Raw genomic sequence first — 142,989 nt, forward strand, 5'->3', positions numbered from 1 at the left:
CAGGGACTATTTTAGCCCCATTTTCCAGAAGGAAAACCAAACCCAGGTAGGAGAAATAAGTGGTCTAAGATGACGCCTTAATTCTTGAACGTCAGATCAGGAAGGAACTTTGGTACCAGCTAGATCATCCCTCTCCCCTGCTCCCATTTTACAGCTGGAGAAACTGAGGCTCAAGTGGCTCCTCTCTCTCCACCTACCTCTAATGCTTCCTCACTGTTCACCCTTGACCCTCTGAGCACTCCCCTCTCTCTAGCTCTTGCGACTTGAGCGATTCTGCAGACCAGGGTGACAGCAGAGCTCTTGTCAGCCCCTCCTCTTTCCCGAGCTCCAGTCCAGAATTTCCGTGTCTTGCGCACATGGCCCGCAGGGCTTTCAAACTCAACATGCCTGGAGCCAAACTGACTTTCTGTGATCCTTGATCCAGGGCGTCTCCTGGGTTCCCTGGCTCATTACCAGCTTCTCTGTCCTTGCCGCTCAAGCCTGAAGCCTTTGACCTGCTCTCCCCGCCATGCCCACATCCAGTCAACTGCTGACTCCCACTGGGTCTTCCTCTTAAATATTTCTCAAATCCACTGTTGCTGACCCAGTTTAAGCTTCAGCTTCTCTCTCTCTGAGATTCCTGTATTAACTTTTATTTAAAAAATGCATTTATTTATTTGGCTGTGTTGAGTCTTAGTTGCGGCATGAGGGATCTTTGGACTCTAGCTTTGGTGCACGGATCTCGTAGTTGCAGTGTGTGGGCTTAATTGCTCCTTGGCATATGGCACGTGGGCTTTTGGTTCCCTGACCAGGGATTGAACCCACATCCTCTGCATTGCAAGGTGGATTCTCAACCACTGGACCACCAGAGAAGTCCCTGTATTAATTTCTTGTATTGGCTTAGAATTAAGCTTGGATGCTTGGAACACAAAACCAAAATAATAGTAACTTCAGCAAGTTGGAAGTTCATTTCTCTCTCATGTAATCAAAATGTGAATTGGGCAGTTCAGGGCTGGTATGATGGCTCCACGAAGCTGAAAGTAACCAACTTTCTGTCCAATCCACTGTCTGGCATCCATAGGGTCAGCATTTGTCTTCATGGTCCAAGATGACTGCTTAAGTGCCAGCCATCTCAGCTGTGTTCATCCAGCAGAAAGGAGAAAGGAGCAGGAAAAAGAGGCTAAAGGTATGGGTCAACAGTCTTTTAAGGAAGTGTTCCCAGAAGCTTCTACTTAACAATTCTGCTTAGATTGCTGACGAGGACTCAGTCTGTGTAATACATAGTTATAATGGAGATTGGGAAATGTGGTCCCTGTATTAGGGGGTCAAGTGCCTAGCCAAAAACTGGGGTTTTCTGACTAAAGAAGAAGGTGAAAATGGGAGTTCCTCACCTCTTCACTGGTTTCCCTCTCTCTTTTCTCACCCTCTAATCTACCCTGGACACAGCAAGGTAGGGTAATCCTTCTAAAATACAAATCCAGACATAGAGTTGCCAGATTTGACAAAGAAAAATATAGGATTCCCAGTTAAAGATGTGAGTTTCAGATAAATAATGATACCTGTTTTAATATAAGTGTGGCCCGTGTAATATTTAGGAGATACTAATGCTAAAACAACAATTTATTCTTTATCTGAAATTCAAATACAACTGGACACCCTGTAGTTTATCTGTCAACTCTTTCCGTACACCTTTCATGACTCTCCATTGTTTTTGAGAAAAGGCTCAAGCTCTTTGGAGGGATTTACTGGTACCTTTATAATCTGTCCTCCAACTGACCTGTCCAAGCCCAGTGTTTCCTGGACAAGCCAGGCACTGCCACTGTGTCTCCCAGGCTTCAAGCCTCTGTTTGAGTTGTTTTGTCAGCCTGGAATGCCCTTGTCTATCTGAGAAGCCCCATGCATCCAGGAGGGACCATGGCCTCTGTCCATCTCTATATTCCTGGGACCTGGCTGGGGTGTGAGATTATTTGATGAATGAAATGACAAGTTCAAGGCTACCCAGCAAGTGAAGGGCAAGGTTACAGCGGCCGCCTTGACTCATGACTCTCTCCCTCAGATGTACCCGGGCATATGAACTCATAGGTCCTCAGAGAGCACTGGCTCTCTGCACCCAGCTGGCTCATGTGGAGCCAGCACTGGGTTCTCTGTCTCCTGGGCCTTCATTCTTTAGGAGCCCACATCAGAGTGCAATGCCCCCAGCACACAGGGGGTTAAGCGAGCCTTGGAGACGGGAGCTGGAGCCCACGGAGTCCTTTCTGACAATAAAGCTAATGAATCCCTCCTTGCCGTTTTCTCTTGCACAATAACATTTAATCATCATTTGCACAGCAGATGAGAAGTTTGAGGCAGATGCGATTCTGCGTGAGTGGCGATTTCTGTGTGTGGGCACCGTTCCTGCTGTCCCCAGCACACCTGACAATCTGGGGCCGGGACGGGCTGCTTCCCAGAGGGGCTGCGTGTGCACCCGCGTGCCAGAGCTCTGACCCCGCACCCATGTGGGAAGTGGGCTTTGGAGGCACGTGTCTATCTGGGTGCATGCTTGGGTGTGGAGTCAGACGCATGTGGCGTGGCTGTGGGTCAGCCTGACGGTGCACGTGGACAGAGGTGGTTAGGTGCCTGAGGACACGTGGTGCGGAAGTGGAGGCGCACGCGTGTAGGCAGGCATGTGGGGGTAAATGTCATTGCGTGTGAATGTGTCCCTGGTGTTGATCGGAGCGCTTACTAGAGGATGCCTCTAAGTGTTTAGATGCTCCTAAGTGATCGTGTATATTATGTACACGCAGGCCTATGTGCTCATATGTGCATACACATCTCTGGGCATCACGGAGTTGAATTTAGCTCCATACGTGCACCATGTGCCAGGGCCGACAGTTCCTGAGGCTTTCCTGTGCATGCACACGTATTATATGGACCTATGAGTTCACATGCCCGGGTGCATCTGAGGGGACACACATTCGTGTACCACATACCTGCCTGGGAGTGTCTGGGGACACACAGATGTTCATGAACATGTATGCATGCACGCCTGAATGGGGAAATGTGTTGGTGCCTGAAAGGGTATCAGTGAACACACACATACATGCAAGCAAGAGAACACAGCTATGGAAGGCACACATGTCTTGTGTGCAAATGTGAGTGCACATGTGAGTGTGCCCCTAGTACATGCATGGTGTGTGGGCACATGGCCACATGTGCTCATGGGGTTATGTGCAGGAGTTATGCTCTGTGTGCATGGCTGGGAGCATCCATGTGTCTGCACCGTGCACCCAGCCAGGAACATGTCTGAGGGTACACACGTGCCTGCACTGTGCGCTGGCATGGGTGTGTGGGCATTCTCATAGCCCCCCTGTGCACGCACTGAAGCGTGAACCCTCTCTTACTTCCAAGTGAAGGCTGACAGGGTTACATTTTTCAAAGGCTCAGCGGCCAGTGACAGAACTGGTCTGAGCGCACTGGCTGGCAGGAGGTAAGTGGAGCTGCTGATTCGTGACCCAGGGGTGGGCGGTCATGACGGCCGGCTGACGGATGCAGCTCTCAGCTGCCCTCTATGACAGCAGCCGGCTCTCTGAGCTGCCTGAAGCAGGAGGTGGGAGGTTAGTTCCTGACCTGTGCGCTCGGTGTTGGCTGCCCACTTCTCTGGTGAGTGCCCACATCCACGTGCAGACGCACACGCGTTGGGACATCCAGAGACGCAGACCCGGGCTTGGACCGTGGCCGCAGCCCCACCTCCGCCTTGCTGCTCAGCTACGCCATCTGTCTGAAATGCCTCCCCTTCCCACCAACTGCTTTCCTCTCCTCCCCACATCCCCAGAAACTCCACTCAGAATCTGAGCTGTCCTTGTTCTGCCCAGAATCAATGGTGGGGTGCGTGTGAAATGGTCCAGGCCCTTGTAAGCTCTGCATCCCTGATCTAGCACCTCCCCCGCAACTGTGAGCACTGGGTTCCTCATCCGTAAAATGGAGCTAATGAGGTACCTGCTTAAAATAAACAAGGCACTTAAATAAAGCACTAAACACAGTAAGCATTGAGTCCACCCTCCAGGGCTTCTACCTGTACTAGTAATTACGTACAGAGCTTAGAACGGTGTCTGGCATGCGGCAAGAGCCATGTAGGGCACTGTCATCGTCTTTTACCATCATTGTCATTGTCATTAATATCCCTGGTTCTAAAATTCTTAGCCAATTATGCATCAATTCTTGCTCATGACCCAGAATGCTCTTTTATCCCATGCTGCAGATGGTGACAGAGATGATGACAATAAAAGGGATTTTTTTTCCTGTTCATTTTTCCCTGTGCCTTGAAAGGGCGGCAGACATGGGAGAGGGAAGGCTCTTTGTTTTCGGAGCTCCTTGATAGAGTTGGGTGTGCCCAGTTAGAGCCTGGAGCTGGGGTGGCTGTGCTGTCTGCGTAATATAGGGAGGGGAAACGGAGCTTGTGCGGTAAGTTGGTGAGAATCAATGAGGCCGATGGGCAAACACTGTGTCAGCCACAAGACCCTTGTCTGTGACCCCAGACCATCACAGGAGGGTACAAAGCTCACAAAATACACGACGTGATGGGCACCTTGTGGAACCCAGAGGAGGGTCTGGGCTTACGTATTTCACTCCTGAGTTGGCTCAGAGCTCAGTGGAGTAGGCTGGTGAGGGTGCAGGAGCTGGAAGCAGAGGGGATCTAGGGGGGCATTCCCTAGCCCTCCAGCCCCATTCCTAGGATTAGCAGAAATCACAGGGAGGCTTGAGGACTCCCACAGGCTGTAGAATGTGGCGGTGAGCCAAGGAAAAGCTCTCCCAGGGCAAGCCGGTGACATCAGATACATCCAGACCACGTGTCCAGGGCTTCCTATGGGTCAGGCACTGTACGTGCTGCAGATGGTGTAGTGACCCCTGTTAAATCTTGGCATCTCCACTTCTTAGGTGTTTGATCTTGGGCAAGTTACTTAGCCTCTCTGTGCTCCATTCTCTGACCAATAAAATGAGGGCTACTTCACTGGGCTGATGAAGGAGTAAAAGAGGTCATTCACATGAAGGGCTTTGAGTAGTGCCTGGGGTGGGAAATACTCAGTGCCAAGGGTTATTTCTGTATTTTATCCTCACCTGCAACCCTATGGAGTAGGTGTTCTAGTGTGTGCAATTTATGGAGAAGAAAATAGGGGCACAGAGAAGGTAAAACACTTGTCCAAAGTCACACAGCTGGAAAACAGAAGAGCCAGAGGCTCAGAAGGTGAATCTGGATGAATAGCGTTTATTTCTGGCAAGCTCTTTAACTTTCCTCCAGAAATCATTCTCCACATATGGGGTTTGGACAAAATGTTCAAGGGTCTTTGTGACTCTGTCCCTCTGGACGTGCAACCTGTCTATAATTTTCTTGGCAGGGACAGAGTCTGACAATGCAAGGTGCACATGTGGAAGGAAAAGAGTCTTGGAATCAGAGGTCTTGAGTTGTTTCAGCTCTGTCCCCACCAGCTGGGTGAACTTGAGCTGGTCACTTTACTTCTCTGGATTTGGATCTCAGTTACCCTCTCTACAATGGTGATGGCAATACCAACCTGAGAACTGTTGGGATTCTGTATGTGAGAATTGGGCACACAATTGGGTGAGGGAGAGGATCACGTCTTCTCAGGGGTCCGCAAGTTACCAGGGCTTCTACATGGATGAGAGTCCCAATGCCCCACATCCCTCAGTGGACTTCAGGAGACATGGTCAAGTTGACCAAAGCATCGTTTCTTGGCTTGGCCTTCAAGGTATTTTCCCAGCTGGCCTCTAACCAGCCTTCCCCGCTCACATCTCACTATTCCTGCACCTGGTGGTCCAGCCCTGGGGACCACACATCACTCCTGAAGCTGCCTCATGCTTCCTGCCACTTCCCCACCCCCAGTCTTTGAGGATGCTCTTCTCCTCTCTGCCTGGAATGCTCTTGCTTGCTCGGCTATCTCATATATCTTAGACTCATTCTTCAAGATCCAGTTGGAGTCACCTCCTCTGGGAACTATTCAATCTTTCTTCAGTGTTTCCAGCAACTTTTTTTTCTGTTAATTCTGCTACAACGCTTATCCAATGCATTGTTACTGGCTGCTTCTGGCCCCCTGCACCCTGACCCACCCCCCAAGTTGGAAGTTACTGGAAGGAAGGAACTACTTATGCTCTGTGTATTAATGTCATGGGTTACTACTCTCTGAGCCTCAGTTTTATCATCTGTGAACTAGGCTGACAGGATCTAACTTAGATGAGATAATACAGGTAGGGCACTCAGGACAGAATGACTATCTCTGGATCTGTCACAGTGGACGTTGGCAAATGTGGAGGGAATTAATGAACGCTCCCTGGGAGGGTAAAAGAAAAAGGCAAGTGAGCATTTATTGAGCGCTTTCAGTGTGGCAGCAAGGCACGGAGATCAGAACTTAACATTCATCGTTTCCTTTAAGTCTCTTAACAATCCCTTAAGGAAGGGACTATCATTAGCCTCATTTTACAGATGAGGAAACTGAGGCTTCAGCAGTTGAGGACCTTGATGAAGGATGCCTACCTAGCAGGAGATGGAATTCACAGCCAATCAATGCAGAACGAATGAATCACTTGGGGACAAGGGTCTGAGGGCAAATTACCTGTATCTTATAATCAAATGGTTTTAGAACTGGAGGCTCTTAGGGATGACTTAGCTCTGGGGTCCTTAACTTGGGGTCCATGGCTGGGGAAACTGCAGGGTCCCAGACCAAATAAATAAGGTCCTCAGGGACTTCCCTGGCAGTTTAGTGGGTTAAGACTCCATGCTGCTGATTGAAAGGGAGTGTGTTTGATCCCTTGTCAGGGAACTAAGATCCCACATGCTGTGCAGTGCAGTCAAAAGGTAAAACTAAAATAAAATAAGGTCCTCATCACACCCAGTGGCTTTCAACTCCTCCATCTCCCAGCAACCCTTCCACTTGATCTAAGTCCTGGAGCTGCCCGCCTTGCCCTCTCTTGGCACCCCTGGCCAGTGTCCTATTCCAGGGTTGCCTGAAACGCCAGTCGCTGGGAATGTCCCTATGTCCCCCATCCTCCATTCAGAGCAGGAGCACCTTTTCTCTTTCCTTAGAAACGTAGAGAAAGTGGGGAGAGAGCTCAGCCTGGGAGACAGACACGTCTGGCTTCTAATAAAGACAAAAAGAATAATAGTATCAAAGGCTAACATTTATTGAACACCTACTATGTGCTAGGCACTGTCCTAACCACTTGACACATATGAAACCTTTTTATCCTCAGGACTCTCGAGGTAGGTTCTGCTAATTTGTCTCGTTTGACACAGGAGGAAACTGAGGCCCAGAGAAGGGAGGTGACCTGCCCAAGGCCAGGTAGCCAGTAAGGGCCGTGGCTCCACCGCACACTGGCCAGGTGTCCTTGGACAGGTCCCAGCCACTGCTCTGGGGGGTCTTTTCCCATCTGTTACCTTCAGGGCTCCACCTCGCGGTTTCCATGACGACTAAGACGGTCTCTGCACAGTCCCAGTACACAGTAGGCGCTTAGTAAATGAACAGCCCTTCTTTCCTCTTAACTCTGATGGGGGGATACCTGGGGAAGGGAGGGCACTTAGGCAGCATTCTCCCTCCGGCTTCTCCCCCAAGCCAGGAGGGAGCCACGCCCCACCCAACCCCTCTCTCTGTGTAACCCCCAGAGCCAAGCGGCGCCCTTCTCAGGGCAGTTTTCGTAATGTTGATCCTAATTCCCGCACCTCTGGGCGAAAGCTGCCCACTCTCTCGGGGAGGGATGCCGTCGGAGTGTCCGCTCGCGTGGCCCCACTCCTGGCCGCCCTGGGAGGGTGGGAGGTTTGGGAAAGGGGGTGAAGCAGGGGACGGACGTGCTTTGTCCTGGGGGTGCAGTCGGGTCCCGGGCGGCAGGGAGGGCGGGCTAGGAGGCCGGGGCCTCGTCGTCCGGGCGGTGGCCGGCGTAGAGGGCGGCCAGGGGCCGGAAGCGGGGGCCCCAGCCGCTGAGGTAGGCGAAGTCCTGCTCGGAGCCCGACGAGCCGCCGCTGTGCAACGAGCTGAGCGAGGCGGCCGGCGAGTCCGCGCCCTCGAAGGCGTAGGTCTGGAAGGCGTCGTAGGGTGGCACCGACGGGTCCCCGTCCGCCAGCGCCACTTTGCGGCTGATGAAGTCCCTGAACACCGAGAAGTCCGGCTCGGGGCTCGGCGGCCCCTGCGGCAGCGAGTGGCGCTCCGAGGGCAGGCGCGCCTGCGGGGGGCTCCCCGCGCTCCCTGCGGAACCCTCGCCCCCGCCGCCGCCGCCGCCGCCGCTGCCGCCGCCGCCCTTGAGCTCCCCGAAGTCGTAGAGGCTCCGCAGCGCCGACATGTCGTAGGCCTCGGTGTCCTGCTCGCCGCCGCCCTCGTCGTTGTACTTGATGACGTTGTCCCGCATGTCCTCGTCCTCGTCCGAGCTCAGGTGGCTCTTGTGGTGGCGCCTGAGGGTGAGGATCAGCAGCACCAGCACTGCCCGGGAGAGAGAAGCGGGTGCCCGTGAGGGTCCAGCCCCACCCAGGGCGGTCCAGGGAACCACCCTTCTCCTGATGCCCAGCAGAGCTGGTTCAGCCTAAAAGCTCATGCAGGTTTCCTAGATTTCTGTGCAAAAATACCTTTCTCACAGTCTGGATAGAGCTGGCTATCTGGATAGGTAGTGAGCTGCCCATCTTGGGAGGTGTGCAAATCAAGGCTACACCACCACTGGGGGTGGGGACAGAGAGCTGGAGTTAAGAGACTTCATGTGTGTTTTAGGGCTGGACCCAACCTCTGAGGTCTTCATCCTCAACTCTATGAAGATACATCCCCGTGAGGTCTCTGGGGGCTGGTGGGTGGAAAGAGGGTAGCTAAGGTTTGGGGGAATGAAATGTCCTTGACCCTGACCTCTCTCTCACCCTATCCTTCTCTGTCCACTCCAGAGGCCCCGATCAGCCTGTTAGCCCTTTGGGTCTCAGATCCAGGTATGTCCTGCAGGAGCCCTTGTCTGAGAGCTCCAGGCCGGGCTCAGCACCATTACCTCCAAGCTTCCCCGGTGAGGGTTCCTGTCTATCGCCCTGCTTGGGTCCTTGGATCAGCAGCATCGGCACCTCCTGGGAGCTTGTTAGAAATGCACGTTCTTAGGTTGTGCCCTAGATCTACTGAGTCTGTTTCAAAAAGGTTTCGAAGTCATGCCCAGGCAGCTCAGGTCTGAAAGCCACGGCTCCTTCATAGCACAGACCCTGCCATATGTTGGTCTCATCTCACCTCAAATCCACACTCTGAACTGCCCTGGAGGACCTGGGGCATGTTCCCCTGGCGGGGTGCCTGGCGTGCACGCAGTAAGCATGAGAAGTATGCTTGTTGAATGAATGACTGAATGAAGAACTAGATGGAGACCTGGGTGTTGCAAGGTTGAGAGAATGAACGAATCGTCCCTTCTTGGCTTTCTTCAACTGTCAGAAAGGACTCTGCATGCCCTTCCTTCTCCCACCTCACTGATAACTTGTCTTCAGCCTTTTTTTTTTTTTTTTGTCTTCAGCCTTCTAAGCAAGCTTCTCTTCTCCTCTACTCTCTGACTTCTTTTATTTAAAAAAAAATTTTTTTTTTTTTTTGGCTATGCTTTATGTGGGATCCTAGTTCCCTGACCAGTGATTGAACTCGCACCCCCTGCCTTGGAAGCAGAGTCCCAACCACTGGACCACCAGGGGCAGGAAGTCCTCTCTCTGATTTCTTAACATCAGATGTCCCAGGACTCAGTCCTTGGTCCTTTATCTACATCCTCTTTCTTGACGCTTTCCTTGTCTCGTGGCTTTAAATTCCAATTAGAGGTTGACAGCTCCCATACTGCAGCCTCCAGCCTGGACTTCTCCCTTGAAACCTAGATTGTCCATCCAGTTTCTGCCCCAACAAGTCCCAGGGGGTGACCAGAAGAATCACTAACTTAACCTGTTGAAATTTAAAATAATAATATTTCCTCCTTCCCACCCTCTGTCTCCCCACCTCAGCAACGGCAACCCCAACTTCCCAGTGACTCGAGGCTTTTCACCTCTTTCATTTACTGATGAATCCCAGTGCCTATAATTGAGCACATGGGGGTGGGGCTCATGGATGGATACATTGGGAACTGATGAGCAAACAGAGAATTAGATGGATGGCTGGGTAAATGAATGGACAGAGATGCGCTGGGTATCATGTCAGGCACTGGATTTTTTTTGCTGCTCCATACAGCTCGGGCGAGGCCAGGGGCCAGAACCAGCTGCGAGGGCCATGGGGCAGGCTGCTGGCTCACGACCTAACAAGGTGGCCCATGACAGGGAAGGAGGGGGGAACCCGGGGACAGGTCGGGAGGGAGGAAAGGCATCAGGAGAGAAGTGGGAAAGATGGATGGACGGCTTCCGGAGCTGGAAGCCGGAGCTGCGGAGGGCGATGCCCGTGAGAGCAGATGGTGGGGAGCGCAGGCGGCGGGCGACAGATGTGCCAGGCCTGATCAGCTATTCCGCCCGTCACCTTTACAGCACTGATGTGCACTTTCTTCGTTTGTGGGCAATTAGGCAGAAATTTGTTTGCACTGCCTCGGAAAATGAAACCGCTGTAAAGTGCACCCTCTGGAAAAAGGGTTTCTGAGCCATGGGCTGAGGAGGGGAGAGAGAGGGGTGGGGGGAAGCCTCCTAGCTAGGAGGGGCCTGCCCATGGCCTCTGCAGGTCCTGGGGGTGGGCAGCGAGGCGTAGGAAGCAGCTGAATCTCCCAGGGAATCGAGCAAACCTGGGATCTGCCGTCTAGCCCTTCCTTGAGCTCCTCCAGCTTTGGCTATTCTGTGAAGTCCAGAGGTCAGGGCTGAGGTGAAGCCCTTCTGCTTCGACAGCGAGAGGTGGCACTGTGGCCACTGGGTCTAGTTGAGCTCCTGAAACTGGACCTCCTCCTTGGGGACACTTCAGGGGTTCAAGTGGCTACTGGTGCAACTGATACCAGAGTAGATTTTGCCCCCTCCCTGAACACCTTAAGATTTTACCCCAGCTGCCCCAAGATTTTGCCCCCAGTTTAAATTCCTAGCAGTGAAAAAAAAGTCGTGTCTGACTCTTTTCGACCCTGTGAACAGCAGCCCGCCAGGTTCCTCTGTCCATGGGATTCTCCAGGCAAGAATACTGGAGTGAGTAGCCATTCCCTTCTCCAGGGGACTTTCCCGAGCTAGGGATCCAACCCCGGTCTCCTGCATTGCAGGCGGATTCTTTACTTTCTGAGCCATCAGGGAAACCCAGATTTCCCAGCAGGTGGGGTACTTAAAGGAACAGAAAACACAGGCTGAAAAGACCTGATTTCAAGGAAGACCCAGTTAGAAGACTAGTTGGGTCCCCTTCTGCAAGCCACTTAACCTCTCCAAGCCTCAGTTTTGTCATCTGAAAAATGGGGCTGATACATCTGGCTGCATGGTTGTAAGGTTCGCAAGAGCCCTTTTTACTAAAAGTCCTACATAGAGAATAAAATAGGACAATAGACACGAGAGAACTTTGAAACACAGGCTTGGCTTTTAAAAATTAGGGGAGACTTTGGGCCATGTAGAGCCAGCTGAACTTAGTCTCCACTGGGTGCTGACCCCTTCTGAAGCTGGCAAAGCAGCTGCTCGGTACTTAGGAGATTTCTTAAAAGAGCTGCAGGTTAGAGCTTGGGGCTCAGGCAATTGGTTCAAGATGGAGCAGTGGAAAGACACGCCCCTATCTTCTCCTGCCACAGCACCAAAATCGCAGCTAGCTATTGAACAACCATCGACCGGAGGATGCTGAAACCCACTAAAAAAATCCAAAGACAAAGGATAAGCTGGAGTGAGACGGCAGGAGGGGCCCAGTCATGATAAAATCAAATCCCAAACCTGCCAGATGGACACCCCCCAAACTGGAGAACCAAACAAGTTCTCCGCCTGTTGTGAAGGCTCCGAGTCCCACGTCAGGCTTCCGAGCCCCACGTCAGGCTTCCGAGCCCCACGTCAGGCTTCCGAGCCTGGGGAGCCTGGAAAGAACCTGGACCTCCATTAAGCCAGCCCTTCCTTGTGCGGACAGGAAAGTCAGACCCCCGCGGGGGCCGCTGGGGAAGGAAATCCGGGGCCCGAGGACCGGGGCCAATCAGGCAGCGGGGTGGGGCTGGCTCTTGGCTGACTCACCGACCAGGATGAGGACACAGACCAGGAGGGCGATGAGGGCGCCGGGGCTGAGGGAGGCGGCCATGACGAAGGCCGTGGTGTTGCAGGACTGGATGGCGCCCGAGCTGTCGCAGCCGCAGATGCGGATGGTCAGCGTCCCCGTACTGCTCAGCGTGGGCGGCCCGCTGTCCACCACCAGGATGGGCAGGAGGAACACGTCCTGCTCCTGCCGGTTGAAGCCCATGTGCTGCGTGTGCACCGCGGCCGTGTTGTCTGCTCCGGAGAGAGCGAGGGGCGAGTGACTCGGGGTCAGCCGTGCCTGTCCCGGCCCCTCCCGAGTCCACCTTGGGATCTGCCTCACTCTGCCCCCAGCTACCGCCTCCCAGAGGACCTGATCTCCCCCAATTCTGCCCCCCAGCTGCCCGAAGGTCCTGTCCCCAGCCCTCGAGCCTTCACTTTTGTCCTTAGCTGTTCTAAGTTTCTCTTCCCAGCTGTCTCAAAGTTTTGCTTTCAGCTATTTCAAGATTCTGTCCCCAGCTGTGCCAAGGTCCTGTCCCCAGTTATTCCAAGATTCTGTCCCCAGCTGGGCCAAGGTCCTGTCCCTGGCTATGTCAACTTTTTTTTTTTTTTTTGCCATGTGTCTCAACAGCCTTTTGTTGTTGTTGTTGTTCCAGATTCTACCACAGCTGTCAAATGCATCCTGACCCTGGGGTCCTGTGGTCTTGGGGTTGTGGCTTTCTGAGCTCTGACAACTTCTGGGTCATCAGAGAAGACTGGGAACTCCGACTGGCACCTGCCTTTGGCTGAGGGAGCTTGCTGTCAGGGGTCTCTTTAAGAGCTGAGCCTGGAGAGCTTGGGACATACCCTTGGGGCCTGATAAAGATGCCGTCTCTTTCCTTTGGATGCACGTGGCCAGAGGAGACAGTGAACACACATGAGTCATACTCATCATACTGCTGCAGGCTGGCGCCGGGAGTACCCGTCAGGACTCGGGGGTGGGTGGAGAATGTGTAGATGTGCCCACTTCCCCTGGCCTCCTGACTCCTCCACCCCTCCCCTGTGTGGGCCAGGCCATCATGGACTGCCCCCCCACCCCGGCCCCCCATCATTTTGGTGGAAGTACTCAGAGCCCACCTGGCTGCTGGCTGTTGCAAGGCTGTTGCTCCACCCTTGATAGCCAGCCCCACAATGGGGGCCTCACTTCCTGCGAGGGAACCAGGCTTCCTTCCTGAGTCCTTCTCTCTGTGTTCACAGGCTTCATGTAGGTCTCTCTGACCTCAGATTTTGGCAGCCCGGGCCCCTTACCCAGCTTTGTGTCCCTAGTTAACTCAGCCTCTTCCGTGGCCCTCATTCAGTGTTCCTGTCCTGGCCTTCCCCATCATGGACATAAAGCAGGAACTAAGAGCCCTCAGAAGGGCCAACTTGTGGTCTTGGGCACATCTGTGAAGTAGCCTGGAGATCCAACTGAAACAAGACTGGTCATGGGTTGAAGCTCATGTGATGGCCATATAGGAGTTCGTTGTGTGATTCTCTCTACTTTTATACATATTGGAAAATTTTCATTAAAATATTAATAACTAAGGGGAAACTCATTTAGCTTCTCAGGACCTCGGTTTCCTCATCTGAAACTGGGGAAAACAGCATTCCGCAGGTGTGAGGATGAAATGGTGTAGTTCACCCATGCCCCGCAGAATAGCTCCCGCAAAGCAGAAACTCTCCATGAATGCTGGTTGTAAATTTTTTCTTGCCCCACCCCCACACGCCATACCCCATGCCCGCTCTCCGTTGAGGCTGCCCTGACTTTATTCACCAAGTTCCCACTAGCTGGAACACCCTCTCCACCTTCTTGCCTGGGCAAATTCCTCATCCGTCATGCTCCAGCTAAATGTCACCTCCTTTCTGTGGCCTCCTTTCTCCGCTTCTCTGGGAAGGAAGGATTTATGGGTTCCCCCGCCCTGCTCTGACTCTGCAGGTGCCACGCACACTTCTGTTACAGCACTTGTCATGCTGCGTTAAGGTAGCGTGTGCCTGTCTCTTCCCTGGCAGTGAGCCAGCCTGAAAGAATGATGCTTGAACGAGCCACATCTTTTAGGGGTAGCTGGTGGTTCTGGGTCAGCTCCTCAAGCTCTGGCTTCAACTCCAGCCTCCTGTCAAAGGGCAGTCAAGCCAGCTGTGACAACATCTGCCTTCCCCTGAGGATGAAAGGCTGAAGAGCAAGATGAGGGGTAAAGGAATAGCATGAGACTCCTTGGCATTGACTGCATATTTTTTAACACATCAGGGACTGGGTGGAAATGCTTTATCCTCACAAACATCAAGAGTTGTAACATTATTCCCATTTTAAATACGTGGAAGTTGAGGTTCAGAGAGAAGGGATTTGTCTGAATTTATTCTGTTAATTGGTGGCACAAACTATCTTTTCCATCCACCCATCTTATCATCAATCCATCCATCCAACTATCTGTCTTCCATTCATCTGTCCACCCATCCTCCATCCATCCATCCATCTATCCTTCAACCATCCATTCATCTATCCTTCCATCCATGCATCCAATAAATCTTTACTGAGTACCTACTGTGTGCTTGGCACCATGCTAGTCATAGGAGGGAAATAATGAAGACCTAAGTCAACCATAGTCTTGGATCTGATCTTAATGTGATAATATGAGAGACAAATGTTAATCAAATAAACCTACAATTCAGTCTACAATTGCAAACCATGAGGAGTGCTAAGAAGGAAAAGTATAGGAAGAGCATTTAACAGAGGATCTGACCCAGTCTGGGAGGTCAGGGAGAACTCTTTGGGTGAAGACAAGATATTATTGCTGAACCCTGAACAATGAGTTCTAGGAGAGGGAATAGCCTATGCAAAAGTCCTGTGGTTGGAAAAGGCATAGGAACTCAAGCAGCGGAGAGCAGTCTTTTGTGGCTGGAGGGATAGGGTGATGATTAGAGTAAATCAAGAAGAGGCTGGAGAGGGAGGCAGAGGCTCATTATAGAAAATCTTAGAGGCCATGGTAAGGAATTGCGTTATTTTCCTAAAGGCAATAGGAAGCGACTGATTGGTGGGCAAAGAAGCAACCTAGTGACATATCATCCCTCCATTCAACAGCAAATAAGAATTAAAGACCCTCTTTAGGTCAGGGTAAGCCTTCCCTGGCAGCTCAGTGGTAAAGAATCTGCCTGCCAATGCAGGAGATGCTGGTTTGATCCCTGGGATGGGGAGATCCCCTGGAGAAGGAAATGGCAACCCACTCCAGTATTCTTGCCTGGGAAATCCCATGGACAGAGGAGCCTGGCGGACTACAGTCCATGGGGTTGCAAAAGAGCTGGCCACGACTTAGCAATTAAACAACAAGAAGAAGTCAGGATTAGTCTAGCCCCTGAGGAGAGAGCAGTGAACAAGACAGACACAGTCCCTGCCTTCTCAGAGCCCACCTTCTAAGCAAGGGTGCCTCTAATCTAAAACACAACCGTGGGTGCGGAAGACCAGTTAGGAAGCTGTTGTATGTTTTAGATGCGAAATAATAGTGGTCGTGGAGGCACTGAGAAGCAGACAGATTTGAAAAATGAGTGGCTGGCTCTGGCTCAGCCTCAAATTCCCAAGTAAGAACAGAGGAGGAGAAAGTGGATATTTGTTTCTCAGGGCTGCTGTCTTTGACCACGGGAGCCATATGTTTCTGGAGCTCTGGTCCCTGCTACTGTTTCATTCCATAAGAGGAAATCCCTGAGCCTCCTTCCCATCCCTCTTCACTCCTCTCCTGGCAGCAGCTGGCTTCATCTGGGGAAGCCGCTGGCCACACCAGACCCCGACCCCACCCTTCTAGGCGGGATCTGCGCCCAGCACTGCATCCATCCATCTGGCCTGACATACATCAGTGTCAATCCCTGGCTGCAAAAGCAATATTTATAAATCACGTTTCCAAACTGGCTACAAATTTGTACAAAGAAACAGATGGGTTGGGGTAGCCGTTTGTCAACTGGGATATTTATACGGTGAGGAGGAGGGGGCTTGGCACACCGTGGGGAGGAGCTGGGGGGCTGGAAGGAGGAGCCCTTGCCTGCCTGTGCTGACCTCAGCATGCTGCTGCTGCCCTGGATCCCAGGGCTCAGACCAGGGGGTCACACTGGATGGGAACCCTGGCGGCCAACCCAGACCCCACCCCTTGATCACAGAGGGGTAGTTGGGGCATAACCTCAAGCCCCTTGGGTTGGAAAGATTTGTGAACCTGGTGAGGTCAAGGGGTCAAGCCAGGGCTCCTTGTGTCTCCTATGCCCAGCTCAGGGTTCCACAGCAGTGATGAGCAGGCAGGGCAGTACTGGTGGTGAAAGTTGTTAAAATATCGAACTACTTCCAGAAAGGTTTAAATAGCCGTGACTCTGAGTCCCCCGATTGCTGCCCTGTTACCTCGGCCTCTCCCTCGAGCACACCCCCAGCTTTTCTTTTTAAAAAAATTATGTATTTATTTTGGCTGTGCCTGTCTTTGTTGCCGCGCGGGCTTTTCTCTAGTTGCTGGGAGCGGGGGCTCCTCTCTAGTTGCAGCGCTCAGGCTTCTCACTGCAGTGGCTTCTCTTATTGCAGAGCACAGGCTCCAGGGCTTCAGCAGTTGCCGCTCATGGGCACAACAGTTGCGGTTCCTGGGCTCTAGAACACAGGTTCGATAGTTGTGGTGCATGGACCCAGTTGCTCCACGGCATGTGGGATCCTTCTGGACCACAGATCAAACCCATATCTCCTAACTTGGCAGGCAGATTCTTTACTGCTGAGCCACCAGCGCACCCCCACTTTAATACTATCAAGTCATTGATGGGTTAAAGCCTGGCTCCGCAGAGGCCCCAGGGTCCTACTCCAGGTTTATGATCAGTGTCCTGATTGGTTATCTGAGCTGCTGCTGCTGCTGCTGCTGCTAAGTCAGTTCAGTCGTGTCCAACTCTGTGCGACCCCACAGACGGCAGCCCACTAGGCTCCTCTGTTCCTGGGATTCTCCAGGCAAGAATACTGGAGTGGGTTGCCATTTCCTTCTCCAATGCATGAAAGTGAAAAGTGAAAGTGAAGTCGCTCAGTCGTGTCGGACTCTAGCGACCCCATGGACTGCAGCCTACCAGGCTCCTCTGTCCATGGGATTTTCCAGGCAAGAGTACTGGAGTGGGGCACTGGTTGTTAAATCCATTTAGGACTCCTGGAAATACACATGGGTCTGGCTCCAGAGGACCTGGAGGCCCTGAGGGAGGGGATGTCAAAGTCTTGGGTTGGTGGGGGGGTGAACCCAGACCCATTCCAGGTTCAAAAGGAACTCGCACAGTCTGACCTTAGCGCCTCTCTGACTACATGTCCTCCAGTCCTGTCACTCACTCACCCCAACTATGGAGGTCTTGAACATCGCAAGCCTGCTCCTGCCTCAGGGTCTTTGCACTTGCTGTCTCCTGGACTTGGATCATTCTTTGTGCAGTTATCTGCATGGCTCACCCCTGACTTCCTTTAGATCCCTCCTCACTATTGACTCCTTCACAGAGGCCTTCCTAAGCCACCTTATTTAAAGTAGCTTCTGAAACTCTTGTGCTGTGCTATGCTCAGTCGCTTCAGTCATATCTGACTCTTGATGACCCCATGGACTATAGCCCAACAGGCTCCTCTGTCCATGGAATTCTCCAGGCAAGATTACTGGAGTGGGTTGCCATTCCCTCCTCCAGGGGATCTTCCAGACCCAGAGATCGAACCTGGGGCTCCTGCACTGGCAGGCAGGTTCTTTACCACTAGCGCTACCTGGGAAGCCCAGCTGCTACTCTTACCTTGCTTTATTTCCTCCTGTTTTGTCTAACACGTGTATGTGAATACCTACTGTGTGCCAGGCACCGAGGGTCCAGCACTGAATAGAAGTCCAAACTCTTGTGAAGATTGCATTATTTTTCCTTGCTGCCCACTTACCATCCTCATCATATTATTTATTTGTTTAATTTCTGTTTTCCCTCCCTAGAATGTAAACTCCATGAAGGCAGGGATTTTGTCTCATGTGCTGCTGCATTTTTAGGACCTAGAACAGCGCCTGGCATATAGACATATTTTCAATAAATGTTCAAGAAATAGTTGCTGAATGAAGGAGATGCCATGTTCTAGGTACTGACAATACACTTCGGTAGGCCGCATTTCACTGGGGCCACCTAGCTGCCTGGCAGGCATTTTCAGTCCCATTTTACAGATGGTGAAACTGAGGCAGACCTCAGGGTTGCACAGGAAGTCATGAACTGAGATTGAACTGAGACCCAGAGGTCCCTCACTCCCAGTGTGTTGATCCCACCCCCCAGTCTACCCCTTAAAGATTCAGACTTCAACTTCTTGATGAAGGTGGACCTGCAGGGGTGGGTTTCACAAAGGGGATCAGCTCAGGCTGGGTGGGGCAGTTTGCTTTCAAGGTAGGGAGAAGGAAGCACAATGGAACTGAGATACGTGTGGGTTTGAATCCAGCCTCACACTGACTCCCTGTATGACCCTGCGTGAGTCCCTTGTCCTCTTAAAGTCTCAGTTTCATCACCTGCAAAACGAGGGGACGGGTAAGAAAAACTGCCTCCCAGGTGACCATGAGGATGCAAAGAGAAACGTGAGGGGGCTAAAGCACTTTCTTTCCGGCTGTGCTAAGCTTCACTGCGGCACGTTGGCTTCCTCCAGCTGCAGTGCAAAAGCTTCTCTAGTCGTGGCCCACAGGCTCAGTCGTTGCAGCGCATGGGCTTAGTTGCCCCTCGGCATGTGGGATTTTGGACATCCGACCAGGGGCAGAACTGCGCCCCCTTAATTGGAAGGTGGATTGTCAACCAGAACCAGGGAAGTCCCAAGGGATAAAGCACTTTTAAAACAAAAGGGTGGGAGTTGTGTGTGTGTGTGTGTGTATGTCAGTTGCTCAGTTGTGTCCGACTCTTTGTGACCCCATGGACTGTAGCTCGCCAGGCTTCTCTGTCCATTGGATTCTCCAGGCAGGAATACTGGAGTGGGGTGCCATTCCTTTCTCCAGGGGATCTTCCTGACCCAAGATCGAACCCAGGTCTCCTGTATTACAGGCAGATTCTTTACCATCTGAGCCACCCTGGATCCCTGGCTTATTCCAATCTTAGATCAGGGGCTCCTCCCACCCTGGAGCCCCACCCGCTCCCATTCTTCAGGTATTCCCTCTCTGTGTCTTTCTATCTACCCCTGTTACCCTGGAGCTGGCCCCCTCCACTCCACCAACCCACCTCTTGCTTGTTCTTCAGTCTGGCCAGCAGGCTTGGTAAGGGCTCCAGCGTGGCGCAGATGTTCTGTGTGATCTCGGACCCATCACTGGCCCTCTAGGGGCCTCCATAACATGGGAAGGGGGCGGGGAGGCTAGGCTCCTCCCTCCACGAGTCCTGGGATTTGGGGTCCTTCAGAGGTCACTCACCTTGGATGTCGAGCAAGGAGAAATGGGGGTTGCTGGGAGCTTCTGGCACCAGGCGGAAATAGAAGCGATGCCCGCTCTGGGGCTCGTCTCTGTCCACCACGCTAATGGTCTGGATGAGCTGAAGGGTGAGGAGGGGGCAGGGGACCGAGGTGAGGCCGAGCCTACGCCAGGCCTGAACAGAGGTTGCCCCAGCAACCTACTTGGTAGCTACCCCGGTCCCAGCCCCTCAGTGGTACCTGGCCTGGCTTGGCATCCTCACACACGGCTGCCTCGTAGGGTGTGGCCAGCTCTGGGGGATTGTCGTTCACATCCAGGATGCGGATCCTTAGGGATGCCCGGGATAGCTGGGCATGATTGTCTGTAACAAGAGCACAGCAGTAAGGTGGGCGGCTTCAAGTGTGAGATCTAGACAGCCCCCCATCTCCTGCTAGAACATTAGGCAGTGGGGTCGCATTGAGAGATCTGTGTGTTGATCAAGCTGGACATCGGGCTAAATGGGTCACCATCACCATATCAGTGTTACTATCATCATCACCACCATTTGATTATCGCTGTAACCGTCGCCATAATCACCAGTCCCACCCCATCACGAACGCCATCACCCTCTCCACCGTTACTACTGCTCCCTTCACCATCGCCATTACCCGGAGCACTGCCACCAGAGCACTGCCACCAGCATAACTATCAGTACCACCGTCACCATCCGCCCCACTCTCGCCATCACCATGCCATCCCACCTCCTCTGTCCCCTCACCATCAGCAGGAGAATGATCACCAGCCTTGTACCCACTAGTACCGCCTCCCTCATCTCCACCATCACAAACACTAAGGCCGCCACTCACCACCCTTGCCAGCCCCAGCACCCCCCGACACCACAATCACCGATGTCACCACCACCATCATCTCCAGGCATTCGCTTATCCACCATCTCTGCTACAGCCCCGCCAACACTGCCAGGCCCCGGCCCTCATCACCCACATCACTACCACAGCACCACCACCCAACCACACCACACTCAACACTGCCGCTCTACCCCTTCACCTCAGCGTGCACAGAATGCTCCTGGAGCATCCATACCCATCATTTCAGGTCTCCTTGCAGAAATCCGGTAGTTTGGTACAATTTCTATCCCCATATTGCAGAAGAGAAATGAAAACACTGGAGAGTTTAAAGAATCGGTCAGCTGGCAACTGAAGTCCCAAACCTTTGCTCTTTTAAGACTCGACCCTGAGAGGGCAAGACAAGTCCACTGGAGGTGAGTCTTCACCTCCAAAACCATGCAGCCCCCACCCCTCCATCTGTGGTGTATTTGAGGTCAAGGCTTCCGTTGTATTAGTTCCTGGGTCCCCAGCACTGTGGCATGTGGCACGGACTAGGTTCTAACAGATCTGCGGAGTGAATGAGTGAAACTTGGAAACACTCAGACAGAAAGAGGCTTGCATTTCAGGCATGGCTCTGTCCCTGACACGGTGTTTGATCTTGGGTAAGACTTTTCCCTCTCTGACATCAGTTTCCACACCTGGAAAACAGCACAGTGATTAAGAGCAAGGACTCAGGAACCAAGTGGTTCCAATCTCAGTGGTGCCACTCAGTAGCTGTGTGATCCACGCCAGGTCACTTGACCTCTCTATGCCTTGATTTTCTTACCTACAACAAAATGGGTCTGTTAGGAATGGGTTGGCTAGGCGGACAGATTGAGTCAATATCTGCAAAGCACTTAAAACTGTATATATAACACATAACAAGTGTTACATAAGGAGTTGTTAAATAAACAGGCATCCTTGAAGGATCCTCTCAGCAGTGACATTCAGTGACCTGGGGCTCTGGGACACCCCATCCCCTCCTGTCCTTTCTGAGAAGCACCCTGAACGTTGGCCCTTTACAGCCCCCAGACCTCTGAGTGCTCATGGGTGCCGTGTCCTTGGCTATCTTAGCCATGAGTTCATTACTGACATGTTCCAGCCAACAGTGCAATCAAGGATAGGCAGCCAGGAACCCCATGAGTTTTTTGGGGGGAAGAGGAGGTGGTTGACTGCTCCTTTCTGTGAACTCAAGGGCCCCAGCGGATGCTGACTGCAGCTGCTCCTGTGTCGATAAAGACAGAAATGGAGATTGGGAGGCAGGTGTGGCCACCGGGTCAGGGAAAGGAAGGGCTGGGGTTGGGGGCATCCTTAATTAACTCAAACCCCGACTCCTCTCTGGAGCTCCCCTTAGCCAAGGTGCCTTATCTTCTCAGCTCACCCAGATTTGCCTCTTGGGCGATTAGAGGGGGCTTTTCCGGGGGCGAGAGATAGGAGTCGTGACTGGGAATGCCGGGTGAGCTGTTATTTTTAAGAGTGCTTTGCCAGAGAACAGCCAGCCGGTGGGTGCTTTGTGGGGAGGGGAGGAGGGGAGGAGGGGAGGGTGAGGTCCATCACCAGGAACAGGCACCTCTCTCCCCACTGAGGCAGAGGGAAGGTAGGGGGTGAGAGGGCACCTTTCCCTTCAATGGGGGGTGGAGGGTGGAGAGGGGTGGGGTTCAGGGCTGGAGGCAGAGGTAGGGTCCTGTGGGGCCAAGCAGAAGGGGTCCTCAGAGTCAGGTAAGATCCTCAGTGGGCAGACTGGAGGCTTGGGTCCACTGCTGGTGAGACACCCATTATTGTATCATTCCTCTGAGTTCTCCTGGGCCTCTCCTATCTCTTCTGTAATTCTATCTCGATTATCTTGATTTATTGAGATGTAACTGACATATAACACTGTATAAGTTTAAGGTGTAAAATGCAGTGATTCAATACACATAGATATTGCAAAATGCTAGTCACAAAAAGTAGTACATCCTTACTTTACAAAGCTACCGTTTCGTTGTTGTCCTAGCTCCTCCTTTCAAATGTTACAGGTCACTTCTTGGGAAAGTCCTGAGTTCTTTGGCAAGAGAGAGCATCTCAGCTCCGAGAGGTGGGGCAGCCAAGAGGTGTGTCTCTATGTTGCCAAAGTTGCCACCTACGTAGCTTATCTCAGAGACCCCCTGCCTGAACTGGCGTCTGGCCTGGGACCCCAGAGTTCGTGGGCCAACCCTAAGCACAATCCCCATGCTTTGGCATCATGACAGTCTCCAGCCTGGCTCATTAGAATCACTTGGGAAGGGACTTTCTTGGTGGTCCAGTGGTTAAGAATCCACCTTGAAATGGGGGACGTGGGTTCAGGGAACTAAGATCCGACATGCCATGGAGAAACTAAGCCTACCTGCCTTAGAGAGGCTGTGCACCAGACTGTAGAGTCCATGAGCCACAGTGAAAGACTGCACGATGCAACGAACTTCCCGTGAGCCGCAGCTTAGACCTGATGCAGCCAAATAAATACAATTGTTTTTAAAAAATCCTGTTTTAAAATGAACTGATGCCCCAAGACTTGGTCATTTTTTTTTTAATAGCTCCAGGTGAATCTATATAATATGTATCCATAGTAAGCTTTGCAAACTCCAGGGGTGACTGGTAGGTGCTGGGGGAAGTCCAACTGGACATCTTGCCTCTGATTGGCTTCCTCCAAACCCCTATGGATCACAACATCATTTGCAATAATTGATAATAATGCATAATTTTACCACCTTAAGTGTTTCTGGTATAAAACAAGAGATCCATCAATTAATTTCCTCTTCATGCAGAAAGTTCCAATTTATAACAAACTTTCTTATCTTTCATTGGATCTTCAAAACAACTCATAAAGGAGATCTTAATTAAACCTGTTAAAAAATTTTTTTTTGGCCATGCCGTGCAATTTGCAGGATCTTAGTTCCCTGACCAGGGATCAAACTCAGGTCTGGGCAGTAAAAGTGCTGAGTCCTAACCAGTGAACCGCCAGAGAATTCCCTAAACCTATTTTGTAGATGGAGAAACTGAGGCCCAGGAAGGGGTAAGACTTTGTCCAAAGCCACAGGAAAGTCAGTGGCAGAACTGGCATTGGGTCCTAGGTCTCCGGACCCTCAGTCCAGTGCTTAGTCCAGATGCAGTGCCCGTGGGCCCTTCCGCTGCCTGAATATTTGTCCATCCAGATGCAGCTACTGCTCGGACCGAGGCCCAGGCTGACCTCGCCCCACACCCAGTGGTAGGCGCCCTCTCCCAGGGCTGGATCCCCCAGGGGTCCCACCCACCCTCCCCTGGCATCTCAGTTCAGCTGACTGACATGCAAATTAGTTTAATTATTTCTTCTTCTAAAATAAATTATATTTTGCAGTAGCTGCAATATGTTGTGTCAGGCAAAATTACATTCAATATTTTTAAACTAATTGATGCAGCCTTGAGGAAGGCTGATTGACAGCCCAGAGCTGAGCAGGCCTGCAGTCTTAACCGATTCCTAAATTAAAATTAAACGTGCTTCGGCCGGGTGCTTCCTCTCTGAGCTGGCTCACCATTAATCCGAGGAGGTGGCAGGTGGAGCCCGGGGGGCTGAGGGGCTGAGAAGCGTGGGCCGTTCTGTGGGTGCCTTTGGAAGAGAGCAGGCTTGGGCAGGAGAGCCAGTGTGCAGTATTGGCAGGCCCCTTAGCTTCTCTGGGTGTCAGAGTCCCTTTTGTGTAACAGATGGGGGACCAGACTGGGCAATTTGAAACTGAAACTTCTGTTTTTTGCTGACTACTACAGTTTGAGCGCCTCCTTTGTACCAAGGGCACAATACTGAACAAGACCAACATTGCCTCTTGGTCTATGGCAGGGGCAGACAGCATTCCAGACTGTGATAAGAGTTGAGAGAAAAAAAGCCCAGGACTGTGAGAGGAGGAGGCAAGGGCTCCTACCCTGGTGGGGCACAGGGATGTTTACCCTGAAGTAGGGGACGGTGGCGCCAGTGGTAAAGAACCTGCCTGCCAACGCAAGAGATGTAAGAGACGCGGGTTCGATCCCTGGGTTGGGAAGAGCCCCTGGAGGAGGGCATGGCAACCCACTCCAGTATTCTTGCCTGCAGAATCCCATGGACAGAGGAGCCTGGTGGGCTAAAGTCCACAGTGTTGCAAACAGTCAGATATGACTGAAGATAGTTGGCACTTAGCAGGGGACCTTTAAGCTGAGATCCAACTAGGAAGTGATCAGGTGAAGGGGATGGGAAGAAAGAGTTCTCCAGACAGTAGGAACAGCATGTGCAAAGGTCCTGGGGTGGGAGGGGAGTCTGCAGATAGTAAAACTCTGGATTCCTTCTAAGGAAGACCCCATCCCCTGGCCACTCCTAATATAGTGTTTGGACCAAACTGGACTTAGAGGGCTGGAGGCCAGCAGGAAAGACAGAGGGTGTAGGGCCTGGCCTGGTGACCCTGTTAGGGAACTCCTGGGAATGAGTGCCTCCCAGAAGGCCACCAGCAAACACATATAGAGAACCTGCCACGGGCCAGGGTTTGTTCTGCCTCATTTCATCCTGTTAGCCCCTGGGAGATATGGATTTGAATTACTGCCATTTTTTGATGAGGAAACTGGATGAGAGGTAAAGAACTTGCCCAAAGTTTCACAGGGGGACAATCAATGGAACCTGAGCCTGGTTCAAAACAGGGACTTTCTACCCATCAAATGAGATGGCCTTTCTGACCACCTTTAGGTGCCCAAGGCCAGCTTGCCTTGAGGGCCCAAATGTCTCTGCCTCCTCCAGGAAGCTTTCCTTGACTGCCCTCATTCCTGGGCAATCAGACTATATGTCCAAGACCTACATACCCATAAAGCCTGTGTGATCTTCCTCCCTGGCCTTGTCCCTCGCCCCACTCTCCTTTTTCCTCTGATCCAAGTTTCCTCTTTGCCCTCCTTCAGATATTTGCCCAGATGTCTTCTCAGCGAGACTTCCCCTGATGACTTTATTTTACCTTGCTCCTTGCAATTCCACCAGATACCCCATTCACTGCTCTCTCTCTGCGTGTTTATCCAACATCCCTGTATTTTTGTTGTTGTTGCTGTTCAGTTGCTAAGTTTTGTTTGACTCTTTGCGACCCCATGGACTGTAGCCTGCCAGGCTTCACTGTCCTTCACTGTCTCCAAGTTTGCTCAAACTCATGTCCATTGAGTCAGTGATGCTATCTAACTGTCTCATCCTCTGTCTATATTTTTACTTAAACTCACCCATCATCTATCTCCCCCACTAGAAAGCAAGCAGATTTTTGGTCTCTTGTGTTTGCTGCTGTCTCCCCAGCCCCTCTCTGCATGGCACACAGTAGGTGCTTAATAAAGATTTGTCAAATGAATGGGTTTCACTGTCTGTGGCACCTCTAACCATGCTGGGGGGCTACAGAGTGACAGGGAGATACCGAGACCTCTGGAGGGACAAATTCTGTGGGGGCCACAGCCGCCCCTGAATCACATCACCGAGGGAGCAGTCTAGTTTTCCGACCCTGTTCCTGTCTCTCTCCCTGGACCAAGGTTTTCCCATCGGTAAAACAAATGGAGCTGGACTCTGAGGTTCTCCTTGGTTGTCACAGAAAAAGAGAGAAGCCAGGGAGAGAGACAGAAGTGAGGACACAAGAGTGGGCATGGGAAGGAGAGTGAGAAGTGGGGAGAGGGCGGAGGGAGGGGGCCACAGAGGTGGGGGGCTGCTGGAAGGTACCTCCTTCTCCCTCACCTGCAGTGGAGCAAGGGTAGCCCAGACCCTCTGCTCCACAGTTCCCTCAGCTCCCTGCCCCACCGCCCCACCACCTCCCGAGGGAATTAAATTGCATCCAAACACTAGGCTCTGATTAGCGCTGGCCAGCTGGGCAGGAAGATTTATCATCCCAATTACGAGCTGGCCAAGACAAGCAGGCAGGATGGCGAGGGGTGGGGGGACTGGGTGAGCAGGCGGGGGTGCTTCAGGGAAGGGGTGTCAGAGCTGTCAGGGGAGGATGCCTTGCACTCCCTGCCCGGTCCCCACTCACCTCCAGTGGGAGCACGAGGTTAGGGCGCCTTCTCTGCTTTTTGATTATCTGTTTGGCTTCCACATGGAGATTGGAAGTTTGACCTTGTTGAGATGGGGATGTTTCATCCACCAAACGGTAGAGGAGGACTTCTGGGTAAAATAAGGGCCCTGGAATCGGGGGTGGGTGGCAGGAAGTTCTCCTTCCTAGGGCTGAGCTGGTCCTAATACTCTGGGCTTTCCTACAAAGACTCCATGGACCTCACAAAAATCTTTGTTCCTGGTGGGATCAGTTAAGTACCTAGGTGGCTCAGGATCCTGGGAGTTACCCGGTCCAAGTGGAACCCAGGCTTGATTTACACACCTCTGGTGATGGGGAGCTCACTACCTTCTGAAGCAACCCCTTCCATGCAGGGCTGTGCCAAGCCTCTCCCCCAGACCACTACAGCCAGCCTCCCCAGCACTTCCTCCTTCCCTCCCTCGCCCTGCCCTCCACTCTTAGCACATGTCTCAGCCGAGTCTTCCTGATAGCCTCCCATCTGTTCCCCGCTCCAGGCTGCCCCTCTCCCGTCCACCTTCCCCCACGAACCCAAGTGGCCACAGGGGACTGCACATCTGGCCATCTCCCTCTTCTACCTGAAGACCCACTCTGGCTCCCTGTCGTCTCCAGGAGATGTCCGGCTGCTCACAGGACATCCGAGGCCCTTCCTGTAGAGGCCCCCAGTGAGCTTCTGCACACTCAGCTCGTCTCACCTGCTCCAGCCACCCTCTGGCCCAGCCTCTAGCCACATCCCATTTCTCAGAATGGACAGTGGTCTTCCTGCCGGCCAAACCTCCAGGCCTTGGCACACAGGCGTCTTTCTCCTGGGAGTTCCCAACCCCACTCTCCTTAACCTTTGAAACCCAACTCAGACGTCCCCTTCTCTGGGAAAGCTTTCTTTCCTTCTTCCCCTGCCTGCACCTCCTGAGAGCCCACCGCCCCATCCCCTCTACCCTGTGCTGTCCAGAGCAGGGCCAAACATCCCGAGGTCAGAGGCCAAGACTCTACCCCCAGATTCCAGTGACCAGGCCTGGTGGGTGAGAAGAGGTCCCCAGTAGACACTTTATATAAAGCATTCAGCACAATATCTGGCATATTGTGAGCTTCAAATAAATAGAAGCCACTATGATGAATAGTTATGAACTGAGGTGGCTCAGTGAGTAAAGAATCTGCCTGCAATGCAGGAGACACATGAGAGACAGGTTCGATCCCTGGGTTGGGAAGAAACCCTGGAGGAGGGCTTGGCAACCCACTCCAGTATTATTGCCTGGAGAATTCCATGGACAGAGGAGCGTGGCAGGCTACAGTCCATAGGGTTGCAAAGAGTTGGACATGACTGAGCGACTGAGCGCACATGATTAATAGTCAACAGTAACAGTTATGACCCTCATAGCTGTCCAATAGGGTGCCATTTCATAGGTGAGAAAATCAAGGCAAGAAGAGGGGAAATGACTGTCCATACTCTCAGCTGGGATTCGGACCGCTAGAAGCAGCGTTTCTTTATCATGCTGCCCTGCCTTCCTAACTGGGTGGGCAAGACCATTTACCATCCATTCAGGAAATACTGAGTTGGCCAAAAGGGTTGTTTGGGATTTTCCATATGATGTTACGGAAAATCCCGAATGACCTTTTTGGCCACCCTAATACTTGTACACACCTACTAAGCGCCAGGCCCAGTGTGAATGCTACAGATATGGAAGAGACCCTGCCTTCACGGAAGGTCCTTTTCCCAGGAGACGAGAGATCAACAAAGTCGGCACACAAATGCATATCTAAATCATAAAGCTTGCTCTGTGATAGAAAGGAAAAATCAGGGGCCTGTGAAATCAGGACTTGGCCTGGGGTGACCCAGATGGGGAAGCTCTGGCTAATCTAGTTAACTCTTTGCTGTCCAGCCAGAGACCACCCCTCCAGACCAGTTTAGGGCCTGGAAGAGGGGGCCGGTTGCAGCCCCCTGGCACACCGCCCCCCTCTACCCCAGTGCCGGCTTCGCCAGCCTGCCCGCCACCCCTCTGTCTCTTTGAAGACTGTCCCTTTACAACTGCCCTTTTTTCCACTGAAGGATTCAGACACAAATTGTACTTTAAATTCAATATCGGTCATTAATATTTCATGATTACAAAACGTTAAAGATAATGTCAGTGGAAGGAGCGTCTGCATGGGCAGAATGGATGACTCAGAAGTTCGGGGGAGAGGGGAGCCCGCATACTAAGTGGCCAGGGAGTCTTTGAGGTAATCTGGTCTGACAGGCTGCGGCTGTGCCTCAGTGCCACGTTCTCGTTCTCCGAGGTGCTCACAAGGCTCCGCTGCTGTGTGTAAATATTTCCTTCCCCTCTGATTCTTGTCACCTCGCGTTTGTTGCACCCTGAGCAGGCGGGGCACCATGACCCCGCCACTGGACCCCCGCCGTGGTTCCCTGTTTTTGAGAAGCCAAATAGATGCTTTGGCAGAAGGGCACCAGGGTTGGAGGGGGAGACCCCAGGGCATTGTCCTTGAGGCTCTGGCCTGGCTGTGGGAGCCCTGCCCACCCCCAGCCCCCAGGGACTGGCTTTGTGACTTTGGGGCCATCGCAGTTCCTTCCTGAGCCTCTACTTCCCAGTCTGCAAAGTGGGGATAACAATTTGTCCTCGTCTCACGGAGAGGGCAAGAAGCTGGAGTGGGTGGATCGCTGGTGCCGCTCCTGGCTTCATGCCTGGCACCAAAGACATATGACTCGGGGGCAGCTGGGTGAACGTCGGGCCATGCAGTCAGACTGGCTGGGGCCGGGAATTTGGACAAATGACTTCACCTCCCCGCGTCTTAGTTTCCTCATCCATACGTTGGGGGTGACATCTGATAGGTGGGGAGCTTCCGTGAACACAGCACTGTAAAGCGCCTGGCACAGAGTGAGTGCTTCAGGCAAGTGCACCGAGTCCAGATCGATAGATATCATTAACTGAGCACTAAGTACTAGGCTAAGTTCTTTCTATCCTATTTAATCCTCCCACCAGCACCGTGAAGTGGGAACCACTCATTTTCTCATCCATCAATATCCCCGGTGAGACTTGGGCAGGAGTTGTGAATTGCAGCTCCGAGGGGAGGGGTCGCTAGCCCAGCCCTTTCCTTCCCCATGCTCAGTTACTGGGATGGTGTGGGGTCAATAGGGGTGGGGCCCCGAGAACAGAGTACCAGGAAAAGGAAGGCTGTGGAGCAAAGCTGTGGAAGAAACCAGGAAGACTTGGCCCCCAATCCTGGCTCTGCCACTGCACATCCTTGGGCAAAGCTCTTAATAGTCTGAGCCTCAATTTTCCCATCAATAAAATGGGTGCTGATCATTCAATAGAAGTACGTGCTAAAAAGGATCAAGCTCAGTGTCTATTAGGTAAACACTGTAAAAAAAATCTCTGCTGGGGAGAGGCCCCTGACACACTCTCTCTGTGAAATGGTAGCATTAGCGATTCTGTATGCTTCTCTTGCTGCTTCTGGAAGAGATTCACAGGGCAGAAGCACAACGCTTAACCCGAGAAGGGACCAGCTAGTGGTGGGCCATCGGGTGGTGTGACAGCTGGTGGGGAGATGCTCTGTGGGTAGGGAGAGGGGGTGTCTCTGCCCAGCAGCCCGGCCAGGACCCCTGGCTGCTCAGGAAGCAGGTTCAGGGAGGTGAAGATGGGGAGCTGTCTGCCCACCAGTCCAGCCGCCACTTCTTCTCCAGCCACCTTTGTTATCTCCCTTTCATGCGGTGGAGAAGTGGATTCAAAGGCTCAGGAGCAGCAGGCACTGAGGTTTGAGCCAGCTTTGTATTTTCTTTTAAACCGAAGTTGAAAGAGACGAAGGGAACTTCAGCCTAGGGACTTCCTCGGCTGGAATGGGCTGGTGGGGCCAGGGAAATGGGAGGCACCAGCCAGGGAAGGCGGAGGAGGAGAGCCGCCAGGAGGGCTCGAAGGCACAGGAGGGCCTTGGGGCCCAGCTCTGCAGAGGGGAGTCTGAATGGCGCCCACTCCCACCAAGGTTGAGACTCTGAGTATTCCTGCTGTCATCATCGGTTACTGGAGGCTCTGCTGGCTGCTGAGACCTGGAGAGCTGACAGGGAGGGGAGCTTGCGGAGCCGGTCTAGCATGGGCTCTGGCAGCGTTGCTCTGGTTGAGCAGGAGGCCTGCTGAACTGCCCTTTCCCCACTCCAGGCGTGCCATGAACCCCCATGCTCTTAGCCTCTCACCTCCATGGCCTGACTTGTCTAGACTCCATGTCCCAGGGCCTCCTCTTTCTTTCTCAGCTCACACGCCTCCCCAGCTGCACCACACTGCCTGTGACATGCGAGCACGTGTGCACACACACACACACACACACACTCTACGACACAGGCCAATCACCTTGGAGTCATTCTTGACCCCTCCATCTCTTTCCTCCATCTCACCCCATCAGCAGGTCCAGGGGGCTCTATTTTCAGCCTGCCTTCAAAAGCTACCACTTCTCACCATTTCCATGGCTATCCCCCTGGGCCAGGCCACTATCTCATCTAAGGGCCCTGTTGCATGTAAATTCTAGTTGAGCCCCTGCTCCTTTCCCTCCCCCACCTCCCCCCACCCCCACCCTGCAGCCCCCAAACAACCTATTTTCAATGCAGCAGCCATAGGTATCATGTCGGGCAACCTCCCTCCTCTGCTCAAACCCTCAATGACTCCCGCTCATCTGGAGTCAAGTCCAAAGACCCATTGCAGGGTAGACACTCTGCCCCTCGCCAACCACACTGGCCTCCTGCTATTTCTCCAACTATGACCTCAGGGCCTTTGCACTGGCTGTCCTCTCTCCTCGGAACTCTCTTGCCTCCAGTGGCAGCATGACTCCCTCACTTTATCGAGCTCTCTTTTGAAAAGTCTCCTTCGCAGAGAGGCCTACCCTAAGAGAAACAATTCCCCCCCAATCCCTTTCCTCTGCTTTCTTCTTTTCCAGTTTCTTGTTAGCACTTAGCTGACATGCGAACACCCTTTCTCTAAGTTTCCTGAGGGTCTAGCTCTAGCCCATGCAGACAGGAGTTTTTTTTAACCTTGTTAGGGGCTATATCTCCAACCTCTGTAAAAAGGACTGGTGTATAGTAGGTGCTCAATAAAAGCTGAAGGAAGAAAGCCAAACTCAAGCCTGGGCCCTGCCTTTTTGGCTTGGGATCCTTCCCACATCTGTGATCCCGTGGGTCAGCCTTTGCCTACCACGCCCCCACCTCAGCTCTGCCATCTCTTTTTGCCCTGCCCCCAGCCTTCGGCCCGTCCTCCCTGGGCTTTGCCCCGCCCACAGCCCCACCCTTTGGCCATCGCCCCTCCCTTCCATATTCGCCCCGCCCCCTGGCTCACCCGCCTCCATGGCCAGCACTGTGATGTTGTGCCAGCCGGCCGTCTCTCGGTCCAGCCCCTTGCCGGTGACGATGGCACCCGTGTCCGCATCGATATCAAAGACCTGGTCCAAATCTGAGTCGCGGTCGATGGCGTACCTAAGAGGGGCAGGTCAGGGCTGATTGAAGGTGTCCTGGCGCCGATGGAGCCAGTGCCCATGTCCCTCCACCCTTCCCCTAAACAGGAACCACCTGCCTGGGAGACACAGGAAGCAGAGAGACCCTTTCCGACAGAGGAGGATTGAAAATGGATCTGAGTTTGCATCTCAGCTGCACTGGGCTCCTGACATGTGACCATGGGCAAGGTTCAACCTTTCTGAGCCTCAGCTTCCTCAGCTGGGTAACCGGGCTAATAATTTGCATCTCACGGTCGTTGTGAGGGCGGGAAGAAGGCATAGTGCCCAGCACAGAGTTAGCATTCACGGGCTATTTGATTCTTATCTTTCCATAAGAGGTGACCCTGGAACTGGTCTTGAGAAAGGGACAGGATGGCATTCCAGGCATGGGGAACAGAAACTGCAAAGTGAGAATCATTCTGCAAAAGGTGCAGAAACGGCCAGAACTGGGAAGTGCGGAGGAGGAGGCTTGAAAACAAGCAGAGTGCAGAATTCGGGGCGTTGGGGGTCCTGGGGAGCCTAGAGGGATTTTGAGCAGGAGGGAGGGAGTTGGCTGTGCCGCTCCGAGGCTCTTCCGAGGCTCCAGACCTGGGATGCGGGCTGAGCCAGGAAGGGGTCTGAGGTCTGGCCGCCGGCCCCTCCCCGCCAGCGCAGCGCGCCAGTGCTAATCTGCGGCTTTTCAGTTGCCGCGTGAAAAAGCCCTTTGTTCCGCCTCCTTCCCGGGCCTTTGTGCGGCGGCTCCAGGCCTGAAAGGCCCGTGTCCAACACATGTCTCGGGCGGCGGCGGCCCAGAGAGGCCCCGCCAGCTCTGTCCGCCGCTTCCCCAGGCTGATAACGCGGGCGGGGGCGCCGCAGGCTGCGCGGCCTACAAAGGCCCCCGAATGCCAAGCAAGGGCTCTTTGTGCAGCGGGGACAATGGAGCCTGGTGGGGCGGGGCACCCCTCCCGTTCCTCCAGCTGGAGGAAACAAGCCCTTCCCGCATCTTCCAGAGCCAGAGCCGGGACACTGAGGACCACGGAGAGGACGACACCAAAACACCCCCTTCCCTACCCGCACTGAAACTTGAAGCCCTGAGATGACCCTTCAGTGGGCCTTGGCTGCATTACCAAACCGCTCCAGGCCTCAGTTTCCTCATCTGTTGAATGGGGATAATGATATCCAGTGCATGTGGGAGGGGCTTCCCAAGTAGCCGGTGGTAAAGAACATGTCTACCAATGCAGGAGATGCAAGAGACATGGGTTTGATCCCCAGGTGGGGAAGATCCCCTGGAGGAGAAAATGGCAACGCACTCCAGTATTCTTGTCTGGAAAAATCCCTTGGACAGAGCAGCCTGGAGGGCTACAGTCCATGGGGTCACCAGGACTCGCACACTGCTAAGCACAGTAGTACCCAGTGGGACTGTGGAGCTCTGGGAGCAGTTGGAGCTGGCTTTGAATCCTCTGCTTCTTATCCACCTGGGTGACCTTGGGCTAGGCACTGGACCTCATTGGCCTCTGTTTACTTGTCTGCAAAATAGGGTGATTCATACCTCACTGGTGTGGGTTAGAGGAAGTAATCCATGGAACTGGGCAAAAGTGACAGCCCTTGCTGTTTTCATATTCACTGCTGTAGTGGAGGCGGAAGCTTGTGGCAGACTGCGAAGGGCTGGGAATGAGGGTGTAGAGGTCATTCCAGCTAGTCTCCTGAGGCCCTAGGTTTTTTTCTTTTTCAGCCATGCCACACAGTATGTGGGATCTTAGTTCCTTGACCAGGGATTAAACCCACATCCCCTGCATTGGAAGCAAAGAGTCTTAACGACGGCACCACCAGGAAGGTCCCCTGAATCCCTAGTTTAATGCCGCTACCTCTCGCTGAGTTGCTAAGCCCACATCCTCTTTGGCCCTGATCAGCCTGGGTCCTCCTGACCTGGGTGAAAGTGTGTGAGTCAGATCCAAGATGACAATTCCTCCCATCAGAACAGCACTTAACAGTCTGTAGGCTTGCTTTTCCGCCAGCCATCCCTCCCTTCGTTCCTTTATGGCTAAACATTAGTTGAATGCCTTCTCCACGCTGCTCTGTGCTAAAGTGAAAGTCGCTCCGTCATGTCCGACTCTTTGCGACCTCGTGGACTATACAGTCCATGGAATTCTCCAGGCCAGAATACTGGAGTGGGTAGCCTTTCCCCTTCTCCAGGGTATCTTCCTAATCCAGGGATCAAACCCAAGTCTCCCGCATTGTGAGTGGATTCTTTACCAGCTGAGCCACCAGGGAAGCCTAAGAATACTGGAGTGGATAGTTCTCCAGTGGATCTTCCCGACACAGGAATCGAACTGGGGTCTCCTGTATTGCAAGTGGATTCTTATATACCATCTGAGCCACAGGGGAAGCCCACTCTGTGCTAAGCTCTGGAGGTAAAATGGTAAATGAGACAGATGAGGCCCCGCCCTGCCTGGCATCTTGTGAGGCTGATGTGTGGTCAACCCATTTTGCAGATGAAGACGAGATAGGCAGCTTCCCAAGCTTAGGGCTGCCAAGTATGGTTGTGCAGGCTGTGTCCTGCGCAAAGTTAATAGGCTGAAGAGGGGAAGAGGGGATGAAGACCAGCTGGTGGTGTTCTTGCCCAGCCACAAGTGCTAGCTCAGGAAGCATCTTCTCAAAGGAGGACCTTTTCCTTATTTATGAAATGTGCCACATGGGCTAGTGTAACCCTGCCTAAGGTTGCACAGGGACTGTCAGAGAACTTGAATTTGTACCCCAATTTGGGACTCTACCCAGAGTTCTTTCTAGTGCATTGAACCATGTGAAGCAGCAGTGCATGGAGTCTTGGGTCACCATGGACTCAAGCCTGAACTGCTGGATGTTTGGGTCCAAAGGAGGTGGACCCAGACTCTTGAGTAGTGTCGGCTCAGCTGGAAGGAACCACGGAGACCTCCTCCTGATTTTACAGGTAGAAGTGAGTCCAAGAGGCAACAGGGGCCCCTGATCGCCTGGTCGGGGCTGGGCATGAGGCAGGGCTGACGGGAGGATGCCCACTGCCTTCTTCTGTCTCCTCCTCCCTCTGCTCAGACCTGTCCTCTCTTCTCTTTCCTCCCAGTTACTCTTTTGTTTCTTCCTGGAGGGGAAGAGGGGGATGGATTCTAAGTGGAGGCAGCTGTTCTCAAGGCCATGGGAAGGGAGGGGGGCGTGCGGAGCCGCCATCAACCAGCTAAAGACTTGGGGCTGCAGGTCTGTGTGGCTGCCTGGCCCAGGTGGCTTTGTTCCAGCTCAGGGAGCCAGCGAGCGAGAGAGAGAGATGGGTGCAGGGCACGGCACGTGGCAAGGAGCGTGGCCTGGCACACGTGGGGGGCAGCGGGGGAGGCTTGAAGCCCTCACTCGGCGGCGCTCGAGTTGTGTGTCTGGTCTGTGTTGCAGGTGGTCAGTACGTGTGTGTGGTGATGTGTTACGGCTGGAAGGTACAAGAGTTAGGCGCTCAGACTTGGAGCAGGATGCACAATGACCCAAGGCAAGCCACTTCATCTTTGAGCCTTAATTTTAAGGAAAATGGAAAAGTGATTTAACTCCTATTTTGCAAGTGGTTGGGAGGATTATGTGCCTAGCTGGGGACAGGTGCCTAGTTGGGTTCCAGGAAAATGAATCTATGAGTGAGCACTATTGTTATTCTAATGACGATTCAGAAGTGTCTGGTAAGGGGGACACAGGACCCCCCCCAAACCCAGCGTGTGGTCTGCGGGCCTGGGGCTGGGAGGTGCCATGCATGGATGTGGGAGCGTTGCCAGGGTCTGAGAAGGACAGGAGGCATCTGTGGTCTAGAAGGTTCTGCTCAAATCTCAGTTCTCATTTGGTCAGCCAGGACCTGGAGGGCAGGAAAGGGAACAGGAGCAGGTGTGAGTGGAAGAGTGCAGTGAGAGTGTAGGTTTGTGTCCGCTAGTGTGTGTGTGCACAAGTGCAAAGAAAGCCTGGGAATTGTGGTCAGGAGTGGGATCTGGTGGCCATCTGCCGAGGTTTGAAACCTAGCTCTGTGACCTTGAGTCAGTCACTTAAGCTCTCTGGTCTTTGGTTCCCTCTTAATAATGGTGCTAATAATAACACCTACCTCAGAGTGGTTGTGAGGATTAGACAAGTACTACCAATAAAACACTAATAAAACACTTTTAACAGCACTGGGCCCCTGCCACATGACGTATGGATTAGCTCATTTTTATTTGCTCAGCAAGACTCTGTGCCAGGCTGGTGTAAGGGCTGCACATGCAGGAGCCCCTCCCAGCCTTGCAGATAACTGTCATCACTGCCGCTGCCATTTTACACATGGGGAAACTGAGGCTCAGAGAAGCCAGGCGCCTTGCCCTGGGGCAGACGGGCTGACGGGTGGCAAAGCCAGATTCCCAAGCCACGTGTGTCTGTGCAGAGTCCCACGTCTAACTAAGAGCAGCCGCCTCAGGGCCAGCCCACTGCACCTATGGGTGCCCCCACACCCTGGGAACAGCACAAAACCCTGCTGTTGTCAAGGTCAGGGTGAGAGAAGTGGCCAGGGTGCGCCTTACTGGCTTGAGGGCCCGTGTGGGTTTTCGCCACTTAAATATGTGCATATATAGCTCACGCTGGCATGATAAATATGAAAGTGTGCAGACTCATGCGTGTCCAGGCTGCCCGGTGCTCCTGTATCCAGGCTCGTGTACACACACGTGCACACGCAGCAGGCTAAATGATGCAGTCCCTGCCTGAGCTCCTAGTGGGGGAGACTCTTCACAAGCAAAAGGGGCTGCTCCTCTGACCTGGGGATTCCTCTCTGCTCACTCCATCCTGCCTTTTTACTCTTTCCCCTCCCCCACCCCTTTTAAAGCACACCCTCAAAGCCCACACACAATGCCTAGAAATCTGTATGGGGTTAGTACTGGTTGCAGAATGAAGGGGAGTACTGGGTGTCCAGACCACCGAGAAAAATGGTAAGGACCATTTCCTGAGGACCTACTATGTTCCAAACACTTAATCCTTCCTCCAACCCTGGGACCACTGATCACAGAACCTGGTCCATAGTAGACATTTAGTACTTTTTTTCTGAATAAATGAATGAGGCAGGAACTACCATGACACCCATTTTGAAGATGGGAAAACTGAGGGTTGGAGTAGGTGCAGTGATTTTCCCATAATTCTGCAACTGAGCTAGGATTCATTCCAGGTTTTCTCTGACTCTAAAAAGAGTACGTCAAGGCTGTATATTGTCACCCTGCTTATTTAACTTATACGCAGAGTACATCATGAGAAACACTGGGCTGGAAGAAGCACAAGCTGGAATCAAGATTGCCAGGAGAAATATCAATAACCTCAGATATGCAGATGATACCACTCTTATGGCAGAAAGTGAAGAGGAACGAAAAAGCCTCTTGATGAAAGTGAAAGAGGAGAGTGAAAAAGTTGGCTTAAAGCTCAACATTCAGAAAACGAAGATCATGGCATCTGGTCCCATCACTTCATGGGAAATAGATGGGGAAACAGTGGAAACAGTGGCAGATTTTATTTTTTCAGGCTCCAAAATCACTGCAGATGGTGATTGCAGCCATGAAATTAAAAGACACTTATTCCTTGGAAGGAAAGTTATGACTAAGCTAGATAACATATTGAAAAGCAGAGAGATTACTTTGCCAACAAAGGTCCGTCTAGTCAAGGTTATGGTTTTTCCAGTGGTCATATATGGATGTGAGAGTTGGACTGTGAAGAAAGCTGAGCACCGAAGAATTGATGCTTTTGAACTGTGGTGTTGGAGAAGACTCTTGAGAGTCCCTTGGACTACAAGGAGGTCCAACCAGTCCATCCTAAAGGAGATCAGTCCTGGGTATTCATTGGAAGGACTGATGCTGAAGCTGAAACTCCAATACTTTGGCCACCTCATGTGAAGAGTTGACTCATTGGAAAAGACCCTGATGCTGGGAGGGATTGGGGGCAGGAGGAGAAGGGGACGACAGAGGATGAGATAGTTGGATGGTATCACCAACTTGATGGACGTGAGTTTGAGTGAACTCTGGGAGTTGGTGATGGACAGGGAGGCCTGGCGTGCTGCGATTCATGGGGTCGCAAAGAGTCAGACATGACTGAGCGACTGAACTGAACTGAAAACCCATATGCTTTCTGTTGCACCCCATTGTGGAATGCTGGGAGGAAATGAAGTGTTCACTCTCTCTCTGGTCCAGTGTGGGCTTTCCTGTTTTTGACACTCAAGGGAGACTCACAAGGGGGCTGGGGCTGGTAGGGCTGGGGATGGGCTGATAAATAGCCAGTCTGTCTGCAAGGCTGCCTGATCCAGAGATGGGCCCATCTGAGCCCTCTCCTCTTTCTCTTCAAAGCCTTCCAAGACTTCGCACTGCCTAAGGATAAAGTCCCACACCTTCACCTGACATTCAAGGTCCTTCTCAGCTTGTCCCCAAGTGCCCCCACCCTGACCTCCTCTCTGGCCCCAACCCCCCTCCCATGAGCTCATTCAGCTGACCTCACTGCTCCTGAACTTGACCTCCTGGCTCCCTGATTCTGTTCCTGCCACCAGGTCCTCAGAGCCCCTCCACCCTGGATGCTGCCCTTCCACTCCAGCCCCATCCTCTTTATCCTTGCTCCATCCCTTCTTGGTGCCCAGAGAATGCACCCCTCCTTGGAGCTCCTGAGTCCAAGCCCCTGCTCAGCCCACTGAGACTTAGATCTGTCACTCGATTCACTCACATGGGGCCCCAGCCTTCCCCTTGCCCTCGTCTGACTCTCTGTGTCTCACGCAGAGAGGAGGGCACTGCATAAAGTTGGAAGCTGTTCAAACTACAAAGAGAATCAGAAAGAAGAAGTGTTAGTCACTCAGCTGTGCCCAACTCTTTGCAACCCCATGGACTGCAGCCCACCAGGCTCCTCTGTCCTTGGGATTCTCCAGGCAAGGATACTGGAGTGGGTTGCCATTTCCTTCTCCAGGGGATCTTCTTGACCCAGAGATTGAACCCGGGTCTCCTGCACTGCAGGCAGATTCTTTACTAACTGAGCTATGAGGGAAGCCCTAAGAGAATCAGAAGCAGGGGTGAAATGGCAGAAGGCTGGACTCAAGAATCAGACAATCACAGGTTAAATCCCATTCCTTCCCCCTTCAGGCTGAGTGACATTGGGAGGGTCACTTCTCCTCTCTGACCCTCAGTCTCTTCATCTGTAAAATGAGTAAACTACAAGCTGAGGGCCAAACGCCACAGTGTGAGGCATCTTCCTGCAGATTACTCTGCAGTACAGCGACTCAGAAAAGTCACTCTCTACATCTGCATCTCTGGATTTCCCAGGTACCACCATCCTAGGCAGACTCGCCTAGGATATCACTTCATTTCCAGGAACACACTAAGCCTGTTCCTGCCTCAGGACCTTTGCACTTGCTATTCCTTCTACCCCTGATAGCTCAGTTGGTAAAGAATCCACCTGCAATGCAGGAGATCCTGGTTCAATTCCTGGGTTGGGAAGATCCGCTGGAGGAGGGATAGGCTACCCACTCCAGTGTCCTTGGGCTTCCCTTATGGCCTAGCTGGTAAAGAATCCGCCTGCAATGCAGGAGACCTGGGTTTGATCCCTGGGTTGGGATGAAGGGAAAGGCTATACCCACTCCAGTATTCTGGCCTGGAGAATTGTCCATGGGGTCACAAAGAGTCAGACACGACGGAGCGACTTTCACTTTCATTCCTTCTACCCAGAATGCATTTTGCCACATCTTTGTCTAGTTGGCTCTCTCTTGATCATTCTGATGTCAACTCACTTGTCAACTCCTTGATCACTTAATCCGGAGTAGCCCCCTGTGGCCCCAATTGGTCTTATTCTATTACCTTGTTTATTTTCTTCATAGCTCTTATCAGCAATGACCCCTTTTAACCATCTATTGACTTGTGGCGACAAACATTCAACTACTTATTGGCCGTTTCCCTGCCTCCCCTGCCTCCCCTGCCCCCCAGGAGAAGGCAAACTCCTTGAGCGGAGGGACAGGGTCTTATCACCTCTGTTTCCCCATTGTCTGGAGCAGTGCGGGATATGACATGACTCACACGCCTAGGTGTTGACTGAGTCCAGGACCCTTGGAACTCAGGGAGCTGGAACATAAGCCAGGCTCTGGGCTGCCCAGGTGGTCTGTGAGGACCCCTTCTCTAGCCATCTGTCCCCTTACAGACCGGGTGCTCCTCCCCAGCTCTGTCCTTAGCTGAGCCATCTCGGGCCTGGCTCCAGGCCGGGCAGGAGGAGGAGGAGTTGGGTAAATGTTTGTGGTGTGAAATTGGACCTGTCTCAAGCTCCTCACCGCCTCCACATCTGAGGAGCCCCAGGGAAGGGGCGGCAGAGAGAGATGAAAGGAGGTGAGAAGCAGGTTTCAAAGTTGGTCCTTTCAGTGCAGATGAAAGCAGGGGGGAAGGGAAGTCAACAGAGGGTGGAGGGGGAGGGCTGAGGGGGGAGTGGGGAGAGCAATATTGGAGAGGAGGGGAGAAGGCAGAGGGGTGCGCTGGACCTGGGAGGCAAGGACGAGGCTCCTACTGCTGCCTGGTAACTCTTGTGAGCCCAGGGAACCTCCTCCCCTCCCTGGGTCTCAGTTTCCTGCCAAACAAGGGTGATAATGCCCTCCTGGGAAAGGTCTGGGGCTGAGCCAGAGGCTGACGGGGATGTTTAAAGACTGTATCTATTGTCAGCGGGGATGGAAGGGTGGTGGAGGAGTTCCTCGGCAGTGGAGGGCGGTTTTGGCCATGGGAAGGGTGGAGGCAGCCTAGGAGGCATTCAGGACCTCTGGACTGAGTCTGAGCCCTTCAGCCTATCTTTGAACCCTGTCAGACTTCTCTTGTTGGCTCATTGCTCAGCCTCCTATAGACACCACAGTCTACTCATCTCCAGACACCCCTGCCACTTCTTGCCTTCCTATGCCTATGCCTGGAATAACCTTCTCCTCATAGCCACACTGACCAGACTCAGGTACACAGCTCAATATAATTCCTGCCTCCTCCAGGAAGTCTTTCTAGACCCCCGAGGGTAGCCTCCAGTCTGGGAGCCCATAGGTAGTTAAGCATCTTTGTGTCCTCACCTTGGGGTTGCCATGTAAGGTTGCACAGGCCATGCACTGGACAAATCGGAGGGAGCCATTCACATGAAGGATGGTGAGAATGCGACCCATATGGAGCTGAATAATGCAGAGATCCTTAAAGTAACTTCCTTTCCCTCCTCCAATGCTCGGCACAGAGCTAGGCACACACTTGGCTCAGGGATCATTCACTATGTACAGGGGTTTCAGGGAATAAACAGGAAGCTCCAGATGCTTAAATTCAGTCAACAGTGGGCATTCACCCCACCCTGACCTCCTCTGGATCACTTTCTTTCTATCTGACATCCTTTCAACTTGGGCCATGGTCAGGGACTCCCCAACTCCTGCAGACTGCAAACGCTTCCAGGAACACCAACAGCACCACAGCATCCCATGGCCTCCGCACACTTGCCGCTGCCCCTCTTCCTCCCGCGCCCCGCCCCCTTGCCTCTGTCTCTGCGACTGGCTTTCTCTCCAAGTCTCCTCTTTCTGTTCCTACAGCGTCAGGTCGGTTCCTCTGTCCTTTAGTTACTCCTGCCCTCTTTCCACTGGTTTTCCTTCTCTGGTCACTTCCTCTCACTGTTGGTCTCACGGCATCTCCAGGAGCCTCTCTCTTTTCTTTCTCTGTTTTTACATTTCATTCATTCACCATGCGTCAGGGAATGTCCACTGAGCGCTAGGCGGCGTGAGGCCCTGAGGATACAGCGGTGAACTTACACACGCATCCCTATTCTCCTCAAGCTTATCGTTTAGGGAGAGGGACAAAGTCATCAGGAAAATGGGTAGCAGGTTAGATGGTGATGAAGGACGAAAGAAAATGGATATGAAGTGTGGGGACACGTTGGGGTGGGGTTGACATTTTAAAAAGGGTGGTCAGGGAAGGTTGCACTGAGAAGGTGACTTTTGAGGAAAGTCCTGGAGGAAGTGAGAGGACCAACCCTGGAGATGTTAAGCAGGAGAACATTCCAGGCAGAGGGATCGGGTGGTACAAAGGCCCTGGGGTAGAGGCGGGCTGGGTGTATCCCTGGAGCTGTGAGGAGGTCAACGTGGCCGAGCAGAGTGAACCAGGGAGGAGGTGAGCCAGGGTCTGAGAGGTTACAGTCAGGCCACACCTACAGGGTCTGGGCTTTTATCCTGAGCCCCAGAGGCGCCTTTGGAGGGCTTTCAGCAGAGGAGGGCCAGTGGAGGGAGGTTTGGGCCATGAGAAGGGTGGGGCGGGAGTCAGTTGGCTCCTGTGCCCATTCTAGATTGAAGAGGGGTGATGACAGAAGCAGAGAGAGGCAGTAATCAGGCAAGAGAAACAGGTGGCCTGGACCAGGGCGGCAGCTGCGGAGGAGGTGAGAAGTGGTCAGATCCTGGAGACGTTTTTAAAGCAGAGATGACAGGCTTTGCTGATGGATTGGAGGGAGGTGTGAGAGAAAAACATAAGTCGAGGATGTTTGCAACATTTGTGACCTGAAAAGCTGGAAGGATGAAATTATCTTTTTTTTTTCCTTTTGGTGGAGGACCGAAGCTGAGCCCAGGTCACTGCCGCGTCTGTCACACCTGGTTCTCTCTCGTTATCCTGAGTTCCGTCTCTCTGCCACTGTTCGCGAATCTGATTCCTTTGTCTCTTTGGCTCCCGGTGGCCCGCGTCCATCGCTCTCTCCCCTCCTCCCTCACCACCACCGCCCCCAACCCCTCCCTGTCCCGTCCCCACCCCCTCTGCCCGCCGTCTGTCCGCAGGCGCTGGCGGGGTAGCAGGCAGCAGGCGTCGGCCCCGGGCGGGGGTCTCACCGGACGGGCCGGTTGGCGGCGTCGGGGTCCCGCGCCGTCACCACGCCGACCAGGGAGCCCACCTGCGCGTCCTCCTGTACCTCCAGGAGGCCGGAGGGCGGCCGGAACTCGGGGGGCTCGTCCACGTCGATCACGGCCACGCGCACGATCGCCTGGTCGCGGAACGTGCCTAGGTCAGCGAAGCGGGGGTCCACGAACTTGTTGAGGGCCTCCAGGACCACGGTGTGCACCGGCTGGGACTCGAAGTCCAGGCGCTGGAGGGGTGGGCGGAAGGGAGCAGAGGGCGGTGAGTGGGCTGGGGTCTGCGCCACACCTCCAGGTGAACAGAGCCCAAGTCTGGCGGGGGCTGGCCTCGCCCCGAGGGGGCGGGGCCGGCCCCGAGAGGGTGGGGCTGGCTTAAGGTCACAGTTGACTGAGGCATCACTGACTCAATGGCATCACTGACACACGGTCGGGTTACAGGTAGAGAAAGTCAGGCCCTGCTAGGGACAGTCTTGCTCAGGGACACAGGGTCACATACTGAGTCCCAGACTTCCTGCTACCCGGCACACGAGACTGGCCTTAATGTATTAATTTACAAAGCACTGTGTGCCAGTGTTCTAAATGTAGCGACTCATCTAATTTTACAGCGTCCCAAAGAGGCTTGTATTATTATTATCATCCTATTTGACACGTGAGGACATCGAGGCCCAGCAGACTCTGTAACTTACCCTAGGTCACTTAGCAGTTAGTCCCTGGCAGAAGTGGGATTCACATCCCCGGCAGTGGGGCTGTCAAGTTCCAGCCCTTAACCCCACTGCAGGAAAGGCACTGGATCTGTGGCTGCCCAGCTGTGTATCTGCGGGCAATCTGTTCAACCTCTCTGGGCCTCGGGCAGGAGAGTGAGATGAGACCTTCCTGGTGTATTATTGGTGGCAGCTGCTAATGTGAGTTGAGCCTGATAAGCTGGGTGGCCTTAGAGCTTCCCTCAGAGGCCTGGCTAAAGCTACGCTGTCCTGGTCCTCATCAGGGAATGCTGGTGGGTGACCCTCTGATGGACAAGCTGCATGGCTGAGTGGACTCTGGCCTCCTAAGGATAACGCCTTTAGAGCAAAGAGAAAGTGCAGTGGTGGAACCATGGGCATCACTGTTACATGCTGGGGGAGCCATCTGGGCAGCAAGGGCCACCTTCCTGGAGAACTGTCCTCTGTCTAGGGACCCTCCTTTCCTCTCAGAACCTCCCCTCCACACTCCCCCTTCCCCAACAGAAAAAAAAAAGAGAGAGAAAGAAAAGAAGGGCTACCTCCTCCCTCCATCCTGTTGCCTGGGAAATCAGGATGCAGGGAGGCAGGCTCGGACCTGGCCTGGGAATGAGCGATGGGCTCTGGAGCCAGGTCATCAATCAGGCGGGGGCTCTGCTCCCTGAGCCAGCACTGACTCCACAGAGACACCTCAGGCGCCACTGCTGGAGCAGGCGGGGTTGGGGTGGGGTTATGGGGCAAGAGGCAGGGAGGATGGGGGAGTTACTACAGGGGCATCACCGGGGATGAGAGCAAATGCTGTGCTGGGGTCCCCGGGCTGGGCTTGGGGCCTGATTCTGCTGCTCTGTGATGCTGGGCCTCCCCAGGCCTCCAGTTCCCCCATCTGTGAAATGGGCTCATCTTACAGTGAAGACAAGTGGAGGTCAGAAGACTGAAAGCCATGTAATGTTTAAAAGGGTGGATTCTGGAGACAGACTCCCTGGGGCCTTGTCCCTACAACTTCTCTGTAAGATGCTTGGCCTTGGGTGCAAATGACTGAACTCAGGGCCTCAGATTCTCGCCTATAAAACGGGCAATAATAATACTGAGAGGGTTGTTGTAGAGATTAAATGAGTTAATACATGGAAAGCATTGGAAAGGAGGCTGGCACGCTATTCACACTTAATTGAAAGTATTAGCCTCATATCCTTATCCTAGTTGAAAAAACAGAGTTTTCTCTATCCTCAAGCCCTCGTGGCCAGGGAGAGAGTTTGATTATTGAGTGAACGAAGGGCTGTCAGGGCAGATGTTTCTGTATGTCCCAGGAGGCAGAGCCTGGGCTGACGGGAACAAGATAGATTGTGGCTGAATGGGAGAAGGAGGAGCAGGACACTGGTAGGGAGTGAGTGTCCCATCCCTGGGAGTATACAAAGGGCTTACGACTGTTTGTAGGCCAGGCAGGGGACTCAGACCTCCCGTGGAACAGCAGGGTTGGAGTGGACAGTGTCAAAGGCCTGTGCACCCCTGAGTTGCCAAGCTTGTGACCAAGCCCTTGAAGATGATTTTTGCTTTTTTATCTGACCTCTGTCTCCTTTCCCTAGGGGGTGCTGAGTTTGCTGTTTGAGCTTCTGGTTCCTGGGCTGGTCAGTGGGTAAGGAGGCTGTTAGACTCAGGAAAGAAAGAGCTTTGGGATCACCAGACCCGGGTTCAAATCCTACTCTATCCCTTACAGGTATAATCTTGGGCAAGCCCTTTTACCTTTCTAAATCTCTGTTTTCTTACTTGTAAAAACAGTCATAATATGTTTTCCTTCCGAGGGTAACATCAAGATGAAAGGAAACAGTGAGTGTGAAAGGCCTGGTGTGAACTTGAAGTAGCACAGCGTAGTATGTAAGAGCACAGATTCAAATCTGGATTGACTCCTGGCTCTTGACTGCTACCTGTGCAACTTTGGACAAGTCACTTAACCTCTCTGTGTCTCATGTTCTCATTTGTAAAACGGGAAGGACAGCATTAGCGTTTTCCCAGGTTGGTCCAGCGTCCCTGGAGAGACTTCACCCCTGGAGTGAAGTGGGATGGGGTATTTGGCTGCTCAGTGACCCCCTACCCGACCCTGCTGCCCTGGGGTCTGTCTCCCCCATCGCTTCCGGGGCGGCCGCACCTTCTGCACTACGATGATGGCCTCCTGCGTGTCACTGTCTGTGATGACCTTGAACACGTGCCCGCTGCTGCCGCTCTCCTCCCTGAGGTGGTAAGTCATGTCTGTGTTTTCGCCCACGTCTGAGTCCTCGGCCTTCACGCGTCCCACGGCCGTGCCGATGGGGGCCGACTCCTGAATGCTGAACTGGTACATCTCTGTAGGGGATACAGTTGTGAGTGGGGATGGTAAGGCAGCCCCTCCCCCAGCTTCCACCAGCGCTAGGGGAGAGGAGGGGGGCTCTCAGATGGGCTCCTTGGAGCTCCCTGCTTGGCCAGGACTGGTGTTGGGAGAGACACTTCCTCTGCAGAAATGCCGGACACAGTGCAAAGAGGAGGGTTCTAATTCTGACCCTGGCTTTATCCCCTGATTGATTTGAGAAAGTGTCGGCAGTTCTTTGGGACTCAAGTGTCCTCATCTGCCCAAAAGGGGACAGAGAAGCACAGTGATCAAGGCTACGGCCCTGGAGTCAGTCCTGGCTGTGTAGTTCTGAGCTCTGGTTTTCCTCATCTGTAGAATGGGAATAATAATAGTGCCTTCCTAATAGCACTGTCATTTCCCAATTAACTGAGATGATAATGCATGTCAATTGCTTAGCACAGAGACTAGTATCTGTTCCCTACCCAATAAATGGGACACATTGCATTCAAATAGTCGGGCTGCACACTGATTTTTTTTGTTGCTGTGGATATTAATGATATTGGTTCCTTCATTTCCACATATTTATTGAGCATCTATGATGTCCCAGATGCAGCTCTATGCATTGGGGTTCCAGCAACAAGCAAAACAGACCCAAATCCCAGGGCTCACAGTGCTTTTCTCTTAACGGAAGGAGAAAGACACTAAACAATCATATCAGTAAAATAGGATGTCAAATGGTACTTGGGAGAAAAATAAAACTGGGAAGGGAAATGGGGAGTGATGATGAAGGTGTGTGTGGAGTTTTAAATAGGGTAATTGGGACTTTCCTGGCGGTCCAGTGGTTAAGACTCTGTGCTTCCAATGCAGAGGGCGAGGGTTCAATCCTTGGTTGGGAAACTAAGATCCCACATCCCACGGAATGCAGCCAAAAAAAACTGTAAATGTGGTAATCGAGGAAAAGACAACATTTCTGCAAAAGTCTGAGGGAGGTGAGGCAGTGAGTCAAGCAGATATTTGGGAAAGACAGAGGGAACAGCAGGTGCAAAGGCCCTGAGGTGGGTGCAGTGCCTGGCATGTTTGAAGACTGGCAAGATGGCCACTGTTACCAGAGTGGGGAAGCAGAGGGGAAACCAGAAGGAGTGAGGGTCAAGTGGAACTCAAATGGCTCCCTGCTGTCCTCCCAGAGTGGAGTTGAAGGTGGGGGTGATTTGCTAAGTGATGGGCCTGCCCAGGGGAAGCAGGGGCTGTGGCACCGGGGATGTGTCTCTTGGAGCCCCCACTGGTCTGAATACCCTTGTGTGGTGTGGCTGTCTCTGATTGACTCTCACAAGAGAGTCTTGGGGGGACTCTTAACACAAGCTGACCATGCCACTCCCCACTCTTTACCATAGCTCCCCACTGCACTTGGAATGAAGTTGTACAAGCCCCTTGGCCCCTGCTGACTTCTGCAGCTTCATGCCTCCAATGCCCCACCTCAACATGAGCCTTAGCCTGGCTGAAGTTCTTGTAATTCCTTCAGGATGACTTGCTCTGTGCCACCTCTAGCCATTCCCTCGCTTTATTCTCCTCTCTGCCTTCGCTTCCCCTGTTTCCTCTCCTTTTTAGTCTCAGTGACTATTACCTCCTGTAATGGGGAAGGTTCCCAGACCTCCAGGCTCTGGTCCCATGTGTCCAGGGCCCCCAGGCTTATCCTATTGTAAGGATTACTGCATTTCCCTATTATTTTCTGTTTATTCTCCCTCCCTCTGTCTTCTCCCTCCCTCCGGGCTGTGAGCTCCTGCAAGGCAGGGACCACATCTCTTATTCATCCGGCATTCATGGTGCCTGGCAGAACACCAGGCTGTCACATAAATGAAATGTTTGAGTGACTAGTGAGTGAATGAATGAAAAGCAGCATGAGTTACTAGTATACACTCACTAGATTAACACAAATGAAAGAAATCTGACAATATCAAGTATCAGTGAGGATATGGTATGATGGACACATGCATTTCTTCATGGGGGGAAACAATTTGGCTTTATTTAGTAAAGTTGAAGATGAGTTTATTCTGCTCCTCTGTAGACTAATGAAATTGCATGCAAAACAGCAGGAGGGACACATACAACCATGTTCAAAGTGGTGTCCTCTATAATAACCTCAGACTGGAAATAACACAAATGTCCATGGGCAGGAGAATAGATAAATCGTGGAATACTATACAGCACTGAAAATGAATGCATTATAGCTAAAGCAATAACATGTGATTTCACAAACATAATTTGGGGAGATAAAAAAGCAAGATGAATCATTTGTATTGTGAGTTTCAATTTAGATAAGGTTAAAAAACTTATAAAATTAAACTATAATGTTAGGTGATGCCTACATGGGTGAATCGACCCTAAAGGACTGGATAAAGAAGATGTGGTATATATGCATATTTATATATAATGAAATACTACTTAGCCATAAAAAAGTGAAATTTTACCACTTGCAGCAAGATGGACTTGGAGGGCATTATGTAAGTGAAATAAGTCAGACAAACAAAGACAAATATTGTGTGATATCACTTATATATATATAATCTAAAGAATATTAAAAAAAACATATTCACAGACATAGAGAACAAATTAATGGTTGCCAGCGGGAAGAGGGAAGCGGGCAGGGGCAATATAGGAGGAGGAGATTGAGAGGTACAAATTATTAGGTTTAAAAAAGCTACAAGAATATATTGTACAACATGGGGAATATAGCAACTAATTTATAATTAATTATAACTATAAATGGAGTAAACCTTTAAAAGTTATGAATCACTGTATTGTACACCTATAATTTACATAATATTATACATCAAAGAAAGTGAAAGTGTTAGTTGCTCAGTTGCATCCAACTCTTTGTGATTCCATGCACAGTAGCCCACCAGGCTCCTCTGTCCATGGAATTTTCCAGGCAAGGATACTGGAGTGGGTTGCCATTCCCTTCTCCAGGGGATCTTCCCCACCCAGGGACTGAATCCGGGTCTCCTGCATTGCAGGCAGATTCTTTACTGTCTGAGCCACCATGGAAGCCCCTATTATCTACTAACTATACTTCGATAAAAAAGAAAAAGAAAAGCAAAGAGATGATGGTCATGAAAGTGGATGGTGGTTAACTCTGGAAGAAGAGGTAGGAGGAGAAGTTATAATCAAGAAAGGACTTGTGGCCGCTTCTGGGTCCTGGTCAGCGGTTACAAGAGTGTTTGTTTTGTAATTATGTACTGAACTGGACATTTATATTTTATGCATTTCTGTTTGTGTGCTGTACTTCCCAATAAAGAAATAAAGAAAGAACAGATGAACAACACAGCTATATATTAAAAATGGATGACCAACAGGGTCCTACTGTACAGCACAGGGAACTCTGCTCAGTGTTATGTGGCAGCCTGGATAGGAGGGGAGTTGGGGGGAGACCTGATGGGAGGGGAGTTGGGGGGAGAATGGATACATGTATATGTATGGCTGAGTCCCTTTGATGTCTGCCTGAAAGTATCACAACATTGTTAATTGGCTATACTCCAATATAAAATGAAAAGGTTAAAAAAAAGAAAGAAAGAATACATGAGTGAATAAATAAGAGTCTTCCAGGGGCTCTGGCCCCTCTGTCTGCCCCCCTCCTTCCAGCTCAGGGCTGGCACACAGCCTGGCACACAGCAAACTGGGCGGCCCCGCCCCTTCACAGGGGCTTTGAAGCTTCCCCATCAAGTGAGTGGGGCTGGGCTGGGGGAGTGGCTGAGGGCGGCTGCTGGACTGGGTTCCCCGGGCAACAGCAAAGACGGGGAGCTGGCTGGCGGGCTCTGCCCACCCCACTTGGCGTCTGGACTGAGGCGCTTAGGCTGCGATGTGCTCTCAGCTAAGGGATTGGATTCCCTTATCTCTCGGGGGTCAGTCCCCTGTGGCAGGGCCTAATGTGAGAGCAGCAGACCTCAAGTAATGACTCGCCCGATAGGGATCAGCCCGGCTCCCCATGGCATTTAGTCTCTGCCAGCTTCGGCGGCTTCCTGGGCACAGCTTTCTCGTCTAAACCTGGGACGGAGGGGCTGGCTGGGCTGATGGGAGGTGGAGGACAGGACCAGAGAAGACACCCCCACTCTGTTGTGCCTGGGGAGGCAGAGAGTGGAAAGCACCCTCCCCCAGTTCAGAAGCACAGAGTCCTCCAGGCTCGGAGGAGAGGAAAAGCCCTGTCTCTCCAGACCCTGGCATTTCTATGTACAAATGATAGGTGCCCCTGGGCATGGCTGCAGCCTCTGTCTGTATGTCTAAAAGACCCCTGTGTCTGTCCCTCCATCCCCAGCATACCTTTGCAAGCTCAGATCAGTAGCAGATCACACATAATAAGCGTGACAGGGGTGTGTGCAAGGACCAGCTGGAGTGGGTGGACAGACAGGGGCTCACTCTTGGCCAGAAGCAAGGTGCAGGGAGGGGTGGTAAGTGTGTTACATGGATGTATGGAAAGTCAGACAACTTTGGGGTTGTCTCTTGCAAAAAGCAAGATTGGAGGGGGGAGGGGGTTGGGGTGACTTGGATGGATAGACAGCTGGACAGATCGGGGAGGCCCTCTATGGCGAGAAGGCTGCAGGGCAGCTTGGGGTCAGAGGGTGGCTGGGAAGGATGACCAAACAGACACACAGATCCACTCCTCCCTCTGGGAAGGCCTCACTCACTCTGCGGGAAGCGGGGCGGGTTGTCGTTGACATCAGTGACCACGATGGTGACGGTCGTGGAGCCGGAGAGGCCGCCCAGCTGGCCCGCCATGTCTGTGGCCTGGATCACCACCTCGTAGCGCTCCTGGCTCTCGCGGTCAAGGTCGGGCACGGCCGTCCGGATCACACCTGTGGGTGGGGGGTTGAGGCCAGGGATGCCCCTTGCCGGCTGCCAACTGATACAGAGGCCCCTCCCCAGGCAGAGGCCAGGCTCATTCAACTTCAGGAGGGGAGTTGCTGATGCAGAAGACACCGATACGACCACCGTGTAGGTGTGGGGCTCAGCATACACACACAGACACACACACACACCTGCATGCTTATACAGATAGGCTCACAGATAACTCACACTCCGCACTCCACACACACACACCCTCACACACACACTCCTCTCTCACACACATCAGATTCACGCACGCGTGTGTCTTCAGTTGCTCAGTTCGCGTCTAACTCTTTGAGACCTCACGGACTGTAGCCCGCCAGGCTCTTCTGTCCATGGGATTTTCCAGGCAAGAATACTGGAGTGGGTTGCCATTTCCTTCTCCAGGGGATCTTCCTAGACCAGGGATCAAACCCACGTCTTCTGCATTGTAGGCAGATTCTTTACCGCTGAGCCACTGGGGAAGCCCAGATACATGCAGATATACTCTAAAACACAAACCTTCCCATCCACTTGTACACAAAACACACACATTATATACAGACATATTAACATACATCCACACACTCACACACATACATGCATATTCACACACTCACATGCAACCCAAAAGCAACAGAATATGGACTATTTAGTTTACTAAAAAGAGGCATAAGGCCTAGAATCAGGCACTGTGTGACTCCCCCTTGAGCCTCCGATCCCACTTTCAGGGTCTCAGTTTCCCCATATGAGGGGGAGTCCCGACATTTTCTGGGTGAGCCTGGCCTGTGTCTGATTCATCCTGGGTCGGTGTCACTCAGCCCAGAGCCAGCCCCAGCGTAGCAGCTTGGTGAATGTTTAACTGAGTGAACTGGCCTGACAGTCACCCTCAAACACACGATGGAGTCACACTCGCCCGCACATAAACACTGATATGTCTCACACACTTAGACGTACTATTAATACATTAATACACAGGTAACACCTATGAGGTCACATGCACAGGCACACACATAGCTACTAGCACACACTTATTCTCACACACACACATACACCCTCCACGATTAAGTCATCACCCAGCCCTGGGGACCCCAGCCCTTTCCTCTGGGGCCCGGCCCTAGATTCTCTGTCCAGGCACCAGCTAATTGCTGATCAGACAACCCTTCAAACTGTTAATGGAAGTAGGCAGAGGAGCAGCAGGAAGGGGTGGCTGTGAGATGAATTCTGAGCAGGGGAAGGCTGGACTTCTGGTCTCCCAGACTCTTGCTTATACGGTGGGAGATCAGGCGGGAAGGGGGAGTTGATGAGCCAGTCAGAGTCCCCCCACCCCTGACCCACTTCAACCTGTGAACGCCAGGTGGTGGCAGGTGGTGCCCAGGGCCTGAACACCAGGTGGAGTCACGCACCAGCAGCCCCACGATGCGCCCCATAAAACCCAATCTCTCCCTCCTGATGTCCCCAGACAGCCCCTAGCCTCCAATAAAGGCAATAGAATGGGAGGAGAGGCTGTAGTGTGTGTGTGTGTGTGTGTGACTGGGGGAGCCAGGGGTGGTGCATCTAGGGGGTGTGCCTGCTTTTGTGGGATCCCATGGAGATACGGAAAGTGCAGTCTGTCTAATCAGGGGTCATGGAGACCCTCTATCAGCAGCCTTCAAGACTCCTCAATAAGCTCCCTCCTGGCTGCTCCTTGGCCTGGACTGATCTTTCCAAGGGCAGGGGAGACTTGGAAACAGACGAACTTGGGATACATCCCAGACCTGCTATTTGTTGACCAGGTGATCTTGAGCAAAACCCCTCACCTCTCTGGACCTCAGTTTTGTCATTTATAAAATGGGACCATCACATACCTCCCCAAAGAGCAGGATTTCCCCAACTGGCACCGTGGACATCTCGGGCAGGATAATTCCACCCACGAGATGCTGGTAGCAGCGCCCTCCCCCTCCCAGCTACAGTTCCAGACATTGGCAAATGGTCCCTGGGGGGCAGAATTGGTGCATAGTTTCAACTCATGAGAACTGCATGTGACAATAACAATAACTGACATGGATGTGCATTTACCCTGCGCTTGCCATGGTTCCAAGCACCTTAAGGGAACTGCCTCATTGAAATTGCTCATCAGCCCTATGAGGATGGTGCTATGATTATACCCAGTTTGCAGATGAGGACATGGAGGCACAGACAGGTTAAGTACTGGCCCAAGGTCGCACACGGAGAAAGTGCACAGTCAGGATTCCAGCAGGCTCTCTGGGGCCAGAGCCCATGCTGTGGACGGCTCTGCTGGACCTCAGTAAGGATGGTGGGCCCCTGCCCAGCCAGCCTGGTATCCCCCACCCCACCCACCCTCAGGTACAAGGGGAGAGTGCAGGCCTCTGATAGAGTGATGCTGCGCTTCTGTCTCAGCTCCTGAGAGAGCCCTTTCTCATCTCCGTCCTAATCAGGCAAGCCATGCTTCCAATCATGCACTGGGCTCCTTGCTCCATCTCCCTGGTGCTGGACCTCAACACTGGGATTGTTAGAGGAATCCCTTCTGGGGATTAGGGCAGGACCCAAGTCTGGGATGGTAGGGGCCCTACTGGGAAGGTGCCCTTGTGTGTCCTGTACCCTGAGGAGCTGAAGGAGGGAAAGAGCAGGAAGGGAAGAGAGAAGAGATGGAGGGGGATGAAAGTGAAGGAGAGAGAGACAGAGAGGAATCTGAGAGGTCAGAGCAGAAAGAGACGGAAAGCGCCACATATTCGGAGGCACAGAAGAAGGGAAAGGCAGGGAAGAGAGGGAAAGGGAGACCCAAGGAGAGACAGAGGCCTGGAGAGAAACAGAAAAAAGAAGAAAGCAAGGCCAAGAACAGCAAGGGCAGCATGAACAGACCTCCTCAGGGACGCCAGAGAGGCAGACGGACAGGGAGGGGTGGAGAAAGAAGGTGGGAGGGCCGAAAGGAGAGGGCAGACAGATGGACTGACAGGGGAGTGATCACGGGCCAGAGACGTGGTGGGGGGCTCCCTGCGTGAGCCAGGCAGAGGGGCGGGCGGGGGGGCAGGCCAGTCAAGCACTTAAGGTGGGCTAAAGAAAAGTGAAAGTGAAGTCACCCAGTCGTGTCCCAACTCTTTGCGACCCCATGCACTGTAGCCCACCAGGCTCCTCCGTCCATGGGATTTTCCGGGCAAGACTACTGGAGTGTCATTGTCAGAAAAATGCAAATCAAAACCACAATGAGGTACCATCTCACGCCAGTCAGAATGGCTGCTATCAAAAAGTCTACAAACAATAAATGCTGGAGAGGGTGTGGAGAAAAAGGAACCCTCTTACACTGTTGGTGGGAATGCAAACTAGTACAGCCACTATGGAGAACAGTGTGGAGATTCCTTAAAAAACTGGAAATAGAACTGCCATACGACCCAGCAATCCCACTGCTGGGCATACACACCGAGGAAACCAGAATTGAACGAGACACATGTACCCCAATGTTCATCTCAGCACTGTTTACAATAGCCAGGACATGGAAGCAACCTAGATGTCCATCGGCAGACAAATGGATAAGAAAGCTGTGGTACATATACACAATGGAGTATTACTCAGCCATTAAAAAGAATACATTTGAATCAGTTCTAATGAGGTGGATGAAACTGGAGCCTATTATTCAGAGTGAAATAAGTCAGAATGAAAAACACCAATACAGTATATTAACGCATATATATGGTATTTAGAAAGATGGTAGCAATGACCCTATATGTGAGACAGCAAAAGAGACACAGATGTAAAGAACAGACTTTTGGACTCTGTGGGAGAAGGTGAGGATGGGATGATTTGAGAAAATAGCATTGAAACATGTATATTATCAGATGTGAAATAGATCACCAGTCCAGGTTCTATGCATGAGACAGGGTGCTCAGGGCTGGTGCACTGGGATGACCCTGAGAGATGGGAGGGGGAGGGAGGTGGGAGGGGGGTTCAGGATGGGGAACACATGTACACCCATGCTGATTCATGTGAATGTATGGCAAAAATCACAATATTGTAAAGTAATTAGCCTCCAATTAAAAAAAAAAAAAGGATACTGGAGTGGGTTGCCATTTCCTTCTCCAGGAGATCTTCCCAACCCAGGGAATGAACCCAGGTCTCCCACATTGTAGGCAGACGCTTTACCATCTGAGCCACCAAGGAAATCTATGGGCTAAGCTTTGTCATTTATGTCTAGGATCTCACAGATGTGGAGTCTGGTGATGGGGCCACTGTGCATGGCTGAGCTTGTGGACCAAAAGCTCAGTGGCCCCGGCTCTGAGTGGGGCTGGGAGCAGGGGTCTGACTGAGATCTATGCTGTGGGTGATGTGCCACGCTTGTGTGACTGGCCTCCTTGCTGCCCTGTCACTTCTGACTGCAGAGGAACTGGGGACACTTAAGTCTTCATCCCTAGAAACGGGTCATGAAGCCGTGCTGAGTGTGTGAGCAGGTGTCCTCTCTGGACAACTAGGAGGTGGGTACCCTGAAGCCATGCGGCCTCTGGACCCTGTCCCCCTGGGCCACACCCAGTGACAGGTTGCTATGGTGATAGCTCCTGAGGAACCACGCCTGCTGGGATCCATGCCTTGGGTCAGCCTCTCCCATGCTGACTCCAGCCTCGGCCATAGGACTTGCTTTGGCCAACGGGACATCAGCAAGTGTGACAGAAGCAGAGATACTTGATAAACCCTTGTGTGCCAGGGCTTGTCTCCTTGGAACCCTGAGACCACTGCACCGTGAAGAAACCCAAGATGAAAGGCCACAGCTGTCCTAGCTGACCTGCCAGCTGACCGTTGCAATGTGAGTGACCCCAGCAAAATAACTGCCCAGCCAACCCACAGAATCGTGACAAATAATAAATTGTTGCTGTTTTAAGCCACCGTGTTTGGGGACAGTTTGTCACATAGCAGTAGATAGCTAACAGAGAAACCAGGATTCCCCAGCCCGTTCCTCTTCTGGGCTCACTCCTGTAGCTGCATTTCACTGGAGGCCATCTGGCTGGAAGGTCCAAGATGGCCTCATGTATTGATACATGCTGGGCAGTTGATCCTGGCTGTTCACCAGGCCTTCTCTCATCCTCCTGTGGGCTGGGCTGATTTCCTTAAACCGTGATCTCAGGACCATGTTCCAGGAGAGAAGCATGAAAGCTGCAAGGTCTCTTAAGACCTAACCTAGGAATCTGCAGAACATCACTACATTCCACTGGCCAAGGCAAGTTGTAAGGTGGCCCAGATTCAAGGGGCAGGGAAACAGACTCCTCCTCCCCCCTCGATGGGAAGAGCTGAAGTTACTTTACTAGGAGGCCAATTCAAGGATGGGAGGACTTGATGGCGTATTTTGCCATCTGCTCTCTTCCACACCCCATTCTACCCCCAACGTGGGGAGAAGCATCCTGGAAGCTGGTATCCACCTGAGAGTCTGAAGCAAAATTCTCAAATTAGCTCTTAAACCATCTGGTTCTGGATTTCCTTGGTGGCTTAGTGGTAAGGAATCTGCCTGCCAATGCAGGAGACACGGGTTCGATCCCTGGTGCGGGAAGATCCCACAGGCTGAGGAGCAACTAAGCCTGTGAGTTGCAACTGCTGAAGCCTGTGCGCCCTAGAGTCCGTGCTCCACAGTAAGAGAAAGCACCGCCATGAGAAGCCTGCGCACCACAGTGAGAGTAGCCACCACTCTCCGCAAGCAGAGAAAAGCCCGCAGCAATGAAGACCCAGCACAGCCAAAACGAAATGAATAAATAAAATCATTAAAGAAAAATCTGGCTCTGAAAATTCACTCATTGACTCATTTATCAGGGCCTTACTGAGGGGCTATCATGTGCCAGGGCTACACAGAGTCAGATAAGAAGTAGCACAAAAATGAGGGACTTTAGAGTCAGAGAGATACAGGTTCAAGCCCTCTTTCCACCATTTATATGTTATCTGACCTTGGACCTTAGAAAGCATCACTATGAACAAAGCTAGTGGAGGTGATGGAATTCCAGTTGAGCTATTCCAAATCCTGAAAGATGATGCTGTCAAAGTGCTGCACTCAGTATGCCAGCAAATTTGGAAAACTCAGCAGTGGCCACAGGGCTGGAAAAGGTCAGTTTTCATTCCAATCCCAAAGAAAGGCAATGCCAAAGAATGCTCAAACTACCACACAATTGCACTCATCTCACATGCTAGTAAAGTAATGCTCAAAATTCTCCAAGCCAGGCTTCAGCAATATGTGAACCGTGAACTTCCTGATGTTCAAGCTGGTTTTAGAAAAGGCAGAGGAAACAGAGATCAAATTGCCAACATCCGCTGGATCATGGAAAAAGCAAGAGAGTTCCAGAAAAACATCTATTTCTGCTTTATTGACTATGCCAAAGCCTTTGACTGTGTGGATCACAATAAATTGTGGAAAATTCTGAAAGAGATGGGAATACCAGACCACCTGATCTGCCTCTTGAGAAATCTGTATGCAGGTCAGGAAGCAACAGTTAGAACTGGACATGGAAAAACAGACTGGTTCCAAATAGGAAAAGGAGTTCGTCAAGGCTGTATATTGTCACCCTGTTTATTTAACTTATATGCAGAGTACATCATGAGAAACGCTGGACTGGAAGAAACACAAGCTGAAATCAAGATTGCCGGGAGAAATATCAATAACCTCAGATATGCAGATGACACCACCCTTATGGCAGAAAGTGAAGAGGAACTCAAAAGCCTCTTGATGAAAGTGAAAGTGGAGAGTGAAAAAGTTGGCTTAAAGCTCCACATTCAGAAAATGAAGATCATGGCATCCGGTCCCACCACTTCATGGGAAATAGATGGGGAAACAGTGGAAACAGTGGCAGACTTTATTTTTCTGGGCTCCAAAATCACTACAGATGGTGCCTGCAGCCATGAAATTAAAAGACACTTACTCCTTGGAAGGAAAGTTATGACCAACCTAAATAGCATATTCAAAAGCAGAGACATTACTTTGCCAACAAAGGTTCGTCTAGTCAAGGGTATGGTTTTTCCTGTGGTCATGCATGGATGTGAGAGTTGGACTGTGAAGAAGGCAGAGTGCCGAAGAATTGATGCTTTTGAACTGTGGTGTTGGAGAAGACTCTTGAGAGTCTTGGACTGCAAGGAGATCCAACCAGTCCATTCTGAAGGAGATCAGCCCTGGGATTTCTTTGGAAGGAATGATGCTGAAGCTGAAACTCCAGTACTTTGGCCACCTCATGCGAAGAGTTGACTCATTGGAAAAGACCCTGATGCTGGGAGGGATTGGGGGCAGGAGGAGAAGGGGACGACAGAGGATGAGATGGCTGGATGGCATCACTGACTCGATGGACGTGAGTCTGAGTGAACTCTGGGAGTTGGTGATGGACAGGGAGGCCTGGCGTGCTGCGATTCATGGGGTAGCAAAGAGTCAGACACGACTGAGCGACTGATCTGATCTGATCTGATCTGACCTTGGGCAAGTTCTTAACTCTCTCTGAGCCTCAGTTTCCAATTCTGTACAATGGGACTACTCAGTGGAAAGGGCTCTTATGTGGGTTAAATGAGACAAAGCTTCAGCAGCAGGTCCCACATTTTGGAGATGCCTTGAGGATTCCCCCTCCTCAAGTCCTGGGTTGTGGACCCCATAAATCAGTTCCACAAGCACCGAGATCCACAGTGGCCTTGTTCGTCATCTTATCTATACAGTCCAGCACATAGTAGGTGTTTGATAAACATTTTGACTTACGGACCTACAACCATAGACCCTCTGCCTGCCTCTCGCAGCCTGGGTGTAGTTGTCTGTCTGTATCTGGCTTCTCTGTTGGAGCAAAAGCCCATGAAGGCAGAAACCAGATCCAGTGCATCATCCTGACCCCCAGGATCTGGCACTTACAAGGGTGAGTTTCATTCCCTCTTCAGGAAGCCAATGTTTCTGGCTCAGCTAAGAACGTTCCGCAGAGATCTGGAAGTCTCTGAGAGCCAGAGGCTTTCTATTCTTGCTGGGATGGTGGCTGGGCGGGGGCTGTTAATGAGAACCTGGCCCTGGCTCCCCACAGCCTCGTCCTCACCCGACGCCCCCAGTTCCAGCTGTTATCCTCCCCGCCCCCGCTGTCCCCTCCAAATGCTGCAGAAGGGGCCCTGGAGCCCAAGTGACGCCTCATTAGCCCCGCAAATGCCATCCCTGTTTTCCCAGTGGGGGGTCTGCTGGCAGGCCTGGCCTTTAAAACACACACGCTAATTTCTCCTCTGGCACGGGCCTCGTGGCGCCCCGCCTCCTCCCTTCTCTCACACCTTCCTCTCAGGCCCCGTTCCGGCTCTGCTCCCTGCTATCTGCACAGCAAGAACAGACTGTACCTCGCCGCGGCTGCTAAATATAGACCCGCATCAGCGGAATATTCCTGGCTGGGGAAATGGAGCTGGGGCTGGAAATGGCACCAGGGCGGCTCCTACCCTGGGGCCGAAGGCTCGGGGAGGAAACATCGAGTCCTTCCTGGGCAATACCTCCCCAAAGACCCTTTCAGACTGTGGAAGCTGAAGGATCCTGAAAACAAGGACCCCGTTTGTGTTTCTCCACTTGCCTTGTCCTGTGCCCACTTTCGAGCTTCTTGAGAAGTGTTCCTGCCCACCCAGGCTCCACGGTCTCCTACTTGCCACCTTCCTCCCGGCTCTCTGCAGCGGGGGATGCTCTTTCTTAGAATCTGGCCATCCTCTTCATTCTCTTGGAGTCTGATGCTTCATCTGCCCACCCCTGTCACCTCCCAGACTCGGTCCTGGCCCTGCCCTTATTTCTCTGGCCTGCCTTTTCCTTCCCACCTTAAAGCTGATGAAGGCATGAAGGTTGCATCACCATCATCCCCAGGGGTTGCACTGAGCCCATCACACCCTCATTGCTCCCTGGCCTGCATCTTCTGTCCTAGATACCGGGTGGCCGACCCCCTCACTTTCATTCAGGGCTCAGCCCCAGTGTCACCTCCCCAGAAAGGTCTGTCCTGATTTCCTCATCGAAGTCTACTCTCTTATCCTGCTTAGGTGTCTTCCTAGCACTCATTGCTACTCAGTATTATGTTGCATGTTTATGTGCTTGTTTCTGTATTTCCTACTTAAAAGCTCCGTGAGGGTAGGGTCTCGGGTTTGTCTATTGCTGCACTCCTAGGGCCTGGAGACAGCAGGACATGTACAGGCGTTCAATAAAGAGCTGGTGAATGAATGAATGAATTCTCCTACTGGACCCTCCCAGCAATCACGTGAGATGAGTATTATTATCTCTCTTGTGCACACAGGGAAGCCAAAGCTCAAAGAGTCCCAAGCGTTCTTGGAGCTTTACGCCCATATTTCAGATGGCCCATTCTAGACGATTCTTCCCTCCTCGCATCTTAAAGCCAATGGAGTTAAAATCGAATTAAATAGCTCTGCACCAGATCCTGAAGCATACTCAGTAATTCCTCTGCCCCGCGACAGTTTTCTTAAGCCACACCCATCCTTTTGTTTTTGTAGATGGTGCCCCTTTCCATCCCAGGTGCCGATGTTAGGAAACCCCAGATCCCTTCCTTAATCTAGTCCTGTGCATTCACCCAGGTCTCCAAGGTTTGCCCTTTGCAGGATCTCACTGTCACCCCTCATTCTCCCTCTTTAGCATCTCCATGAATCTTCCCTAGCAATCCCGAATCATCTCCGGCCCCCAACAAGAAGAAGCAAGTTAAGGAGTCTGGGTGGGTCTGAGAAAGGGCGCAAGCTTTGACTTTTGTCTTTCGGGGCTCTCTGCTGGCACCCCAGGCTCCTGGGTGTCCCTGAATTCAGTGCTTGCTTCTGAGCCATGCTATACAAGGGCAGCCCGAGGGATCTTGTTAAAATGAAAACCTGAGCATGTCACTTTCCTGCTTTAAAGTCATCAATGAACCCACAAGGTTGGCAAGGGGGAAGGGAAACAAGCTCTCTCCTAGGCGGCTCTTCGCAAGTGTAATCTGGTACATTTGGGCATTATCTATCCTGATTCCAAAAGCACATGCTCTTTGACCCAGCTTTTCCACTTCCCGAAAATTATCCTGCAGATACACTCACACAAGCACAAAATGATATATGTATGAGGTTATTCACTGCAGCATTGTTGGTTGTAGGAAAAGATTGGAAACAGCGTAAGTGTCCATCAAGAGGGGACTGGTGAAATAAATTTCAGTGTATCCACAACAGCTGTTAAATAAAAGAATGAGGAAGCTCTTTATGTGCTGATATGGGATAATCTGCAAGATGTATTGTTAAGCGAAAAAGGCAAGCAGTGTGTATAGTGTGTGTTTATAGCTACCATTTGTGTAAAAAAAAACCCAACAAACAAATACATGTACCTACTTTCTTGTACATGCATAGAATAGCTCTGGAAAGATACACAAGAAAATTACATTGGTTGCTTTGGGGATACAGACCAGCTATCTGGGGGACTAGAAGGGGTGAAAAATTTCCACTAAATACAAATTTGGGCTTTTTTGGGGGCTGTGCTGGGTCTTTGTTGCTGTGTGTAGGCTTTCTCTAGTTGCAGTAAGTGGGGGCTACTCTCTAGTGGGATGTGGGCTTAGCATTGCCGTGGCTTCTCTTGTTGCAGAACAGGGGCTCTAGCCTCACGGGCTCAGGAGTTGTGGGTTGTGGTACATGGGCTTAGTCCCTCCGTGGCACATGGGATCTTCCCAGACCAGGGATCAAACCTGTGTCTCCTGCATTGGCAGGCAGATTCTTTACCTCTGAGCCACCAGGGAAGCTCCCAAATTTGGACTTTTTGAATCTTGAAATGTATTATCTATTTAAAAAAAAAACAATATTTTTCAAGTGAATGAGTTCAAGGTCTCATAGGATATACACACCACGGGCTCCCTTTGGGGTTGCAGCTTCTGAGGGTGAGAGTGCTTTTCCTTCCTCTCTTTTTAAAAACATTTCTTTCATGTTTGAATGTTTTCTAAAATGTATTAGTTTTGCAAGGAGGAAAAGTAATGCAGATATTATGTGTAAGAGCATGTGATTATAGACTGGAACCCTCCCTCTAAACAAAACAAACTCACATACACACAATATCCCAATCTCAAATCTATCAAACACCCTCCCACCCCACTGCCCTTAGAATAAAATCCAAGTGCTTTGCTTGCCTTGCACGCGACGCAGCCAGGCCCCAGCCAGCCTCTCCACGTCCCCTCTCCACAAGCCTCTTCCCAAGTCCTGAGTTGTTTACAATTCCCCTTATGCCTCAGGCTGTTCTCTTCCTCCCAGTTTTGCCTGCACCATGCCCTCTGCCTGGAATGCCCTTCTCTGCATCTCGGTCTGGCCAGCACTTTATCCTTTGGAGATTGCTACCACTGCCTCCGAGAAACTGGCATCCTAATTGCCCAAGCAGACGCCTGTCGCCCTGCCCCCACTGGACTAGGAGCCCCATGGTGACTTTCGATAAGCATTCGGTGGTGTCTGATGTCTCAACCCCTGCCTTCTCCAGTCCCAGGGACAGTGAGGGCACTGCTCTTGGCATTGGCAGCCACAGCCAGCTGTGGGACCTCGAGTGAACCAGTTCGCCTCCTCCTCTGTCCTCTGTGCCACTCTGGCAAGCTGCTGCCCCACCCCGGGATGTACTCAGGTTCTAGCCTCTGAGTGAGTGAAGCAGTGGACAGTGGGAGGGGTACTGCAGCATTGCTTGGTGGTGCTGGGGAGAGCAGTGAGCCAAGACCTTCCCTAACGGTCTTGGCTTCTGTCTTCCCATCAGATCCTTAACAACTGTCACTTGAACAGAGGTTTCACAACTGCCAAAAATGTGCCTTGCACAGGCCCACTGCTGTCCCCTGCTACCTGTCAGCCCCCAGCTACACTTATGACCATGGCCGACTCGTATGGACTGCGGACGCGTCCGCCCAGTTTAGTTCCTAGGCCAAGGTGAGGGGCCACGGAGTTCAGATCTCTGATGTCTTTTCAGGAGGCTCATAGTGGTTGCCTCCCGCCTTTTGGTTTCCGTGCCAGTCTTGCAGGTGCCTCCCACTCCATTTTTCCCCCTACTGCTCTGTCGTCTCTTCCTACCTGGCTGCCCTCCATCTCCGCTACCCTGGGGTCTCCTGGATCCAGTGAGATGTTTCGGTATCCTGTCCTAACCTCAGCGCTGTTGGTTGGAAGTCTGAGAACAGAAGTCCGTCCGCCTCTCTGGCCCCGCCCCACCCCTTATGCCCCGCCCCGGCCCCGCTTATGGCCCCGCCCCTTGGACTGGTCCCGCCCCTCACCGGTCTTGGGGTCCACGGTGAAGTGATGCTCGCCATCCAGCACGCTGTACACCAGTCGAGCGCTGCTGCCATACGTGGGGTCATCCGCATCCGAGGCCATCACCTGCATCACCGATGTGCCTGGGGAACAAGCGAGACAGAGGTCAGCTGGCGCCGCTGTGCTCGTTCTCTCCACCTCTCCCCACCCACGAGGAGCTGGGAAAGGAGACTAAGGCTGGAGGTCACTGAAGCCAATCCTTTCACAGTCCCCTTGTCCACATTAAGCCCCAACCCGCTTCCAGATCTGGGGACCTTCCCAGTAGCACGAGCAGGACCAGGGAGCCAGATCTGGATTCAAATCTCCTTTCCCAGCCGCAGGACTCTGGCAAGAGAAGAGAGCCTCTCTGAATCTCAGTTTCCTCACCAGAAAAATGGGGACAATCCTGGTTCTTGTTCATGATGGAACGCATTTTAAACTCCCAGTGTACAATGAACGGGCTCAGAGCCGTCTCTCACTGGTGGTGGAAGTGGTTAATTTCACCAGTGAAGGTCATCACAGTCAGAGTTAGAGCTGAGACTGGAAACCATGCACTTTACTCCCAAAGCAGGGCTCTTTCTACCCATCCCAACCCGTCCTGATTTCTCAAGGAAATTCTGCCTTCTTCCTCCCACCCTCTATACTCCCATCCCCACCATGGAGGGGGCATGTGCAGAGGTCAATGCAGAAGGACAACCAAGTTTACTGAGACTCAGCAGCTAGTGTCTCTTGGCCCCCAGGCAAAAGAACAGCAGTACCCAGCTCTTGCTTTGGGAAGTAGTTGGCTGTGGTCCTTGGTGCCCTCCTCGCTCCTCCCCCCTGGTGCCCAGACAGTCCCCAGTCCCAACGCACACACTTTTCCTCATGCTTTGCACGTAGGCTGCTGGGGAGAGTATAAATTGGATAAAAGTCCATCAAACAGCGGCAATTAAGTTATTGATTTTCGACGCTGCCTCATTAAACTGGGAGCTTCTCTCGGCCTGTCCCAGAGATGGCTCTAATTTGACATCATGTTCAATTTGACGAAAGCAGAGCTTGGGACGTGAGGCTGGACAGGGTGCAGATGATGGAAGGGGTGGGGGAGGGGTTGGATGGGGGGACGGGCTAAGCTGAGTGGTCCATCAGAACCTTTCCAGAGAGGAGGGGATAAGACCCAAGAGGGAGTCATGAAGGCTTGGGATGTGACCCAAGGGGGATGAGACTCAGGCATCACTACAAGGAGATGCCCCCTTCTGGGTGCCCTGCTAAGGCTCCAGATAGAGCCCTCCTGGTGGGCTGGGCTCTCTGGGCCAGCGGGGTGGCATGCTGGGGGGTGCAGCCAGTTCACTGCCTGGCTAATGAGTGAGGCTCTGGAAGTGCTACTGCAGCAATTCTGCTGAGCCCAGACTGCCGCCCGCCTCTCCCGCCTCCAGCCTGGGGCCCTCGATCATTCCAGACAGACACATGTATTTATTTTTCACTCTTTTGCATTTCTCATTTCCCTCTCCGTGTCCCCCCCTCCCAGCCTCCTAAACCGGCCCTGCAATGCGCCTCTCTCTTTTGGCGGCTCCAGCTCTGCATCAACCATGTCAGAGTTGCCTGGAGAAGCTGAGAGGAAGAGGTTTGGGCAATCCCCCTCCCTCTTGATGCTAGGTAACCAGGGTCTTCTATTCAGGGCCAGGGCTTGATCCCAGGCCCCTCCTCTTAAACAGAGAGAAGAGAGAGTAATAGATGTTACTGAGCACTCACGGCATGCCTAGCTTCACCAGCCACTTAAATCCATTATCTCTAATTCTCATAGCATCTCTGAAAGGCAGAGTGGACCTCTCTAAATTACAGTGGTGGGGGGAGGAGAGGTCAAACAGGGGAAAAGACCTGAATGGGGACACAGAGTGACGAAGTGGCGGGACTTGAACCCAGGACTCTCTAAGGTCAAAGTCCTCTGGAAGCCAGAGTCAGCACAGACACACGGTGACTCTGGATGGTGGCCCGCTGTACTGAATCACAGTCAGTGACTCCGCCACTCTTAGCAGTTTGACCTTGGGACTGTCATGAACCCCATTTTTGCCTCAATTTCCTCCTTTGTGAAATGAGGGTGAGAGTACCATCGTACTCCTGGGATCGATTTCAGAATTCAAATAGATTTCCATATTCAGCAGCAAGGAAAGCGCCTACCCCCATGCTAAGAACTCAATAAAGGCAGGTTGTTGTTGTCTTCTCAGGAGGCGCTGCAGGCCTGTATACAATGGCACAATCAAGCCTCCCTCACAGACATACTGAAATGAGAGACGATACATACAGCATCAGGCTCATGGTGGGCGCTCAATAAATAGTGGCTGCTGTAACTGTTGTGAGAGAGGATCTCCCTGTCACTCTCCTCTGCATGTTGCCCCCACCCCCTGGGCAAGACACAATGCTGGGTTGAGTGATTCCCCAGGGACATGGCTGAGCTCTCTCTCTCTCTCCCTGGCTGTATCCTAGAGACTCCCGCAGCGATGATGGAATCATTTCCCCAATCTGGGGTTCTTTATTGCAGCCATTACAGTTAATGCAGACGCATGGGGATGGTGAAGGGTCAGTGATTCACCCCTGGTTCCCCAGGCCCCACACTCCCTCCCACCTCCTTCACAAGTCAGCATCTCCCCAGAATCAGCAGACAAATGGGTGCCGGGCTTGTGGATGCTGTAGGACCACTTTGTGCCATCCCCCTAAGTTTAGCAGATTGCATTTTACAATGCGCCATCACGCTCTTCTCTCCTTCAGTCCTCATGCCAACTCGATGAGGTGGATGCGGTGACATGCTGGCAAATGTTTAACCATTGGCTCTGGGGGATGGAGGGGTGGGGATAAATGCCCTGCTTTGTAGGGTTTGCTGATTTCTATGGTGTAAATACTCTCACCATGGCCAATTTCAAACTACCAATGTGATATGAAGTGGCTTATGAAACTCCTGAAAATCAATATTTGGCTCTCATGAGCTGATACAAGCCAACTTCAGTCTACTCCTGCATCATTTCCATTTTACAGATGAGGAAACTGTTATGCACAGCAAAGGGTGGCAAGGTAAATTAATAATGAATAGTAATGAAACCCATTATTACATAAATGTCTTCAATGATAATGATAGATTAGGTTTATTAAATAACTACCTTGCACTACATGTTATAATAAGCTTTTTATGCATAGTATCTCATGGAATTCACATAATAGAGTCTTGAAGTAAGCCCTATTAAGATTTCTACTTTGCAGGTAAGGAAATAGAGGCTGAGTGAAGTTTAATAAAGAACCCCTTTTGTCTCAACTTCATCATCTGTGAAATAGGGGTACTCAGGACCATTGTAAGAACTCAAATAGATTTCCTTGTTTAACAGCTGGGACAGTGCCTGGCTAAATTCATCTGGCAAGGAAATAGGAGAGGCAAGATTCAAGCCCAGGTCAATCTGATGTCAAAACACACAAGTATCTTGCCTTATAAGGTAGTAGGGTGGGGATCAATAAGAGCAGAAGTAGACAGGCAAGTGAGAGAAGAGTCAAAGAAAGGAGAGAAAGAAAGAGCAGGAGGAGAGCAAGGAACTGGATTCAAGATTCTCCCTCCCTGGTATTTAGTTCAAGCCCAGACTTTCAGACAGAGAAAGCAATGGCAACCCACTCCAGTGCTCTTGCCTGGAAAATCTCATGGGCGGAGGAGCCTGGTAGGCTGCAGTCCATGGGGTCTCGGAGAGTCGGACACGACTGAGCGACTTCACTTTCACTTTTCACTTTCATGCATTGGAGAAGGAAATGGCAACCTACTCTACTGTTCTTGCCTGGAGAATCCCAGGGACAGGGGAGCCTGGTGGGCTGCCATCTCTGGGGTCGCACAGAGTCGGACACGACTGAAACGATTTAGCAGCAGCAGCAGCAGCAGCAGCAGACTTTCAGAAGCAGGGCTTCAATTGGCTAGGTTGAGCCATTCGCTGTCCGTGGTGCTGCCCCTAGCCCTTCTGCTATATGAGATTAAGGGCCTAATTCCAGACCGACGTAGGAAGGATTGCCCAAAGGATTCTTGCATAAACAGGATCGCAGAACTCCAGGGCTCCATGTAGAATGTTGGATATGGAAAGGCTGCTCCTTGAGGGGCACAGAAACCAGTGGTTCTCAATTTGGCTGCACATTAGAATCTCTTAGGAGCTTTAAAATAAAACTGATGTTGAGCCCCAACCCAGATTAATTTAATAGCACTCCCTTGGGGGTGGAGCACAGGCAAGGGTATTTTAAAAGCCCCAACAGTGATTCTAAAGTGCATCCCAGACTGAGAACTGATGCCCTAGATGCAACCCCGGATTGAACTGATGAGGAAACAGAGTCACAGAGAGACTCAGTGCGTTTCCCCAGGTGAAGTCACTAGTAAGTGGTAGGAAAAGATTCCAATCCACATCTCCGTAGCCAGCATGTCACCCTCCTGGACTTGCTGTGCCTGCACTGAGACCGACAAACAAAAGGAAGCAGCCAGTATGACACAAGCCACCAAATCAGCATGAGAAGTTGGACACTCCTACAAAGAGATGCCCCTCGCAACTTCATGGAGACATGGGACTTTGGCATCAGAGAGTCCTGGGTTCAAATCCCACCACTTCCTCACTCTGTGCCCTCAATCAAGTCTTTCCCTTGTCTGACCTTTTTCCTCACAGTTTTCCTCGAAGTCAGAGGGTCACACTCTGCCTCTCAGAGATGTTATGGGGATTAGAGATGATGGATTTAAGAGGCTGGTAAAGCCAAGCATTTAGTAAGTGCTCAATAAGAGTTTATTCCTTTCTCTTTTCTCTATATGGTCAGAAGATCTCTGGGGCTGTGTCTTTGCTTGTGAGTGGGAGACTCCCAGGCACCAGTATCAGGAGGGAGGGGGCTTGCACACCCTTCATTTCTAGTTTATCTGGGTGGCTCTGACATGGTTAATCATGGGTCCAGAACTAGAATCTATGCTCTGGCTCCCAGATCAGAACACTTTCTCTTCTCCCTTTAACCATTGCTGTTTATGAAATCCAACTGAGGCCCAGACATGGGCCCCAGAACCCCAAGCTGCTCAGGGAGAATGTGGTGCCATGTGGAGTGGAGGTCCGGGGTTGAAGACAAATTCTCATTCCAGCCCTGTCCTTGGCTCTCTGTGTGGCTATGGGACAACTACCCAACCTGACTGGGCCTCAGCTCCCCTTCTGTAAAATGGAGATAACACTTTATGCTTCCGTATCCTGGGTGAGGGAGACCCCTTGATGAGATGAAAGAGATAAAACGCTTTGGAAAAGAACAGAGTCCTCAATCGAGGTGACCAAGTGTCGTTATTGTGAAGATGTTTGTAATTATTATCATCCTGTTTCTTCCCTACCTCCCTCTGCTACCCTGCTGGGCCTGGGGAAACCCTTGGCTCACATTTAGCTTCTCAAACATTTATGAAAAATGAGTCCCACCCCCTGCTGCTGCTAGAACTGCGTGGAATGCTTTCTATTAAAAATTAAAAACCACTTGTCGAGTCTCTGGGAACATTCAGATTACACAGGAAACAAGTCCCTTCTCAAACCCCTCTCTTACCTCCGCCCCCCCGCCCCTATCAACTCCCTCTTTGCTCATCACTTACAATGCCGGCTGACTGCACTGGCCTCAACTCCGCTTCCAGCTGCCCAATCAGAGCAGCCTAATATAGATGAATGATACACAGGAGACGCAGGAAAGTGGTTGCATGAAAAGGGGGGTCAGAAGATAGAGGGGCAGGAAGCAGGTCAAGAGACAAGGGACAGAGAAGGCGGCATACAGAGATGGGGTAAGAAAGCGGGTCAGAGGCTGAGAAACAAGACACAGAGATGCAGACAGATGGACAGAGAGAAAGTGACAAAAACAGAGGTACCCAGATACATAGGGAGAAATGAGAATAGAACTAGAGAGACGAGGGTCAAAGAGGCAGATATACATACATATATATATATTGAGAGAGAGACAGAGACGGGGACAGAAAGAGGTTGCCAAGGACTCACCCAGGCAGGCAACACTTGAGTGTGTGTGTGTATCTCATCTATCCCCCTAAGAAAGCGGATTCTTCTTTTGTTTCAAATTGAGTCCCATTGACTCTTCCATCCTCTCCCCACTTAAATGGGACCCTCTGTGGAGTAGTCTGGTCACCTCGTTTATTCGGGGCAGCAACATTCTAAGTTTCTGCAGTAGCATCCCTCGGCCAGTTGCAGAAAGCAAACATTTTTGGCTTATGATTCCGTTCTATTCGGTCACCCAAGATATACAGAGCACCTACTATGTGCTAGACCCCGGAGGGTAGGATGCCACATTTGTTACCTTTGTACTCACTGACACGTGGGCACCGGGCCTGGCAGAGAGGGGCTGCTTGTGTTTGCTGAGGGATTTGTTGATGGAAAAGACAGAGAACAAAGTGAAGCCAGGGCCTGTGCTCCTCTCTGCCACCTCTCTCCACCAGAAACCTCCTGCCCCTTTTCTCCCCATCCTGGGTGGTGAGAGCCAGTGCCGTTGCTAGGCAAGGCGATATTGCACATATAGATCTTCCTGGACTTTAATTAAAAACATCTTTAGAATGTGTCTCTGCAGAGGCCAGCAATTGATTCCTGGCTTGGGCCTGAGGGCTGTTGAGCCACACTCTCTCCAGCAGCAGGTGGGACAGTCAGAGGCTACCAGCCTGCCCTGCCCTCCCCAAACAGGACCTCTGGGAGCACACTGCCCCCTGCCTTCCTCCTCTCCTCTCTGCCACCGTCCTCTCAAGCACGGGCCCTGGCAATCAGATAGTATGTCCTCCCGATTTTATTTCTCCCTCCCCTCTCGGGCCTCAGTTTCCTCAGCTGTAAAATGAAGGTATCTACACTTAACCCAAGAGAGTTCCTGGGAGGATGAAATGAGATTAGGGGTGTGAAAGGGCTTTGTAAGCTCTAAAGTCCTGTGCACACTAAAGAGATGGTTGTGACTGTTTCTCATGCCCACTGAGGCAAGTAGCTTAGGTTCTGGATCCAGGATCTGGGTCCAGTTCTGGCTCCAGCTCTTACTATGGAACCTCAGGTAAGTTACTTTATCTCTCTCCACATTTATCTCCTCATTGGTAAAATGAGGACAGTAATACCTTCCCTGCTTATTCCCCAGGACTGTGAGAATAAAGGGAAATAGCTTTGTGAAAACAGTGTTGGCTGATAGCTATTATTTAGTGGATGTCCCGAGAAGTGCAGACTGTACTACAAAAGAGTCTTTTTCCATCTATTAAAGATGCTGCTCACAGAGGGATTGCAATACACAGGAAAGCGGCTGTGACAGGGCCCCTGTCCATTTCCACAGTCTGCTGAGCCCCCATCTCATGGTCCAGCAATGACAATCCTATGGCATATGTGCCTCCATAGTCGCCTTCCTTTGCTCCCAGCAGACATCACTAATCGATTGTGGCATTCTTTTCTGCTAAGCCTGAATGAGACCTCAGACACCTTCTCAACACAGCCCTATGACCAGTTGACCAGAGTTGGCACCAGAGATGAAACTGATCTGCTAACACTTTGAGGACAGTGGCAGTATCTTGCTTATCTTTGCATCCTCACACACCTAGCGAAGGACCACATACATAGTAGGAACTATTATGTATTTACTGAATTAAAGCAACTGCTTATTTTTCTATCCTATTCGGGATATATATATATATACACACGTATGTATATGTATGTATATATATATAAAGTAGGTACTAATAACGGAGAAGACAATGGCACCCCACTCCCATACTCTTGCCTGGAAAATCCCATGGATGGAGGAGCCTGGTGGGCTGCAGTCCATGGGGTCCCTAAGAGTTGGACATGATTGAGTGACTTCACTTTCACGCACTGGAGAAGGAAATGGCAACCCACTCCAGTGTTCTTGCCTGAAGAATCCCAGGGATGGGGGAGCCTGGTGGGCTGCCGTCTATGGGGTCACACAGAGTCAGACACGACTGAAGCAACTTAGCAGCAGCAGCAGCAGGTACTAATAAATGTTTGCTTAGTTGGGTGACTCATCTTTGAAACCCCTACAGACCCAAGTACACTGAAGGCCTTGTATATAATGGTTGCTAATAAACATTTGTGGATTTAACTCAATTACTTATCTTTACATCCCTAGCAGTGCCCAGAATAAAGTAGTGGGTAATAGATGTGTGCTGGATTGAACTTCTCATTTCTGTATCTTCAATAGTGCCAAGGATTTTGTCTTACACATAGTTGGCATTAAGAAGTAGGTGGAGTTGAACTGGGCATGGGAGCCCTGTGAAATTCCCTTGCTGTCCACTGGTCAGGTTCTGCCAGCCTACATAAGGGATCTGGGCCCCCCAACATCAGGAGATTATCTAGTCTAACTCTTCCATACCAAAACTCACTCCTTTGTTGATTTCACCCAGCCTCGAGCTTTAAATTCTCGCTTTGCTGATGACTTCCAAAGTGGTAACTCTAGCCCTCATCTTGCTTCTGATCTCCTGACTTAGAGCTCTAACTGTCCCCTTGACAACTCCACTTGGATTTCTAGTAGACACCTCAATCTAAACATGTCCAATAAAGAACTCTTAATTTTGTGCAAATTTGCTCTTCCTGGAGTATTACCCAGCTCAGCAATAGCAGTTCCATCCATCTACTTGCTCAGGTCAAAAACTTCAGCCTCACCCTTGTCTTCTCTCTCTCTCACTCCCCTCATTCAATCCCTCACAAACCCCGTTGGTCTGCATTCAACATACATCCAGAATCCAAATCACCATTACCTCCTGCCCCAATTACAGGTGTCTCCTCACCGATTCCCCTACTTTCACCTTTAACCCCTATAGTTTAGTTTCAGCCAACAAATCATCTTTTTAAAATCTATGTTGGATCATAGAACTCCTCTCCCCAGCCCCCTGCCCTGTCTTACTCAAAGCACAACCACAAAGCTTTTAGCAGCTACAAAAGCCCGATGTGGTCCAGCTTCTGGTATCTCTTCTGACCTCCTTGGACCCTCTCCTCTTCCTTTACTCCTCTTTTCAGCCACACTGACTTCCTTGCTATTCCTCAAACATGATAAAACACATCATGCCTCAGGACCTTTGCACTTGCTGTTTCCTCTTCCTGGAACATTCTTTCTCTAGCTTAGTTTTTGCGGGTCTTTTGTTGCAGTGCAAGAATTCTTTAGTTGTGGTGCAGGCTTAGTTGGTTCTTCAAGTGTCCCCAGAACCAGCAGCATCAGCATCAGCTTTGACAGCATCTTTGTTAAAAATGCCAACAGTTCTAACAGCCCAGATGTGCTGGGCTTCCCCAGTGGCTCAGATGGTAAAGAATCTGCCTGTCATGCAGGAGACCCAGGTTCCAACCCTGGGTTGGGAAGGTCCCCTGGAGAAGGGAATGGCAACCCATTCCAGGATTCTTGCCTAGAGAATCCCATGGACAGAGAAGCCTGGCGAGGTACAGTCCATGGGGGTTGCAAAGAGTGGGATACGACTGAGCAACTAACACTGAATCAGAAACCCTGGGGGTAGAGGGGAGCCTTCTGTGCTTTAACAAGTCCTCCAAGTAACTTGGATGTACAATAAACTTTGAAAACCACTGTTTCACATGAACCTCACCAAGATGGTGGAGTAGAAGGACACGTGCTCATCTTCTGTGAGAACTCCAAAATTACAAGTCGCTGCTGAACAACCATTGACAGGAGAATGTTGGATCCCACCAAAAAAAAAAGATACACCACCTCCAATGGCAAAGGAGAAGCCCCAGCAAGATGGTAGGAGGGGCAAAATCACATTTAGAATCAAACCCCATATCCACCAGAGACACTGGGAGGGCTCAAACAAACCTTGTGCACACCAGGACCCAGAGACCCCACAGAGACTGAGCCAGAACTGTGTTTGAGTGTCTCCTGCAGAGGTATGGGTCAGCGGTGGCCTGCTGCAGGGGCAGGGGCTCTGGGTGCAGCAGACCTGCGTATGGCATAAGCCCTCTTGGAGGAGGTCATCATTAACCCACCAAAGAGCTGCCAGAACTTACACTGGACTGGGAAACAGACTCTTAGAGGGCACAAACAAAACCTTGTATGCACCAGGACCCAGGAGAAAGGAGCAGTGACCCCACAAGAGACTGACCCAGACTTGCCTGTGAGTGACCGCAAGCCTCCAGTGAAGGTGTGGGTTGGCGGTGGCCTGCTGCAGAATCAGGGGCACTGAGTGCAGCAGTACATGCATGGGACCTTTTGAAGGAGGTCGCCATTATCTTCATTACCTCCACCATAGTTTGGCCTCAGGCCAAACAACAAGGAGGGAACACAGCCCTGCCCATCAACAGAAAGTTGGATTTAAGCTTTACTGAGCATGGTCCCGGCCATCAGAACAAGACCCAGCTTCCCCCTCAGTCAGTCTCTCCCATCAGGAAACTTCCACAAGCCTCTTATACTTATCCATCAGAGGGCAGACAGAATGAAAACCACAATCACAGAAAACTAACCAATCTGGTTACAAGGACCTTGGCCTTGTCTAGCTCAGTGAAACTATGAGCCATGCCATAGCCACTCAAGACAGATGGGTCATGGAGGTGAGTTCTGACAAAACGTGGTCCACTGGAGAAGGGAATGGCAAATCACTTCAGTATTCTTGCCTTGAGAACCCCATGAACAGTATGAAAAGGCAAAAGATAGGACACTGAAAGATGAACTCCCCAGGTAGGTAGGTGCCCAATATGCTACTGGAGATCAGTGGAGAAATAACTACAGAAAGTGAAGAAATGGAGCCAAAGCAAAAACAATACCCAGCTGTGGATGTGACTGGTGATGGAAATAAAGTCCGATGCTGTAAAGAGCAATATTGCATAGGAACCTGAAATGTTAGGTCCATGAATCAAGGCAAATTGGAAGTGGTCAAACAGGAGATGGAAACATCGACATTTTAGGAATCAGCGAACTAAAATGGACTGGAATGGGTGAATTTAACTCAGATGACCATTATATCTACTACTGTGGGCAAGAATCCCTTAGAAGAAATGGAGTAGCCATCATAGTCAACAAAAGAGTCTGAAATGCAGTACTTGGATGCAATCTCAAAAATGACAGAATTATCTCTGTTCGTTTTCAAGGCAAACCACTGAGTATCACAGTAATCCAAGTCTATGCCCCGACCAGTAATGCTGAAGAAGCTGAAGTTGAATGGTTCTATGAAGACCTACAACACCCAAAAAAGATATCCTTTTCATTATAGGGGACTGGAATGCAAAAGTAGGAAGTTAAGAAGCAACAGTTAGAATTGGACATGGAACAACAGACTAGTTTCAAATCGGGAAAGGAGTACGTCAAGGCTGTATATTGTCACCCTGCTTATTTAACTTCTATGCAGAGTACATCATGAGAAATGCTGGGCTGGATGAAGCACAAGCCGGAATCAGGATTGCTGGGAGAAATATCAATAACATCAGATATGCAGATGACACCACCCTTAAGGCAGAAAGCGAAGAACTAAAGAGCCTCTTGATGAAAGTGAAAGAGGAGAGTTAAAAAGTTGGCTTAAAACTCAACATTCAGAAAACTAAGATCACAGCATCTGGTCCCATCACTTCATGGGAAATAGATGGGGAAACAGTGGAAACAGTGTCAGACAATTTAGGGGGCTCCAAAATCACTGCAGATGGTGACTGCAGCCATGAAATTAAAAGACACTTGCTCCTTGGAAGAAAACCTATGACCAACCTAGACAGCATATTAAAAAGCAGAGACATTACTTTGCCAACAAAGGTCTGTCTAGTCACAGCTATGGTTTTTTCAGTAGTCATGTATGGATGTGAGAGTTGGACTATAAAGAAAGCTGAGCACTGAAGAATTGATGCTTTTTGAACTGTGGAGTTGGAGAGGACTCTTGAGAGTCCCTTGGACTGTAAGGAGATCCAACCAGTCCATCCTAAAGGAAATCAGTCCTGAATAGTCATTGGAAAGACTGATGCTGAAGCTGAAACTCCAAATCTCTGGCCACCTGATGCAAAGAACTGATTCATTGGAAGAGACCCTGATGCTGGGAAAGATGGAAGGCAGGAGAAGAAGGGGAAGGATAGAGGATGAAATGGTTGGATGGCATCATTGACTCAATGGACATGAGTTTGAGCAAGCTCTGGGAGTTGGTGATGGACAGGGAGGCCTGGTGTGCTGCAGTCCATGGGGTCGCAAAGAGCTGGACACGACTGAGCAACTGAACTGAGAACTGAGTTTCACATAGCTCCTTGGTCCTTTCCCTTGGTTCCTTCAAATCTTGTTCAAATGTTCTCTTATAAAAAAGGAAGGCCAGTATGTTCCTACTTCCCTGGTGGTTAAGAATCCGCCTTGCAATGCAGAGGATGTGGATTGAATCCCTGGTAGGGGAACTAAGATCCCACACGCATTGGAGCAACTAAGCCTGCACCACAACGAAAGAATCCTTGCGCCGCAACACAATATCTGTGTGATACAGCGAAGATGCAGCCAAATAACTGAATAAATACAAAAAAAGAAAGGGCTCTCCTGACCTCTCTGTCTAAAATAGCACTCCCCCGATATAAGTCCCAATTCCCTTGGTCCTCACACTTACACCACAGGGTGTATTTATATCTTGACTTGTTTCTTTCTTTCCTGTCTCTCTCCCTGCCCTAAATGTAGGCTTCCTAAGAATCTCCAATGCCTGAAACAGTCTCTGGCACAGAGTAGGCACTCAATAAATGTCTGGGCATGAATGAGCCCGCTCTGTGCTCAGAGGGGAGCCTGGGGCCCAGAGATGAGCAGGGACTTTCCTGAGGTCACGTGGGGAGCCAGGCTTCCTGACCATCAGATGTGGGACCCGCTTTGCAGCGTTAGGCTCAGCGTGGCTGGTGTGCCCCTCCTCAGAAGCGTGGTTCATTGGAGTCCCCCGGCACAGTTCCTTTCCCTTTTAAGCTGTGAGTGGTTTAATTTGTGAGCGCTGCTGCCTTTCATGTCCCAAGCTGTGTCCCCGCTTCGTCTGATCTCCGAGGCTGCCCAGACCCCGGTGCTGCTTGTCGGCCCCGCCCCCCTCAGCCCAGATCAGGAGGCTCAGTAATTGTGACTGATTTTCAAAGCTGCCTGGAATCTCCGTAAGCACCCAAGTGTCGGATTTGCTTTTCCTTCAAAAAGTTGCTCAAATGCAATAAACTAATTTAATTTCTGCTTCCTCCTCCCACCTCCTGGGTTCCCCCAGCTTGTCCCATTTTTTCCTGAGAGGAACGTCAGAGTCAGTGGACCGGGAGACGGAGGTGGGGCAGGGAGGGGGTTCCTTGTGGCTGGGCTCATCAAGCTGGGGGCTGGCTCAGCCTCCCACTCTCTGGGTGACCTTGAATGAGTCCTTGCCCTTTTCTCGGTCACTTTTCCCATGAGTGACACAAGAACCTTGCCACTCCAAAAGCCTGGGAGCCCAGCACAACGGCCTGCTTGGTCATTGACTTGCTATGTGACAGTGGGTCACGTCATCTACTCTCTCTGAGCCTTGGTGTTTCCATCTGTTCAGTGGGAATGCTGACATCAGTCCTGCCACCTCTCAGAGTCAAAGTGAGACTGAAGTGCTGATGGGCAAGCCAGCATGGGGGATCTGGGGCTACACCTCCCTCTGGACCCCTCATTCCCATCCACTCTCCACCGGGAGGCAGAGGGAGGCTTCCAAAATGCAAGTCTGCCCACTTACTTCCTTGCTTAAGCTTTTCCCAGACTACCTGCTTCCCTCAAGTCCTTTGCATGAATCCAGTTTCCTCCTCTAGCCTCATCTCTCGCTACCTTTCTGGCTTTTCCATGTGGAAATGTGCAGTTCAGTTTTGGGTGAAGAGAGACAGGGCTACATCTCTTTTGGCCAGAGTTTGAGTCCAGGAGTAAGGGCTGCTGGACTTGGGAAATCAGAGGCTTCATAAGCTACCTCTGACTTGCAGTGTGACCTGGGGCCCGTCACGGCTCTTCTGAGCCTCAGTTTCCCCACTTGCAAAACTGATTTCTAAGTACTCCCTGGGTTTCTGCCATGGACAACCTCCAAATTTATCTCTCTAGCTCAGACCTTGCAGCTGAAACTGGATACTGAACTGCCTTTTTCAAGATCTCTCCTTGGCTTTCTAATAAATACTTTCAACTTAGTTCATCTAACCAAACTCATGATTTCCCTCCATCCCCACAAATCTGTTCCTCCCACTGTTTCTCCCATCTCAGTAAATGGAGATTCCATCTATTTAATTGCCCAGGTCAAAATTTCAGTAGTCATCCTTGAATCTTCTTTCTCTCACACCCCACATCCAATCCATTAGCAAATGCTTTCAGCTCTACTTTCGAAATATATCTAGAAGCCGACCTCTCTTCAGTACTCTTACTGGTACCACCTTGTTCCAAGCTACCATCATTTCCTGCCTAGGTAATTGCAATATCCTTGTCAACAAGCTATCTGTTTCTGCCTTTCCCCCACCTCTCCATCTAATCTTCATGGAACAGCCACAGGATCCTGTTCAAATTAAGTCATATCATGTCAGTCTTCTGAACAAGCCCCTCCACTAACTTCCCAGCTTGCTGAGCATAAAAGGCAAAACCTTGGCTATGATCACATGGCTGCCTGATCTGGTCTCCTCTCTGCTTCCCCTCAGAGGGAATTCAGCCTTGGGACCTTTGCTTATACTGTTCCCACCACCTGGAATGCTGTTCCCTGGGCGCAGGCTCTCACTTCTTTCGAGTCTTTGCTTCAGTGTCTTCTTCCCAGCCCCAGGATTGGTTTGTTAACTTGCTTCCTGCCTGTCTTCCTTGACCAGAATAGCCCTTCCATAAGAGCAGAGAGGCTGGTCTGCCTCCTCCTTGCTGTGTCCCCAGTGCCTATGCATATTTGTTAAATGAATGAATGCATTCATTCAGCAGACGCATGACCTGTCAAATGCACGCACGGGTCTTAAAGGCCATGCATATGTGCACATGTGTGAGAATACAGTATGCACAGCAGACAACGCCAGCACACCAGTGTGTGGTGTGTGAACACGAACCCACACCCACATTCACACCCCCCCATTCCCTATTCTCCCACCATCCTTTGCGCTCACCATTTTCTCTGGTGGGGAAGGTGGTAGTGGCCAGCTTGCTCCTCAGCCCATGACTCCAGTTTCTATCAGGAGCCCTGGGCTAAGTGATTGTCCAGGACTGTGCCTGGGCACCTGGGCTCACAGCTGTACCCTGACTCCCCTCCCCCCAGAAGGCTCCTCTCTCAACCCAGCCGCTCCCCTTCCCCTCTTGCTGACTCACCCCACCCCCCGGAGCCCACCGCCCACCTGTGGGTGAGAGCTCAGCCACGCTGCCAATGTAGGGGCCATGCAGGAAGCGGGGCTCGCTGTCGTTGATGTCCTGCACCTTGATGATGAACTCTGACTCAGGCTCCAGCAGGCGGTTGGTGGCACGGTCCCGAGCTTGAGCCCGCAGGGTGTAGAAGGTCTTCTGTTCCCGGTCCAGGCGCTCCATGGCGTGGATGTCACCTGTCAGCTCATCAATCAGGAAGATGGTCCCAGCGCCCTCACCCGAGATGGTGTACTTGATGGCCCCGTCACCCTCGTCTGAGTCCGAGTGGATCTGGGGAGGCAGGGAGGAAGGCAGGATGGAGGCCAGGGTGGGAGCCCCTTTTGGTGCCCCACTCCCCCAGCAAGTCCCACTGGGAGCCTGTTCCTAAGCACATCTCTTCTTGCCCATTCTTCAGTGAAGACACTGAGGCTGGGGAAACCAAATGTCATCCCAGTCCCAGGCCTCACTGTCTGGTCTGGCATGTTTCACTAGCCCTCCATGGCTCTTCCTGCTCTAGCCCTGCCCCTGTAATCGACCTTCCCCTCTGTGGCCAGAGATATCAGCCTCAGAGGCAGATCTGAACAGGTTCTCCCCTGCATGCAATCTTCTATGGCTCCCTATCACCCTTACAAAGAAGTCACAGCCACCTCCACACCTCTCTGCTTCTTCTTTGCGTGTCCTGCCTTATTTCTCTATCTACTGAAAGCCTCCTCATCCTGCAAGGCTTGCCACATCTTGCAAGTTTAAATGCCACCTCTTCTCAAAAGCTTTTTTTTGGGACCCACCCCCACCTCCACTCCACTCCACCTCCAACTCTGCCATTCCGCTCCAAGATCTTTGCAAGACGTCAAGCCATCGTTACCACGTTTGCTGTAGCCATGCTTCTCAAATCTTACTATGCATGCAAATCACCCAAGATCTTGGTAAAAAGCAGATTCTGACCCAGGGAGTTTGGAGTGGGGCCTCAGAATTTGCATTTTTAGCAAATTTCCAAGCTGCTGTCCATGACCCTTGCTGGAGTGACAGGGATAGGGTCCCTAGGCTCAGAACCCCCAGAAGTATCTTCCTACTTCTCTGGAGAGCAGCCTCAGGGCTTGGCATATGCTGGAGACAGGGACTGGAAGGACAGAGGGGAAAGTGGGGTGCAAACGGGAGGAGCACCCACCATGTGCCCGGCAGTGAGCTGAGCAATTTACATACTTATTTGGTGCAGAGGGCTTTAAAAAGAAAATTGCTATTAGAGTAGGTTTTGCTATCTTTACTTGGCAGATTTTTTTTTTTTTTCATTTTCCTTCTGAGGACTAGAGAGATGGGATGAATTGCTCAAGGTCAGACTGCTGGAGGAACTGGCCTGGTCCACAGTCTGGGCTTTCTCACTCCATCCTCACGCCTCCTGGGAGAAGCCCATGGTGGAGGGAAGAAGCAGTACAGCTTGGTCAAGCCTCGGTGCCAGCATCACCTCCCTGTGAATTCTCGCACAAGTCACTACCTCTCTGGGCCTCAGGTCCCTCCTCTATAACATGCGGAGCATAATAGCACCTCCTCCTAGAGGTGCTGGAGGGTGGCACGCCTGCATGCTAAGTGACTTCATTCGTGTCCGACTCTTTGTGACCCCATGGACTGTAGCCCGCCAGGCTCCTCTGACCATGGGATTATCCCAGGCAAGAATACGGAGTGGGTTGCCATTTCCTCCTCCAGGGGATCTTCCCAACCCGGGGATCAAACATGTGTCTCTTACATCTCCTGCATCGGCAGAGGGGTTCTTTACAACTAGCACCACCTGGGGAGCCCAAATGGAGGGCTAATTGAGTCTGAAGTCCACATAAGGCCCTTAGCACTTGCCTGGCACCAGATGATGTTAACAATATGTAACAGCCAGCCTGGCAGTGGCACTGCCTATGGAGTGGTACCACAGCAGAGCCCCTGCTGGTTCAGGTGGGAACACTTTGGATGCTGGATCACAGAGAGGTCCGAGGAGCAGAGGGAGCGAGGGGAGGGAGAGGAAACAGACTATTAACCGCAGGTAGGGAGCCTTTTCACTATTTTAGCAACTGGTACAACTATACTGGTAGGTACTAGCTGAAAATCAGTCCTGCCCGAGACATAGTAAGTGTCCCATAAATGGTAGCTATCATTATTATTATATTATTGTTAAATGTTAGCTATATATAACTGAGATTTAATCCAGGCATGCTAAGCTCCAGAACCCAGGCTGTTTTCACTGCACCGAGATCTCCTGGGCAAGGAACCAGCAGAAAGACTGTTCTCCCACATAGAAACACCCAAGTCCTTATCCTACAATGTCCAAATCTCTCAGGCAGCTCTGAGCAGAAGAAAACGCATCCAAGGAAGCCAGTGACCTTGGGTGGCTCTCTGCTGCTCTCTAAGCTTCCGTCAAGATGGGGCATGAACAAGAGAAGCCCTAAAGGCCCCTTTCAGGCCAGGAGGCCATGTACCCCAGCCCACTCAGCAGGATAACAGGTGCCAATGAAGTCATCACAAAGAGGGATAAAAGCCCACCCCCTGCCATGCAGGAGGAGCCTGGGTATAAATTCTGCTGGTGGAACTTTGTGTCTGAAAGGTGGATTATAGAAGTGCCATTTGGAAGATTGAATGGCCCATAAACATTTTCATATTTCATTAGCCGATTAATGGGCATCTCTCTCTTTTTGGCGAGTCTGCTGATTCTCAGCAGAAATTGCGGGGAGTAAATGGAGGCGTCGGGTGGAACCTTTCCGGGTCCCCGTCCTGTTATAGATTGCCCCAATTAATGCCCGTCCTGGGCTCCACTGAGAAGCCTTCTTCCTGTCCAGTTACTGTTAATAGATTTCTCATAAGTGGCTGGATTGTAAAAACCTCATAACTCAGTTTAATACCCCCAATAAAATTATCTCAAGACATCGGCCCTGAATCATCGGCAGTGCTGGAGATGAGGAGACCTGTCTCTCCTGTTTGCTGTTTACGCTGTTCCTCCACCTCTGCCCGGAGGAGGTGGGGACCAGAGAGGGTGAATGGGTTCCCTTTTTGGATGACTTCACCCACTTCCTAGTCAGATCCGTTGCGGGTTTATTTAATCAGCACACACTCCTCCCTGGAAGTCTGGTGGAATAGATGCCATTTGGGGGAATGCATAACAGCGGTAATCTTATTAGTCTTCATCACCACCCTAATAAGAACGAAATGTCATTCTTAGTTCCATTTATCAGATGAGGAAACTGAGGAACACAGAGTGGAGGTCATTTGTTTGGTCACCCAGCTAAGTGCAGGAAGCCAATCTCCTGAACCCATCACTCATGAATCTTGTGATCACACCATCTGTTATTTTTATCCCTCTGGGTCTGTTTTTCCACCTGAGAAATCGGATCAAGTCCTACCTGGCACAGATGCGGTGAAGACGAAACAGGTTCAACCCCTGGGTCGGGAAGATCCCCTGGGGAAGGAAATGGCAACCCACTCCAGTATCCTTGCCTGGGAAATACCCATGGACTAGGAGGAGCCTAGTGGGTTACAGTCCATGGGGTGGCAAAAAAGTTGGACACAACTCAGCAACTAAACAACAACACACTCTGTAAGTGATTGTCGCCTTCCCTTTCTGTCTCCTAGGTCTCCATCACATCCCTGAAGCCTTTAACATTTTATCTCAGCCTCTGGCCAGGGATCGCCTACCAGTAAGGAATAGAAAGGAGGGAGTGAAACCCAGTGATGATGTCATTGATATTCTTCCATGAAGTGTGACACAGAGCTCATGCTGGGGCCCAGGGGCTGCTCTCTGGGGACAGCAGAGTCGGACAGAGCCGGTCAGCCTGTGGAGGAGCTAAGAGCTCAGAGCTGCAGATTTGGGCTGGGTCGGGGCTGCTTCCCACCCCCCACCCCCCGCCCGGGTCCTGGTTCTGGAATGGAGACGGAGTGAACAGAAAATCTTGGCGGGCTAGAGTCCACAGGGTCACAGAGTCAGACACAACTGAAGTAACTTAGCACGCGCACACATGCGGATCATTCTATCCCAGGATGATATTTCTCAAGAACCTCAGCTATGAGGCTGGAGGATGGGACTTTTATTTACTGAGCGCTTACTACATGCCAGATTGCAAGCCTCTGCAGAAGTCTAATTTAACATTGTGGCAGGACTTCCCTGGTAGTCTAAGTGGTTAAGAATCCGCCTGCCAATGCAGGGGACATGGGTTTGTTCCCTGGCCCAGGAAGGTCCCACATGCCATGGGGCAACTGCCATGGCCCATGTGCCACAACTACTGAGCCCACACTCTACAGCCAGTGGGTTGAAACTACTGAGCCCACGTACCCTGGAGCCCGTGCACTACAACAACAGAAGCCAAGGAGAAGCCCACGCACCGTGTCTAGAGAGCAGCTGCCACTTGCTACAACTAGAGAGAGCCTGGTGCATAGCAAGGACGACCAAGCGCAGCCAAAGATAAATAAACATAAAAGAAAACATTGTGGCCTATGTAAATGTCTCTCCATTTTCCAGAACAGACTGAGATGGTCCCAGGTCTGTCTGACTCCAAAGCACAGGTTGGTCCCTCTGCAGCCTTCAGAATCTCGTCCACTTACAGGGCTTCCCTGTAGCTCAGTTGGTAAAGAATCTGACTGCAATGCAGGAGACCCTGGTTCAATTCCTGTGTCAGGAGGATCCACTGGAGAAGGGATAGGCTACCCACTCCAGTATTCTTGGGCTTTCCTGGTGGCTCAGCTGGTAAAGAATCGCCTGCAATGCAGGAGACCTGGATTCGATACCTGGGTTGGAAAGATTCCCCTGGAGAAGGGAAAAGCCGAGCAGGTCCCAACTGACCTTCTCAGTTGGACACAACTGAACGACTTTCACTTCACTTCACTTAGTCCGCTTACAACATTTCTGGTTAAGGAAGAGGGAGAAAGGAAGAGGGGGTGGGCTGGAGGGCAGTCATGGGGCTGCTTGGCTTCGACAGAGGCCTGTACCACCCTGGACCCGCAGGCCATGGTCATTGGTGGCCTTTTCAATCTGAGCCTCTATCTCATCATTTGGAAAAGGACTTCAAAATCAGAAGAGGTGATGGGCTTTGGATATATGAAGAGCCAGGTGCCAGCGTCTGCTTTGTCACCCACTTGTTGCCTGGCCCCGAGTGAGAGGCTACCTTCCTCCAAGCCTCGGTTTTGTCAACAGTAAATGAGACTGACAGAGCTTCCTCGGAGTCTAAAGAGGCACTAGACGACATGTGGGAGCCCCTGGCACATACGAAGTGCTCACTGAAGACACCTTTCCTTTCCTCTTCTGGCACCTGGTCTCAAGAGAGATTGAGGGTCACCGAGTGCATCCATTCCCCCAGCTCCTGACATAATAACCATAGACTCAAATCCTGACCCACTGGAGACAGGGGGCCCATTATGCAACATCTTCTTGTCTTTTATTTATTTTTTAAGTATTTGTTTTTTATTATTGTATTATTATTATATTATACTAATTATATTATTATAAGTATTATTTTATTTTATTATTCTTAGTTTATTTATTTTTATTTTCTGACCCTGCCATGTGGTATGTGGGATCTTCGTTCCCTGACCAGGGATCGAACCTGCATCGCCTGCATTGGAAGTGTGCTGTCTTAACCACTGGACCGCCAGGGAAGTCCCTCTTCTTGCCTTTTAGGCTCAGCTCATTTCCTCCTGCAGGCAGCCCTCGCATTTGCCCTCCGCCACGCACCCTCCCCTCTGCTCCACACTCGCCTATGACACCTCTAGATTGCAGTCCGTCTCCCCAGTTCTCATGGGGCTCAGGGGCAGGGACTAACTTTGGTTCATCTTTGTCTGAATTCCCCATGCCAGGCACACAATAGGTGTCCTGACAACGTATGCAGAGAAAATACAGGGGGAGTGGGAGAGGTGAGTGTGTGTGTGTATGTGTGTGTGTGTGTGTGTGAGAGAGAGAGAGAGAGAGAGAGAGCGCAAGTGTGTATGTGAGATGATGAGCTCAGATCAAGCATATGGCTGTTCATTTCCATTTCCCTTGTACCTAGGTTAGGCCACAGCACCAAACATTGAATACATGAATAATGAAATATACAACTGTCATTGTGTGTGTGCGTGCTTAGTCGCTTTAGTTGTGCCTGACTTTTTGAGATCCCATGGACTGTAGCCCACCAGGCTCCTCTGTCCATGGGATTCTCCAGGCAAGAATACTGGAGTAGGGTGCCATGCCTTCCTCCAGGGGATCTCTCCAACCCAGGAATTGAACCCATATCTCTTATGTCTCCTGCATTGGCAGGAGGGTTCTTTACCACTAGCGCTTACCTGGGAAGCCCTGCAACTGTCATTAGAATTTTGCAACTGTCTTCCAGGATTTCTGAAGGATCCAGTCACTCTGTTCAGTCCCAGGTACCCGTGAGCTAGACTAGGAAGGACAATCACTAGGCACACTTTTAGACCCTCTACTGTTACCTCCTTGATATTTCATAATGATCTTATGGCTCAGAGTTCATCCTCTCCCCATTGTACAGATTGGCAAACTGAGGCTCACAGAGGGCACACATCCTACCTAAAGCCACACAGCTAACAAGAGGCAGCCCAAGGCCTGTCTGCCTCCACATCTGGGTTCTTTTCTTTGCAGCTATTGGAGACAGCCCCGCAGGGGATTCCCCCTCCCTAAGCCTCAGCCCTGGATCATAAACAACTTGAAAAACACCAGAGTGATGGCTTCTCATCCTTGGGGGGGGGGTGGTGCTGAAAAATGGGATTTACGAGGCCATTAATTACTTCCTCCTAATTAAATCAAAATTAAATGCGAGCAGAGGTACGTTTTCCTTATTAAAGACAATTAAACGGACAGTGCGGCTACGCAAATAAAACGAGCCCAGGATTTAAACGGAAAGCAAATCAAATAAAAAGCCTCCCCCAGAATGAGGGATCTGTTCATGCCTGTGCTACTCGTAAACCAGGAGTTCATCAATTTTCTTTAAATATTAGCAACTTAATTAAATCTGCTCTCCTCCCTACTTTAATCCTGCCGTATATCTAAAATAGATCTCACCGCCCACAGGAGTTGGTCATAAGTGCTGACCCCATAATTCTCTTTAAAAAAAAAAAAAAAGAATTAAAAATCCTACAAAACCCACATCCAGCTGACAGAAGCCTCGGGGGAAATTACAGTTCGGAAAAGGGATTAGTCAAAGTACCCAGATTGTATGGAAATGTTGGGAGGCCGCTCTGAGGGTGGGAGTTGTAAGAAGGTGTAGGGAAGAGGTGAGCCCCCAAGCTGTTGGGGTGGGGGGGGGCAGGACAGCAGAGGGAATTGTTGGTGTGGGGCCCTGGTGACAACCACGGGGCCCAGTGGCTTCTGCAGGTGCCAACAGGAGCCTGGTGGTGAGTGATGGAGGAGGCGGCTGTAAAATAGGTTACCGTTGGGCGCCTGGGGTTCACTCCACGGATGCTGCTGTTGCTAAGCTACCTTTGGAATTCGACAAGGACGGATGCTCCCAGCAGCTCCCTGGGGCGGGGGACCGGGAAGCAGTGAATTAACTGAAACTGTGAAGTCTTTTCTCCCTGATGAGTGAGAGAGTGTGGTATGAATGTGTGCGTATGTGTGCGTGCATACACAACCACTTGTACAAATGTGGGACTTGGCTGGAATGGGAACAGGTGGTTTTCAAGAGGACGAGCTCATCTTCCCAGAGTGAGGGGTGGGCTGGCGACCACCTCCCCCTACTTTGTGGAGAGAAATTAGCACATCGGGTTGCAACGAAGGTTTTCGGGATTAGGGGCGTGGGTTAATACCAGTGTATACTCAAGGCAGTGGGAATATCAGGCAAGATCCATCATAATAAAAGCTAATACTTACTGGGCACATAGAACGTGCTCTCCAGGTTCTTGGCATATGCTAACTCATTGAATCCTCACTGCAACTCTGAGTAGGTGCCAGGTACAGCCTCACTCAGCAGATGAAGAAACTTAGGCACAGAGAGGTTAAAAATGTGCCAAGGTCAGAAAAGGAGTCAGCAGCAGAGCTGAGATTTGAGCCTGGGCAGTCTGGCTCTGGTTGAACAGCAAAGTGAATCAGTCATACATATACGTATACACGTACATGTACATATACACGTACATGCACATGTACATATACACATACATGTATATGTATAATAATATAAATACATTTTCCAATAAACTGTGGAAAATTCTGAAAGAGATGGGGATACTAGACCACCTGACCTGCCTCTTGAGAAACCTGTATGCATGTCAGGAAACAACAGTTAGAACTGGACATGGAACAACAGACTGGTTCCAAATAGGAAAAGGAGTACGTCAAGGCTGTATATTGTCATCCTGCTTATTTAACTTATATGCAGAGTACATCATGAGAAACGCAGGGCTGGAAGAAGCACAAGCTGGAATCAAGACTGCCGGGAGAAATATCAATAACCTCAGATATGCTGATGATACCACCCTTATGGCAGAAAGTGAAGAGGAACCAAAAAGCCTCTTGATGAAAGTGAAAGAGGAGAGTGAAAAAGTTGGCTTAAAGCTCAACATTCAGAAAACGAAGATCATGGCATCGGGTCCCATCACTTCATGGGAAATAGATGGGGAAACAGTGGAAACAGTGTCAGACTTTGTATTTTTGGGGCTCCAAAATCACTGCAGATGGTGATTGCAGCTATGAAATTAAAAGACGCTTACTCCTTGGAAAGAAAGTTATGACCAACCTAGATAGCATATTGAAAAGCAGAGACATTCCTTTGCCAACAAAGGTCCATCTAGTCAAGGTTATGGTTTTTCCAGTGGTCATGTGTGGATGTGAGGGTTGGACTATGAAGAACGCTGAGTGCTGAAGAATTGATGCTTTTGAACTGTGGTGTTGGAGAAGACTCTTGAGAGTCCCTTGGCCTGCAAGGAGATCCAACCAGTCCATTCTGAAGGAGATCAGTCCTGGGTGTTCTTTGGAGGGAATGATGCTGAAGCTGAAACTCCAGTACTTTGGCCACCTCATGCGAAGAGTTGACTCATTGGAAAAGACTCTGATGCTGGGAGGGTATGGGGGCAGGAGGAGAAGGGAATGACAGAGGATGAGATGGCTGGATGGCATCACTGACTCGATGGATGTGAGTCTGAGTGAACTCCAGGAGTTGGTGATGGACAGGGAGGCCTGGCGTGCTGCAATTCATGGGGTCGCAAAGAGTCGGACGTGACTGAGCAACTGATCTGAACTGAACTGATACATATACATGTACATATACATCCTTGAACCACACACTATACCAACTTTCACAAGAAAGGGTGCTTTGGGCACATGTTTGCAAAGAAATGGAAACTTCTCTCTTCTCCCTGCACAGAGTGCTTTTCTGGAGGTGGCCTTGAGAGTAAGGGAGGAGGGGCTCTGGGTGAAGATGATGGAGGGGGAAGATAACGTAGTCATGACAGCAGTGGGGATGCTGGGAGAGGTTGCTGTGAGAAGAAGGATCCCTGGGGCTGGGCACAGTGCGGGGCTCACAGAAGATGCTTAATGCAGGACAGTTCTGTGCAGCACAGGGAACTCTATTCAGTACTCTATGATGACTTATATGGGAAAAGAATGCAAAAAAGAGTGGGTAGATGTATAACTGATTCACTTTGCTGAACACCTGAAACTATCACAACGTTGTAAATCAACTATACGCCAATAAAAATTTTTTTAAATTGCATTGGAGGAATTCCCTGGCGGCCCGGTGATTACGACTTCGTGCTTCCGCAGCAGGGGGTGTGGGTTCGATTCCCAGTCAGGGAACTAAGATGCCATATGCCTCGTAACCAAAAAGTTAAAATAAATAAATAAATAGGGTCAAGATATTACAAAAAAATACTATTAAAAAATGCTCTGGGGCAAGACCTGGTGTCAGTAGAGCCTCACCTCTTGGGGTTGGTTCTAGCACTATGCTGGACTCAACCCATCTCTGCTGATCAAAAGTCCCTGGAAAGCTGAATGGCCTTGGCATGATGCTCATGATGTTCTTCTGGCCTCAGTTTCCCCTTCTTACCAGGAAGGGAGGTACTAGGGACCCCCATCACCTGGAGATGGTGGTTCAAGGAGACAGGGGTGGTGTTTGACTCATGACAATAATTGCTAGGTGGATGCAGATGGGAGGTGGTGAATGAATGAGCAGCTGGTTTCTTTCATGTGTTGGGGATGTGGATGGCTGAGGAGACCTTCTCAGAGCCCCAGCTGGCAGGCAGACAACACGGCCGAGGTGCCTGAGACCACCGCAGGGGACAGTCAGGTAGACGTGTCAGTCACTCCCTGAGTTTCTGGGCTTTTTCTGGACCCAAATCTCTCTCCCAAGCTTGGAGGTCTTGGAGAGGTTTGGAGAAGCAGCATGTGGGTTTCAATCCTGGCTAAGCCACTTGCTCACTCTATGCCTGTCCACTCTGCACCTCGAGTCCATTGTCTACAAAATGGAATGATTTCTACCTTGCAGTTTAAGAGTTAAATGCTTCATACGGGAATAATGAGAAACAACAATAAACAATCAACCAGGGACTTCTCTGGTGGTCCAGCGATTAAGAATCTGCCTTGGATCAAGCATATGGCTGTTCATTTCCATTTCCCCTGTACCTAGGTTAGGCCACAGCACCAAACATTGAATTATGAGTAATGAAATATACAACTGTCATTGCGTGTGTGTGCTAAGTCACTTCAGTTGTGCCCAACCCTTTGCAACCCCATGGACTGTAGCTCACCAGGCTCCTCTGTCCATGGGATTCTCCAGGCAAGAATACTGGAGTGGGTTGCCACGTCCTTCTCCAGGGAATCTTCCTGGCCCAGGGATAGAACCCGCATCTCTTTTGTCTCCTGCATTGGCAGGGGGGTTCTTTACCACTAGTGCTACCTGGGAAGCCCACTTCACTCATGCACCATAAACCCCTCAACTGCTGACAAGACTCTAAATAAGCCAGGTTCCGTCAGGCCGTCAAGTCTTTTTATAGGATATGCCCTCTTCCCATCAGCCAAAACTCCTACTCATATATTAAAACCCAGCTTAGGCATTTAGAAAACACTTCCACAAAGCCAGCCAACAGATACCACTTAATGAATGCCTACTCAGTGCCAGGTGCTGACCTGTGAAGCTTTTTATGCACCAGGGTGTCTCTGCCTCTCCACCATAGCACCCATGAGGGACTTAGGGATTAAAGGGATGAACAAAAGTCCTTCTCAGTTCCATATACTCTGAAGGCATAGACCTTCAGTCACATTAACCAACACTTACTCAGTTTGAGAAAGTAGCTTTCATTCATTCATTCATTCAATGAACAATTTGTGAGCAATGTCTGTGCTAGGCGCCAGGGATTTTATGGTGAGCAAAACAAACACAATCTAATAGGAAAGACGTGCATTAATTGCATAATCAAACAAAAACACATACATAATGAAGTGTTATGAAAGAAAGATATGGGGACCTCAAGGGGCACATAACAGGGAGGTACAGCCTCATGCAGAGGGATCCGTCCCAGATGGGTGTGATCAGGGATGGCTTCTCTGAGGAAGTGGCATTTCAGTGGAGACCTGAGTGTGAGATAAAGTCAGCAGCAGAAGGAGCAGGATGGGGACATCCCTGGTGGTCCAGTGGTTGGGAGTCTGCCTGCCAATGTAGGGGATGTGGGTTCAATCCCTGGTCCAGGAGGATCCCACATGCTGCCGGGCAACTGGGCCCGTGCGCCACAGCTATTGAGCCTGTGCTCTAGAGCCCAGGAGCTGCAACTACTGAGCCCATGTGCCACAACCACTGAAGCCCACGCACGCTAGACTGCGCTTCACGACCAGAGAAACCGCTGCAACTTGAGAACAGCCCCCACTCTGCAACTAGAGAAAACCCATGCACAGCAAGGAAGACCCAATGCAGTCAAAAATATAAATAAAAAGAAGGAGCAGGATGGAGCAGTTAGGGGAGGCAAGTAATCTAGGTAGGTAAGGGGGTGTGGGGCTGGCAGAAGCCTGTGGGGGCAGCAGAGGGACCAGGGAAAGGCATCAGAAGGGTGTCGTGGCCCAAAACTCAGAGAGAGTGTGGCAGATGAGGTTGGAGGAGCTGGATCTTTGCAAGCAGCGGAGCAGAATTTGAACTTGACCCCGAGTGCATGGGAAGCTATGAACGGATTTTGAGCATAGCAGGGAAACTGTGTGTGACATGATCAGATTTGCAAACTCCTGTCTACATTCTGGCCACCCGCTCCAGTATTCTTGCCTGGAGAATCCCATGGACAGAGGAGCCTGGCTGGCTACAGTCCATGGGGTCTCAAAGAGTCGGACACGACTGAAGAGACTTAGCATAGCATAGCATTCTGCATTCTAGCTGGGTCCAGCTACAAGAGGGACTGGCTTTCCGCCCTACTAGTCTTCTCTGCTCTAAGATGCGAAAGCAAGAGGGTCCAGAGAAGCATGCAGGGCAGGGATGCGAGCGGAGTGAGGATCCTGTGGTCCGCCCGCCGCATCAGGGCAGCTGGGAGGAGGCAGAAGGGATTTGGGAGGGGGTGGGAGGGAACTGGGATCCCTTGCGTCTGCCAGCGGGTGTCTCTGGGGTCCTAGGAGTAGGATGGCGGGTGCTGGGTCCCACTTTACCTTGCCCACGTACAGGGGCTCGGTGCCCGTGTACTCCTCCACCACGAAGAACTGGTTCCACACCCAGCCGCGCTTCACGCGGCCAGCGCCGGGCGCGCCGTCCTGCACCGACGGCGCAGGCGTGCCCGCCGCCCACAGGGCTCCCAGCAGCGGCGGCGGCGGCGGCGGCAGCAACAGCAGCAGCAGCAGCAGCAGCAGCAACGCGGGCGACAGCGCGGCTCCCGCCCGGAGCCCCCGGCCTTCGGGCCGCGGCCTCATGCTTGGCCTGCGAGGGGCCCGGGCCCAGGAGCATGGACGGGAGGCACCAGGGTGTCGCCGCTCGGTGGCCAGGACGGAGCGGCGCCGCAGTCACATGGTGGGCTCAGCGCGGCCGCCGGGGCGCCGCCCCCGACGGGGCACCCGGACAGGCCCGCGGCCCTGATCGCCGCCCAGCCGCGGGGGCGCCCGGCTGGAGGGGAAGGGGGCGCGACCGCACCCGGGGCATGGACGGCCCCCTGAGGTCCCCGCCCGCGCCCCCCTGGCGCCGGCGCGGCTGGGTCACCAGGCAGCGCCACGGCGGCTCCGGAGTCTGGGATGCGCCATGGTTCCTGCGCGAAGGGGTGCTGGCCGGGGCCGGGCTGGTCCTTCGGGGACTAGGGGCCGTCCCGCCCAGGAGCCTGTGAGAGATACAAGAAGACGTCAGAGGAGGCGCTCTGCGGGGACGGGGCGGGTTGGGTCTTTTTGTCGTTTTAGGTACCAATTAAACACCTGCTGTGTGCCTGGCACTGTGCAGGGTGGGACAAACAAGCTAGAGTGGTCCCCGCCTTCTTGGGCCTGCGGTCTAGCAGTCCTGACCCTGCCCTGCTCGCTTCCCTAGCCCGGGTGCTTCCTTTGAACACCCACCACTCACCTCTCCTCCCCCAGCATCCCTTTTCCTCAGACCCCCTGCTCCAGCCCTTTCTTAGTGGTCCTGGGCCAACCCACGTGCCCACAGGGACAGGGACCTCTTGAGCTGCTTTTCCTGCCCGCCCCCCACCTCCTGACAATCTCCGTATCCCAGCCCCCCTACCCCCCATAACCCCCGGCCCAGAGAGGAAGCCAGCCCTTCTGGAAAAACTCCAGAGCTCCCAGGACCCAGCCTCCTGGGTGCATAGAGTCCAGCAGCCAGCCGGCCACCCCACCAACCCTCCCGCCCTCCCATGGCAGCACAGAGAGGTCATTCCATCCAAAGCAAGAGCCCGGGGAAGGCCCTCTGACCTCAGGTGAGTCCCTCCACACCCCCCTTTCAGGAGTGGGGCACCTGAGTCCCAGAGGGCCTTGCTTGGAGGCACCCTGTGTGGCTTGGGCAGGGTCACACCCACCCTGTGCTTGCCTTTGGTGTCTCCAACCCTTCCCCCCACCCCACCCCAGAAAACTGTCTTTTCCCGGAGACTGAGAGACAATCCCCCCACTACCCCAGACCAGCACTGCCTCCCCAGATCAGTCCATCTCTCCTTCCTGCCACCCCCCCTCCCCCCATCAGATCCTGCTTTCAGCCAGAAAGGATCGGAGGGACTAACTCCTACTCAAGCCATAATGATGAATAATGGCTTCATGTGGGTGTTTACAGGGGACAGCAAAGCTGCTTCCATGGAGGAGTTTCAGCCACTGAGAAGCGTGAGCAGAGGTGAATCCCCAAGTTCCCTTCCCACCCCCCCACCCCCCCGCCCCCAGCCTAGTTCAATTCCACCACTCCATTCTGCTGAGCTTCCATTCTGGTCCAGGTTTGGGCTGGATGCTAAAACAAAGATGAAATAAGCTCACAGTTTAGTGGGGTGGGAGACAAGACCCCCCAGTAATAACTTAAATGCTGGGTGGCATGTAATCAGGGCTGTAAAAGGGGGTGCTACCTGACACCTGTCTGGAAGGCACAGGTGTGTGGAAGGATATCAGGGCTGCTGCTTGGAGGAGGGGGCATCTGATTGGGTGAGAAGAAAGGGATGGGCATTCTGGTAGCTGAGTGTGCAGCCAGGCTGGGGGTGATCTGGCTAGTTTGGAGAGGCAGGCTGGAAACGTGAGGTGTGTGGAGCTAAGCAGAGAACCTGGGAAAGTGCCTGGCCCCAGCCAGGTCCACCTGTGGGCAAAGGAAGTGGCTGGAATTTGGGGGTCGGGGCAGAAGACATGGGCTTCATGTGACCCAGGACCCCAGTGGGTAATTCTCATGCGTTTTTAGGGGTCCCCAACCTCTGGGATCCAATGTCTGAGGATCTGAGGAGGAGCTGATGTAATAATCATGGAAATAAAGTGCACAATAAATGTCGTGTGCTTGAATCATCCTGAAACCATCCCCCACCCCTGGTTCATGGGAAAATTGTCTTCCCTGAAATTGGCCCCTGGTGCCAAAAAGGTGGGGCCGGCTGCAGTTTAACTCACTAAGTCACATGAGTCACAGCAGCTGTGAAAGTGGGCATCTTATACCCATTTCACAGATGCTCAACTCCCCAGTCCTCTTTCCCACTCTCAGCTCCAGAATTTCTTTATGGAAAGGGTTCTGGGGGAGGGAGTCATCTGCTGGGAGGTAGGGGCAGTGGTGAGGGGGTCAAAACTGCATTGATGGCGGTGAGGAGGGGAAAACCCCCACAGTCCGTAAGGAGGAATAGAAGGGAGATGTCCTGAGCCAGCCCTTTCCCTTTAGGACCCACCCTGAACTGATGGTACATTAGGAGGACCTGGGACCCTGATGAGAGCATCCCCAGCCTTGTCCCACACCCTCCTCACCCACTCTGGGGGTCTAGGCTTGAAGATGTTGGGAGACCCTCCCCCACCCGGGTGGTCCCTGAGCTGTGCTGCTGCCTCTGGGCATCCAGCGTCAATTCCCCACGTTATGGTCAGGGCTGGTCCTAATGAGACTGGAGTTATGGGTGAGGAGGAGGCGCTGCTCTGAGGCCTTCATTTCCTGGAGCTTATGACTTCCCTGCGCGTGGCAGGAACTGGTCCCCTGACTCCATCAGGCAGTTTCAGGGCTCATCACAGCCCTGCAGGGATGCAGAGGGGAGGGGCTGGTGGGAGGGAGGGTTTGGGGAGTCGGGGACCATCTCTGGGGAGGGCTGGGGGAGGTGCAGGAAGTGGGAACAAGGGGCAATCCCTCAATGTTTGCAAGCACCCCACTGTGGCTCTTTCTCCTTCCCCCTATCCCCCTCTCTTCTTTATGTCTTTATAACACCTTTTACAAGACACGACATACTAAGATTCAATCATTCATTCATTCATTAAACATTAGTGTCTGCTACTAGCAGGGAGACAGAAATGCATTTCATTTATTCATTCAACACACTTTAAAGATCATTTCTTTGTGTAAGACAGCAAGATGCAATCAGCTCCTCAGCTATGTGACAGGAGAGAGGTGCATTTCTTCTGGTTATTCATAGACTCTTTCTACAAATATTTACCCGTGCCTCCCTGATTCCAGTTCCTGCGCTAGGCACTGGGGACAAAGTAATAAAATAAAGTCCCAGCTCTCATGAAGCTGACCTTCTGGTAACAAAGGAATAAATTCTACAATGCAATTCCAGGGAGTGGTAAGCATTAAGAAGGAATATAAAGCAGGAAAGAGGAAGGAAGAGGGTGATGAAAGAGTTGGGGTGTGTGTTATTATAGACAAAGTATCAGGGAGGACCTCTCAGAGGTGACATTTGGCTGATCTGGAGGAATGAGACGGAGCTGGGGACAGCAGAGGGAACAGTCTGTACAAAGGTCCAGAGGCTTGGAGAAGCTGAGGAACGGGGAGGAGGTCACTGTGGTTGGCACGAAGCAGTCCAGATGAAGATGAAAGAGAGAGGGGTACTGGCTAGACTGAGGAGGACCGGAGGAAGAAACACAGTGTCCATTTTATTCTGAGTGTGCAGAGAAAGGCTTGGAGGGACTTTATACAGTAAAAAACCATGGTAGAACGAAATGGCACAGGGCCATAAGGGACTTTCCTGATGAAGCCCTTCAATGTGGAGGGCCAGGCATAGTGAATTGCAGGGTAGGGACAGCATCACAGAGAAGGTGGCACTTGGAGTTGAAGCACAGGGGGGATGGGGGCAGGTGGCGTTTGGGGTGTTGGGGAGGAGAGGGTGCACTATATGGGGAGGGTGCAGAGGTCTAAGGTCAGCTCCCACTTTAGAAAGGGGCGGAGTCCAAGAGTGTCATCCAAATTTGCACAGGATGCCTGATGATGGGTGGAGCCTCGAACCCAGGACTCAGATTCTCCTTGGCAGAGGGCACCTTTAGGAGGATGGGGAAAGATGCCCCTCCGAGTAGATCAGCCCCAGGTCAGGAGGCACGCTTGGCAGGACAAGGGTGGCCGCCTCTCAGCCCCACCTGCCGCTGGGCCAGGCGCCCTTGTACAGCACTGATCCTGCACCGTTGTTTGAGGGGCGAGGTCCCCACAACCCCATCTCTTCCTCCCTCCCTGGGCCTTCATACCTCAGCCCACCGGGTCTGCCTTCGGGCGTGTTGGCCAGATGCCCTGGACGCAAGCCAACCCTGGTCGGCACAGACCTGCCAGGGCTGCTGCAGACACTCCAACCTGTTCCCTCCCTTCCTTCCTTTCTCTCCTGTTCCAGCTACTTGTCCTGAGTGGGTGTCAAGTACAAGGCCCCATCCTGGAATTCCGAGTCCTTCAGGGGAGGTAGCTGTAGTGCCGTGGGGTCACGTTTGGCTCCACTGGGCCTCCTGGTGAGATTTTGGGCGTGTTGGTGGCCTTCTCTGGGCCGCACGTCTCATTCTACTGCGCGGTTGTTGAGTCCCACGTGGGATGAAAAGTTGAGCCCCAGCCTGGCTCAGTTAGTGTTGGCTTCACCCAGTCTGCTCATCAGCCTCACCTCCTCTAATCCATGTGCTCTTGGCTTCTCGGGTAAATGTGTGTAGTTCCTGTACGCCTGTGGCATGGGTCTGCGATTGTGCATGCTGGCATATGTGTGTGTGTATATCTGGTGCATACTCGTTCATTCTATAGATGTTTGTGAGTTTCCACTCTATGCTGTTCTCGGCACAATGAAAAGAAAGAGTCCTTGCTCTTGCACCTCCAGTGGGGGTCAGAGAATAAACAAACAAACAACATGTCAGACGATGGTAAGCGCCATGGAGAAAAACAAATCTGGGGCACAGGAAGTGTTGGGGGTGGGGATTTTCTCTCTCTCTCTCAATCATGTATTATAAGTAATAGTTTATATACGGTGGTCAGGGAAGGCCCCGCGGTGAAGATGACATCTGAACAGAGATCTGAAGTGAGCGAAGGAGAGAGCTGTGCATGTGCGTGGAAGAAGAGCATTCCAGGCTAAGGGGACAGCAGTGAGGACGTCACGTCCTGAGGTCAGGGCGCGTGTGGTGTGCAGGGGGAACGGCAAGGAGCCCAGTGTTGCTGAACTGGAGTCAGTGCAGCGGGGCAGCAGGAGGTGAAGCCCGTGAGATGAGCTTGGCATCAGAGCCTGTAGGGTCTCCTTTGGGTATTTCTGTGAGTGAGATGGGACCCCATAGGAGGGTTTGAGCAGAGGAATGACACGATCTGACTTGTGTTTTAAAAGATCACTCTGGCTGGTGGATTTAAAACAGAGGGAAGCTGGGATAGGGGAGGTGGGTGGCGAGGGAGCTATTTCAATAATCCAGCCGAGGAGTAAACGTGGCTTGGACCAAGTGGGAGCAGAGGAGGTGCTGAGAAGTAAGGCTCCTCCTGCGTGTATCTCCTCCACAAGATACGCTGGTGGGTCAGAAATGGTGTGAGGGAAAGAGAGGGAAGGAGTGTGACCACACCTGCAGCCTAGGCAACAGAAATGATGGGGTGCCCTCCCACAGGCTGCAGGCAAGCATGAGCAGAGCAAACCTGGGGAGGTGATCAGGGACTCATTTGGACGTATTACAACCAAGTCCCGGATGGATACCCAGTGGAGACATCAAGCAGGCGACTAGCACTTACAGTCAGGAGTTCAGAGGCGGGAGTTCAGAGGTGAGGTCCTGCCTGCAGGTATAATTGTGGGAATTTGGGTGGTATTCAGAGCTGAGGCTGCGTGAGCTTGTGGGGCGGATGAAGAGGTCCAACATCTCAGCACGTAGAGACTGGGGAGATGAGGAAATAGTAAAGGAGCCTGAGAAAGAGGGGAGAGGGAAAGGGAGGTGGGGAGAGAGGGAAAGGGAGGCGGGGAGAGAGGGAAGGGAGGCGGGGACAGAGGAGGTGTCTTGGAAACCCATAGAAGAAAGGAGGGAGGAGGCATTGACTGGTGACCCTCTGTCCACCTTTGCCTGCGACAGTTCCACTTTACAGCCTCTGTCCTGGCATAACTATGAATAGTGTCTTACCCCCTTTTACTCTCAGCTTGGACGGTAAATTGTATGGTCATCCTACTGATAGGTCAAGTCAGATGCAGACTTTGAATTGACCATTGGATTTAGCAACACAGAGGTCATTGGTGGCCTTGACAAAAGCTATTTCGGTTGGGTGGTGCGTGTGCTGGCGCGACTGGAGTGGGTTCAGGAGAGGCTGGGAAGAGAATATGTGGAGACATGTGTGAGTGGGTGGCAGCCCCCCTAGGGATTTTTGAAGGTCCGTTTTGCCTGCTCCCCCAGCTCCCGCCCCCCCTACCTCAGCAGTCTGGCTGGGTTTTATGATGTGTAAACAGAGTGATGGGAAATATAAAAGATGGGCTTGCTGCTAAAGACTAATTCATTCCCCTAACCTTCTTTCTTGTTTCAATTTTGTTTTAATATCCACCCTCCCACAGCTGGGCCATGTGCGCAGCTCCTCCCCTCTGAACAGTGATTAGTCTAAGCCAGTAAGAGCCATTCTCCCGTCTCCACAAGTGACTGGTCTATAAAGTATCATACACACAATTCTGGTCAATGAAATCCAGAAGCCCTGGAGAGCTTCTGGATATATATTTTTTTAGTCTTTAAAAAGAGATGTCTTGAGGAGAAACCTTTTGTTTTCTGCACATATGAGGTGATGGCCAGAGCACTGTCAGCCATTCTGGGACAATGGGACCATGAGGCCAAAGGGCCCTACTAAAAATGATGGAAAAGTCTGTATCCTTGATGGTATTGTTGAACCACCAAAGATATGCATTCTGGGCTTTCATGATCCAGTTCTGGCCCCTACTTCCTCCAGACTCCCCTTTTCTTCTTTCCTCTGAACCCCTTCAGACCTCTATGGCTAGGCCTTCCTCTGAGGTTTTGTGTCAGCTGTGATGACAAGCTTCTAGAGGGCAGAGGTCATGTCTATTCCTTCTTCCACCCTTCCCTGCTCCTTCCTACACCCACCTGCCAGAGCCAAACAAGGAGCTGGGGCCTGGGACTCAGGAGAGTTTTGCCTCGGGTAGATTTTGGGAGCTGCTCAGGCAACATGTCTTTCCCTTTGACTGAGGAGCTGCCAGCCTCAATGATTTCTTGTGGCCCCATCTGTCCTGTGGGCATCACCACAGCTGTCTACAGTGTATACTTTTAAAATCCAGGCTGAGTGACCAGCATGTCCTTTCTTGATTTTTTAGTGCCCTAGTACCATTCCTGCCAAGGCTGCAGCACTGCGAGTTCAGTGGCTCCAGACCCTTCTTTGTCATCTGGCTGTCTTCTTGGGGACAGAGGAAGGGATTCTTATCCAACTCATCCCACATTTGTTTTCTAGCCTCTCACTCTGCCAAGACTAAGAAGAGGGGCAGGGCTCTGTGACCCCACAGGCAGAACAAAGCAGGAGGAACTTCATCATGTAGCCTGGGGCTCCTCACCTGTGCCTCCTCCCCCAAACTTCTGATAATCTTCCTAGCCCCGATCTCTGGGACAGAATTTAACATTCAGGGGACCTGAAACCAAGAGATCCAAAGTCAGAACAGAATTTGAGTCCCAGGTCCATTGCTTTACTGTTTGTATGATCTTGGTAATTTTCTCCTTTTCTCTAGCGTCTTAGTTTTCTCATCTGAAAAATGGAGGTAACAGTGCTTACCTCCCAGAGTCAGTGTAAGGGATAAATGAGATGAGCAAGTGAAGAGATACACAGTGTTTGGCAATAAATGCAAGCTAATGTAATGATAATGGCCATTGCTACTATTATTTCTAGTCACTTGAAAAACACCAGTGGAGGGACTTCCCTGGCAGTCCAGTGGTTAAGACTCCTCGCTTCTGATGCAGGGGGCATGGGTTTGATCCCTGGTCAGGGAACTAAGATCCACATGCCAAGGAGTGAGGCCAAAAAAAAAAAAAAAACCAAAACTATAAAATTACTAATTAGCCTCCAATTAAAATAAAGTAATTAATTAAAAAATTAAAAATAAAATTATTAATGGACTTCTATTGTGTACAAAAGTATCCTGCCCAGGTAAAGGGGGCTCATAGAAATGTGTCCCCTTGGTCACTCATTTATTCATTCATGCATTTATTTAACAACTGCTAGAAGCCCATGAATGCACCTCTTTGTAAGAAGAGTGAAGTCCTGTACCAGGTTGTGGTGCTTACTCTGGCTCCAGGGCTCTTGCCCTGGAGGGGATGTGTAATGCAGGAAGAGGTAGTTCATTCATTTTCTCATCCATTCATTCCCTCTCTGCCCCACGCTGGCCTGACATGTATATGTCCTCTCTCCATGCCCACCTGGCTCCCAGGTCTGCCAGTGGGAACTGTGCCTGGCAGCCTGGTTCCTGTCTGCCCTGTCCGAGTCCTAAGGGCACTGTGCCCGCTGGATCCTGTGCCCAGAGCTCTCTGTGCTTGGCTGCTGCCTTCCCTCGGGGGAAAAATGATCCCTACCAGCTCAATACTCTCCCTCCAGGCCAGAACAGACCCCAGAGTAATATAGGAACTGTTGAGGTGTGGAGCGGTATGGGGCAGAGTCACCCTGTGTCTGCCCACCTCTCACTGCCCCTTCCCAACCCCCTGCTCCATGGAAGGCACGGCGGAGTCACAAGTGAGAGAGCAGACCAGTTACTGCCTCAGCCTGCCTTGACGCGCGTGAGCATGGGTGTGCCTGAGCACATGAGTGCCTTTGCATCAGTAATGATGTGTGTAGGGGCAGCACGCATGCGCACAGTATCCCAGCAACTAGAACAACTTCTGGCACATGACAGGTGCTCAGTAAGTGTGGAGGGTTGACTGCATAGGGGCCTACTCTGTGTGAGTTGAGCCCATGGGCTGTTTCCAGGGCCCTGGGGGTGATGCAGGTGTCCTGTGAACAGTGCTGTATTTCTAGGTGGGGTGGGGACTATCTCTCTGAGTGTTTGAATGGGGGCTCAGGATATGCCAGAGCTTCTGGGCTTGGTAGCTGGACCGTTATCGAGGGAGGAAAATGTGGGAGATCAGGGGAGAGAGGGGACAAGAGGGGTCATATGTAACCCATATAAAGGACTACCCCATCTGCAAAGCTGGTCCAAGGGCCCACAGTCTTGCCCCCAGTCTATGCTGGGCATGCTGCCAGAGGCACCTTCATGCAGCCTAGCTCAGTCTGGAAGGTTCTGTTCAAATCTCTCCCCTGCTCCCTTTCGCCTTCAAGATAAAGTCCAGACTCAGGCCTGACATTCACTAGTTACCATTCAGAGTAGCAGAGTTCTTCATGTTCAGTGACTCTACCTAGACATAATCCTTTGAGGTGGGGACTGTTATTTGTCCTCATTTATCAAATGAGGAAACTGAGGTACAGAGAGTTCATGAAACTTGCCCCAGACTCATCCAGAGGAGGTGGAGCTGGGATTCAACCTCTGGGCTGTGGGCTCCAAAGCTTGTTCCTTGAGCCACTGCGCACACGGCCACTCGAGGCCTCGGGAGGTCTGGGCCGGCCCACTCCATGTCACTGTCACCACCTTGTTTCCAAAGATACCCTTTACATTCGTTGATGTGGCTGTGTCGGGTTAGTTGCAGTATGCGGGCTCTCTAGTTCTGCCCATGGGTTCAGTAGTTGCAGCAGGTGGGATCTCAGTTCTCGTGACCAGAGATCGAAGGTAAATCCCCTGTATTGCAAGGCAGATTCTTAACCAGTGGACCACCAGGGAGGTTGCTGTCATGGCGTCTCTCCACGCGCTCATCTCTCTGGGCGGACGGGGTCAACCACTGTTTATTACTTTCATGCCTCACTCTTTGCTCCTACTGTTGTTCCCTCTGCCAGGAATGCCGTTCTCCCACGTTGCCCCACATCCATCCCTGACCCCCATCATGGGGCCCAGCCCCATTGCCCTCTCCTCCAGGCAGTCTCTCTGCCTCCCCTCCACCACCTCCCCAGTGAGCTCACTCATCTGAGCCATGGCTCAGAACCAGGCTCTCTCTTTTGTCTTCGTCTCAGCATCCAGCCAGCTGGCTCTGGGCACCTCCCTTACCGCTCTCTGCCCTTCAGTTCATACCTGCGTACATGCTCAGACTGGCTGCTGCTGAATGTGTGAGTGAACTGGATGAAATAAGGCATGAATGGATGGAGGCATGGATGGATGGATGAATGGACAGAAGGGCACGCACCGTGGTTGCCTGGTTATTGCCATACCACCTCCCTGCAGACCGCCCTTCTGTGGCATCATTTCCTTCTGTTTGTTCCATTCATTGACTCATTAAATATTTATTGAGCACCTACTCTATGCCAGGCACTGTGTTAGAGGCTGAGGATGTAGCTGTGGGCAAAGCAAAGTCTCTGCCCCCTGGTGTGTGTGTGTGTGTGTGTGTGTGTGTGTGTGTGTGTAAGAAGACATTCATTAAGCCGATCATCTCACAAGTAAATACACAATTACCAATGGGGGCAGATTCACAGAGGGAAGGTAACGAGGACTACCACGTTTAACAGGAACCTCATTAGGGCTGGGTGGGCCAGGGAGGGGCAGTTCCCAGAGAAAGGGCTTTTGAGCTAAAAGGTAAAGGATGACCGAGGCATACTGGGGCCCGAGTAATAGAAGGTGCAAAGCCACATTCAGGGCCTGAAAATTCACATAGCACGTGAGGGGGAGAGGCGGCTCACCAAGGGTCTTAGGAAGTTTAGATTTTAGCTCCAGAGCAAATGGGAGGGCATTGAAGGCTTTTTAGCAAGGAGATATGATCAAACTTGTGTTTTGAAGAAGATCATGGGCTTGAGACGTAAAGGACAAACTGTACAGGTACAGGACCAGAAAAGGGGACTCAAGAGGACTCGATGCTGGAATAGATCAGGGAGGCCGTATGGGACGGAGGGAAAGCAACAGATTTGAATTATTTAAGAAATTAAGTGGACCAGGCTTGGTGATGCGTCAGACGTAAGGAATGACGGGGGAGCAATATCGGGCATGACCCCTGGTTTTTAAGTGATGTTTATTGATCATTAGTGTTCCAGCACTTTTTGGGCATTACCTTGCTTACTCCTCACAATAAGGTAAGTTACCACCACCCCCCTTCACAATCCCATTTCACTCTGATCAGAATTGGGGAGGGAGGAGGGGGTGACGGGACACAGTGGGGTTTGTCCCAGGCTGTGTTCCTTTGGGGAAATGGCCTTGGCAGATGAAAGAATAGAGAAGGAAGAAAGGGAGGTAGGGTGCATGTTCTGAGCTGATTCTGAGTCACCGAGAATAATGATAGATAACATTTTTAGCACTTTTACTGTGTGCCAGGCACGGTGCCATTCAATTAGCTAATAATAAGAGGCAACACTTAGTTCCAGGGCATTTTATATCAATGATCTGACTGAAATCTTACAGCAGCTCTCTTTAAAATATCTATTACAGAAGAAGGGAAAGTGGCGAGGAGAGGCTGAGGGACTTGCCCAAGGTCACACAGCTAGCTAGTAGTAGATGTGGAATTCAAATGGGCTGCGCAGAGAGTGGGGAAGGAGAAGGAGCAAAGAGGGGCTTAGTGGCTGCTGGGAAGGAAGGAAAGGCCTGCATTTGGCTCTAAGGATGAGCTGTGTCCCTCCCCCAAATGCCTCCTGACACTGTTTACCCCAAGCCTGACTGTCTACTTGTAGCCTGACTTCCCGTGAAAGTTACGAACACACACGTGCATACACATTGACACCTACCCACACATGCACACATGCATGCCTTGGCTGCCACTGCTCACCTGCCCTGAAGTGACCACCTGGCCCCTCCATGCCAGGTGCCCGGGGCCTGCACCTGGCTCCCCGCCCTGCCCCCATCCCGCCTGCCTGCTGGTGCCGCAGGCAGAGCCCGCTGTACATCATGTTGACAGTAGAAATTACATCCGAGCTGCTGTTTTACACCTCGCCCTGTCAGAACTCACCGCAGCCCAGTGATCAGGACAAATTGAATACCATCCTGGCCGTGTCAATATTTATTCCATTTTATAAATGCGGCCGGATGGGGGGCAGGGCCCTGCCGCGGGGCCAGCTGAGCAGAGTCCCGGGAGGTCCTTCTCCCTCTCACTCCTGAGTGCCCCCTCGCCTCCTCCTCCTCTTTCTTGACTTTGGTAACCAGTTAAAACTGTGCAATCAACATTCATACTGAAAAGTACAAGAAACATAAATGAGAAATTTAGCAAATAATTAGAAAAGGAACCCTGTAGATCGCCCTTTGATCAAAACACTGAATATGGTCCCCTCTTCAGAAGCTCCCTACTGTGTCCCTTTTTGACTATAACCCACTGCTTCCCTTCTCCCAGACTTTTGTTATGACCAGACCCTTGCCTTTTATATAGTTGACCAACTCATTATGCATTCCAACAGTCTTAGGTTTTTTAACTTGAGATAGATGGGCTCATCCTGTATACACTCTTTTGTGTCTTGTTAGCATTGTTTTTACGATTCATTTTTGTTCTGTGTCTTTCCTTTTCACTGCTGCCTAGTACTCCATTGTGTGAATATCCATTCTAGTCATTCCCCCTTTTCCTCTGCTTTCCTCCTTTCCCCTGCCCTTTCTTCTAGTCTGTCTCTTCCTACCCTCCTATCTTCTCCCCGTTTTGCCTCCTTGGTTGTCTGTCTCTCACTGTTCTGTCTGCTGTATCTGTTCATATCATGCTTACCTGATCCCAGTTCCTCCATCCTACGAGGGGCCTGGATACTTCTTCTGGGTCTCTGCCTCCCCCTACTCAGTTCTTGGAATATGTGGCTTAGGCCAGAAGGAAGTTCCCACAGACCTGATTCTATTAAAGTTTATCTGTTGTAAAGGATACTCAGGGGCAGACACTGAGACCCACAGCAACATCCTTTGCCCTCTGTACATCAGCTTTTACTCTAGCAAGCTTGGGGGAGAAGTTCTCACCCATCACCTTCACTCAGACAGTAGAACACTGCCATCTGGGCTGGGGTGAGAACTGAGGTGACCCTGAGTGGTCCGGCAAGATGTACTAGTAAGATGCATAAGTGGGTTGAGGGGGGACTGGAACCAGGGGAGTCAAGGGTGAAGCCCCACCCTCAGCTCTGCTCACTCAAGGCCTCTTGGGGCACCCATCCTGTGCCTGGCATCGGGTCCCAACCCAGGCCAAAGCAGAGGAGACCAGCAGGCTCTGGAGGGAGGTGTCCTCCTAGAGCGGAGGGCCCTCCAAGGAGTCATTAAAGAGCCTGCCTGGATACCCCAGAAGTGTGTGACACGTCGCATTTCCATCCCTTCTCTGTCTTGGAGCTGCATTGATGATGCACATATTCAGGGTAGTTAATTTTTACTGCAACCCGAGCAGATGACATTAAGGGATACGTCCCTCTGCGGTACAGGCAGGAGGAAGCTCTCCAGGATGGAAGGCAAGTGGACTGGGTTGGAGGTTGGCTATGATCCCGCCCTGCTGGGTGACCTTGAGCAAGACCCCACCCTCTCTGGGCTTCGGTACAATGGAAGGTCAAAATGTGGTTCCCAGGGCTCGTCCGAGGACCTGCTGGAAGCAGGGTCATGTTGGGAGCATAATAAGAAGGACTCTTTTAAAATCCATATCCCCAGGTCCCCAGGGCATCAGATTCACTAACACTGACAATAATACTAATAGGCAACATTTATAGGGTGCTTTCTACATGCCAGGACGTGGGTATCTGATGAGCTAAAAGTAAGATGCTGTGCTTGTTGACCGCTGTGCTAAGCACTTTACATGAATTACCCTGTTTAATTTGTGCCAGTCTGTTTTAGTCATTATTATTATTTTACAGATGATGACATCGGGGCACAGAAAGGTAAAGTAACTTGCCCAAACTCATAGCCAGGAAGTGGGGATCTAGGGCTTGATGTAAGAACTTCTGGCCCCAGAGTCTGTCCTAGGTCTGGCACAGCCCACTCTCAGATTCTGAAGCTGATCTTGGAGCCCCTGGACCAGGTGGTCAGGATGTTGTGTAACTAAGCATCATGTACCTACTGTGAGCGACATGTTTTCACAGTGGTTCATCAAAATGTGTGTGAAGGACTCATCCAAACACAGCCAGTGCCAGCTCTTCTTGTTACTTACGGGAGCCTCACCCTATCCTCCTGAGATGGGAACTGGTCTTTCTAGTTACTGATGAAAAATAGAAGCACTTAAGAAGGGGTGGTTCTGCTCAAAACCGTGTGGCTAGGATCCAGCTACAAAGCTGTGAGCTTTCACCCTAGCACACTGCCTCCATGCCCCCACTCTCCCCTGTACCTTGTAACTCCCTGGGCCTCAGTCTTCCCATCTATAAAGTGGAGGAGTTGGGCTACTGGGCTGGGAGTCTGGTGTCCCAGCTTTTGCCCCTAACACCAAATGTTCTTGAGTAAGTTTCCTGCTTCTTTGGGCCTCAGTCTCCCCATCAGGAAAAGGAGGCTCTGTGATGCTCTTCCAACACTACACGCAAAAGCTGTTTTACAACAAGCCCACTGGTGAGGGAAAGCCTTAAGTCTGGTTCCCTGGAAATAGGCTCCAGGGTAGAGATGTGCCTGTGGGAGGTTTACTGGGGAGAGCTGAAGGGAACACAGGAAAGGGGTGAGAGAGGCAAGGCTGAGCAGACGGAGAGCTTGAATTGTGAGGCTGTCTCAACAGAGGCCACAGCTGCTTCCATGGGCGCTCCAGAGTTGGGATGCTCCAAGTTGAGCCAAGGGGTCCCACCTTTGAATCCATGCACCTATCAGATATTGGACATGAGTTGTGCTCCCCTCCAGTGGGCATGACCTTGAGCTGGACAGCTCCCTTTGGCTGAGGGCAATGCTGGAGAAGGTGCTCAGCTGAGTGCTGTTGGCAGCCACTGTCACAGCTGTCCTGGGCGGTACGTTCCGCTACATAAAATTGGCTGAAAAATCGGGGCCTGACCTCGGCTCTGGAGATGACAGCGGACAAGACGTGGCCTGAGCCCCGGGCTTAGCCGGCGCGGCCGGCCCTGCTCGGAGCCCTGTGCCCCCCGGTCTGCCGCCCCGCACTGTGATCACAGCGGGATCAGCGCCCCAGATCTCGCTTAAAGCCTTGGCTGCCACTGCCTGCCTCGCGGCTCATCTCCCGCGGCTCCCTGAGGTCCCAGCGATTATGCCACTGAAAATTCCGCTTTCATCTTGTCAACCTCGCAGTAAATTACAGGCCCGGGGAGGCGTGGGCCTCCTCCTTAAACAAGATTCAATTCCACTTAGCTGCCCCCCTTCCCACCCCACACACGGGTTCCCTCCCTCCTACCACCCAGGGCTCAGGATTTATGGCCTCTCCTTGCAGGCAGCTGGTAACCATGGCAAGCTCCTTAGGGAGGCTTCCGGCTGGAGCCTCGTCAGCCCCAGACTCTAGTGCGGCCGCTTCCTCCTAGGATGGGAGACAGGAGAGGCCAAGACAGCAGAATGGGGCTTCTGGAGGCCAAGGCGGAGCGATAACAGGAACCCCAGCAATAAAGGGGCACGTCCATGCTATCCCATCTATCCTCACACTAACTGCGATACGAGACGCAACCATCACTCCCATTTGATAGATGGGCAAACTGGGGCCAGAGAGCATGGGGTCAACTGCCAAGGTCACTTACTGAGGAAGCAGGTGACTCCAGGGCTGCAGCACTTACTTAAGCACTACGGTCACTGCCTCTTCCTGCAACGGCCACTCCTGGTGGGCTGCAGTGTCTGAGAGGGTTTCATGCCCTCTAAGACCTTAGCCCACCCAGAGGGTTTCCTCGGTGGTCCAGTGGCTAAGACTCCTTGATCCCAATGCAGGGCCCTTGGGTTCAATCCCTGGTCAGGGAACTAGATCCCATGTGCCACAACTAAAAGGTTGTGCATGCTGCTGCAATTAAGGCCTCGTGCGGCCAAATAAATAAGTAAAAGAAGAAAACAAGACCTTAGCCCACCATCTAATGTCTGAATCCTCTCTTAGATCTCGACCTCTGCTCGCATTCCCCCGGGGATGGGGAGATCGCTGCCTCTCTGAAGGACCCATTATCTCTTTAATGATTAGACATGGTCTCCAAATTATTGATCAAGCCCTGTCACCTCTTGGAAGCATTGCTTTGACATTTGAGTTTCTCTGTGATCCAGCCGCTCACTCCCTTCTCGATATTCACCTTTGTGGCTCACCAACACGGTAGGCTTCCTGGGGGAGGGGAGAGGTTTCTCACTGGGTCTTTCTATTCCCCCGGCCCCTTATAATTACTATTCCCCTTTTATTTCTATCCTCGAATATCGGAGCTAGAAATCTACTACTTTCCTAATTTTCCCAATGGAGAGAGGCTCAGAGAGAGTGAATTTCTCCAGTGCACAGTGGGAGCTGATAATGGGCCCAAATCTTCTTTCAATGAAAATAATAAATAGTAATAAAATAGCCGACATCCACTGAGTGCCTGATACCACCATCCTAAGCATCTCGTGTGTAATGCACTTTCTCAAACATCCCTACGAGGCAGGCCCTATTTCTATTGTCATTTTGTGGAGGGGACAGGCACAGAGAGGTCAGGTGATGTCCCCAAGGTCGCACAGGTGGTCTGACATCAGAGCCATGCTTCTCACCAGGTGCTCCCCCTGCCCCACTCCACCTGGCTTGTTTGTGAACAAGTTAGCACACAGAAGACGCCAAGAGGAGCCAGCATGCCAAGGAGAAGTACAGGTGGCTGCTTTGTCAGGGAAAGCGACCTGTCACTTGCGCTATCAGGCCTGGGGCCTGAGATTAACACTCCCCCCGCCCCCAGCCTGCCCATTTGGGGGTCGTCACTTCCCACCTCCTCTGCAGTTTTGCATCCACATCCCCAGGGACCTCCAGCCCTGCTGCTTCTTCCTACCAGACTGACAACCCCGAGCCCCTGGAAGCAAGGCCATGATATGACGCATCTCTGAGCCTAACCCGCAGACCACACATAGTAGGTGCTCAATAAAGGCTCGCTTTTCTCTAAGGAGGGCTTCCCTGGTGGCTCAGACCGTAAAGAATCTGCCTGCAATGCAGGCGACCCGAGGTTCAATCCCTGGGTGGGATAGATCCCCTGGAGAAGCGAATGGCTACCCATGCCAGTATGCTTACCTGGAGAATCCCCTGGACAGAGGAGCCTGGAGGGCCACAGTCTAATGGGGGTCATAAAGAGTCGGACTTTTCTCTAAGGAAGTCACATGGGACTTTTTGTTGCAGGTGACATTTGAATTGCTCCTTTAAGGATAAGGAGGGGTTCACCATTTAGAACAAAGGAGAAGGGGAGTGCCTGGCAGAATGTCCTAGAGGAAGGAACATTCAGGGTATGGGGCGGGGGTGGGGCTTGTGAGGTGAAGAAGAGGAAAGAAAAGTAAGCTGTGGCCAGGCTGAGCATCTTGGCAAGGGATCGGGTCTTTACAAAAAAATTTTTTTTTTTTTTGGCTGCACTGGGTCCTCATCGCTGTGCGTGGGCTTTCTCTAGTTGCGGTAAGCAGGGGCTACTCTCTAATTGCACTGCCGGGCTTCTCTTGCTGCAGAGCACAGGCTGTAGGGTGCGCCAGTTTCAGTGGTTGTGGCACACGGGCTTAGTTACCTCTCAGCACATGGAATCTTCCCGGACCAGGGATCGAACCCATGTCGCCGACACTGACAGGTGGGTTCTTAACCACTGGACCACCAGGGAAGTCCAAGGGGTTGCGTCTTAATTTAGAGGTGGAAACACTCCTTATGACCTCATTGTACTGGAACAGATGGGAGAAGGGAACCGGGAAAGAATATTTCTCTCGAGTGCTACATCCGCAGGTTGGGACAGCTGGGGCTGCAAGCTGCAAACCAGTTTGGCCAAACCACCCTCCTGACTGTGAGCACGGCCTCCTCTGGGGTGACAGACAGGCAGCACCGGTGCCAGGCCTTGAAGGAGGTTTCACTTTCTTCTTTCTCCTGACAAGTGATGGAGCTGGCAGATAGGGCATCGTCTTCCCTAATCTCCTGTCTCCGGCTGGAACAAGAAAGCAAGCCGAGCTCGGCACCTTGTTCAAAACTTAATCCTCTCTTTCGTGAGCTTAAAGCTGTAGATTCGAGCCATGGATTCCCCAGCCCTTTCTCCAGGGGACACCGCAACCACTGAGGAAAACAGAGCTCCCACACAGGGCTATACTGTAGAGGCTGCATGGGGGAGAGGCGAGACCTAAGTCTGAGTTCGTCTTGGTGGAGAAAGTAGGAGCTGATGTAGGGAGAGTGAATTTGGGGATTGGACCTGGCCTCCCAACTCTGCGGCTGCCAGCTTTGTGACCTCGGGCAGGTTTCTTCACCTCTCTGAGCCTCAGTGTTCTCCTTTGTAGAATAGGGAAAATAAATCCTCCCAGGTTTCACTGTGAGGCTTACATAGATGAATATCCAAGTAATCCTCTGGAAAGAGTTAAGTGCTATAACCAAGTGAGGTTTGATGATTATTATCTCTACACGAGAGTGGATCAGAGCTTCGAGAGTGAAAGATAATAATAGTGGCTGCTATCTGTAGAATTTTAACTACCTGCCATTACTACCCCAGGCTGAGCCCATTATAAGCACCCATTCATGGAATCCCCACCCCACTGGCCCCAGAGGTAGGCGCTATTATTATCCCCATTTTATAGATGAGGGAACACATCTCTCTCCTCTTTCTTGCTCTTTGCAACAGAGAAAATGTCTCTCTTGTCTGAGGACAGGCCCCTAATCTGGGTTCTAAAGCCCACTCACATCTTCCCAGTATCTGAGAAACCTTACTCGGCAATTCTCCCTTCTCCTGCCTTATCTTTTTCTGTCTCTGATGGACTCCCGGCATTTACACGTGCTCAAGAAGATTCCTTTCTCAGTCGTGTCCAACTCTTTGTGACCCCATGGACTATAGCCTGCCAGGCTCCTCTGTCCATGAAATTCTCCAGACAAGGATACTGGAGTGGTTGGCCATGCCCTTCTCCAGGGGATCTTCCCAAACCAGGGATTGAACCTGGGTCTCCTGTCTTGCAGGCAGATTCTTTACCATCTCAGTCACCAGGGAAGCCCCTTTCAAGAAGATCCCATCTTAAAATAAACAAACAAAAATAGGCACACCCCTCCTGACACCTCTCAGCCCCTTCCCTTAACAGCAGAACTTCTCTGCAGGTGGGGTATCCTCACGATTCCTTTACTCACCTCCCACTCTCCTCTTAAGCCACGGCCATCTGGCTTTCGTCCCTGGCACTGCATCAAGACAGCTCACAGAGGTCACTACCGACCTCCATCTTGCTGAATCCAACGCATGTTCTCCACTCCTCATTTTACTTGACCTCGCAGCAGCATTTGCAACTTGAAACTAAACTATTGGGTTCCTTCTCACCTCTCTAACAAAACTTTCTGCATCTCCTTTGCAGGCTTATCATCCTTATGCCACTTTCAAACTCCTCAGACTCTTCCTGGGCTGTCTCAGCCATGCCAATGGCTTTAATTACCATCAGTGCTGTGATGACTCCCAAGCTTAGTTCTACCCTCCCTTCTGAAGAAGTCCAGAGATAAAGATACAATTACTTCTCAATACTTCCACTTAGATGCCTCTGAGAGATCTCAAATCTAACATGAAAAGCCAAACATATGTTCTTCTTCCTCCATACTGGCCCGTCTCCTGGGTGCTCCATGTCGGTGAATGGCATCCATATCTGTCAAGTGGTCCAAGCCGGAAGGCCAGAAGTCGTACCTGACAACTCTCATCCCTGCACCCAGTCTATTATTAAGTCTGGTTCACTTTACTCCTTAAATAACTCTCTAGGTTGACACTTTGCATAATCTTTATCACCACCCTAATTCAAACCAGGGATTCTAGATGATTCTTAGATTCTTGGCCTAAAACTGGATGGTGTGACACCATGATGGAGTAAATGAAGGAAGGTTGGTGGTAGGAAGCAAGAGTTCCTATTTAGGTATGTTATTTTTGAGACATTCACAAGATATGTGAGAGGAGATATGTAGCAGACAGTTGGATGGAACAGTCTGGACTCCGAGGAGAAGGGATATAAATCTGAGGTTTATCAGCATGTAGGTGATATTTAATGCTGAGGAAATGAATGCAATCACCTGGGGTGAGATAGAGAGCAGACCCAGAAATGGTCCCTGAGGCCCACCAACATTAGAGATAAAATAGAGGAGGAAAAGGAAGGAGAAAGACTGAGAAGCTCCCAGTAAGGCTGGAGGCCATTCAACAGACTGGTGTCATGGAAACCAAGAACAGTAACTAGAGGTCAACATGCTGAAAGCTGCTGAGAGGCAAAGTAAATTGAGGAGGAGAAGTGAGTCCAGTCGGCATTGCAGAGGTTGTTAGTGGCCTTGATAAGAGTGTTGGTGTCTGTCTTCCTTGCTGGACTATAAGCCCTGTGAGGCAGGGGGATGGTATTTGTTTGCTCACTCTGTACTTCTAGTGCTTACTTAGCTTACTAGCATTGCTTTCTGGCATGTCTGGTTATCTTTGACTATGTGTTGGCCATTGTACTTGGAAATTTTTTTTTTGGAAGAATTTTTTAAGAGGAATTTTATGCCTCAGATGAAAGCATTTGCTTCTAAAAAGGATTTGCATTTGGCTGCAGTGCTACCATTCTGGGATTGCTTTAAACAAAATTCAGGGTTTGAGGTTCCCTGGAATACCCTGGTAGTGTGGATGAGGCTGCCAATTCATGATTCAAGGCTGCGTTACCTTTCAGTTCAGTTAGTTCAGTCCCTTAGTTGTGTCCGACTATTTGAGACCCCATGGACTGCAGCACGCCCAGCCTCCCTGTCCATCACCAACTCCTGGAGTTTACTCAAATTCACATTACCTTTGGTTCACCCTTAATGCAAGGGTGAAGCCCCCTGGAGCCCCAGCTTATTTTGGCGAGGGTCTCCTACTTGATTGCCCACTTTGTAGAGGCCGCAGACTTCGGTTTCAATTCCCTTTATGCTGGGAGATGCTCAAAAAACAAATTCAAAATTTTCAAGATTGGCAAACACCCTCAGGACAAAAGAGATTCTGTGCTCTTGAACTTTTCAGGGTTTCTGTCTTCCCTTCAGTTTTGACCTAATAATTCCTGGTAATTCCTTACAAAGAGCTTGCTTGTCAGCTCTTTGATGATGCTTTAATGCTTTTTCTATTTTATCCAGTATTCTTAGCTCTTTTCAGCTGAAGGGTTGTTCCAAAAAACTAGCCTCCTGTTTCTAAACACAGAAATTGCTTACCGCTAGGACTTGGCAACAGGCATGGGCTCATCGTGACGACGCGATGAATATTTGTTGATCGAATGGATGAAGTGAATCCAGGTCTCCAATACCCCCATTCTTTCTAATGTGTTGGACATCACACTCCTGGCCAAGATATTAATATTAACAGAGTGCTGTGGTCAGAGCAGAGGGCTGTGCCGAGAGACAGGGCTGTGAGCTCAGAGGAGGGAAGATCCAAGGGGGATGGGGAGGGACAGTTAGCAGGGGGTAGGGGACAGAGTGATAGGAAGCACAGAGACGGAAGCACATTTTAGCATGTGAGGCATTGGGCTGGGAAAGGAGGACTCACAGGAAGTGATATTTTAAGTAGAAGCCTGGAATGAAGTCTGGAAGGTGTAAGGGATCCAGGAGTAAGAGTGGGTGGTGGGCAGAGAAGCAAGGACCAGCCAGGGAAAAGTTTTGGAGGCCAAGGGAGACTTCTGGCTCCACTGTGAATGTGGAATCTGAGACCCGGCAGAGTCAGCTCCCTGCAGCTGGCAGGAGGAGGAAGGAGAAACAGCTTTTGTTGAAATGCACACACAGTAATTGCTAAGAAGAGTATTTCCCCTAGTTTAAAAGGCTTTCTCCTCTGCATTTTCCTTGGTCTCAGTTTCAAAGGAATTTTAATTGCAAAGAAAATGTTGTCATCTCCCCGGGGGGGAGAGGGCTCCGTGGCTCAGAACAGTCATGTCCCCATGCTGATTCTTCTCCATACTGGGGATTTTCATAGTTTGGCTGCTTGGAAGCTGTCTGGGGATTGGGTGGTGTGGAGGGAGCGGTGGGTATGAGACAGTCCTTCTGGTACCTTTCTGGGCCTGGGAAGGCTGGGTTTGCAGCTGGGGAGATCTCCTGGCCTGGGTCCTGCATGAGGGTCTTTGGTACCAATTTGGTGACAGTTCTAATTTCTCTCTCCGCAGATACAATGGGTTTATTTACTTACTTATATTCATCAAACAATTGATCTTTCAGCTTCCACCCTTGATTCACTGTAGACTATTCTCCACATAGCAGCCCACATGGAAAACAATTTGAAAGTGAAAAGTGAAAGTGTTAGTCGTTTAGTCTTGTCCAACTCTGTGCCATCCCATGGACTATAACCCGTCAGGTTCTTCTGTCCGTGGAATTCTCCAGGCAAGAATACTGGAGTGGGTGGCCATGCCTTTCTCCAGGGGAAACTTCCCAACCCAGGCCAACCCAGGGATTGAACCCGGGTCTCCTGCATTGCAGGCAAATTCTTTACTGTCTGAACCACAAGAAAACATTTTGGGAGTTTCTCAAAAAGTTAAACATAAATTTGTTATATGATTCAGCAAGTCCACTTCTAGGTATCAACCCAAGAGAAGTGAAAACATATAGCCACACAAAGGAATACTATTAAGCAATAAAAAGGAACACTCTGCTGATATATGCTATCATATGGAACACATCTCAAAAAATATTATGCTCAATGAAAGAAGCCAGATGGAAAAAAACACACACGCACACATACTGTATGGTTTTGTTTATGTGAAATGTCCACAAAAAGCAAATCTCTGGAGACAGAAAACAGATTAGTGGTCGCCTGGGGCTGGCGGTGAGGACGGGGATTGACTGCAGATGGGCACGAAGGATCTTCCTGGGATAAAAAAAAAATGTTCTAAAACTGGGTAGTGATGTGAGTTGCACAAGTCTGTAATTTACTAAAAATCATCGAATTGTATGCTGACAATGAATGAATTTTATAGTATGTAAATTACACCTCAATAAAGCTGTCAAAAAAAAAAAAGGCTCTCATTTCTCTCAGCATAAAAGCCAGAGTTGCTACAAGGCCCTATGTGGTCTGTGATCACGGCCTGGTTGACTTCATTCTCTCTCCCATCCTGTCCCTCCTCTCTGCTCCAGCCCCGCTGGCCTTCTGGGTTTTCCTTGAACACAGCAGACGTGTTCCCATCTGACCGCCTTTGCGCTGGCTATTCCCTCTGCCTGGAGTATTTTTCCCCTAAATATCTGCAGGGCTCCCTCCCTTAACATTTTAATCTTTGCTCAAATGTCAGTTTTTCAGTGCAAAGCAACCCAACCACTCCATCTGAAATTACAGCCCCTGTCCGAGGCTCTGCCAACCCACTTTCCCTCCTTTTGATTTTTCAAAGAGTTTATCACCTTTTCATACATGACTTACTTATTATGTTTATTGCTTGTTTCTCTCTCGACCCCATCATATGTGCTTCCCTGAGATCAAAATTCATGTTGGTTTGATTCCCTGATGCACCCTTTGGGCAGAGAACAATACCTGACACCAAAGAGTTCAACAGTGATTCACCAAACGTTTTCTGAACGCCCTCTCTGTGTCAGGAGCTGAGCAGACAGCAGTGAATGGGTGAACAGATCTCACACCCCCAGATGGCATGCATTTCAGAAATATAGAAACGCCATAGGCAAGAACAAATTTTAAACTAGGAATGGAGGGCAACCCCGAGTTTCATCACCAAGAAATCATGAGTGTGATAACTTGACAAAAGGCTGGTATGGGTGCGGGATGGGTGGGGGGGGGATCTTCCTGGGGAGTGACCCATTGAATAAGTGGGAATTGGCCAGGTGGGGTTGGGGGAAGAGGGTTTCAAGCCCAGGGAACAGCATGTGAGAAGGTCCAGGGCTCAGAGAGGGAAGGTGTTCTGTTTGGAGACACATAAGATGTTTGTTCCTGTCAGACATGAACCTTAAGGGGAGTGGCATGAGAGATGGGGCTGGTGAGGTGTGCGAGAGCCAGACTGTACAAGACCTGGGGCACATCGAAAGATGTAATGGACAGTTCAGCAGGGCACCAACCAATTAGAAAAGACACTGTCCATACACAGATGGGATCCCCTGCTGAATCTCTGCTGTGTGCTAAGCCATGGGAGAGACCATGGAGTTAACACATGTTGGTGATCACGGGAGGCTGTAATCAGGTTTACAGAAGGATCACTTAAGAGCAGAATGGATTGGAGGGGCACGCGTTAATTGGAGGGAGGTTGGACAGGGGGCTTTTAGCCAGCCTGCCTGGGAGAATGGACTGTCGCAGGCGATGGATTGGATGTACATGATCAGGATATGTAGGGATCCAACATACATTATAATGGATAATGTTGGATCCATCCAACATTATTATTTTGTCAAATTCCTACTGACAACGTTATTACTATATGGGAGCTTAACTTTATAAGGAAATGTATTTTGACACTGATATCTTATTAAAGTATTCTGATCCTAAAAAAAAAAAAAATGGATAATATCCATAATCACAGCCAGCATTTCCAGGGCAGGTACTGTGTACCAGGGAAGGCTCTGAGCACCTGGCAGGTCCTAGCTCTTAATCCACACGGCACACCAGGAACCGGAAACACAGGGAGGTTCCATGATGGAAGTGGGGCATCCAGGCTTCAGACGAAGGCTAGAGACAATGTCAGTTTCAAGGGGTGACCTCAGGTAGCTGATTTGGGTGAGTGATGAGGAGATGGGGCCGGGAGTGGGCAGGAAGATGCTAAACACACAAAAAGTGTGAGGTGCTACCCAAGTGGCGATGCCAACTACACAACTGAGTGTGTGGGTCTGGAACCCAGAGAAGAAATGAGAGCTGGCAACAGGTGACTTGGCATCATGCCCCACCACTCCACCCCAAGACACCACCCTGGGTCAAGAATGAGCAATGAGAAAAGGCCCAGGTCAGCCCCAAGATTTAAAGGGTGATAGAAACACAGAACAGGCTGTAAGGATGATCCCTTCAAGGTACATAAAAATAACATAAAGACACAGGCGCTGGAGTATGAACAAAACATTTTTCTAGAAGAATTATGAGACAGGGTGATCAGGGTTTGCCTCTGGAGAGTGGTTGGGGTGGCGGGGGTGGGCGGGTCTCTCTGGACACAGCATATTCCTGGATGTGTGGTTCATGCACCACATCTATTTAAAAAAAAAAAATCAGTATGGGAAAATAACTGGTGAGATTTCAAGTCATTTTTGTTCATTTTTTCCTCTGTATACTTTTTCGGCATTTTTTAGAAAAATGTCTTTAAACAAATGGAGGGGCAGGTTGGGAGAGGAGATGGCAAAGGTGATGGAGAAGGAATGCTCAGAGAGGCAGGAAGGGTCCAGGAGGGAAGGGGGTCTTGGAGGTCAGTGAAGGGAGATTTGGGAGATGCTGTGGCCACAGGTGTCCAGTGTCCATAAAGGACCAAGGGGATGACTGTGACACAGGAATCGGAGGCGAGGAATGGAAGCATTGCAGTAGGGGAGGCCATGGGGACCCTGAGAGAGTTGTAACCAGGAGGATGGGCAATGCCAGATTGGAGTGGGTGGAGGAGTGAGTGGGAGGGAGTGAAACGGAGGCAACTTGATCAGTGGGGCTGGGAAGGAAAGGGGGAAGAGGGCAGCAGTTGCAGAGGAACCAGGCCAGGAGGGAGGGCCTTTTAAAGGAGAAAGTTAAGCAAGTTCATGCTGATGCAGAGGAGCTGGTAAAGCCAGAGGGGCTGAGGAGAAAGAAGGGCTGAGGAGAGAGAAAGAAGGGCTGAGGAGAGAGAAAGTAGGGCTGAGGAGAGAGAATGAAGGGCTGAGGGCAGAGACAGAAGGGCTGAGGAGAGAGACAGAGGGGCTGAGGAGAGAGGACAGAGGGGCTGAGGGCAGAGACAGAAGGGCTGAGGAGAGAGACAGAGGGGCTGAGGGCAGAGACAGAGGGGCTGAGGAGAGAGACAGAGGGGCTGAGGAGAGAGGACAGAGGGGCTGAGGGCAGAGACAGAGGGGCTGAGGGCAGAGACAGAGGGGCTGAGGGCAGAGACAGAGGGGCTGAGGGCAGAGACAGAAGGGCTGAGGGCAGAGACAGAGGGGCTGAGGGCAGAGACAGAGGGGCTGAGGAGAGAGACAGAGGGGCTGAGGAGAGAGAAAGAAGGGCTGAGGGCAGAAACAGAAGGGCTGAGGGCAGAGACAGAGGGGCTGAGGAGAGAGAAAGAAGGGCTGAGGGGAAAGACAGAGGGGCTGAGGGGAGAGACAGAGGGGCTGAGGGCAGAGACAGAGGGGCTGAGGAGAGAGACAGAGGGGCTGAGGAGAGAGGACAGAGGGGCTGAGGGCAGAGACGGAGGGGCTGAGGGCAGAGACGGAAGGGCTGAGGGCAGAGACAGAGGGGCTGAGGGCAGAGACAGAGGGGCTGAGGGCAGAGACAGAGGGGCTGAGGAGAGAGAAAGAAGGGCTGAGGGGAAAGACAGAGGGGCTGAGGGGAGAGACAGAGGGGCTGAGGGGAGAGACAGAGGGGCTGAGGGAGGACAGAGGGGCTGAGGGAGAGACAGAGGGGCTGAGGAGAGAGACAGAGGCTGAGGAGAGAGACAGAGGGGCTGAGGGCAGAGACGGAGGGGCTGAGGGCAGAGACGGAGGGGCTGAGGGCAGAGACGGAGGGGCTGAGGGGAGAGACAGAGGGGCTGAGGGGAGAGACAGAGGGGCGGGGAGAGACAGAGGGGCTGAGGGCAGAGACGGAGGGCTGGGAGAGACGGAGGGGCTGAGGGGAGAGACAGAGGGCTGGGGGAGAGACAGAGGGGCTGAGGGGAGAGACAGAGGGGCTGAGGGCAGAGACAGAGGGGCTGAGGGGAGAGACAGAGGGGCTGAGGAGAGAGACAGAGGGGCTGAGGGGAGAGACAGAGGGGCTGAGGGGAGAGACAGAGGGGCTGAGGGCAGAGACAGAGGGGCTGAGGGCAGAGACGGAGGGGCTGAGGGGAGAGACAGAGGGGCTGAGGGGAGAGACAGAGGGGCTGAGGGCAGAGACAGAGGGGCTGAGGGGAGAGACAGAGGGGCTGAGGGCAGAGACAGAGGGGCTGAGGGCAGAGACACAGGGGCTGAGGAGAGAGACAGAGGGGCTGAGGAGAGAGACAGAGGGGCTGAGGGGAGAGACAGAGGGGCTGAGGGCAGAGACGGAGGGGCTGAGGGCAGAGACGGAGGGGCTGAGGAGAGAGACGGAGGGGCTGAGGAGAGAGACGGAGGGGCTGAGGGGAGAGAGGGAGGGGCTGAGGGCAGAGACGGAAGGGCTGAGGGCAGAGACAGAGGGGCTGAGGGGAGAGACAGAGGGGCTGAGGGCAGAGACGGAGGGGCTGAGGGCAGAGACAGAGGGGCTGAGGAGAGAGACGGAGGGGCTGAGGGGAGAGAGGGAGGGGCTGAGGGCAGAGACGGAAGGGCTGAGGGCAGAGACAGAGGGGCTGAGGGCAGAGACAGAGGGGCTGAGGGGAGAGACAGAGGGGCTGAGGAGAGAGACAGAAGGGCTGAGGAGAGAGACAGAGGGGCTGAGGGCAGAGACAGAGGGGCTGAGGGGAGAGACAGAGGGGCTGAGGAGAGAGACAGAAGGGCTGAGGAGAGAGACAGAGGGGCTGAGGGGAGAGAGAGAGGGGCTGAGGGGAGAGACAGAGGGGCTGAGGGGAGAGACAGAGGGGCTGAGGGGAGAGACAGAGGGACTGAGGAGAGAGACAGAAGGGCTGAGGAGAGAGACAGAGGGGCTGAGGGGAGAGACAGAGGGGCTGAGGGGAGAGACAGAGGGGCTGAGGGGAGCGAGCCAGGGGCTGAGTTGAGAGACGGAGGGGCTCAGGGGAGAGCAGAGGGGCTGAGGGGAGAGACAGAGGGGCTGAGGGGAGAGCAGAGGGGCTGAAGGGAGAGACAGAGGGGCTGAATTGAGAGACCAAGGGGCTCAGGGGAGAGCAGAGGGGCTGAGGGGAGAAACAGAGGGGCTGAGGGCAGAGACAGAGGGGCTGAGGGGAGAGAGAGGGGCTGAGGGGAGAGAGAGGGGCTGAGGGAAGAAAGAGAGGGGCTGAGGGAAGAAAGAGAGGGGCTGAGGGAAGAAAGAGAGGGGCTGAGGGAAGAAAGAGAGGGGCTGAGGGAAGAAAGAGAGGGGCTGAGGGGAGAGACAGAGGGGCTCAGGAGAGAGTGGCTCAGGAGAGAGAGAGAGGCTGAGGGCAGAACAGAGGGGCTGAGGGGAGAGACAGAGGGGCTGAGGGGAGAGGACAGAGGGACTGAGGGGAGGGACAGAGGGGCTGATGAGAGAGACAGAGGGCTGAGGGGAATGAGAGCGGGGCTGAGGGCAGAGACACAGGGGCTGGGGGCGGAAGCCAGAGAGCAGAAGCTGGAGCGTGGAGCCAGCAGCACAGACAGAGAGGAAGGCTCATCTGACCTAACCAGAGGGGAGAGGGTGAAGGGGGAACAGGGACCGCTCCTCCTCCACTCTCCCCTGTGACTCTGGGCTCCTGGGGCCTCTGCTGACTGTGCACCTGTCCTTGACCCCTAATTCAGGCCCAGGCTTCCAGGGCACTTCTCTAGACTGCTGGGTCCACTGGACAGAGAGAGGGTAGCCTCCTCACCCTGCTCCTCCTCTGGATGGCCGTGTGGCCATCAGTGAGTCCTCCTCACCCCTTCCCCGGGCCTCAGTTTCTCCTCCCATGTCCAGCTCCAGGAGTCTACCATTTCATGGTTCAATGTCTCTGCTAGTCCGAGTCTCGGCTGCCTCAGCCCCTGCCTAAGGAAAACTCATGGTGGGGAGAATCCTAAGGGAAATCAACCCTGAATACTCATCAGAAGGACTGATGCTGAAGCTGAATCCAGTATTTTAGCCACCTGATGTGAACAGCCGACTCACTGGAAAGGACTCTGATGGCTGGGAAAGATTGAAGGCAGAAGGAGAAGAGACGACAGAGGATGAGATGATTAGATAGCATCACCACTCAATGGACATGAACTTGGGCAATCTCTAGGAGATGGTGAGGGACAGAGAGGCCTGGCGTGCTGCAGTCCATGGGGTCTCAAAGAGTCAGACACAAATTGGCTATTGAACAATGACAACAAATGGTGGAAGCGGGGAGCTCGTCCTCCCAGCTGACAAGCTGAGCCTCCTGTCCCAGAAATGACCTGGGCACCTTTCTTATCACCAGAGGACACCTGTCACTTGGAATTTTGTGGATTCAGGGCTCTGGGTGCAGACATGTCCAGTTGGTTTTTCCAGATGTTCTTGCTCTAAACCCCCATGAAGAGGGGGAACACCACAGCTGGCGCAGGTGTGTGCTGGGCTGAGGAAAATCAGGGCCAGCTGTGTGACTAGGAGGAAATTCTGCATGTCTCTGGGCCTCAGTCTTCTCATCTGAAAACTGGACACGATCTTTGCTCACACATGGCTTTCGGTGAGGGTTAAATGAGATAATGCACGTGACGCTTCTAGAACACAGTGAACGCTCAGTACAGGGCAACTATCATTGTTATTCACAAGCCCTGCCTGGATCTATGACCACATCTGTGCTGGAGAAACCTCAGCACATGCTCCAGGAGATGCGCGCATAACATTTACAGAAGTGCTGCTAGTAATAAGGGGAAAAGAGAAAACATTCTACATGTTTATTGGTAAAAGAGGGAACACATAAAATGGGGTATATTCATACCATGGAACACAGCCACTTAAATGGAATGAACCAGATCTATCAACACAGATAGCTTTCAAACACATCGTTGGAGAGAAAAAAGCCAGTTGCTGGGCGATGATATATCTAGTAAGAATCCATTAACATGAAAATAATACAAAACAACGCTCCTTATTTTCTGGAGGTCCATGTCATGTATGCTCAAGTATAAAAACGGTGTGAAATGATACAAATCAAACTCATTACAGGAGTGATTTCTAAGGAAGTGGGGAAGAGACCAGATTAGAGGTGGCGATAAAGGGGGCTTTATTTATCTGGTGGTGCCCTGCGGCTTGTGGGATCTTAGTTTCCTGACCAGGGATGGAACCCATGCCCCTTGCAATGGAAACATGGAGTCCTAACCACTTGACCACCAGGGAATTCCCCCAAGGGGACCTAAGTTTCATCAACAATGTCCTGATTTCTAAGAGAATGGATTCATGCATTTCTTATAAAATTAAATTTTTTTTAAAAGAAATTAACATAGGGACTTCCCTTGTAGTCCAGTGGCTAAGATTCCATGTTCCCAATGCATCAGGGGACCCAGCATTGATCCCTGGTCAGGGAACTAGATCCCACATGCTGCAACTAAGACCTGACACAGTTAAAAAAAAAAAAAAAAAGAAAGAAAAGAAATTAAATTTTAAAAATTCTTGCCCTGCCCATTTCACGAAATTGTTCGGAGGACTGAATTATATGTGAATGTATAATTCATTTTCTAGTTGACAGAGCATTTTTTACCCACGTGACCTTACTCCATTCTCTCAACGAGCCTTTGAGGGATGAATTGTAATTTCTGTTCTAGTGAGAAGGAAATCAGGGAGTGGAGAGGTGATATGACTGTTTCCCAGGTCACACGCTGGGCGTGTAGAGACAGAACCGGGATTCCAGCCTGGGGCTGTCTGGCTGCCTAGCTTGGGCCCCTCTTTCTATGGCTTCAGGCTCTGGAATGAAATGCCTTTTAAACTGTTTCCCGGTCACTGTTGTCACAGGATAATCTTGGTGGGGGCATCATCCCAACCCTGAGCTCTCTCTCAGGGGGACCTGCAGCCTCTACCCAGAAGGCCCATAGCCCTGCCGAGCTGTCTGGCCCCAACGGCCGTGGACACCTGGCTTGTGAGTCTCCCCCTCTCTCTTCTTATTTTTATAAAAGATTTATTTATTTTTGGTTGTGCTGGGTCTTTGTTGCTGTGCGTGGGTTTTCTCTAGTTGTGGAGAGTGGGGGCTCGTCTTCATTCTGCTGCGTGGCTTTATTGTTGTGGTGGCTTCTTTTGTTGGGGAGCACCGGCTCTAGGCACCCTGGTTTCCGTAGTTGTGGCTTGTGGGCTTAGTTGCTCCACAGCATGAGGACTCTTCCCTGCCAGGGATCGACCCCCATGTCCGCTGCATTGGCAGGGGGATTCTTAACCACTGGAGCACCAGGGAAGCCCCACCCTCTCTCTTGAGACCGTCACCCACAAGCTCCTGGGAGGCAGTGGAAAAAAAAAGTGATGGGGAAACATACACATACACACAAGGATTAGACTCAGAGAGACCTGGATTTGAATCCCAGCTCCGACACTTACCAGCCTGCAACCTCTAACAAGCCACTTCCTGGCTCTACACAACGATACTTAGCTTGCAGGTTGCAGTGGGCAAAAGGTGCACAGGAGGTGCTCCGTGAATGTTGGTTCCTGTTCTTTCCCTCTTCTCGCAGCTTCCCTGACTCTTAGCAGAAGCCTGACTTACCCCTGAACCCTGTGCCAGCCACAGCACATGACATAAAGTAGGTCCCCAGGGAAGCTGTGGCTTGGTTTCTCATTAGATTACATTATTATTTTTTAAATTGTTTCATGTATTTATTTTTTTGACTGTACCACACAGCATGCGGGGTCTTAGTTCCCCAACCAGAGATGGAACCCGCGCCCCTGCAGTGGATGTGCGGAGTCTCAATCAATGGGTCACCAGAAAAATCCCCAGGATTAAATTATTGATGACAAAGGAAAAAGTCTCCACCATCTAACTGGGGTGGCAGACCCCAGTCACAAGCAAGGGCCATCCTGAACTCTACTTTGAGGGTAGCGGAGCCACTGAAAGTTTAATCAAGAGAGTGATGGGGTTGGATAAGCCTCAGAAAGAATGCACAGTGTGGAGTGTGGCTTTGGAAGGGACAAGCCCAGAGGCAAGGAGACCTGTGACAAGGCTCTGGTGAACAGTTCAGGTGACAGGTAGGGCCCAAGGTCCCTTTTAATCCTGATACCTGGTGGACTGGCACAAGCCAGGGGAGAGTGGGATGGCTGGCTGAATTTTGAAAGATGCTAGAATTTTATAGGAGCTTGAGATAAAAACACATGATATATAGGAGAACATGTTTCATAAACTTTAAAAAAAAAAAAAAGCGCATATCCCCACCCTGACACTCTTAATGTCACAATCATAGGCTTTTTGAGGCATACAGCCTCCAGCCCCTTTGTATTCAGAGAGCATTGACAAGGTCTCAAGTAAATTCCCAGCTCCCCTGAATCACTTGGCAGAAACAAGTTTTTATGTCAACCCACAAACCGACCAGTGTAAGCCCTCCGACAAACACAGCACATTATTGGGAAAGCAGGTAGCCCACAAAAAGCAATGGCCTGCTTTTCTCTTCCTTGTTTGTCAGACACATCTGTCGACCTCCACCCGGCATTGAAGATAATATCACAAACACCCGAGACTTCAGACTCAAGGGAGAAGCAGGGAGGGCAGGTGGGAACATGGGCAGCATTGAGAGAGAGAGAGAGATTGCAGTTTATAATAAAAATAGCAGCTGCCAGCTTTTGAATGCTTACTATGTGCTGGGCGTATGCACTAACTCTTGTATCAATCTCTGACGTGGGTGCTATTTTAATATATGCCTTTTACAGATGGGGGAGTGCAGACCTAAGGAACTGAAGTATTTCACCCACATTCACCAGCTGGTAGGTGACAGGGCAGGGGTTTCGAGCTGGTTGAATGCGAGGTCCATGGTGACAGCAAATTCTCATCACCAGACTTGATGAATACCAATACTTTCCATTTTGTCCCCAAAGACAATGATACTGATGATTTTAATGATGTGGATTAATTTATTCAAAAAATAATTATTAGAGGACCTCCTCTAAGTTTGGCAACCAAGAAGGAGGGTAGGACTTCCCTGGTGGTCCAATGGCTAAGACTCATGCTCCCAATGCAGGGGGCCAGGATTTGATCCCTGGTTGGGGAATTAGATTTCATGTGCCACAAGTGAAGAGTTGGCATGCCTCAACTAAAGATCCTGCATGCTGCAACTAAGTTGGCATAGCCAAGTAAACGAATTTATTATTTTAAAAAAGAAAGATGGTAGGGAAGAGCATGGGCAGAGGTCAGGAGACAGAGATGTGTGCGTATATGTGGGACACATCCAGACACCCTGGGCTTGGTGAGTTACATCCAGAGAAGGTTAGGCTGGGTGGGTGAGGAGCGGATCAGGGCAGAGAGGAGGGTCCATAAACAATGGGTGTAGACGGAAGTGGGGGTAGGAGTGCCTGCAGAGAGGGAATCCCGCTTCCTAATTATTGCCTCTGAGCTCTCAAATGCATGACTACTAGGCAGAAGTGACAAAATAAAAAGGGAAAGGAAAAAACGCCAGCTACAGCCAGAATAAAATCAGGGCAAATAGAATAAAACCTGACAGCCAAGTATAAATAAATATTCGTAAAAGAGTTAAAGGACAGATTAAAATAAAAACACCAAATGCAATTCTTACCCCTTGACAAATGCAGTGCGAATTGGGTTCTTTTAATCAAATGTTTGGCAGGTGTATGAATTATTTATAATTCAATATCAGGTGGTTAAATGGAAAATGGAAGATGTTCCCGTCATCTTCTCAGCTTATCCGCCTCCCCCAATGAGTTTTCCCGGGAGAGGCAGTGGGTGAGGGCCCCTCCCCCACAGCAGGTACCAGGCTGGACGCTGGAGCCCATAATCCCTGGCACGCTGCACTGGGCAGCCCCGTTTGTCCGTCTCCTGCTGCTCAGGGCCTTGTTCCAGAAGGCGGCTCCTCAGTGCTGGGCACAGGAGTGAGGGCAGTTGACCAGGGGCAGGGGAGCTGGGGGTCCAGACCCCTGGGTTTGTCCCCAGCTTCCGCAGACTCCAAGGATGCCCTTGGGTAGTCTTTCCCTCTCCGAGTCCTCTGCCCTCAAATGAGCTTCTCCCCTGCCATCCTCTTCTCAGCTACCTCATGTTTCAGTTCACAGGGCAAGTTCCAGCGTGTGGGTCTCACCACACCTTTCAATGGTGGGAAGCATGATAACCACTCCCATTTCACAGAGGAGAAAACCGAGGCTTAGAGAGATGCCGGAGGTGCCTCTGGTCATCCCACTGGCATGAGCTCCAGATAGGGATGGAGCCTAGGTCTTCAGATTCCGTGTTCGCTGGGAGTGTGATTCTGAAGGTCGGACATCCAGATAGAGTGGACAGGGCATGACTCCAGAATCAGACAGCAGTCCCATCTCTGGCTCTGAATTCACTGTGTGACCTAGGGTAGGTCCCTAACCTCTCTGATCCTCCATTTTCTTCTCTGTACACTCCACTAATGACGATAGCTGTCCTTGGGTGGTATGACAAGGCTTAAGAGTAGGCAGAGTTGCCTGTGTGAGCCTGGCCTCCAGGAAAGCTTGACAGAGATGTTTCTGTAGCTACAGGAAATTACTCTCATTTTACTTTTTTTTTTTTTCTGCTGCTTGTGGGATCTTGGTTCCCCAACTAGGGATCAAACCCAAGCCCTTGACAGTGAAAGCTCAGAGTCCTAACCACTGGAGCATCAGGGAATTCCCTACCTTTATTTTACCAATGAGAAGACAGATACCCAAAGACACAAAGTGACTTCTCAAAGCCATTCAATGAGTCAGTGGCTGGGAATTATGGTCCCTGGGGAGGCGCTAGTCAAGAACTTGTGTGGCAGGATCCAGCCTCCACCTCCCCCAGGTACCCTCCACCTCCCCCAGGAACCCATCCAACCCCTGATTCTGAATACGGCATCACCCTTACCCCCCATTCCTACCCATGGGGCACTCATTTGTCCCTCTCTCTTACACACACACACACACACACACACATGCGCGCGCCCTATAAGTGAAAGCGGGAGCGGAGAATCCCATTGCAGCCAAATGTTGACGGCCTTCCCTGAGCAGCAGATGAATGAGTCCTTGCTGCTAACAAACGGCTGTCGGAAAGGTGGGAGAATGAAGGTAATTAGTCCCCTTAATGCCGATTTCAGACTAATCTTTCACACTTAAGGAAATTGTTCCAATGATTTTCTTATTTTCAGGGGAGCTCGTTAAGTAAGAATTAGAAAAATAGATATGGTAAGAGATAAGAAAATGGATTTCGTAATGACAAGCTGCCTAAACACACTGAGAGGGGGGCTGGCTGGGCCAGGATGGAGTGACAGCTCCAGGTCCTCCGGGGATGGGTGACGGAGGGGCTCCAGGGCCTTTGGGCAGGATGAAGACCCCTGGGGCAAGGGTCCAGGGCCCACAGTCTTAGCTCGCTGTTGGTAGTTGATGTATCTGGACCCTGAACACCTCTCCAGACCCTGTGCTCCTGAGCCCTGGAGGAGGTGGGCATAGGAGGGCTCGTTAGACATCTTCCTCAACATCTGGAAAGAGAAGTCTTTGCTGGGATTGAGGTCCGCTGCAGGGCATGCAAACCTCAGCACCTTTTGCATCTTCTGGGGAAGTCAAGGGACATTTATTGATTGCCTGCTGTATGCAAGTTGCGGTGCTGGGCGCTCTCCCTCTATTTCATCCCACAGCCCCACAGGGGTAGATATGTTGCTAGTCTACGGAGATGGAGGAGAGGCACAGAGGCAGGCCTGACGGTGTTCAGCCAGTCCTGCTGGCCCTTTTTTCCTTTCCAGGTGTCATCTGTTCTGACTGGTCAGGGCCTGTGCAGTTCCAGTTGTTAACTATTTTGAATGTCGGTCACCCTTGATCATGTGATGCGGCCAAAGCCACCCAGCTGTAAGTTCCACTGCGGCTGCAATTGAAACCCTCGGAGCCCAACATCAAAGCATCCACCTTTCCTGCCCCTCTAGGCCTCCTCTGGGTAATGAGTCCCAGTGGGAGAGAGGCTTGGAGGGAAGGACTTGGAGCCAGGAGGAGCTGTGTCCCCTGGGAAAAGGGGTGGCTTCCCCAGGTAGGACAGTCAGAGGCAGGGTCTGTGGGAGAAGGAAGGATGCCCTCATGTCTAACTTTCTGGAATGGGTACAGGCCATTTTATACAAGCTCATTCCTGCCTCATCTTTGCTGAAGCGGTACTGCCCCCTGATCTGCCTGTGACTCTCTCTTGTCTCTCCAAGTCCTCCAAAGCCTCCCTGGACACCAGTTCACGTCATTCCTAGCCTTCATCCCCAACAGCCTGAGATCTCTCCTTCACCTCTGAACCTGAGAGGGACCCAGCAGCCCCTGGGTTTCGCTGCAACGCATTCTGGGAAATTCACCTTACACGAAAGGAAGTGACTTTCTGTGCGTGGACCAGGTTAGCATCATCAGCAGAAACTGCCAGGCAATTGCTGTGGCAAGGAGAAGAATTGTCCTCTAACAGGACAAGTGGGAAAAGGTGACTCTGTGAAAATATCAACATGATTTCTCCATGGGTCATGGTGGGGTCATGAGTTCAAGTGTCGTTTTCTCCCCAACGCCCGAGACCTCCACAACATAACAGAGCTTGTATGATGTTTCAAGGACGCTCTTAGAATAGTGGTTCTCAACCAGGGGCGATTTTGACCCCCAGGAATATTTGCAGTATCTGGAGACACTTTTGCAGGTCCCAGCTGGAGGGGTGCTACTGGCATCTGGTGGGTGGAGGACAGGGACACTGTGAATCATCCTGTAGTGCACAGGACAGCCCCCGACAACAGAGAATTACCCAACCCAAAGTGCCAATAGGCTGAGAAACCACTCATAGAGTCATCTGATCCAATGTCCCCATTATCTAACTTATCCAGGAGGTGGGGATAGCACCCAGCTCTTATGACTACCCCTGGGATTCAACATGGAAAGGGCAATCTCCAAATCAAAGATTCATGGTTCTGACAGCTTTTGTTTTCAATTCAACAATCATACATTGTACTTCTGTGACAGGCATTGTGCAAAGAGCTGGGTACTCAGTAGTGGACATCCAATCTCTGCCCATCTGGAACTCAAATCATAGTGGACTTTGAGCTGGGTCACCTTAAACTTGTCTCTTTCTCCCTTCAGCCTCAGTTTTCCAACCTCTAAAATGGGCACAATACCCTCTCCCTGTGTTGTTGTGAGGCCTTTAGAAATTTAAATGTCAAATTGCAACCATAGAAGTGGATTGATGCTTCTCCTTCCTGGAGAGAACTGGACAGGCAGTGCAGACAGTTTTCCAAAAAGAAGGGGGGGAAGATGAAGACGTTATTGAGTTTCAGGTGCTTCTGCTGAATGCTCCTAACAACACTGCTATTCAGCAGCAGTTCTTTTACCCAAGGGCTTCCCTGGTGGCTCAGCTGGTAAAGCATCCGCCTGCAATGTGGGACACCTGGGTTCAATCCCTGAGTTGGGAAGATCCTCTGGAGAAGGGAAAGGCTACCCACTCCAGTATTCTGGCCTGGAGAATTCCAGGGACTGTATAGTCCACGCGGTTGCGGAGTCAGACGTGACTGAGCGACTTTCACTTTCTTTTACTCAAAGTGCAGATAAGAAAACTGAGGCTGGAGGGAATGGGATGGGAAACAAGCTTAAGCTGGTCAAGTGTAGGGGCTGTGATTTGAATCCAGCTCTCCTGGCTCTTTCATGTCTTCCTTTTTGCCATCTCCAGGGCCTTTTAAGATGGTGCTGGTCAGGGAGTTGAGGTTTGAGGCTGACCAGGCCTGGCCTTCAAGCCTTATCCCCCCAGCACCCCCCAGGGTCTCGGTCTCACCCCATTAGCGCTGCTTTAAAAAGTACGGACCGACCGGGGCACGTTATTGCTCACATAAATCAGGCGGTTCCAAGTACGGAACACCTTTAAACAAACAGCTGATGGGAGTGAAGTTCCAGGATCATTATTAATAGCTTTTCATTTCGGTGGCCGCTGTGCTGTGACATGCCTTCCCAGCAGAAGCCCCGCGCAGCCAGCCCCCCGATCGGCTGATCCCCCGAGTCCGCCAGTCAGAATGAATGACTGTACCTTTGTGTTAATTGTGGAGCCCAAGCCGCACGCGGAATGCTAATAGGGCCAAGTGGGAGGGGGCAGGTGCCAGTCTCGCCTGGATGCTGGGCAGGAAAGGACCCTGCCTCTGGCTGTCCTCCTCAACAGCCAGCAGCAGGATCTGGCTAACATATTCATCTGAGCTCCACCCTCCTCTGCTCGAGGAAGCCCCATGGTTCCCATGGACCAGGGCCAGGTCTGGACTCCTGTGGCTGCCACACAGGACCTTTCACATCTCGTCCTGTCCATCACTCCAGCCTCCTTGGTTGCATTCCCACACCATGAACCTTGTACCGCTCAAACTCCTGTTCACTTATTCATTCATTCCTTCAACATTTACTGAGCCCTCTGAAGGGTGCAGGGGATGAAGCTGTGAACAAGACAGACATGGTCCCTCATCTCATGGCTTTACCATCAAGCAGAAAAGACAGACATTGGCAGGCTCTGGAGCCAGGCTGCCTGGGTCCATATCCCAGTTTGGCACTTTACTATCTGTTTGATCTTTTAAAAAAATGTTTTTTATTGGAGTATAGTTGATTTACAATGTTGTGTTAGTTTCTGCTATGCAGCAAAATGAACCAGTTATACGTACATCTATACCCCCTTTTTTAAAGATATCTGTGTGATCTTACAGCACAAATAACCTCTTCTGGGCCTCAGTTTCCTCCTCTGTAGAATGGGAACAAGAAGAGTAGCTACCTCAGAGGGTTGTTTGAGCAATTAGTTGACTAAAAACATGTGAAAACATGTAATACAGCATCATTTACTACTGAGCACGAAGTTCTCAATAACTGTTAGCTATTATTATCATTTCAACTCAGGACAGCATTACGACAAATGACAATGGGACTTCCCTAGTGGTCCAGCGGTTGAGACTCTGCTCTTCCCCTTCAGGGGGTGGGAGTTCGATCCCTGATTGAGGCCAAAAAAACCCCACAAAAAAATGATGATGATGATGAAATAAAGTTATGGGGGAGCAAGCAGGGCATCAAACGAGGGGACTGGTCCAGTCAGGGGCTGGGGAAGGGTTCCCTGAGGATGTCTGATTTTCTCAGACAGGAGAGCTGAGTGGGTGTTAACTGAAGCAGTGGAGGTGGGGAGGGAGAGGGCAGAGAAGTGGAGGGAACAGCAGGGGTAAAGGCCCTGAGGCTGGATGGAACGCGGAGTCGAAAAATCTGGAAGGCAGCAGGAGGCTGGCATCAGGAGTGATGGGGAAGCAGGGCTGAAAGGAGCCTGGAGAAGCGGGCAGGGGGCCACACCATGCGGGGCCTCGTGGGTCTTGTTAAATTGTAAATTCTGTCCTGAGAGTAAGGAAGGGGAAGTTGTTGAAAGCTTCTGAAACAGAGGATCCCCATGAACCTTATCCTGTTTTTAAACTCACTCAGGCTGCTGCATGTGTAAAGCCGGTAGGACACCCACCCTCCTTCTGCAGGGCCCCTCACGGTGGGCAGAGAGGGGGGAAACAAGGGAGAAGTAACTGCTGTCCTGGTGAATTACAATGGTGAGCTGGTCCCGGGTCAGGGCAGGGAAGCGGAGAGGAGAGGGCTGTCTAGAGATCTACAGGAGGCTGAACCCTCCGGACACAGCAGGAGTGAGGGTGAGGGACCTGTTGGGAGGACTCCAAGGTGGCCCCAGTGGCGGCTCCCCGAGGGGGAGTGAGCTGCAGGTTTGGAGGGTCAAGAACGAAGGGCTCAGTTTGAATGCCCTGGTGGTTGTAGGACTCTGAGCCTTCGCATGTGTTGTTCCTTCTCCCTGGAATGCTTTTCCCCAGTGTTGTCTGATGGGGGATCTTTACTAATTGCTCAAAGCAAGGCTCCAATGTCACCTCTGATATATGAAGCCTTCCTTTGCTGCCGTAAATTTGGTGTCTCCCTTCATCTAGTATCAACTCCCTTCTCTGTGAGCAACTTCTTTGTGTTAATTCATGACTTCATTAAAAGGTGTGAGAACAACTGCAACAGAGAGGGAGCGGGAGCAGAGACTCTCCCAGCATCCTGTGCCTCGCCACCTGGCGCATTTCACTGTCCCTTTTGCTGTTTCCACCTTGTTCCCCATCCCCTGCTCCCCATATGCTGATGGGGCCCAGGGCCTAGTCCTTGGGCCACTCATCTTTTCTGTGTATACCTACTCACTATGTCACCACATGCAGTTCCACAATTTGAGGCCCCATGGATTTGCTGAGGATGCCCACGTGTATGTGTCCAACTCAGGTTTCTCCCACGACCCCAACTCCTAAATCCACTTACCTGTTCAGCATCTCCACTTGGAAGTCTAAAATGCATTTCAAACTCATCATGTTCAATGCAGAGCTCCTGACTTCTATCTACCCATCACCCCCCTCCACACACAAATAATAATAAAAGAAAATAAATGTAAAGCTGCTCCTCTTCCAGCGTTTCCATTTCAGTAACTGACAACTCCATGATCCCAGCCACTTCTGCCAAAAGCCTTCGAGTCCTTCTTGACATCACTCTATCTCACACCCTACAGCCAATCCATCAGCAAATCCTGCCAGCTCTACCTTAAAATAGATCCAGAATCTGACTATTCTCATCACCTTCACTGTTTACAGCCTGGTCCAAGTCACCAGCATTTCTCACCTGGGTTATTGCAACAGCCTCCTCTCTGGTCTCCCTGTTTCTGCCAGTAACCCCCTACAGACTGCTCTCGGTTTTGGTGTTAAAACATAAATCAGATCATAACACTCCTTCTCTCCAAATTCCTTTCTCTGGGTAAAATGGTTCATAAGACCCAACAGGATACAGCCGCTGGTTTCTTCTGAACGCCTCCTCCCATCACCGCCCCTCCCCTACATTCCAGCCACACAGTTCTCTGAATGGAACGGGCACATTCCCACCTCAGGGCCTTTGCATTTGCTGGTCCTCTTGCCGGAACACCTTTGCCCCTATTATCTGCAGTGGTTACTCTCTCCCTTCCTTCAGATGTCTGTTTAAGTGTGAGACTTTCCCTGACAACCTGAGAGGGAACTGCCCCTCCACTCTCAGGAGCCCCCATCCTCTCGCCCCGTTTGCTCCTTGCTCCAGCCCCCACAGAACTCAGCACTGTCTGATACAGCGCTGATTTATCATCTGCCTCCTTGCCCTTTAATGGAAGCTCGCTAGGAGCTTTGTCTTTTGTGCTCAAGGCTGTATCGCCAGCACTTAGAAAGGCACTTGCCATATAATAGGTGCTCGGTGGCCATTTCTCCAATGACTCTGGAAATCACTGTTTTGAACTAGCTATCTGCTTGTTTGTCTATTTCTTTCTCTCCCCCAGTAGACAGTAGGCAGCAATGGATTCAATTCTCCACTGTTTTGCTAGTGTCCAATACAAAGCCTGGAGAGTGGATATTCATTAAATGTTTGAATAAACAGATGAATAAATAATAGAATTTCCAGATGGGTTGCCAGGAGTGGTGCGAGGGAGGGGTTATGAGACAGTTGCCTCCTGAAGCCTCTAACTCCGGTAGCCCTTCCTGCCTCTCCTTGGAGACCTGAGGCTACCTTGGAGGGGAGGAGGCTAGAGTTTGACCTAAAAATCTCCAGAGGCCAAAAGGGACAGAGATTAGTATTAGGAGCTGGTGCTTGAAGGATCTGGAAATGTAGATTTCCTATTGGAGCTAACCTGGGATTGACTGACTGATTTCTCTTTCTTTTGAAATCAAAGTATAGCTGATTTACAATGTTGTGTTAGTTTCTGGTGTACAGCAAAGTGATTCAGTTGTATATGTGTGTGTGTGTGTGCACGCGCGTGTGCATGCGTGCACTTGAGTGCTAAGTCACTTCAGTAGTGTCTGACTCTTTGGGACTCTATGTACTATAGCTCACCAGGCTCCTCTGTCCATGGGATTCTTCAGGCAAGAATACTAGAGTGGGTTGCCATGCCTTCCTCTAGTGGATCTTCCCACCTCAGGGATGGAACCAGCATCTCCCATGTCTGCTGAATTGGCAGGTGGGCTCTTTACCACTAGCCCCACCTAGGAAGCCCATATATATATATATACACACCTGTGGATGGATATAGAGGGGCTTCCCTCATGACTCAGATGGTAAAGAATCTGCCTGCAATGAAGGAGACCTGGGTTCAATCTCTGGGTCAGGAAAATCCCTGGAGAAGCAAATAGCAACCCATTCCAGTATTCTTGCCTGGGAAACCCATGGACAGAGGAACCTGGTGGAGGCTAAGAAATCTGAAGTTTTGGAACAGATCAAGGGCTTAAAAATAGGATTTGAATTAAGGTGTTGGGTTTGGGAAACAGATTGAAGTTTTAGATTATTCAAGGTTAAGATTCAGGGTTTGGGCAAATTCTGGTAAATTTTCTTTTCATTTTTATTCTATTACAAATTTTTTCTAATCTTCCTTGTTATAGCTTTTTAGATATACCCATTATTTAAAAGTGGACATTTAATTACCAAATACATGCGATATTTTAAAGGAAAAAAAAAAAAAAGATTCGGGGTTAGGGCCGAGAGCCTGGGAGTTGAGGCTGATGCTTGTGGCCAGTTGATTTTGACTCTGGGTCAAAGGATCACAATTTTGGTTGGAAAATGAGACAAAGTTGAGGGTGGCATCAGGGGCCCAATTTGAGGATGTTCATTAGGTCTTAGAAGCATCTCTGACAGGATACTATCAGTATAAGACAGAGACTCACATTTTATAACAAAGTTCTAACAGTGATTCTCCCACCAGGGGACATTCAGCAATGTCTGGGCTCATTTTTGGTGCAACTGGAGGATGGTTTCTATTTAGGCAGAGACTGCTAAACATCCTGCAGTGCACTGAGAGGCCCTCCTTTACCAAGAACAATGCAGCCCCGAATGTCAGTCGTGCTGAGGCTGAGAAACACTGGGCTCAAGAATTTACTCATTCTCTGAAGGCTTAGCCAAGGGCTCGTCCAGGTGCGCCAGGACCCAGGATATGAGTGTTCAGACCTGAGGGGTACTGTGATGGGGCCTGAGTTATAAAGTGAGATGCAGGTACCTCATATCTCCCTCCCCATGGATTCAGCTTCTCACAGCTATCTCTGGCTCTGGCAGACACAACAGGAGAGGAGGAGGGTAAGGGTGGAGATGGGATTCATGAAGCAGAATTCATAGACAAGCAGGGTGGGAGCAATTGAGAGAGAGAGAGCAGCGGCTAAGGTAGGCTTGCGGGGCCCCCAGACTGGGTCCATGGCAGGGGGCGGGGGGCTTGGGTTGGGGGGAGGGACAGACAGAAAGCTATAGAGAGATGGCATCTGGACAGGCCAGTGTCTGAGGCACCTTCTGCAACTTGTGTGAGTGCCTTGCTCCAGAGAGAATTCATATAATAATAAAAACAGCAATCACCACCATAACATTAGTAGTTAACATTTGCATAGCACTTACTCTGTGCCATGCTAAGAGCTTTACCTCTGTTAGTTCATTTTTAGCCTTCCACCAAGCCTTTTCACTTTCATGCATTGGAGAAGGCAATGGCAACCCACTCCAGTGTTCTTGCCTGGAGAATCCCAGGGACGGGGGAGCCTGGTGGGCTGCCGTCTCTGGGGTCGCAGAGTTGGACATGACTGAAGCGACTTAGCAGCGGCAGCAAGCCTACATGGTAAGTGCTATTGTCATCCCCATTTTACAGGTGAGAAATTGATGCACAGAGTGGTTAAGACGCCTAAGATCCCATAGCTCTGCGTGGCAGAGCTGACTCTGGAGTTGGAGCTAAAAGGCTTAGAGTTTGCATCTGCAGCAGAGGGTTTTGGGGTGCTCCCCTCTGGAGGTGGGCCCCCCAACTTCCCGTGTTGCCGTCTTCCTCTGCCATCTGCATACATGATCTCATCACACCCTCTCAACAGTTTCCGGAGATAGGTGCTATTATCACTGCCTCTGTTTCACTGATGAAGCGATGGAGGCTCAGAGGGGTTAAGTACTTCTCAACACAGCCAGGTCTGCCCGACATCAAGGCCACTTCGCATTCTCTGCATTGCACCTTGGGGTGCATCTCTGCACGGCACTCGGGGCCTGCCCTGGTGGCCTCACTTGGTCTTCACAAACAAGGCTCAGACTGCAGGGCCTCTCCTTCTTGGCTCTGTTGACATTTTGGTCTGGATCATTCTCTATGGTGGGGGCTGTCTTCCATGTGCAGAGTGCTCAGCAGCATCCCTGGTCTCTACTCACTAGATGCCAAGGGCACCGCCTGTCAAGCAGGCTGTTTTCAGACACTGCCACTCATCCCCTGGGGGGGGGCAGTCCAAATCGTGCCCCATTCCCCCTAGCAATTGAGAACAACTGCCCCAGAGAGAAGGCAAGGAGGAGCTTCCTATGATATAAATGATCGTGGAAACTGAGACCTGGAGAGAAATAACGTCTTGCTCAAGGTCACCCAGAGGGTCGGGGCAGGACTGCAAGTAGGACCAAGCTCACTGCAGCCAAGAGGACCCTCTTGCTTCTGAGCTTTTCTGCTGAAGTTGTGCTCCTCCTGTGCAAGTATTCAGTGCACTGAACAATACGACAGGAGCTGGCCCTGGCTGCCTGTCCCACTCCACACACTGGTCCTCCTGGGGCAGCCAGAACTTGCCCCTGAGAGTGCATTCTGCTCCCAGCTTTGGTTTCATGAAAACAGTTCAGGCTCTGATATCAAACAGACCAGATTTCAAATCCCAGCTCTGCTGCATCCTTACTATACGACCCCAAGCACAGTACCGAACATCCCTGACCCTCTATTTTACCATCTGAAAAATGGGCAGATTGGACTAGAGTCTTTCAAAGACCCAACTAGCTCTGAAATTCTGGTTCTCTGAAAAACTAAGGTATTGTGTTTTAGCCCCAGCTTCAGGTGGCACTGTGGGTAAGTCACTGACCTTTTTCAGAACTCAGTTTCTTCAAAGGCAACCAATACTTGAGCCACACAGTTGTCCTCTAAACTGTGAATACTCCACTTTCTTTGTTTATGCTGCCCCTCTGAAATGCTATTTATTCCACTCTCCACCTGAAGAACTCCAATTCATCCTTCAAGACTGAGCCCAAGTCATTTCCCCCACGAAGGTGTGTGTATGTGTGTGTATTCCCCAAAAGACTGAAAGAGTCCTTGAAGGTGGAGAAAACTGGGTATCCCTAGGTCTCATATCCTCGTGGCCTGCATAGTGCCTGGCACAGAGTAGGTGCTCAATAAATGTTGAATAAGTAAGAATGAATGAATGGAGGGAGTAGATGGTTGCCAAGACCCTTAGCGGTTCCAGCACTCCAGAATCCAGGGAAGGAAGCCAACCTCTTGCTGTTCCCCAGTCTCACATTCAGAGAACTGTCCCCACCCCCAGTCCCCGCAAGCGCCTGCCGCCCCAGCCACCCACACAGTCTGCAGCCCCAGCAAGTACCTTGGATAGCGACCAGACACACTTTTTTTCTTTTCTTAAGGCTTTTATCCTTAGTGGAGCTGCCACTATAGGGAGCTGTCTGTGCAGAACTGCATTCCCTACATGTGCACAGACATTTACTAATAGAAGAGGCCTTGCTTCTTCTATTTTTCAATCCATCCCAGACCAAGGATTGAACAAGGACCTGCATTCCCCACATTTATGCTTTTGAATACACACTCTCTGACCTGGGGTGGATGGCGGTGGTGGGGGTCGGGGGATTCAGTACTTCAGGAATATCTCCCATTATCTCCTCCAGGAATCTGTCCGCCTCTTTCTCTAAAGCCACAAGTCCCCGAGAATCACTCTCAACCCCCTTTTCTAAGAAGTCCTCTGAGTGAGGAAGCTAGATCTTAGTTCCTGGCTTGGGCAGGGGGCAGTGAAGAGAGAGAGAAGTGGTCTGTTCTCTTTGAGATCCACCCATTCAACAAGTATTTTCTGAACAGTTATTTTAAAAAACACTTGTATTAAACTTAACTTCCTGGGTCCTCAGTTATTCACTTGAAAAATGGGGGTAGATGTGGGTAAAGATTCAGACAAGCTCAAGTCCTTTAAGTTTGTATAAGCTTGACTCCCTCCGTGTAATACATCAAGTTCAGCGTCCACCAGTGAACCAAACTGCATGCCTCAGTTCACCTGTTTCCTTCCTCTGGGACGCTGATTAAGCCTCCGGTTTCCTCCTCTGCACCTCTGGTTGCAAAAGATGGGGGGCGGGATGTGAATTCTGGTTTCTGAGTTCTAATTCAACTCTAGGGGCCTGGGTTTCCTGGGTTTTATAATAAATCTACATCCTCCCCTTTCCTCCAACCCAAGAAAGGGGCTGGACTCTTGGAGAGGTGGGCAGGGACCAGAGCTTCCTAGGGTGGGCAGGAGGGTATCAGGCAAGGAGGATCTGTCCCAGTCTGGGTGTGAGAGACGAGTTAACAGCTCAATTGTTATTTCAATTACACGGATTATTTGAAAACAATGTTATGAGTTTCATCACTGACAACCCCAGGAAATGGCTGCTATGGCAACCAGGGAAAAGAATAGCCCTGACCAGCCAATCAGAAGTTCCAGTCATGCCCCCAGTTTGTATAAACTCCCTCTCCTCCCTGGGAGCCCCTCCCATCCTCTGCTTAGGGAGGAGCCTTGGGAGGAGGAGAAAAAGAGAGGGGCAAGTGGAGGGACCACTCTGTAAAAAGGAAGAGGACAAATGAGGAAACAGAGACCCCAGGGGAAGAGGGACTCCAGGAATGGGCTGTTTCTCCCAAATTTCCTCAAGAGCCAGGACTGTGCCTGGGTCACTGTTCTTTCCTGGTGCTACAGGGAGCAGCGGGTTCCAGGACTCACCCTTCACTCCCTGCTCAGCCAGACTGTGGGAGGGAATTCCCTGAGATGCCCTGACAGATGTCTTGGTCATAGGAACACAGCAATCACCTGTCACGGCAGGGAGAGAACAGTCATGCCAGGGGACTCCACTGGACCAGAGAAAAGGGCAGGTGAGTCCCTCAGGGCTCAGAGGTGCCTCTGAGAAGCCTGGATGCCTTTCCCTGCTGCCCTCTGCAGAGGCAGCCTCTGAGTGCAGTGTGCCTGGGCCCACCCTCCTCTGAACAAAGCACTCCAGTGGTCTCCAGAAAAAGCCCTTTCACTCAGAGAACATCCCATGCTCTCATTATTCAGGAAGAGGCCAGTCTGATGGATAACTGGCTGGACTCTAGCTCTACAAAAGTCCAATTCTGAAAGCCCATTCCCTACCCTGCTTGAGCACCTGTGCTGTCCACGCCCACATCCCTGAATGTTTCATCCGTTTCATTTGACAAACCCTTTTCCAGAGCTCAGTAGGTACCAGGCAGTGTTCTGTTTATCAATATTAGTTCATTTAATCCTCACTACACCCTATGCAAGGAGATCCAACCAGTCCATTCTGAAGGAGATCAGCCCTGGGATTTCTTTGGAAGGAATGATGCTAAAGCTGAAACTCCAGTACTTTGGCCACCTCATGCAAGAGTTGACTTATTGAAAAAGACTCTGATGCTGGGAGGGATTGGGGGCAGGAGGAGAAGGGGACGACAGAGGATGAGATGGCTAGATGGCATGACTGACTCGATGGACGTGAGTCTGAGTGAACTCCAGGAGTTGGTGATGGACAGGGAGGCCTGGCGTGCTGCGATTCATGGGGTCGCAAAGAGTCGGACACGACTGAGCGACTGAACTGAACTGAACTGAACACCCTATGGAGCAGGTACTGTGCTTATCTTATATTACAAATAATAAGAAAAATAATAAGAAGAAAATTATTTTACAGATGAGGAAACTGAGGCTCAGAAAGTCAAAGAGACTTGCCCAAAGCCACTCAGCCAGTATGTAGCAGATGAGGATGGGTGCCTAGATCCATTTGCCTGTCTGCCTTTAGTAGAAGACATCAGTCCAGTTCTTGTGTGGGTGTGTTCAGTCGCTTCAGTGGTGTCTGACTCTTTGGGACCCTATGGACTGTAGCCTGCCAGACTCCTCTGTGCATGGGATTCTCCAGGCAAGAATACTGGAGTTGGTAGCCATTGCCTTCTCCAAGGGATCTTCCCGTCCCAGGGATCAAACTCGCATTTCCTACATTGCAGGGGGATTCTGTACGGCTGAGCCACCGGGGAAGCCCTCCTGTCCTTGAGGGAACTATCAGAATCAAGATGGGTAACAATGGCTCACAAAAGAGGGCACTCAGGCTGAGTAGGGGGAAGAGATCAGCCCAGGTCCACAAAGGCCTGCAGGTGAGAACGGACCTGGGAGCAACAGCTTAGCTGGGCCAGGTGGGCATTAGCACTCAGCCGGTGACCAGGTCAGATGATGCACTGGGGCCTCAAATGCCAAGCAGATGGTTTGGAGCCCATGGTTGAGGCCACAGGGAGCCAATGCTGGCTTCGGGCTTTTTTCCCTCCGTTCTGAGGCAACCTCCCTCTCCCCCAGCAGAGCAATTTCCCAAAGCATTTTCTCTAATTTGTGGTCGTTTTCCTAACCCAGAAGCAGTCAAGAGTCTCCAGCTTCTCCCAGCCCAGGAATGGAATTGAGCTGAGCTGCCAAAGCTGCTGGTCTCCACCCTGAGTCCGGCCCACTTGAAGGACCCTCCCATCCCCAAACCACCACCCCACCCACCAGGGTACTGCACAGCTGCGGGGAGGATCTTGTGGGTTGGCTGGGTTGATGCAGAGCTCCAGGGATGGCTATAGAGCTGGAGTCAGTGCCTGCTGGTGGAGAGAACCTGGAGTGTGAGGTCTGGTCCCTGAGATGGGGGTGGCAGGAAGGGCTCCACGAGGGAATGGCGGGGTTGGGGGGCACTCAGAGAGGAGAGGAAGGTTCAGAACAGGGGCAGAGGTGCAGTTAGAGAACAAGGGAAATGCATGCAGAAAGTGGCCCGGAGTCAAGTGAAGTGGTACGTACTCCGCGAGGGACCTGGGTGTCCAGGAGAGGCTGGGGCTCAGCGAGAGGCTTTGGGGCTCCAGGAGGCAGTGGAGGCTCTGCAGGGGGTGGCGAGAGCTCTGCTGGGGAGTCTGGGGGCTCTCTGCCATGAGAGCAGAGGGCTCCCACAAAGAGACAGGGGCTCAGAGAAGAGGTGCAGGCTCTGAGAGTGGGGGTTTTGTGTGGAGATTGGGGGTCTTGGGGGAACAAAGGCTTGAAGAGGGAACAGGGGCTCAGGGATGGGATCAAGGACTAAATGGGGAGCAGGGGCTTTGGGAAGGGGACAGGGCTGTGTAAGAGCTGGGGGGTCAAAGAGAAAAGTTGGCTTGTGAAGGGAAGGAGGCTGAGTGAGGGGCTGTTTTCAGAACTAAAGGGCCCTACTGCGCCCTGGCTCATCCCAGCCACAGGTTTGTCTGCCTCCCCGCAAGCTCCCTTCACCTTGGTCCTCCTCTCTTCCGCTCCCACACCGTTCTTCAAGGCAAGTCCTGAGTCCTTCTCCACCCACGGCTCCATCAATGGCCCAGTCTACGCTCACGCCCTCTAAGTCACCCCTATAGATTTCATTTCCCCTTTTAGCCCAAACACATGATCAGGGAGGTACTTCAGATACCTGTAATGATCACTAAGGTAGTCCTCCCTGCAAGCTAACCACAATCCCTCCAGCTGCAAGTGCAGCCAATGTCCTCTATTCTATCCTGGGAATAGAACACACCTTCTTTCAGGGTATCCCCTATAACTTTAGCAACAGATGGAGGCCTCTCAAATTTCTTTTTTTCAGGTAAAAGAATTCTGGTCCCTTTCATTGGCTTTTCTAATCACTATCTTAATTATCAAGTTAGGAAAATATTTTACCAGAGCCTGGCACATTGTAGGCTCACAAGAAATGTAGCTCGGATGAATGGATAAGTTGGAGGATTATAGATGGACGAGTGTGGACAAATGGGCAGCAGAAGATGGAAAGAATGGCAGTGGAGGTACCTGTGTGATGGATGACGGGCGAATGGATGGAGGGTGGAGGAAGGAGAAGGAAGGGGTGGACCTGGCAGTTGAATGTTTAAATGGAGGCAGGTGGGCAGGAGGAAGATGGATGGGATGGTGGATGGATGGACGGCTTAGATGGGAGGCTGGATGGATGAATAATCTTAGCTGGCATCTCCCCTTTCCCCATATCTCCCAAGTATAGTCCCCTAACGTGGTTGACGGCACCCCAGTTCTCCCAGACACCCAGGCCTGAGACCTCAACATTTTCATTCTTCTGTCTCCCTCATCTTCCATAACCAACAGCCCTGTTAATCCTGTTTCCCTGGTACCTTGGCCCCCTGGCTCCTGTTCCCCTCAGCATCATTCAAGCCCCAAACCCCCTTGTCACTGGGACAATTCCAGCTGCCCACCGCTTCCTTTCTCTTTCATTCAAGTCGATCCTAAAACAACGCCATCAGCCTGATAATCCTTAAAACTCTAGTCAACAGCTCCCTATGGCCTGCGTTCCCCCGCCTAGAGGCACACCCTTCTGAATTCTGCTAAACTCCTGCCCCCTTTCTCAGCCTCTCTCATGCCTCCCTTTATTGGCTTGGTGCTCTGGTCACAGCAGGAGAGGAGCTGTCACCCAAACATTCCCCCAAGCTTCCCTGCTTCCTTCATGCTGTCCCACCACCACCTCCCTGCCCCCTCCTGTGACACTGCCTTCCTGGACCTCAACACACAGCTCCAAGGCTGCCTCCCGAATCCCTTCAACAGCACATAGTCCACGAGCCACGTCAAGACGCATTCACTGAGGACTGCCCTGGTGGCCCAGTGGTGAAGCATCTGTCTGCCAGTGCAGGGGACACAGGTTAGACCCCTTGTCTGGGAGGATCCCACATGCCACCGGACAACTAGGCCTGACTACTGCAGCCGTGGAGCTCTGCAACCAGGAGAAGAGAAGCAAAGCCACCGCACTGAGAAACCCGTGCACTGCAACCAGAGAAAGCCCAAGGGCAGCAGCGGAGATCCGGTGCAACCAAAAATAAATAATCAGCTTTTGAAAGACACCTTTAGTCAGCACCTACTGTGTACGTGCCCAACTGGCTAAGAGGGCCCTGGTGGTGAGAAGCGAAGATGAGAGACAGGATGAGAAAGACAGTCTTTGCTGTCAAGGAGGATACAGTATGCTTGGGGGGCGCCTGTGAGTGTGCACCCACCCATACAGAAGGCAAAGGAAAATTAAAGGCGAGATAGTGGCATATGAGCAGTTAACATCATGGAGCACTTCCTAAGGGCCAGGCACTCCTGAAGGGCTTCTTTAGTTTTTTTTCCCCCTCTCCAGTCGTGGTGCATGGGCCTCTCTCGTCGCGGAGCACAGGCTCCCGAGTGCCTGAGCTTGGTAGCTGCGGGGTACAGGCTTAGTTGCCCCCCTCTCTCTGATGTGCAATTTTAGTTCCTTGACCAGGGATCGAACCTGCGCACTCTGCATTGCAAGGCAGACTCTTAACCACTGGACCACCTGGGACGTCCCAGGGCTACACGTCTATTCACTCGTGTAATCCTTTCAACAAATCTCTGAGGTAGGTACAGGTGGGAAACTGAGGCACAGGTGAGCTGACTCAGAGGTCATCGAGCTAGTGACAGAGCCACGGCAGGAACTTTCCGTCTGGCTCCTGGGTCTGTGCTTTCAGAAGTACGCAGGAGGGTGGCGGAAAGAGAATCATGGGAGGGGGATAGAAGGACAGATTCACGGCCAGGCTCACTCTGACCTCCCAGTTCCCCTCCCCTTCTGGGTCATAACCTCCCCCTCTGCCAACCTGGCCCTCTTCCTTTCAAGCCCAGGTGAGAGGCTCATTTCAAAGAATGGAAACAAAAAAGGACTAAATTAGAGGCAGAGGAACCAGTCTGCTGCCAAGACCCTGTAGGACCCTCAGCACGTTCCCTCCTCCCCTGGGTCTCAGTTCCCCATCTGTAGAGGAGGCCTGGACCCATCCACACCTAAAGATCCTTTCAACTCTGATGTGCTAAATCCTGAGCAGCCGCTTGGATGCTAGAAGAATTCCTAGGAGCCTCTTGTTCTCGGACCCTGGCTGCATCTCCCAGGAACTCCTTGTTGTCCCTGAATACAGGATTTCAGCTCCTAGCTCCTGTGGGCTCCACTGTGAGGCCGCAGTCCTATGTCTGTGGTCCCCTGGATCTGTCCAGCCCATCACTGCCCATCATCTTGTCTGCCCACTGACCTGGATCCATCTGCCTCAGCTGCTCATCCATCAGCCTGCCCGGGCCCCTCCACCTTGTCTCCCTGCCTGCCTGGTACCTATCACTCTGCCCATCACACACACACACAGAGTCCACCTCCCCACCCCTGGCACCTTTCTCAGCAAGCACCACAGTGACAACAGAGAGATAGGGTGGGGCTATTTCGCTCCTAGAGAAGCCCAGTGCTAACATCGGAACCTGCTTTCTGGGGACGAAAACATTTCTTGGCCATCCGGCATCCTCTTCCTTCCCCTGGGGACCCCCAGCCCCTCCTTTCTGGGCCCCAGGGCTTATGCTTGAGAAATCTGGTCAGGGCCACGTGCCTCCTGCCAAAAATGTCCAAGTGGTCCCCAGGGAAAT

General features: G+C 51.3%; 1 protein-coding gene across 1 annotated transcript; it reads right to left on the reverse strand.

Moving 5' to 3' along the window:
- Positions 1–7,125: 7,125 nt before the first annotated feature.
- Positions 7,126–90,854, reverse strand: CDH22 (cadherin 22). Its single transcript, XM_061437809.1, has 11 exons — positions 90,571–90,854; positions 77,999–78,293; positions 62,744–62,863; positions 50,375–50,542; positions 45,522–45,715; positions 42,642–42,895; positions 31,678–31,814; positions 19,719–19,840; positions 19,483–19,600; positions 12,095–12,346; positions 7,126–8,435 (listed from the first exon to the last, which is right to left on the reverse strand). The coding sequence occupies exons 1-11, from the start codon at positions 90,826–90,828 to the stop codon at positions 7,861–7,863; spliced, it is 2,493 nt and encodes an 830-aa protein (XP_061293793.1). The 5' UTR covers positions 90,829–90,854; the 3' UTR covers positions 7,126–7,860.
- Between the last annotated feature and the right edge of the window lie 52,135 nt (positions 90,855–142,989).

Source organism: Bos javanicus, chromosome 13 (genome assembly GCF_032452875.1).
Source record: "Bos javanicus breed banteng chromosome 13, ARS-OSU_banteng_1.0, whole genome shotgun sequence".
Lineage (NCBI taxonomy): Eukaryota > Metazoa > Chordata > Mammalia > Artiodactyla > Bovidae > Bos > Bos javanicus.

Excerpts from the sequence above, each read along its gene's own strand:
- CDH22 (XM_061437809.1), bottom strand. The coding sequence starts at position 90,828 with ATGAGGCCGCGGCCCGAAGGCCGGGGGCTCCGGGCGGGAGCCGCGCTG. Across the intron at positions 78,294-90,570 it reads AGCCCCTGTACGTGGGCAAG|ATCCACTCGGACTCAGACGA; the intron begins GTAAAGTGGGAC and ends CTGCCTCCCCAG. Across the intron at positions 19,841-31,677 it reads AGTGCTGGCCATGGAGGCGG|ACAATCATGCCCAGCTATCC; the intron begins GTGAGCCAGGGG and ends CTCTTGTTACAG.